The sequence below is a fragment of the Ochotona princeps genome, chromosome X (genome assembly GCF_030435755.1).
Source record: "Ochotona princeps isolate mOchPri1 chromosome X, mOchPri1.hap1, whole genome shotgun sequence".
NCBI lineage: Eukaryota > Metazoa > Chordata > Mammalia > Lagomorpha > Ochotonidae > Ochotona > Ochotona princeps.
In genome coordinates this window covers 53,731,067-53,875,245 of record NC_080865.1, presented here as the reverse complement: position 1 = coordinate 53,875,245, position 144,179 = coordinate 53,731,067, and the positions used below count along the sequence as shown (strand labels likewise).

Below are 144,179 nucleotides of genomic sequence, written 5' to 3'. Positions count from 1 at the left end.
AGATTACCTTGGGGAGGGAATGTTGATGCAGTGCGTTAAGCTGCCACTTGAGACTTACACATTCCTAATGTTAGCTCAAGTCTTCATGACTCTGCTTTCGACCCAGGTTCCTGCTAATACATGTTGAGTAGCAGCACACGAAATGCTTGGACCTTTGCCACCTACGTGGGAGACTAGAATTGTATTCTAGGATCCCGACTTCAGCCTGCCCCAAGCCTGGCCATTGTGAGCATTTGGGGACTGAAGCAGAGGTTGGAAGAACTCTTTCTCTCCCTCTTGCAGTCTTTCCCTCTTTGTCATGCTGACTTTCAAGCAGATTTTTATAAAAATGTATACATTTAGTTTTGTATGCAAGAAAACGTTAAAATTAGTGCATATTTTTTCACATAAAATATTTATTTATTTATTTATCTTAAAGGAAGTTACATAGAGAGAAAGATTAGATAATCCATTTGATAGTTCACTCCCTAAATGGCTACAATGGGAAGGGCTGTTTCAGGCCAAAACCAGGAGCCAGGAAGTAAATTTGGATCTCCCACATAGATTGTAGGGATTCGAACATCTGAGCCATCTTCCACTGATTCTTAGGCAAATTAGCAGGGATCTAGATTAGCAGAGGAGCAGCCAGCACTCAAAACAGCAGTCCCATGTGATTCCGTTGTCATGAACACCTACCTCTGTAGTTTTCCATAATGCAATTTCCTTGAATTTTTATGATCATTTTACGGCTTTAGATCCTGATTTGGGGGTCTCATCTTGCAGTCTCAATGTCAGTTTAAATTTAAATTAGCAGTTTTCTGAGAAGCATATTTGAAAGTAGAATGAGATTATCTAAAATAGTGTGCGGCGAGATTTAAAATATTCCCTAGGGCCCGGCACAATAGCCTACTAGCTAAAGTCGTCGCCTTGAATGTGCTGAGATACCATATGCGCCGCCGGTTCTAACCTCAGCAGCTCCACTGCTTATCCAGCTCCCTGCTTGTGGCCTGGAAAAACAGTGGAGGACGGCCCAAAGCCTTGGGACTCTGTATCTACGTGGGAGACCTGGAAGAAGCTCCTGGCTTTGGATTGGCTCAGCCACATAGGGGGTGAATTAATTCTGTCTCTCCTCCTTTTTTATATCTGAGTTTGCAAATAGTGTGCAATGTTACTGTAAGGAGTTATTTGAATATCCCATCCTGGACCCGGCACCATTTCCTTTTCCTCACAGCTCACAAAATTCGCGCCGGTCTAGCCATCCACCAATCAGATATAACCCAGCATTTCACCTGAGAATCCCACCCCCAATCCCCAGCCCCATCCCCAACTCTGCCCACTCACCAATCATTCTTAGGCAATCACCTGTGACAGTCTCAGGCACCAATCCCCTTGGGCTTGCCCTCTATCCCTTCCAATCCCCGTCCCGCACACCTTGTGTACAAAAAGGCCCCCAGGTGTGTCTCAGTCTCTCTCTTCTGCTTCCGGCCTCCCTTCCCTTCTTCCCTGATGATCTCCACCACCCCTTCTCCAGCCCCTGTTCCTGCCCCGCTGGAACAAACCTCCTAAGATACCTCATTGTTGCGTCTGGTGTTTTCAGCTCATGGTAAAGAACCAGGTTGCGGGAATTAGCTGCACGTAATAATATCGTAATATCATATGAACTAGAACTTAAACTGTTTTAAATAACTAACAGTGGTGATTGTGCATATGTTTGTTCATAGTAGTTGTTGTTCTTGTTTTGAATTGGATATGCATGTGACTGATTTTTGTTTATCCTCTAAATTCTTCATTTAGACCTCTAAGTTCTTTAGTTCTAAACCAAGTCTCCAGACCTTGGGATTTCCAGCCGGATCCCTGGAACTCTCAAAGATTGAGACAAAATTTAGATAATATAAATGTCATTTAAAATAATTTGGATATGATTGTCATTTGGGATAATTTAGATCATGCAAAGTACATTGTGAGGTTGTAAAATTATGCCAAACTTGTTGCTCTAACATCATTTGTGTATACCTAGAGCAGTGCTTGCCATAAAGAGGAGCAAATTCTGCATGTGAGCTTGTATGTTCTTTTAAAGTGAATGAATATTTGCATGATTACAAAGGTTCTTGGTAAGTTTCAAACGTGGCTAATGTATACTGGTGCTTATGCTTATTGGTCAAAATGTTTTCTAATTGTGAAGTTGTTCCAGGTTGTAAGATTATTTGTGTTCAGCAATCAATTGATCTACCAGACATTTTAAGCTTACTTGACACCCTTCACAGTCATTTAAAAACTCAAACATTTCAATTTTGCTGATTTTTAATATTCTCAGTGAGGCCTCATGGGAATGTCAAAAAGAACTCATCTCTCGTTTTGTAGAGATGACCACTGATTAGGCTGTTTGGATTTTATTAAAAGGTGCTGTTTAAGATGTGAAGTGGTATACATTTTATGTTATAGTATGTTAACAGACTGCTGTTGGTACAACTGTCAAAATATCACTAAAGTCTAATGATCTTATTGCATTATTAGTCAACAATGGTTATCCTCATGAACAAGGTCTAGAGGCCTAATCAGTACAAGTGTGTGTAAAGTCCTACAGGTGGTTCCCACAGTGTACTGTGTGAAGTGAATAGATGTTTACATTTATTGATATTTTATGATTCTAACAATGAATGCCTCATCTTCTAGGTTCCAATAGATACTATTGCATCCATTGCAGATGGAGCTAAAATTAAACAGTAAGCTGCAGGTTCCAACTGAAAGCATCTTTAATTTGGGTTACTAAGAGCAAGATGTAGTTCTGGTAACTTTAAACTGGTAACTTTAAAATGTTTTTAAAACCTTAAACTTGTTTTTCAAAAGCTGTTAGAAAAGCTGTTTTATGATGTATGTTACTTGATATACATGAATATGTTTTTACATGGCAAGCTATGTAGCCTTCTCTAATTGACTTTTAGATAAAAATGTTCATAGATGAGAATTGCTAAGCTAAATCTCTTAATTTTGATTTAAACAAATCCTTGAGATTAGGGCCATAGAGAAATCCTCCAGTTTCTTAAAATGCTTGAGGAATGACTTCAAGTATATTCCATCAGATTATATGTAAAGAAGAATGGGTAATATATAAATTATAGATTCTTAACTGCCCTGGACATTAGGAAAGAACTTTAGAGACTTACAAATGGGGCCTGAAAGTACCCAGATATTCTCTTAAAGGGGTCACCATGGTCTTTTACCTCAGAGACCAGGAGGGGATCCCATGGCAGAGCAGGATGAGAGAGGTGTGTGCTCCTGGTTCCAGTGAGACCCTCGGAGGCCTCCTAAGTGCTCTTTATTGCAGAAGAAACAGACACTTTGCCAAGGATCATCAGAAAGGACATCCAGGGCCATGTCCCAACTACCAAGGAGGTCTTTGAAGGTATGACTGCCCATGAAGGCCAAGTACTTCAGGTCAGTCATTTCCCATTGGATCTCCCACATGGGACGGGAAGCAGCCCGGGAACCTGCACAGGCTCAAGACCATCCATGGACTTTGGTGACACCTCGGAACAGCACCCAAGAGCCCCAGGTGGTTCTCACAGTGGAAGAAGGGAAAACTAAGTTTCCATCTGGACACTGCCTTCTCTGTCCTAGCTTTGGCTTCTTCCCTCTCACAGTGACCATCAGAGTCTCTCAGGAGCCCCAAATTAGCTTAGGTGACAGACTAATCTAGAAGCTCAGAAAAGAAGTATCAGGGTCCCCCGGGGTCTCCCGTACCCGCGAAAGAAATCACCCGACACTCCAGGCTCTGTTTCAAGAGCCACTTTACTTCCAACCAGTCTTTCTTTGTCATCGTCGTCGTCTGTCCCGTCCGTCCGTCTGTCCTCCGTAGCTCCCTGTAGCTCTCGCCTAAAGCAGGCTGCTTATATATCCGTTTTTCCCGTGGGTCCACTTGTGCTACCTAATTGGCCAGGCCCTGGAGAGGAGATAAATTTGCCTCACCTGCTGGCAAGACCAGCTCTCGTTTCTCCACTTTGCAGAGCAGCTGCCGGTCCTGGGTTATTGGCTGCAGCTGCCACCGCGGGGCTTTCTGCAGCAACCCGTTCCCCACAAGAAGCTTTTCTAGGGAAAAGTTAGCCTGTAACTGCTCAGCCTGTATCAATGACCAGGCTCCTGATAGACATATTTGCTATCTCCCTCTTCAGTTTTTGCTAGACTTCACTGAGGTAGGATACCCTCACTGCCCTAAGGCAGATTTCATGTCTTGCTCATGATTTGCCAAGTTATTTGGGATTTTTCAGCTTATCTACTTAAGATTCTTGTGTTCTTCAATTGCCAGTACCTGGCTTGTTAGCCCATAAATTAGTAGATTGCTTGCCTCTGCCTTAAAGTGTATAAAGTTCTGTAAAATCTTGTTGGAATACTATAAACTGTTGGGTTATTGTACATAAAAACTAGTTTAAATCTTGTGCCATCTACGGCATGACTAGTAGGTCTTTGTTACAATGTTTTGGGTGCTGTATTTTATGTTCTAGGCTAAATGTCTTCCTGAAACTCTTAGGGCTTACAACAATTGGTAAAGTATAATTTTTTAGAAAATCTAACACTTGCCTGTAAACTAGCTAGATTCAAAACTACTACGGTATTTTCAAACGTCAAATGCAATAATTGTTGTGGTTAGTCAAGAAGTCAGCTTGCATTTACCTGGCCTGTGATGGATTTATATTCTGATGCCACACACTAATCCTTTCATTGTTTCAGGTAACAATTTCATACAACCAAAAATGTTTCATGTTTCATTGGATTCATTGGGTATGTTTCAAAATTTGGGACTTGAGGTAGTTAAGTTAAACTGGTACAAATCTAGTGCATCATTGTAAACTAAAGTAATGTTTGCTCTGACAAAGGTTGAAACCTGACAATTCTTTTATAGCTAAGCTTGAAAGCCCAAGCATTCCAACTGGGTTTCTAACTGAACTCATGACCTGCTAGGTTGGGAAAGATTATAATTATGATATGTTTTGCTATCTAGATTTCAACAAAGAGAAGCCTTCAAGTGCCAGGCAGTACTTCAGACATCTAATGACTTCCACCTTCTACCAGGAATCTCTAGAAACCCCTACTGCTGCAGTTACTCATAACACCCCCTTTCAGCTCTAAGCAGCTAGAGCAGTTGTTGTCCTTTTATCTCTGTTTCACTCCTCTGTTTGGAAATGTGAGGAGCTAGATAGGTTGATAGGTACTTGCATGGGAGAACCTGAGGAGGCTCCGGGCCTTCCCCTAAGCTGCCACTTTGGACACCAGCATCCCATTTGGGCGCCAGTTTGAATCTTGGCTGCTATGCTTCTTCCTATTTTTTTTTTAAGATTTATTTATTTATCTGTTTTTTTTTTTTAATTGGGAAGTTAGAGAGACAGAGAGGAAGATCTACTGTCTGCTGATTCACTCCCCAAGTGGCCCCAACTGCTTGAGCTGAGCCAATCCCAAACCAGGATCCTAGAGCCTCTTCTAGGTCTCCCACTCAGGTGCAGGGTCCTAAGGCTTTGGGCCATCCTTCACTGTTTTCCCAGTCCACAAGCAGGGAGCTGGATGAGAAGCAGGGCTGCTGGGATTAGAACCAGTGACCCACATGGGATTCCAGAGCATGCCAGGTGAGGACTTTAGCCATTAGGCCCAAAGCAGTACCCTGGCTTTGTATAGGCATAGTTTTGGCTGCTGCGGTTGCTTGGAGAATGAGTCATCGGATGGAGGATCTTCCTCTCTGTCTTCCTATCTGTATATCTGACTTTCCAATAGAAATAAATAAATAAATAAACATCCAAAAATCTAAACTAACTTTGAACTTCAAGCTCTAGAAAAATGAAAGTAAAGCAAGCCCAACGATAGAATAAAGAGAAAATATGAAGATTAGGCGGTACATTAATGAACCCAACAGCTACAGTGACAATACCCATTATGGGCAGCAGTTTGTGATGTGGCTGCTCCACTTCTGTTCTGGCTCCCTACTACTGGCCTGGGAAAAGCAGGGGTAGATGATTCAAGTGCTTGAATCCCTACTGCTCAGGTGCAACAGGCTGATGAAGCTGCTGGATCCTGATTTTGGCCTGACTAGGCCCTGGTCATTGCAGCCAATTAGGGAATCAACTAGCTAATATAAGCCCTCTTAATCTGTCTCTCTCTCTCTCCATAACTCTCATTTTCAGGTAAGTAAATCTTGAAAAAGAAATAAATGTTAAAGACTAGGAAAAAAACAATAGAAATGATCAATGAAATGCAGAGCTGGTCATTTGCAAAATATATAAATAAGGCTGATAAACCTTTACTTCCATTAAGAGGAAAAGAAAAAAATAACAAAAATTATAAATGAAATAGGAAACACTACAACTTATGTCACAGAACAATGAGAATGAATTAGAAAAGACTACCATGAACATTTAGATATGAAAGTAGAGATAGTAATAGCGCATAGTGAGAGACTCATGGCAAGAATCATAAAAGTGAGGGGAAAAGGTTGTTCTCATATAGGCAATTCAATAAAGACAATATTTTTAACTATAATAATACTATTACAAGACTTCAAGTCAGTTCTTATAACAACTAAGAGTGATAATGTGGACAATGAGGGTGGATAAAGAGAAGTGAATGCATTGCTTCCCAAGAAGAAACCCAAGGGACAGTTTTAATAAAGTCTGGATATTGACAGATTGTCTAGAAGCTGCATATCAATTGAGTAGTTTGAGGCCATCTACAATTTCAATATATATGGAGTTTGTTTCTTCTGTGTCTCTAGGGAGGTGCTTATAGTTGTGGATCAGTTAACAAATGTTGCCCTGACAACTACTTACTTGTGAGATGTGACAGTTGAGAAATATTGCTGACCTGATCAATTAAAGTAGATGATATTGAATTGATCAGTTGCACATGAAATATGCTACTTTGTGCTATTGTCTGGTCTGATGTCAGAACCTAGTCTGTATGTCTTTCTCTCTATGATTTATTTTACTTATTTGAAAGGCAAAGTTGCACAAAAAGGGTGGTGTACAGAGAGATTTTAAATTTTCTAGTTCAATCCCTTAATGGTCAGAACAGACAGGCCAAAGCCAGGAGCTAGGAGCTTCATCCGGTTCTCCCAGTAAGTACAGGACCCCAAGTACTCGGGCCATCTTTTGCTGCCTTTTCTAGATGCCTTATAATGGAGCTGGATCGGAGCTGAAGCAGCCAGCACTTAAACCTGTGCCCATATTGAACAACAGCTTTGTCACTGGCACTGTATCACAAGTTTGTTGGGGCTAGGATTTATCCAGAACATTACACATAAAATTTCAACAAAGAGGTGAGCACAGTGGCAAATACATGAACAAATCTGAGCTTGATTCCAAATCCAAACTCTGTGGTTTACTAGATGTGTAACCTGCTGAAAATTACTTTAAAAAAGCATTGCTCCAACTTCCTTTGAAAAAGGCATAGCAATACCTACAATTCTTATAAAGTTGGAATGAGATAATGCGTTGAAAATATCTAGAGAAATCTTTAGTCTATAATAGTCATCATTTTCTGTATGCTTTCAAATAAATATTTTCCCTGATTTTCATCTAGCCCAGCATTGATTCACCTGATGATCACAAGAAATGTATTGAACATATTTTTATTTGTTTTTATATTAACATGGGTGACAGGGGTCCAAGTACTTGGGTCATCCTCTGTTGCTTTCCGAGGCATATTATCAGGGAGTTGCATCAAAAGTGGAGTAGCTGTGATTTGGAGTGCACCCATTTGGAATGCTGGCATCACAAGCATCAGCTTTACCCAGCCACAATGCCAGCCCCCATCACAGAATTCTTAAGATGCTTTTATTTACAGATAAAGAGATGAAAGCTTGGACTGGCTTGGTGGCCTAGTGGCTAAAGTCCTCACCTTGAACATGCTGGAATCCCATATGGATGCCAGTTCTAATCCCAGCAGCTCCGCTTCCAATCCAGCTCCCTGCTTGTGGCCTGGGAAAGCAGTCGAGGACGGCCCCAAGCTTTGGGACCCTGCACCCGTGTAGAAGACTTGGAAGAGGTTCCTGGCTCCTGGCTTCAGATCGGCACAGCACCAGCCGGTGTGGTCACTTAGGGAGTGAATCATCAGATGGAATATCTTCCTCTCTGTCTCTCCTCCTCTCAGTATATCTGACTTTGTAATAAAAATAAAATAAATCTTTGAAAAAAAAAAGAATTTAGTATCTTGAATTCTCCAAGCCTTCATTTCCTCTTTTTTAAAGATTTATTTATTTTCATTGCAAAGTCAGACATACAGAGAGGAGGAGAGATAGAGAGGAAGTGGAGCTGCCGGGATCAGAACCAGCAGCCATATGGGATCAAGGCGAGGACCTTAGCCACTAGGCCACGCTGCCGAGCCCAAGATACTAATTTTCAAAAGCAATTTTCTTCCAGTCTACCAGATATCAGAACCCAAGTTCTTAGCTACTATATATTTAGTTTGAACAAACATGACTATGTAGATTAGGGGTTGGAAAGCTACACCCTGCAGACAGCAGCCCATACCCAGCTTCCACTCTGGTTTTGTATGGCCTAAGAGTTAAGAATATTTATTAATATATTTAACTGGCTGAAGGGCAATCAAAAAGCTGGTACATGTGTAAAACTTATCTTTTAGTGTCCCTAACTATAGCTTTATTGGACAAATTAAACATTCAATTTTAAACATATTGTCTGTTGTTAGTTTCCAGCTGCAATAGCAGAGTTGTGTAATTGCTGTTGTGGTTACTTGACTGATAAAACGCAGATATTTGCTAACAAAATCTTTGTAGAAAATTTGACAATCCTTGAGATTCGCATTTTCTGTGTGTGTGCTTGTGTGTTTCTTGACAAAAGAGCATTTCATTGAGACTAAGAAAATATAACCTTACCAAACATTGAGACTAGCATGGACAGAAACAATTTGGCATCTTATTTGATTCTAACAGCACACTATTAATGTGATAGAAATTCAGAGGAAAAATGGTTAGATAACACCATCTACTGAGAAAATCTGAGATTACAAAAGATGTGACAAAACAAGTTTCTCAACTTTGGTATGTATTAGCGTCACCTAGATACTCTGTATCACATTCCTTCCATATTTTGATTTGAAACAAAGCTCCTATTTCTGGAGACCAAGACATTATTATTTCTTGTATGAATTTATTTCACACAAGTTAATACTGCTGTGTCTTTGGCTGTGGACTTGATGGAGAAATAGTCCTGTGATGTGTTGGGAGGAATTTGGGAAGCCTCAATGTTTTTCTCCTATCATATTGTGTCCTGCTTATAGACTCATGCACAGCTGTCTGCAGGCAGAGAGGTGATGGCTGTAGGTGTGGTAAGCTAGGAACAATAGGTTAGGGTGAGGTAATATGGATGAGAACAGGATTGGTGATAAAATGGAAGGAGGCATTCATATGAGTCTCCAAAAAGCACATGCAGCACTGATGTTACCAGAGTTCATTAGCTCAGGGCATCAGGACTGTGGTCTGAAGACATGAAAAATTCACCATGAAATTTCTTGTATGAATCATCAATTGCAGCAACACGCTCTTCCAATTTCCAATTTGTGTTAGCATTTTATCAGGTCCTATAAATGTGCATGTTCATAACTCTTTGTGTTTCTTCTATGGCAATCCTGACAATTACTAAGCCGTGGAGCGGGGGAAGGTCAGTTAACAAATGAGACAGAAGGCAGTAGCAGTCAAGTCATTTGTGCAAAAGTATCGGGACTATTGTCAACATTCTTAACATTTCTTCCTAATGTGGTAGAAGTTAGAGTGTGTAGCACCTTTCAAGTAGATGCCATTAAATTTCACATTAGTGATAAACTGAAATTTAAAGAGGCTAAACATTAAGGCAAATGCTGGAGCTAGTCAAGAAACAAACAACAACAAAAAATCTGATTCCAAAGTTTACGCTTCATCCTTGGTGATATGCTATTGGGCAGATATACGCATGTAACAATGTCATAGTAATTATTACCATTTATGTAGTGTTTATAAATCTATGTGTGATATGATCACATGATACAGAGACTTAGATGAAGAGGAGGAGAGACAGGGAGAGAGAGTCTTCCTTTATATTACAGGAGATCGGTCTAGGAATCCCTGCACATCTCCAGACTGAATAGTCAAACTCCTATAAAATGGTACAGTATTTGCGCAAAACAGACATCCTTCCATATGCATTAAATTATCTCCCAATTACTTACACTGCTTAAGTCAATGTAAATGCTATGTAAATATCTGGTTTATTGTGTTGTTTAGGGAATAATGACAATAAAAAGGGTCTATGTCTGTTCAGCACAGACACAGTACTCTTCTTTAGTGCTTTCAATGTGCAACTGAATCCATGAAAACAGAAGTTAAAAACACCATACTCTTCCCTAAGACTCATGTAAAATGGCAGCTACTTCTTTGATTCAGATTCAAATCAAGAAGCGTAAGTAGCAAAAATGTCAGTCATCATGTATCTAACGTGAAGTTTATTGACTGTAGCTAGATGCAAATGGTATCTGAGGAATTTTGATGTTTAGGAAAGTAATTATTGCTACAATGTCTATTTCCTGGGTATCCTCTGAAACCTTGAAACAGTGTTCACTCCATACCTTAAGATGATTTCAACCCTGGCCTACAGCTTGATAACAACATCTATACCATGAGTTAGAACCGTTCAACAATGCTACTCTGTTGTTACTGACCCTAGGGAGTTGTGTACCATAATGTTTGCTTTCAGCTGTTAAATATGGAAGAATTTGTTCTATAGCAACTGTAACACATAAATGAAAATATTATTAGTTGTAATATCTTATTCTTTTTTAAAGATTTATTTTATTTTTATTACAAGGTCAGATATACAGAGAGGAGAAGAGACAGAGGGAAAGATCTGCCGTCCGATGATTCACTCCCCAAGTGACCGCAACAGCCGGTGCTGTGCCGATCCGAAGCCGGGAATCAGGAACCTCTTCCGGGTCTCCCACACGGGTGCAGGGTCCCAAGGCTTTGGGCCGTGCTCGACTGCTTTCCCAGGCCAAAAGCAGGGAGGAGCTGGATTGGAAGCGGAGCTGCCGGGATTAGAACAGGGTTCCATATGGGATTCCGGTGTGTTCAAGGCAAGGATGTTAGCCGCCAGGCCACGGCACCGGGCCCCGTAATATCTTATTCTTAAAAAGTAATATTAAAGTGAAATGTTGGACTTATCTAAACCAAGAAATTGCATGGTGCATTTTGTCTCAATATAAGGAATATTTCTGTAACATCCCCATTCATATCCATCCTTTTCCCTATAGCCTCTCCACGGTCTTCCAGTTTCCTTTTAGCTGAGCTGAGTGGATCAAGTGGGGTCTCCACCATGGACACATCTTGGGTACGGAAAGGTTACTCCTTCTCCATGCCTGGTACTCACACCCTGAGAAAGCAAAAAAATTTATAGTCACAGGCAGTTTGTTGAGCCTAGGTAGCAACGTTCCAGCCTCCGTAAACCATGACATGTTTACACAGTGGCTTCAGTTCTGCTTCCCTTTCTGGATCCAGAGGTTGAGTGCTTCCTTTTCCAGCCTGCTGTCAACCTGCATCTTACCTGTGGCCTTATCTCAAGGTGGATGAGGAGTGGGGCACTTATTTAATTTACAGTCATCTCATCATATTTTCCCTCTAGATCCTCTTAGATTCCCTCAGTCTTTTCTCTACTCTTAGGTAGAAGTCTCTGATATTCCATTCCCCTCTGTATTTTCTGCATAGCTAGTCTGAAGCATCTTTGTGTAGATATTAATCTCCAATTTATTATCATAATCCAAAATACTGCTAAAGAGGCCGGTGCCATAACCTAGCAGCTAAAGCCTCGCCTTGCATGTGCCGGAAGCCCATATGGTCACTGGTTCTAATCTTGGCAACTCCACTTCTCATCCAGCTTGTGGCCTGGAAAAACAGTCAAGCACGGCCTAAAGCCTTGGGACCCTGCACCCACGTGGGAGATATAGAAGAGGCTCCTGGCTTCTGGCTTTGAATTGACTCATTTCAGCATTTGCAGCCACTTTGGGAGTGAATCATTGGATGGAAGCTCTTCCTCTCTGTCTCTTCCTCTCTCTGTATATCTGATTTTGCAACAAAAATTGAAAAACAAAAATTTTTGAAAAAATACTGTTAAAGGAATAGAAGCGTTATAAAGTTCAATCAGAGTGCTTAAAAACTACCATCACACTTTAATATAATTGGTTAATTATGTATATAATAAATTCATGTTACATATAAAATATGTGAAATAATAATATAGACATAAATATATCTAAATATGAATTTATACCACTTATACAAGTGAATAATTATACAATATATAGATAAAATATACACAAAGGATACATATATATCATGTAGATATATATAGTATATATTCTTATACACCTAAACTGCACACATTAAATATGACAATAAATATCGATAAATTATTCTTATTTGATTTTATTCGGACCATTATCAAAAGCACAGTGCTGTGTAGTTACATGTATAGAGTCTAGTGCAAAGTGGTTGACATAATGGAAATTAGTCTCAACACTGAGATGCACTTAAGGTGGCATGCAAAAGCATTTCAGTTACTAACTTGGGTGAGACATCCTCATGAGCAATAACTTCTCAGGTTCTGAAATTTAACTTAATCTCAAATACCTTGGTGGAGGAAGTGGTATCTCAGATAATTTTCACCATTGCGAATATGTATTCCATCTCTTTAAAATTTTATCTATTTTATGATACAGTTTCATGGGCACAGGGATTTCCCTCTCACAACTGATATCCCCTTTATTATTACAATAGTACAGTCCTTCAAAAAACAGTTGTAAGTCTATCATTCTGCTATTTAAGTGTGTCATGACATTATTGATATAGACAATGGCAGAAATCCAGCATTCTATTGTTATGATATATTTAACAGTTTCATTGGGAGTCCATCTTTTATTTCAGAGTAGAGATTCATATGGCAATATATCTTTTCTTCTCGGTACGATAGTCTTTATCATACATTTCCTCTAGATGAATATATATGCTTGCATGTTTACCTATGTATCTATCAATCTTACATTCTAAATGAAGGTTGCCTTATATCGGAGAGATCATATGATATTTGTCCTTTTGGGATTGGCCTATTTCACCGAACATAATGGTCTGTAATAGGGACCATTTTGTTGCAACTGGTATAATTTCATTCTTTGTATTGGCTGAGTAGTATTTCATAGAGTAGAATGTACCACACTGTTGGTGAGAGTGTAGGCTAAACATAACCACTATGTAAGTCAGTATGGAGAGTGCTAAGAGAACTGAAAATTGATCTACCATATGACTCAGCTATTCCACTTCTGGGAGTACACTCAAAGGAAGTGAAATCTGCATCTGTGAAACTAACCAGTAATCCTGTATTTACAGCAGCATAATTTACAATAGCATAGGCATGGGAACAACCCAGATGTCTATTGAAAGAGGAGTAGATAAAAACATATGTATTATCTCATGAGATTTATGTTGTGTGTACTTCAGTCACTCATACTCGATCAATACCAATACCTAGAGAGAATCAAGCACACAGGTCTGCAGAGCCAAGGACGAAATCATTGGCTAGGAGGACCCTAAGGAACAGATACACTTTGAAATCCTGAATAACCTGAAGGTCTCTCTTGTTTTAATATTTTCTTGTTTGAAACGTTGATGAGTAAAAAATCAAGAAAGTCAAATCTAATAGAATCTTTGCTTTGGCTTAAAAAAAGAAAGCATGTTAGATTGAGTCTGAATACTTTTGGTGGAGTTTATGCTCTGTCTCTACATGTTTCTACTTGAAAGGAACATGGTGCCATTTGCACATTTAAGCTAGCTGCATGTCCCAAGGAAAACATTTGCATTTGCTTATTCCTAACCTAAATCACTCCTTATTGTCTAATTGCCTAGAGTAGAGTATTTTCTTATGCTCTACAAAACAGCCACATCATGGAATATAGTCTTCTATATCTCAAGACTTATCTATTAATGCCCCCTTGCTACCATTGAACAAGCAACAATAAAATCACAGGTTGTAAATACTAAACGTATTTGTCTTACAGACATTCCACTAGCTGAAGTTCTTTATTCATTTAACAACTTTGGCAAGCAAATCATATCCGAAGTCTATGGTTGTAACTCAGTGATGCCATTTGAATCAGGAAATATGGGCAAAATAATTTACTTTAAGAATGTTTTCAATTTACTCTTTCAGCAAATCAGAAAAAGGTGTACTTGTTACTTGACTGGTTTAGCTGTCACTTGTTCCCATTAGAACTTTCAGGCCTGTGAAAGGATGTCTTGCAAACAGCAGAAGGAAATGTTTGCAACTTTACTTCTTGGGAAGGCTTCAATGTACTCCTTCCTCCATGATTTTCCACCTTTGTCTTCCAAAGCCTTTCTAACTAAACATGTGGAAGTGAAGCCATCTAGGCTATGCCTTTGTCTATGATTTGTATAGATCGTTGAAAATGAGAAATTGCTGGGTACTGGTTGTTAATTTTCTATTTAGAAAATCCCTCAAGTCTAGGTATCTGTCTGGGAAATGAAGATCCTTGTGCCATCAGTGTAGGTGATTGTCTTCATATCCCAGCCATTTCTTCCCACTTCTTGGAGCTGATCACAGAACAGCCATTCTGATTTCATTCTTGTGTTCCTCCTCCCCCCTGAATTTTGGAATGTACCACATCTGATGCTCTTATCTCCAGGACTTTGATTCTTGTTACTATAGACCCCAGAAAAGGAAATTCCTTAAGTTAGGTAGGCATGTAACTTATAATTTTCCTCATAGACAGTTGCAGTGAAGTAAAATATATGCCTGGGATGAATGTCACTTTTGCACTAAAATCTCCCTTAGTTCTAGACAGTTATGAACTGTAAAAGCCCAGGGAATGCATGAAACAATAACTTTTCAAGGTAGCCTCAACTATGAAAGGAAGCAGCAGAGATAGCACTTTCGGGAATATGTATCTGCCTGTTGGGACTAGAATGGCCAGAAAAATACAGAGTATAAATTAAAATTTCAGAAAAACCATGAATATGTTATTATGTGACTATATTCCAAACACTGTATTGAAAAATACCAAAATATTATTTATTGTTCATTAGCCTGAAATTTAAATGTAACTGGTCACTTTAAATCTTTATTTATGAAGAATATGTGACAGTTAAATATATGTATCAACTTGCTTAGATCACAGAGTGCATAGATGTTGGCAAAACATCATTTTGTTTATGAGAATGTTTCCAGAGGAGATGAAAACTTACACCAACTGGCTAAGCACAGCTGTCCCCTTCCCAGTGCGGCTAGGCATCTTCAACCCATCGAGGGTGTGTATAGTAGAAAAGGTGGAAGAAGGAAAGATTCACTCCATCTACCTGACTATGTATCTGGGTCACTGGTCTTCTCTGGTACTGGATTAATATTTATACAATTGGCTCTCCTACTTCTCAAATCTTTGGACTTAGACTAGAACTACAACTCTGACCTTCTTTGGATTCTAGTATACAGATAGCAGATCATGGGTTGTCTTCTCCATAATCACATGAGCCAATTGCTCACTATGAATCTTTCTATATTTGTCATCTATCTATTATCTATCTATCTAGCTAGCTCTCTATCTTCAAATGTATAAAATATCCAGTGGTATTTAAACTTTGTAAAGAGTTTACATGACATGGAGAAAATGTTTACTAAATCAGGATCAGGACATAAGATTTAGGAAGTATTTCTTTTGAGGAAAGTTATATGTTAATCTCTGTGTGTGTGTGTCTCTCTCTCTCTCACTCTGCCTCACAGGAACTGGATATCTTGTGCTTCTTTCACAGTGTTTGATAAACTCCTGTAAGAGTCATGCAAACTTTGTAACTGGTTCCCAGATGTATACCTAGGCCATGATTCCAATATCTCATTTATATGTGGACAAGCCCTGTCCTTGTGTGCCAACACAGTGGTGGCAGCATTTATCACCTGAATAAGAGAATGGGAAGAGAAAAGCAAAACTTAGATAAATGTTGACAAGGTAGGGATTGTTTTGTCAAAGTTACCTTTTTGTGTAGTACATAGTGCTTGCATTACCAGAATGGAGGAAGCCATTTGTCATAGCATCATCTGAGACCAGATGGCAGCACTGTTTTGCATTAAGGAACTAGTTGCTTCTTTATCCAAAGTACACACAATCAAGTTGACCCCAGATAACAAGTGATACAAAATCATATAGATTTGCCTGATGTATAAGCAAGGGTAGCAAGCCCCAGAGAACAAATAATATGACATCTGAAGGACAGATTTTTAGGCAGAGACCCAGGAGACTTTGTTCCTATGCACATCACTGTCTCAGGAGGTCACTAGTAAACCGTCGACTCTGTCTTAAATGTGGCAACATGGAAAGGCAAGAATTGTGTCTAACATTGCTCATTTTCAAGCTTTTGTTTTCCCTAGCTATGGCTGTAGAAATATGAATTTGTTCCCAACGTGCTATGGAAACACAAAATAATATTATGCTCCCTTAAAATTTTATGCTTGAAAAAAAAGACACTATACTGTACTGTACTGTAAAACTGCAACAGAAAGCAGTTTCTCTTGTCACTGTACTTTGCAACACTGCTGTCATATTATTTTCACATTCAGTAACTTGAAGTTAGGTTGGCATGTTCTTGATCTCCTACTTACCAGGATTTTCAGTAACATCTGGGACCAGAAGGAATATTCACATTTCAGTGCTACTAATAACACAAAGTTGCTACAGGAAAAAGTCGGCAGCATGACAGAACAGGACATTCTTGGAGGCATCCTGTCACAGAAGCATCAATTTGAAAAACTGCACATGAATAAACTGATTCCACAGGAGCTAAAGGATTTAAGTAACAGATTATATGACCTAACATTGTGGCACCGAAATAAGTGTGCCTTGAGGAGTAGATGTGAAGGACAGTTTCACACTATACTTGTTGGCCTTCATAAAAGACTAGGAAACCAAGCATGGAGAGAAACGCCCTTCTTTTGGGAAAAGAAAAATGAAGTGATCACCCAACTTTGCCCTAAAACCAAGAACCTGGCCCATTCCAGTGAACTGGGTGCTAATCTGGCCTCTACATCCCAGGTATCAAAATTCCAAACCACATCAGAATCAGAATGCTCTCAGTGAATTCAAGTCCAAAACCTAGACCCTGCAAACTCAGCTCTAGGCCTATTTTAGGCTCAAGACCAACCTCAGCACTGGCATGGTCCTCATGACCCAGGCTTCAAGCATGCTCAGGTACTTGACTGGCCTCCACAGCCCTAAACTCCAAAGAAGCCCCCAAATTCCAAGGTAGCCCCCACCAATACAGCTTTCATGTACTTTTCAGAATGAAGATGGATCTTACAGTCCAGACCATAGAACCAGTACTGGCAGATCCAGGCTGCAGACTGGACACCATGGAAACAGTTCTGTGTGAAGATCAATCTTGTAGACTAAGAATCCAGGCTATACTCTTTGATGATACCCCAATGAATGTTGTGTTTAGTTACTGAAATCCAGATCTAGGATGGTCCCCAGCACAGGCCAATCCCAGGCTTCAAGTTGTTGCCTATGGTCTCATGTTTCAGAGGACCAATTGTCTAAGATAATTCTACAAAATCCAGGCTCCGAATTAGATGCCTTGGACTCAAGTTTCTGATCCAATCAAATATTAGGTTGATCTTCACATATCCAGAAAATAAGAGGAAAGAGAATAAAGATGTCTATTTTCCCAAGTATTCAGGAGTATTCAAAGTAATGAGAGAAAAATACAAAACTATGAAGCAAAACAGGTAGGCTGTCCTTCAGATATTTGAGATAAAAACATTTCCAGACACACCCTCCCCCCCCGAAAATCGCCAAAATAAGCTATGGAAGTTTCTATGGAGGTTAAAGACCACCCATATCAAGAGTGCCAGCTCCCATCCCAACTACTTCACTTCTGATCCAACCCCCTATTAATGAGCTTGGGGAGACAATGTATGATGGCTCAATTACTTGTACCTTGTCCAGTAATTGAGTGGGAGACCTGGATGGAATGCTGGGCTCTTGGCTTCAGTCTAGCCCAGTGTCAGTCATTATAGCCATTTTAGGAGTGATTCAGCTAGGAACGTGTCTAGTTTCTAACTTCTTCAATGATACTGTTATCATAGGATGAGATACTTAGAGATCATTTAATGCAATACCTGTGAAATAGGATACACATTTTATACAAAAGATTTTCTTCTCTACTCTTTTTAAATTGGAACATTTGAATAAATTAAAACATTTTCATATTGCTCCTAACTCTAGTCTACCATAAAATAGTTTTGAGAGCATTGTTATTGCAGGAAGAACACAGTGGGAATGACTCTATTTTCTGTCTACTTTTCGTTGAAAGTAGTTCAAATCAGACACATAGTGTATACAGGAATGATGGATAGTGAAGGTAGGCAATTTCAAGCAGCCTTAAACCTGAAAGACAAGAGGACGCAGTGGGTATTAAAATTCAAGGATATAGCTATAGAAAGAGGCTGGCGGGCCCGGCAGCATGGCCTAGCGGCTAAAGTCCTCGCCTTGAAAGCCCCGGGATCCCATATGGGCGCCGGTTCTAATCCTGGCAGCTCCACTTCCCATCCAGCTCCCTGCTTGTGGCCTGGGAAAGCAGTCGAGGACAGCCCAATGCACTGGGACACTGCACCCGCGTGGGAGACCTGTAAGAGGTTCCTGGTTCCTGGTTCCTGGCTTCAGATCGGCACGCATCAGCCCGTTGCGGCTCACTTGGGGAGTGAATCATCGGACGGAAGATCCTCCTCTCTGTATATCTGACTTTATAATAAAATGAATAAATATTTAAAAAAAAAAAAGAAAGGGGCTGGCAAAAAGACTATTGCCAAGCTGTACAGTAGTAAAAAGAACCAAGGGGAATAAACACCCCTCTCTTTTTTATTATGATCCTGTGTCAATACCTCTAATTGTCTAATTCCACAAATGGAACTCAAAGAATAAAAAATCAGAGTTGACATAATCCTTAGAAGTCAGTCTCTGGATAAAGAGCACAGTGAAAAAAAAAAGGGGGGGGGAAATGGATCTGAAAAAGCGTCTTGGGGAGGAAGTGGGAGAGGGAAGCATGGCATCTTTGTTTCCCAACATCCCATGTTTTTGAGGATGACATAGGAGGAGCAGGAGGGTGCTGGAGAGACTGAGAGATATTTTCCAATTAGAAAGGATACTTGGGTGTTTTTAGCTGCCATACTCCATTGAAGAGAAAGGACATAGGTTAGGGTAAGTCCTAAGCATATAGAGATTGGGAACTTGAGAGCAGAAATTGACTTACGCAAAGCAGAATTCAATTTATCCTTTAAAAATGAGGCAGCATGACATCTGCCTTAATGGAATCAGAGTCAAATACATTACGTACATAACATATCTGTGGTTTTCTAATTTATATCAAATGAACTCAAATTAGTTTTATTTGATGAAAGCCATAGGTTTTGTGACATTCATCTGCCTGAAGAACAGCTACTAGATATTCACAATCAACATTCACATTTATCTGTAAGCATTTTGCCATATTTATTTTGTCTTACTTTTGTGAAAAAAACCAATGACCATGGTGCAGATAATGTGTATTCTTCCAGTCCATTTGTGTTTTACATGTATATATAGACGTTTCTACAATGGTTTTAAAATTGGAATCACCTTGTCTCATGCCTTTTGAGAAACATCCTATCATGTTCTTTGGTGTGTTCCTTTTAAGTTATAGCATCTACAGAAATATGAACTCTTCTTCCTCTGATTGCTGACTTTGTGGCTTCTTTGATATGCCTGTAACATCCAAGCCACAAGAACACCCCGCAGGTCCACTAGTATTTTCCATGACTCATTTACAGGGTCACAGGAATTGCTGACATTTCTTCATCTTGTTTATGGTCAAAAGGACTTATTACATAAATGTTATTTCTGAATAATAACTATTTCATCTTGATGTTGAACGCTGCTGTCTCCCTTTGTGTTACTGTAGGAAATAAGCCATCAGGCTGGGCACAGTAGGGGAGTGAACCAATGGACAGAAGATCTTCCTCTCTGTCCCTCCTCCTCTCTGTACACCTGTCTTTACAATAAAAATAAATAAAGGGCCCTGCGCAATAGCCCAGTTGCTAAAATCCTCACCTTACACGCATCGAGATCCCATATGGGCACTCGTTCTAATCTCAGCAGCCCCACTTCCCATCCAGTTCCCTGCTTGTGGCCTGGGAGAACAGATGAGGATGGCCCAAAACCTTGGGACCTTGCACCCATTGGGAGGCCCAGAAGAGGCTCTGGGCTCCTGGTTTTGGATTGGCACAGCTCCGGCCATTGCGGCCACTTAGGGAGTTAATCAATTGATGGTAGATCTTCCTGTCTGTCTCTCTTCCTCTCTGTATATCTGACTTTCCAATAAAAAAGTAAGTAAATAAATCTTTAAGAAATAAATCTAAAAAACATAAAATAAAGTAAGCCATATGTTATTTTGGCTCCTGTATCTTCTGTTTGTTCAATGGAATGGGCAACTGCATTAGAATAAATCATACTGGGAGTCTCACCTATATCTGACTCTAAATTTTCTACTCTAGACTTTTAATATGATTCTAGAGAACTGTTTTGTGGGATGCAATGTATGTATTCTCCAGGTGTGAATGACATGAACTTTGGCAAACTAGGGTTAGAACATTATGGACTGAATGTTTTTGCCATGCAAAAAAATCCTATACTGAAATCCTATTGCCTCATGTGATGATATTAGACAATAAGCCCACTGAGTGGTAATTAAGACTCAATGAGTGTGGAGTCCTCACAAATGGAAGTATTGCTTCTATAAGAATACCAAGAAAGCATGCTGTCTCTGCACTCCACTGTTTCAAGATATATTGAAATTGGGAGTCTGCAGTACAGCAAAGGGCCCTCTGAGAACCCAACCAGTCTGGGACCTAATCATAGACTGGCAGTTCCCAGAACTGAAAAATAGATTTCTGCTGTTTATAAGCCACCCTAACCACACTATTTCCATTGTGGTATTGCTACAGTACCATAGTACAACAGCCACTGTAACAGTGTGTGTGCCTAGGCCATTTGCTGTATTATTGTAGGTTTTAACAGGTTACTTTTGTATTTTAGATTGCTATTCTTTTTCAAATTTGTCTCATGCAAATATTTTCCCCTAGTTTATTGCTTGTCTTCGTATTCTGTTGACGGTGTCATTCACAGAGCAGAAATGTTTGAGTATCATGAATTCCAGCTTATTGTTCCATTCATTGACTATATCTGGGGTTACTTCTATTTTCTCCTGTGGTTTGTGTTTAGTTTTTCAGGATTGTATTTTACATTCAGATAATTCATTCATTGTGAATTAATATTTGCAAAGAGTATAACACCTGTATCTAGATTAATTTCTTTTGCATGTAAATGTACAACTTTTCAATATTACTTGTTGAAAAGCTTACATGCACTCCAATACATTACTCTTGCTCCTTTGTGAAGCATCAACTTATGGCATTTGTGTCAGTGAATTCCTGAGGTCTCTGTTTGGCCATATGGATTTATCTTTCTATTCTTTCACCCATACATCTCTGTCTTGATTATCGCAACTTTGTATTAATTCATAGTTGGTTTGTGTCAGTCCTCTGACTTTGCTCTTCAATGTTGGGTTGGCTATTCTGGGTCTTCTGCCTCTCCATATAAACTTTGAAACCAGTTTTTCTATATAGTTATAATTAATTCTCAAATGTGGTGAATAAATATGGAATCTCAAATGCAACACCCTATTTTCTACCCTTCTAAAACTCAACATAGTTGCCATTTTTAATCATTCTCTGCTCTGCTCTGTGAAAGGTTCTCAGACCATCCTTCTTATTTATTAATTATCTCTTTGTGCCTCATCTTATAATTTACTTCCCTAATGAATTTTTGTTGACAGTGATTAACGTGTCTGTTTTTAGATTTCCCTGTGTTTTTCCACCTATCAACTGTCCCAAAACTGTTCTTATGACTCTAACCTACACATTGGTGTTAAAACCTGTATCCTTAGGAATTTAAACTGGGTTCATCAATGCCAAGATTATTGGCATTACAATGAAAGTTTACTAGGTTCACGCCCCCCACGTTCTTTCTGAATTCCTGGAATCTGCTTTTATAAGTATTGTTTTACATGTTTGTTTGAAGGCAGAATTGCAGAGAGAAGTAGAGACACACATGCAGAAACAGAGACTAATTTTCTATCTGCTCATTCACTCCCCAATGTCTGAAATGACCAGCTGAAACTAGGAGCCAGGAAATCCACTGGAATCGTCCATATGAGTCAAGCACTTGAGCCATCATACACCATGTTTCAGGATGCATTAGAAAGAAACTGGATCAGACATGGAGCAGCTGGGATTCAAAACATCACTATACTGTGGGATGCAAGTATCTGAAGGGATTGGTTAATCTGATGCATCACAATGCTTATCCTTTTTGTCATTTTTGAATGAGGCTCAGTGTCTCCAGCAAAGGAGATATTTCATAAAATTAGTCATGGCAAATAGAAAAATGACAAATACTATGCTTTTATCTTACATGAAAGTGGACAGCAAATGGTGACAGCTGAGGAAACATGTTCCGTGCCCATTCCCTCTACCCTTTTTTGGATAAGACTGCATGTTCGGCAAGCTGAATGATTCCCAAAATCAGTCCTCTTGGATTTTTATGGAAGTTTCATCACACAGAATTGGTTAAAACAATGGCTTTCGATGATTAACCTAGCATTCAGACGCTCTCACCTCCCGTGTGGTCAAGAGTCAGGCTGAAAAGTTCAACCACATTAATTCTGCCTTGTTCATTTCTGTCACTTTGAAGTTAACTGTATGATGCCAACCATTTGTCAAGCCCTTACCACAGAAAAAAAGGCACTTACTGCTTTGCAGATTCCAAACAGTTTAAGAATTGTGTGCCTGGAAACTGGGGCAAAGGCCAAATTTGTATTTCACAATGTCACAATTGCATATAGCACTTCAGAAGGAAACCACCTTTTAATGTTTCCTATACATCAAAATAGGGCTGCCATTATATCTAAATCAGATTGATGAATGGTGTATTTAGGCACAGAGAGGATCTGAATTTAGAGACCCATAGTGTCCTTTACTTGCTCTGTTGTGTAGAAGGTATTTAACATCCTGCTGGTCTGTTTGATTTGACCAGGAGGAGAGATAGCGGCAAGCCCCAGATGGGTGGTACAGTAACAGGGTAGATTTCACAGCCCACTCCACCCTCTAGAGCTGAATAGGGCACCCTTTTTGTGTAGGGAGACAAAAGCTATGGGACAGGACTGTGCATGCATTGAGCTGGGAATGAACCCAGACCTGGAACTTGCTGGAGGGAGTGGCACAATTCACTGCAAACAAAGAGCCTTGTACCAACCACAATAAGTAAAATCAAATTGTAGATCTTTGGGTAACACAGCTTAGAAATCTGCCCCAAGAGGAAGAATCTGATAACCAGAAGTAAAATGACCAAGAGTAAAAGAAGAGACAGAGGCACAGTGAATATTACTGAAGACTCCCCTGCAAAGGAGCAAAAGCCTTTGCCAACCTAAGAGTTAACTGAGGAATACATCAAGAAAATGGGGATTACAGAATTCAAAACACTTATTATAAAGCTTATCAACAATGAGAAGCATGTTATGCAGGAACTCAAGGATCTTAAAGAATATGTCACACAGGAAATGAATCAAACAAAAGCTGATATATCAAAAATGAATAATACAGGGTAGCAAATGAAAAGTATAGTGGAGAGTCTCCAAAACAGATTGAAGGAGGCAGAAGAAAGGATCTCAAAATTTGAAGGTATTTCCTGTCACCAGGGGGAAACAAAAAGCAGGGAAGCAGAGCTGAGTCAAGCTAAAAAAAAAAAAAAAGTATTCAAGAATTGAAAGACACTATTAGAAGGCCAAATATAAGAATTATGGGAGTCCCAGAAGGTGCAGAAAGAGAAGCTGGGTTTAAAAATGTATTTAATGAAATATTAAAAGAAAAGTTCCCTAGTCTGAAGAAAGAATTGGAAAACAACATCCAGGATGGGCACAGAACTCCCAACAGGGTTGACCAAAAGCAGTCTTCACCATGACTCATGATAATCAAGCTCTCTTCAATCGAACATAAGGATAAGAATCTTAAAGATGCACATGAAAAAAAATCTACCTATAAAGAATGCCAATTAAATTCCCTGGAGATCTCTCACAGGAAACTCTACAGGCAAGAAGAGGGTGGAGTGACATATTCCAGATTCTTTTTTTTTTTTTTCTTAGAACATTACCAATTTTTCTTTTTTTTCCATTTTTTATTGTATTTTTGACAATCTTTACATAGTTAATTATGGTAATAAGGTTCAAGGGCTACAGGAAAGTTGGTAAGACTATTATTTCCACATTGTTTCTTTCATGTATCTGAGGTAAAGGAAGATTTTAAGGGAGAAGCCCCAACCAGTCTCCCACCCACCCCAGGTCCCGGATGTGGGGCATGCTCTGAGGGTCTTGCTCAAGTGGTTTTGATAGTTCAACAGCTATGAATTGCTGCCAATCTCACCACTCCAAGCACAATGAGGTCTTTGAAGAATACCCTGATTGACACAGTACATCTAGAGTCTCCGTTTGCCCAGTTTTTCATTGTCAACGTATGGCTGAGGTGGTTGATTGACTGTTTCTGTCCTCTGTCTTTTCATGGTTAGGGTTCTGAGTCCAGCAGTTCTATTGAGGATATCCCGAAAGAAACTTTGTCTGAGGTGTTCCCAGACCAGATTCTTGTATGTACTAGCAAGTACAGGGCCCAGCACAGTCCATCGCCCTAATCAGCTGGTGGTTGCAATTGCTGGGTTGGTTCTGCTTCCAGCGCTGTCTTCCACGCGAACCAATGGGTGTTGCAGTCCATCCTGGTTCTGCCTAACACACGCTCAGCCCTCACATAAACCAGTAGGAGCTGCAGCCGAGTCAGAGCGACCCACAATAACCCCCATCAAGCCCGTCCCCTATCCTGGTTTGCCAGTATGCACAGCAGACTAGTCCAGTCTGTCCCACATCCCATGCGGCTCTCATACATGCCAATGGACATTGAAGCCTTGTTAAACCCAACGAACCTGACTATCCACCACACACACATGCTGTTGGGTGCATTTCTGTCTAGCCACTCCAGCCCGTGTCCTGGTTTTCGTGCCCTCCAGTGGGGGTGGTAACCCCGAGGGAGGAGCCCACTATTTCCCTTCTAGGCCACTCCCACTCCTGGATTATGCACTCTCCAGGTGGTTCTGAAGTTTAACTTGACAGAATTAGCCCCCCTGTGCCAGCCTCTGCCAGTTGATACTGCAACAAAGCCCAACTAACCCTCACCCATGCTGATATATGCTTGCACCAGTAGGAACAATCAGCCCAGCCTGGCTTTTCCCTGATATAGTCCGCATGAGGTGCACAGGTGTTGTAGCCCTGCCTAGTCTGGTCTGCCCCCATCCCAGCTCACGCTCTCCAGTGGGAGTAGCCATCCAGCAGGGGAGCACCCCCATATTCCCCCTGCCATATCCGCCCCACTTCCGGGTTATCACGTGTGCTGGTTGGGCGCTGCTGTCATATCCGATACAGGTAACCTCACCTTGGCATTCTGTAATGTGCACTGGTTTTTGTAGTGACCGAACCTGGCTTGACCCACACTCTGTTCTGGTGCTTGGATTCGCCAGTGGGTGATGTGAACTGATTCAGCTTGGTCTGCCCCCAACCCAAGCCATGTGTATGCCAGTGGTATAATTTCCATTGCCTTTTCTGGGCTGTTTCCTATTGTGCTTATTGCGCTTACCTGCAGGGACTGTGTACTGCCAGAGGAGTTGCCCAGGCTCTTCCATCAGATCCTCTCCCTATATCAGATTTCACGCATACCAGAGGGTCCATGAGCCAGTCCTCCTCAGTTTACCTCCTGTCCTAGCAGAAACAGTGGCTTTTCCTGACTGGCCTTCAACCCAATCTGGTTCTTACTGATGGATGTTTCAATCCAGCCATGGCTCGTCCCTACCCACATACAGTTCACACATGGCTCAGTAGGGGTTGAGACCTATCCTAGTCCATCCCACATCTACCCTGGTCCTCCAGAGTACCAGATGGTGTTGGAGTTTGGCCCAACTTCTTGTGTTAAGTGAGACTACAACCGTATCCTAATCAGAACACAGCCTCCATTCCAGCCCATGTGTTCTTTGGTGGGACCCTCCACCCAGCTAGGATGCCCCCTTAGCTTCCCAACCGGGCCTGTTCCCAGCCAGTGTTCAGCATGCCAGTGGTTGCTCTGACTCAGCTTGGCACAGCCCCTCACCTGTCCCAGCCCTTGCCTTACACACTGTGGCTTAGCATCCCTGGCTCACACAGACCAGTAGGTGCAAGAGCCTAGCTCGGCATGACTTGAGCTCCATCCTGGTTTCTGATTTTGCTTGTGGGCTAAGGTTTGCTCAGTCCTGCCCGGTCCACCCCATTCCATTACCAATCCGCACATTAGCCAGCCATTGGAGCTACTTTGCCCAGCTTCTCCAACCCCCAGGTCTGGACCATGTGTTCACCAGTGGGAGCTATGACTCACCAGGGGAGTTTCCCTAGTTCCTCCACTTGACCCACTCCTGGGCCCAGTTCTCATACATGACATTGGATTTTAGGCCAATGTCAGGCATAGTCTAGCCTTCCTATTGGCCTTGTATGAGCTGGGGAACATTGCAGTACGGCCCACCCCACACCCTATCAGGATGTACATTTGGGTGCTGCTGCCTTGACCAGTCCAGACTGTTGTCGGTTCCTTTACCTGTGAGTGTTGGCAGACTCCTTGGTCCCACCTAGTTTAGTCCATCACCTCTTCAACTCTTGAGCTAACCAGTGGGGCTAGTATTTCCACGGGGTTTGGCCCACACATCCCCCACAGAATCTACCCCTGGATATGGTTTTTTCATGTGCTATTTAATTTCATGGCCCTGACTAATATGACCCGTTTCCTGATCCATCAACATGTCAGGTAATAGGATATGATCCTGCTAGACAAGCCACGAGCCTTAGCTTATGCATGGACTGGTATTCAATGATTACAAGTACCACGCAGTATTTAAAGGAGTTTGATATATCAGTCTTATCCATAAAGATCATCTGGTCCCTCTCCTCCAACCTACTAGGTTTCATTACCCTGGCTAACCTTCAAAGGAAAAGTTACTCTGTCGTTGGGATTCTTTAGGATTGATTGACATCCCAAAAGTACAGTGGGCTTAACATGGAGATACCTAAGCAGCAATTCAGAGCCCAAAACCCCTGAGCAGGCTGCCAGGCGGCCAGCAGGTGGATCCTGGCACCAAATGGCACACTGGCTGCCCAGAAACAGGTCACTGCATGGACGCGGTGGCTAGAATCGGGGCTCCGAGCATGGAAGCGATCCCGTCCTGGCACCCATCCATATTCCAGATTCTAAAAGCAAAAAAATTGTTGGCCCAGGATAACGTACCCAGGAAAGCTTTCCTTTGTCTTTGAAAATGAAATAAAATTCTTCCACAGTAAAGAAACATTAAAAGAATATGTCTCGAGCCCGGCGGCATGGCCTAGTGGCTAAAGTCCTTGCCTTGAAAGTCCCGGGATCCCATATGGGCGCCGGTTCTAATCCCGGCAGCTCCACTTACCATCCAGCTCCCTGCTTGTGGCCTGGGAAAGCAGTCGAGGACGGCCCAAAGCCTTGGGACCCTGCACCCACGTGGGAGACCCGGAAGAGGTTCCAGGTTCCCGGCATCGGATAAGTGCAGTACCGGCCGTTGCACTCACTTGGGGAGTGAAACATTGGATGGAAGATCTTCCTCTCTGTCTCTCCTCCTCTGTGTATATCTGACTTTGTAATAAAATAAACAAATCTTTAAAAATAAAGAATATGTCTCTTCCAAACCTGCTCTACAAAGGGATACTAAAGATGTTCTCTTGACTGAGAAGAGGAATAGCACTCACCAAAGGCAAAATTGAAGAACATCCCAGTAAAATAACAATAGAAGAATAAACTGATTAACAACCTATTGCTAAAATGACAGGACTAAATTACTACTCATTTATATTAACCCTGAATGTAAATGGATTAAACTCATCAATCAAACATCATAGATAAGTAGACTGGATTAAAATAAGCAAAACCCATCTATTTGTTGACTACAGGAGACACATTTCACCAACAAAGATCATCGGAAACTATATCTCATGAAGTTTTTTTTTAGTTGTATCTCTTCAAAACACTTTCTCATTAAATTCTTCATTAATTCATAGATCATACAGCAGCATTTTCTTCAAGATTCTTGATTTTCATTGCTTCAGTGACACATCAATCATTCATTAGCATGTTGCTTAACTTCATGGTGTTGTTAATTTCTTTTTCTTCCTGTTGTTCTGTGACTTTTCATTTAAAGGGATATACAGTAACTGTGTAATGGAGACTATCATATCTATATATGATGCAGTATGTATCTCTATTTCCAGATCAAAGATGCACTCCCAATGAAACTGTCAACTTTACCTTGACAATAGGATGCTGGACTGTCATTGTGCATGCCTGCAATGATGGACTTAAGATTATGTATGAAGAACTAGATTCTAGCAATAATATAGGGCAACTCAGTGGAGGGCGGGAGGGGACTTGCAGAAGGGATAAGGGAAATCCCAGGGCCTATGGAACTATATCATAAGATGATAATGTAAAAGAAGATAAAAATTTAAAAAAGAGATTATATAAATAAGGAAATTCCTTTCCATTCTTTGTTTAAATTAGCTCTGATCTGTATCTCCACAAAGTTGGGGCTGTAATGGATCTTTGCCCCCATCTTTCCCTTTCTAAACTAAATCTGACTGGTCCTTACATGATTTTCTAAATTGGCTGAGCTTTGGTAGCCATGGACAACACATACATTGCCTCAGATTCAAAATGGAATCCAAGTGAAACAGGACCAACTAGATCATTGAAACAATGGCATTGGACCTCCACTGACTTAACATAAGACATTCTTCCTTCTGATACCATCTAGTTATTAGCCAGAACATTGCCAAATTAGGCTGTGATTGGTTGTTTGAGCTTTACCTTATCCACTGGCTCACAGCAATATTTATCTTAACAAGCAAATCTGTATGCTGGGTATGCAAATTCAGCCAATTCTCTTTTTATTTTGAATTACATAACTAGAGGCATACTTTCCTGCAAGGGTAATTTGTATATTTATATTTGTGGGAAATAAAAAGTCATCACCCTAAAGAATATCTAGCTATGTATTTGTTGAATTTCGAGTCCTGCCTATGCTTACCTTGGTCGGGTCAGACTAAATGATTTCATAGAATATACATGGCTGGATGTTCCCCATTCCTGGAGTGTGATTCAGAAGATCCTCTAGGACTGTGTGTAGACCATAGCCTTTGTCTGTGTCCATCTCTATTTCTAGGTATGGAAAAATCTGAAGTCCTATATTTAGAATTATACATAATAGCAGGTATAACAAGGTGGGGAAATTTTACAGTTAAAATATTTTAGTAACTGGTAGGCATTGCGGTTGTAACAGGGAAAGTTGACAACTGCAATGCTAGCATCACATATGGGCACTAGTCTAGGACTTGGCAACTCCACTTCTGATCCAACTACCTGGCAATTTACCTTATAAAACAGTAGTGAAATATGACCCAAATGTCCCTGTATTCACGTGGGTGATCAGAAGAAGGTCCAATCTCCTGGCTTCAGCCTCAGCTATTCCTGCTGTTTGGGGGAGTGAATGTGCGAGGGGAAGCGCTCTCTCTCTCTCTCTCTCTCTCTGTTCTTCTCTTTGTGTAACTCTGACTTTCAAATAAATAGAAGTGTAAAAATATTTTAGTAACTAGAAAAACATAATATCAAAAAAGTACATTCACCCTGCATTTGGTACACTGTAAAAACATAATCTTTATAACTGGAGGAAATAGATTTTATTTAAAATCAGTTGCTCATGGTACAAATGCCTTTGTATGAGTTCGGCAAAATGGCTCAACTAACTAATTCTCCCTATATGGTCTCAGTCCCCATCCTGGCTGCTCCACTTCCCTTCCAGCTTTCTGCGTTTTGGTGTGGGAAAGAAGCAGAGGATGGCCCATTGCCATAGGACCTTGTGTCCATATGGGAGACCTGGAAGAAGCTCCTGGCTTCGGATCAGTTCAGTTCCAGCTATTGAAGTCACTTGGGGAGCGAGCCAACAGATGGAGGATCTTTGTCTGGATCTACCCTTCTCTTTGTAAATCTGTCTTTCTAATAAAAATAAATAACTCTTCAAAAAAGAACAAAACAAATGCTTCGTACAACTGACATTTTTCTTTTTAAAAAACTGAAATGTTTGTAGTGCATTTTATCAGCATTTCTCTGGATTTCATTTATTGGTTTCACAATGTACAATAGAAAGTCTAGTTAAAAGAACATACTGTAGAAATTCTAAAATTGTACATTTACATGAAAGTTACTTTCATGAAGAAGCTTTATCAATATTTCATCTGAATTTTGTATGTCAATGGAATAAATGAAGACTTTAAAGTTAAAACACTAAACTAGCTTGTTCTTTAAAACGTCTTTTGTAGTACATATATTCTTGACATTCTCTATTGGATAAACACAATAGCAGAAATACACATATTGGCACACAAAAGATAACTATAGAATTGACCACTTGTATTGAATGCTTTGCTATTTCCATCTCATCATTTTATAACATCTTTTCCATTTCAGTGTATTTTAAGAATTGTAATGTGTTTTTTAAAAATTTTGTCTTCCATGACGGTAGTTGTTTAGATAATTGACATAAATGTTTGAGAAGAATATTACTTTCTAAACTAGTGAGACCCTGACACCCTAAAGCTGATGATATAAATGTATTAATAGATACATATCTAATGTTTTTCTAAATTTAGTTCACCTTGGGTCACTTTATTACAATCTTGATTTTTTTTTTACCTTTTAAATTTCTTATATCCAATGGCTTATTATAAACACTGTAGATATAAAATTGTAGTAATAATTGCCTGGTAGCTAGCCCAACAGCATCATATGTCAAGAAATACCAAATCTATATGCCAACACTGGAAGATAGTTCCTGGAAAAAGTATAAATTTATGAACATTTTGAGAAAGTATATTTAGCATTATTTTGTCAGCGAGTCATTTTTTTTAATTCTCAATACAGTGAAAACAATCTGTATTCTTGGTAAATGTAGGATATTACACATCTATGTAGGATGTTGCTTGGTTAATAGAATTATGTCTGACAAATCAGACTTTATATTTTAAGCTTTAATTGATCTGTTTCATATCAAGTTATGTTCTAGATAATAGAAAGCTTTAAAAAAAATAGGACTTTTTTTTAAACTTCTCAGGCTCTTAAAAATTCCTAATGTTTTTATAACCTTCCTAATTTGGCCACTATCAATTTTCATGAAGTATTTTAACATTTTATAGTAACAAGGTGAAAACTAGACTAGGAGATTTTGCTTTTCATTATCAGTGTTGATAACACATACAGTTAACACTCATATGTCACACATGTTTACAAACTTGCATTGGTTTCACAAATGAGAGAAACTGTAACTACACAGTGAAACACAGCAATTTTTGAGTTTGATTAGTCGTAGTCGTAGTGGTAGAAAAGAACATGGTTCTTCTTTTTCTTCCTGCTACATTTTATACAATTCTCTAGTTTGATTCCATTTGATACAAACAGCTTTTGGGCAGCTTTACTACCACCACACATGCACCAGCTCTTCCAATGTTCATAGGGACCTCCTACAACAAAAAGAAGAAGAGAAAGACTGATTTCTGTCTTCAGCATAATATGGAATGTTGAAGTTGAAAAAGTTTGCTTTATCTTGTCCAACCATCACTTGGTATAAAGGTAAGAGAAACTGCAGCCCAAAGAATAGTATACTATGTTGGAAAGAATACAGCAGTTAGAATAACATGGAACTGAATTAGAGGATCAGGTAATATTACATATGCTTTACTTTGTTAATATTCTCACTTAAAAAACTACACCTAATATTACATTATTTCCCAAGTTTTATTTTCAGGGGTAAGTGAAATAATAACTGACAAGAATTTGGCATAGTTATAATCTGTCAGTTCTCTAACTCCTTCCAGGATCACATAAACAATGATACAGACAAAATAGATTTTAGGACTCTCAGCTACCACTCTATAATCTTATGAAAAGCAAATTCCACAAATTCAGCCAAACATTTTGGTTATTGTCTTTGATGCAACCTCTTTTTTTTCTTCGTTTGAATCTTTCCCTTCTGGTGTGTTCTAAGTATGGATATAGAGTTAATGATTACCTGTATAACAGGATTTGAGGATTTCTGAGAACCTTAATGAATCAGATTTTTGGAGGAGACAGAAACTCACTAGCAATTATTATTACTTTAACATTTACGTACTAAAAACTGTAGCTAGCTCTACCCTGAAGAATACAGAATAGCTCAAGTCAGTGCAAAATGAAATTAGGTACCTAGACACAAAGTTCACCTGATCATGGCGATTGGTAGAGAATTTTTGATGTTTCATCTTTAATAATCTATTATTTGGTTAACAAAAATATCAGCAGGAATTTTGCCTAGGACTATTACTGGCAAAACTATCCAAACAGTATAATTCTCATTTAGAGCCTCCAAGATTTCCTTTCATTGCTCCTTTTTGTACCTTTCTTGGAATTTGTTCCATCAGATGACCAGTACTTTTGAAAGGGTTCAAATCTGACCCCCTGCTGTATGTCACATTCCTTGAATGATTAAGAAAATTAGAAGTACTGTGATTTAAACAGTGTTTCTAAACAAAGGAAATTGAAGATTTTCTCTTGGGCAGCAACCAATAAAAAGTCAGACATTTGCAGAAGACATTACTGTTTGGCTTTCAAGTACACAAAAAGTCATAAAAAAGTTGGCTAAGGTACATCTCTTGAATATTCAATCTCTTTCACTCCAAGAGAATTGTCTTCTCCCTTCTGTTTAAGTATTGATGGATTCTGTTCATGGTCAATTAGGTCAGTTAGTAGTACTTTAAGATAAAGTACATAATATGTATTTTGTGTTGGTTAAGTCTTACGAAGAAAAGGGAATTTAATCCAAGAATACATTTTAAAATCTTTTATTAAAATATGAAATATACTGATGTGAACATTTTTATGGATTACCTGTTTCCATTCATTTTTCTGTGCATCATAAGACTCAACAGTGTTCAAATAAGTATGACCATCATATCCTCCAACCACATAAAGCTTGTCTCCAAGGGGGCACACAGCAACAGCATCTCGAGGAACACTCAGTGGCGCCACAGTTGACCATGAGTCATTTTTCGGATTATACCTTGAAACAATTAAGAAGTGCAGTAGTGTTACAACAGAAAGCAATAGATATGAATAAATGAAAATAGTAGCTATGAATAAATGGAAAATGGTATGTATAAATAAAATGCCAACTATTCTACAATAGGGAATTACAAACATTATCCATTACATATCAGGTATAGATTGACAAGTAAATGTTAAAAATAGGTATATGAAAAATTCTCTTTAACCAGCAGAGGTCTCTCAAAGCATATGAAAGAAAGTATTTCCTCTCTGTGATCCCACACATTTCTTTTTATAATACTCCAGTTATGTTTTGGGACATTCAAATATTGAGAGCTTATCATTATATGGAAAATGCCCCTCTCACACAGTGTTCTGATTAGAAAGCTTTTGTTTTTGTTGCTCCTTGTTCTTCAAGGTTATACCTGAGTTGCTTGATTCCATTTGTGTAAGAAAGTTCATGCTTTAATACAATGGTCTTTCTAGTCTTTACAGAATGTAATACACTAGTCTTAATATTGTCTTCAGTTACAATGAACTCAGGATTATCCTGTGTGTTTCCCTTCTGAGAGTTTTTATTTATCTTCATAGGAGTTGCTCTGCAACCACTCCCCACCCTCCAATTCATAAACCTTCTCAATAATCAGAAGGCGCAACACTTCAGTAAGTCATGGTAGTTAAAGTCCTCTCAGTTGAGGTCACCTGGGGCCCTGACAATAAGGAAACCCCAATAAAAATCCTCATCAATAAGGACATCTTTAGTGATTAGTGATAGAAAAGTTCTTTGCCATCAGCAATGTGAGATATATACCTCCCAGGATATAACCCATACTGTAGCTGCTGTCAGTTTCCACCTGTTCAATAAATTTAACTCTGCTTGCTTCTGTTCTACTACTGATGAGTTCTTTACTGCCTGGGACACTGGTTTCAAAAGGCTGTTTCCCATGATACCCTACAGGATTATTTTCTTAAATTTTGAAGTCTATTTAAAATAATATATAACACGGAAATCTAAAAAGGGGTGAAGAAGCAAGAAACTCACCTAATTATATGTGGAAATGAAGATTTCATGTTGACCTATTTGTTAAAGCTCAATGAAAAGATTTTTGAAAATGCATTTCTATTTCTCAAATTCTATTGATTTATTTATATTGCAATTATATCCTCTAAAGTCATTTTTTTTTGCCTTTTAAATCACATTCTAAATAATCTATTCTCAGCTTACCTATAAAATTTCCTTAACACTTAGGAATTAAAATTTTTTAAAAATTATATATATAATTTGAAAGGTAGAGAGTACAGAGAAAGGCCAAGAAACAATCATCCTCTGGTTCACTCTCCAAATGCCCAAATAGCCAGAGCTGAAACAGACAAAACTCATGAGCCCAGAATTGAATCTGGGTCTCCCAGATGGTTTTCAAAGACACAAGTAGTTGAGCCACTGCTTGCTGCCTCCCAGGGGTGTACCTTAGCAAGGAGTTGAAGCTTGATTCTGAATGGAGAAGTCTAGACTCAAATCAGATACACTGATGTTACTTAACTGCTATATCAAAAACCTACCCCAGAAATATTTTAATACTAGCCGAACTGAGCAATAATTGAGATAATCTTAATGCCCTTACTTGTTATTGTTATTTATCATAGCACCTTAAGTGCTGATGTTGTAATAAAACAAAGCCCAGAAAAGCCATCTGTGATCAAGTTAAGCACAATGTTTAGAATAACTACTACTAATTGATGTTGTACTCAGCCAGTAATTGGGGTACACCTATAAATATGAATAGTGAGCCAGGACTCACAAAAGGATTTTCTTATGGCTTTCTGCCTGAAGACTCAAGACATTTCAGCATGCTCTTGAAAATGAACACTCAAAATCTAGCTAATGTTGATATTATGTGGTTACTGCTTGAATAACAAGAGGACTGTTGAATCTTTTCAAGACAGAATTTTGGCAACATAACAAGCATCTGTAAAAACACAGTGGAGCGATCATTAAAGAGCTGCAACACATTCAAATGAAAATAACTTAGCTTCTTTTTAGCTTTTCAGTCTTCCTTATTTAGGATATAAATATGTGCACACTTAAGGAAATAAAAGTGAGCCTGAAAGTCAAGAGAATTAGTCATGGATTTATATTCCCACTTAGGGTAATTTGGGATAATTTGTTTGACTTCTTTGCTTCAATTTTCTCATTAATGTTACAGAAATGATAATCCCTGACCCAACTAGTGTGATAGATTTAGAAACCTTTAATTTAAATGATTATCTTAAGTAATTGGATAAGAGACTTCCAAGGTAGTGGGTTGGCCAACAGTTTTTTAGGACAAAATAGCAGCAGAAATAAAAAAGCCCAAGTTACAGAAATGAGGAATATCTAATTTCCAAAATGTGCAATTTAATTTGCTTTATACTGGCAAGTTTATTTTACAGCTCTGCATGTGTGGAAATTATAGAAAACTCAGTTCATTTGTGACTACTTTTCATAATGAACCGGGGTCCAATATAGTACCTAGAATGCAGATTCTAGGTGTCTTAAGCTGTCACATGAAAATTGATATCCTGAATTGAGAATGGTGCACCTGGCCCTACATGGACCTTAACCACTAGCCCTTCAAGGTCTTGAGACACAGGAGAACATTTCTTTCTTCAGTAGATACCATCCTGATGTTTGGTCTTGAGGGATTTCTTTTCCTGGAATTGCAGGCCTGAGGAAAAGGTAACTAGCACCTAAATATAACCCCCAAGCTGACTGGAACTCAGTTTGCCAAAATCAAAATTGCCTGAATGACACATTATCACTGACTAACAAGTGAGAGCCACTAGCACTGCAAACCAACCAGGGAAAAGAACATGAACTGAGCAGGCCAAGCACTTTATCACAATCTCTATATAGTTGTTAGGGACCCAAGTGCTTGAGACACCATCTGCTGCCTTCTAGGTATAAAAGCTGTACCCAGGCACAGGCAATGTGACATGCAATGCAGTTTAATTTGCTATGCCAGAAATCAGTTAAAATCAGTTATTTTAATTTTTTTAAAATTAAGCTTTTAGCATGAGCCATAAGTATTTTCAAGGAAAATGACAGTAAGGGGATAATATTAATAATCATAAAAGTAGTACCGAAGAAAAAGTTGCCATTATTTGGGAAATGAAATGCAAGATCAGAGAGAAGCCTGAGAAGATCCCGGTCCTTTTGTTTCACTGATTCCGGGCATAGAACATGACTTATTCATCCTTGATGGCCTCCTCATGAACGAAACCAATTTGTAAGGTTGGGAAAGAAGTTTCTTATCTAAAATGCCCATTTTCAACAAAATATAAAAGAAAATGCAAGGAAAAATGCAAGGCTCAATTAAAAGAGCACAATGAATCTTTAGAAACGCTTAAAAAGTTAGGAGGAAGGAGTCAGTGTGGTACAGGAAGATGAGCTGCTGCTTGTGATTTCAAGTCCTGGCTGCTCCCCTTTTCCTTTTTGTTTGTTGATTCTTTTTTTTTTTTTAAGATTTTATTATTATTGGAAAGCTGGATATACAGAGAGGAGGAGAGACAGAGAGGAAGATCTTCCATCCGATGTTTCACTCCCCAAGTGAGCCGCAACGGGCCGGTGGACGCCGATCGAAGCCGGGAACCAGGAACCTCTTCCAGGTCTCCCACGCGGGTGCAGGGTCCCAATGCATTGGGCTGTCCTCAACTGCTTTCCCAGGCCACAAGCAGGGAGCTGGATGGGAAGTGGAGCTGCCGGGATTAGAACCGGCGCCCATATGGGATCCTGGGGCGTTCAAGGTGAGGACTTTAGCCGCTAGGCCACGCCGCCGGGCCCTGTTTGTTGATTCTTAAAAATTGATTTTGAGAGGCTGAGTTGCAGGGGGCAGGGAGACAGAGAGATCTTCCATCTAGTTCATTCCCCAGATGGCTGCAATGGCCAACACTTGGCCAGCCTGAAAGCAGGAACCACGAGTCTCATCTGAGTCTCCAATGTGTTCCGCATGGGTGCAAATACTGAAAGCTTGGGACATGGTCTGTTGTTTTTCCCAGGTCATTAGCAGAGAGCTGGATTAGAAGTGGAGCAGCCAGGACTTCAACAGACACAAAGAGAATGTTGGTATGACTGGTAGCAGTGTTACCTGATATGCCACAACACAGGTTCACATGTCCCCAGTCCCCAACCTTTCTAATCCACTTCTAATTGAATTTCCTACTAATGATCCTGGGAAAGCTGTCAAAAGGCCCTGGTACCCACATGGGAGACCTGGATGGAATTCTAGGCTTGGCACAGTCCCCACAGTTGCAGGCAACTGGGGTTGGGCCACTGGATGGAAGACCTCTCTGTTTCTCCACCTCTGTCTGAAACATACATAAACAAACAAATAAATATTTACAAAATATAAGGATCTTACTTGCAAGACAAATCAATTTAAAGGGCTACCTTGTACACAGTCTGAGTTAAAAGGAAGCCACAATGAATGGGAAGAACTCAGGAATATAATAAAATTAAGTAATGAGAATTTGGAAAAAGCAACAATTCATAAGAAATATCCAAGCAGAAATTTTGCAGTTGAAAGTAAAATGAAATAGCTGTCTCACAATATTCAATAGAGAAGTTCAGTAGGAGACTTGAGATGTAGAAGACTGGATAAATGAACTTGACGACAGATGATTAGAAATGATTGTAGTCTAAGGAGCAAAAATAACAGAGTATGCTACACGTTGGCTATTGCTTTTATATTTTTCTAAATGTTTAAGTGGAAGAGACTTGGCCTCAGGGTGGTGCTGTTGATAAAGCATGAATACCCGAATCAACTATACTGTTTAGGTGGCATGTCTCAGGGTCATTGGAGGCATTCTCAAAAGAAGGTTGATTATTAATGCCTTGCTCTCAAAGTGTGTCCTGGCTTGCTCTGTATACATTCCACCATTTACTACTCATCAGATAGGACCACCAGATTTTGGACTATGAACCTCCAATACCATAAACTTAAATAAATCTTCATTTCTTAATCAGTAGCTTGTCATAGACTAAGTTTAAATATGGGAATCAGATTAATATAGTACCTAAGGGACTAACAAAATATTAGATCAATGCATATGTTGTGAAAATCTCAGAAGAGAAAGAGTACTTATTCTTTATGTATTACTTCAAATAATTATTGCTTATATTTGATGTAGTAATATCTGAAAATCTCTGAAAAGACTATAATCTATAATCCAATTGTCTAAAGGCAAAGAGACAATCTTAATAGCGGGGAAATAAATTGACACTAATAAAGAATTCTCTAGATTATCAGTAGGAACCTTGAAAGATGAAAGGTAATGAGAAGACACTTAAGATGCTGAAAGATGCACATGGAGTATAGACAGTATGTTGGAGCCTGCAGAAGACACCTGAAACCATAACAGAAGACAGAGGACAGGACAAATTGATCAACTACCCCAGCCAAGTGTTGGCAGTTGAATATCTGGGCAAACAGGGACTCTAAGGTGGACTATGTCAGCCAGTGGATTCTGGAGAGATTTCATCCTGAGTGACAGGATCGACAGCAATGCAGAACTACTGAGCTATCAAAATCTCTTGAGCAGGACCCTTGGAACATGCCCACATTGGGGATCCTGGGATGGTTGGGAGTTTGGGTATGGCTTCTTCCTTTATCTCTCCCCCTTCCCCAGATACAGGAAGGAAAAAAGAGAATGTGGAAACAATGATCTCACCCACTTTCCTCTAGCCCTTGCTGCTTTGCACCTTAATCAACTATGTAAAAATCATCAAAACTGCAATTTTAAGAAAAGATGCTAAAAGAAAAAAAAAGTATCTGAAAATGTGTCAGATAACTGTATGTGACTAAAGTATCCAACAAAACTAAATATTATGAGTATAGAAGTTCATTTCCACTAGATCATCCCTATACAAAAGGAACCCAGGCAATAAGTTGAAATTACATGGAATTATAAAGTTCTCAGGTAAAGGTAACTACATGAACAAATATAAACTGATGCTGTGGAAATTTGGATTAACAATTCTACTTATTATTCTATAAGATTTAAAAGAGCAGCAGCAAAAAATTATAAACCATGGTAATAGGTACACAAAACAGAAAAGTGTATCATTAATAGTACAAGTATTGTACTTAAGGAAAGTAGTTTAAAATGTTTTGATGTGACAGAAGCTAAGTTGGTATTAGCTTAACAGAGACTATGAAATCTTTAGGATGTTATATGTAATCCTCATGGTAACTACAAAGAAAATACTTAGAGGGTAACTGTAGCAAAGTAATTTAGAGGCAAATCACAACTTATCAGTCATAAAAATAAATTAAACACAAAGAAAAACTGGAAGGTAGGAAATAAAAAAACAGAAGACACTAGGATAACAGAAACCAAAGTGCAATAGGTTCTTTCCTATTAGCCTACTGGTTGGGACATCAGTATCCCACATCAGAGTATCTGACTTCCACATTTATCTCTGGTTCCTGACTCCAATTTCCTGCTAATGCACACTCTGAGAGATAGTGACGTGCTGGTGATGAATCGGGTAGATGGGCCCCTGTCAATCACATGAAAGATCTGGACTGAATTCTCACCTCCAGGCTTCAGCCCTGGCCCAGCCTCAGCTGTGTGTAAGCATTTGGGAGACTGAACCAGCAGATAAGAGCACCTTCTCTTTTTCTCTGTCTCTCTGCTTTTCAAATAAAGGAATAACACTAAACAAAGATACATAGGTGGGCAGTAGTACTTGCTAATGTTCAACACCGCTATCCTGCAGCAAAAGCAAATCACAACCTCAAAGAGACAATACTTCACAAAATACTTACTGCATCAGAGTCATCGTTCACAAGATTATTAACATGTATTTTGGAATATTTCTTTTTATGTTTTAGGAGTAGAAAAGTCTCCATCTCTTGGAAGGATGACTTTAGTTTAGAAGAAGTAGACATATGTTCATTTGAATCTTTGATTGGATTGCATGATATAGTCCAGCACAAAACTGCCTTATTTTTCATCATTTTGTCTTAGTATTTTTACAGACTTATTTGTCCATTTGTTTGGAAGACAAAGAGGTAGATAGAGAGGGGGAAGACAAACACACACACGCACAAAGAGGCGGAGACAAAGCGAGAGGCAGAGACAGGGAGAGAGAGTCTCCACATGCAGCTGCACTCAAGTGTCCACAGCAACCGAGGCAGTGCTAAGGTAAAGAAGATCCAAGCACCCCATTCAGGCCTCCAGAGGCAAGTACTTGGGCCATCACCTTCTGCCTCTCAGAATACATGACCAGGAAGCTGGATCTGAAGCAGTGTAGTCAGCATGTGAAGAACACCTAGTATGGCATTACCAGTGACAAGTTTAACCTGCAATGGCACAATGAGAGAATGCCCTTGAGAGAATACACACACACACACACACACACACACACACACACACAATTTACTCTGGATCTAAAGTGAATAAGGAGGAATTTTTCCAAAATATGTTGGGCTTAAGATTAAGTGTGCAATTTAAGAACGAGTCCACTAAGAAGATTAACACTTAGGTGGAAGTCTGCTTTTTGCCAGTTCAAAAAATCTTTCATTTCTGAAAAAAGGTAATGACATCATCACATGCATGAATAAATAGGAACAACTTACCTTTCCACACAGTCAGAAAGCCTGGAGCAATGATTAGAAGCTGGGGCATCATGACCCCCTACAACATACAAGAACCCATTGTGTGTAGCAACTCCCACACCTCCACGTCTTTTGGACATTGGAGCACACAGACTCCACTTGTTAGTGTGTGGGTCAAAGCATTCCATTGATTTATGGCAGGAATTTCCATCACGTCCACCAATAGCATATAATCTGTGGGGGAAAAAGAATGTAAAACTGTGTGTGTATATGTATAGAAAATGCATACAATGAATACATGAGAAATTTACAAAAGGCATTTCAAATTTCTGAAATTTCTGACTACAGGCTCTCATTCCTCATTGTTTTGTAGTAAAAAGCCCAAGTTTGCTAAGGTACAGAGAGATAGGAGAGATTTGTTCAAACTACTCTACCTAAGAACTCTCTCCTTCATTTGTTTTGTTAAATTACTTTGACACAATAAATTAAATTATTTCATGGGGAATAATGCATAGAAAAAAGAACAGTATTTCAAATAAGTTGCTAAAATAGTTCCCCCAAACGTTAAAAGTATAGCCAGGTACAATACCTAACATCAGAATCCCTGTTGTTTTCACAAATTTATTTAGTGCAAAAATAGTGTTAGTAAGAAATTATTCACAAAATAAACTAAAGGAATCAGAATCTAGAGACTGAATCCTTCCTCGAAAGAGATATTTGTTGTTGCATTTCTCCTCAAAACTTTGAAATGCTAAATCTTCTGACAGGCAGATTTTTAACATACTTTTAAATTAATTTTACATGAATAAAGAAGAAAAATATCAATCATGCATCTGTAATTGCTTTTCATGCTAAATGTGTAACAACAGCAACCTAATAAAACATAATTAAGTCCAATTTGATGATTTCAGACTGTTCAACAATAAGCAGAGGATGACCTTACTGAATCAACTGGTATCATGGTCAAATTTGATGGTGTATTTCTAAAGCATTACAGATCTCATTAACTATAGATACTTCCTATTTATTCTTATGTGAGATGTCAAAGCGTGTATGTGCTGAAATTTCTACTGAGCCAAATTCTGTGATGGAGATTGGCTCTAGTCATGTTAAATGCAGACACATAAGACTGTCTTTTGCCACTAACTCTTCCTATTTTTGAAACTTATCATTCAAACCCCTATTATATTCTGGCATTTGTCCCAAAGGTTCCCATGTCTGGACAGGATATAATTAGTTGCCGTTAATTTTAGCTCTCAGGAACCTCTAGTATCACCATGCTTTAGTATATATATTACTTTTGTCACATAGACTCCAAATCAGCAAGTCATAAATATGAATATTTAAGTAGATAAAACTAGGTAGAATTCTGCAGTGGGGAACTCTAAATGTTTGCTCAGGAGAGAAATGATTAAAAAAAAAAGCCTTTTCCTTGTTATAACTATTGTCAAACCAAAGTTTTGATGAATTAAGATTAAGTTAAAGAGAGAAGTGGTAGTTTCTTGGAGGGAAACTAGAATTAGTTTGGCCACAAAATAATTCATTGGAGTAAAAATCCCCCTCTCATATTTAGTAGGGACACAAGCCATTCATGGAACTTGTTAAAATGAAGATTCTGAATCAGAAAATAGGGGGCCTGTCCGAGATTCAGTAATTGTGAGGAGATGTCAAGGAACATTAATGCTGTTGGCCCCAGAAGTGTACTTTGATTCTTTGACAGGAAAGAGTCACAGCATAGTAAGAGGAGGATTCACAAAGAGCAAAACAAAACAAACAAGAAAAAAGGCTTTTAATCACTGATTACAAGGATGGCCTGGCTATTTGCAGTGCTTAAATGGATCATGTTCTTGAAGATCCGTACTGTACTAGCTGGGAAGCAGAAAGCATGCATGTCTGGACTTACTTGTTATTTAATGCAACAACACCAACTGTGCTTCTAGAAGTTGACATACTGGCCACATAATTCCATTGGCGTCCCTCGGGATCCCATCTTTCCACAGTATTTAGATAACTCCATCCATCATGACCACCTACAGCATACATTGGTCCTCCAAGTGTGGCTACACCTAAAGAATAAAAACACTATATGGGATCACCCAAGTATACCACAGAGTGACTGCTGCTTCCATTTGCAAGCAGTTGATTAATGGAAAATTTGTGTTCTGCTTCTGAAATACTGAAAGTGTTTTGCGATTCTGCTATATAGTTAAATATGTTCTTCCAACCCCTAGAAACTGTGTCCTAACTGTGTTAAGTAAAAGTATCATTGTCATAACACAGAAGTCATCTGAAGTAGTGAAGCGGATTTTTTGTTGGTAGGTAATAAGAAGGGGAAGCTGCATTTTGTCGCTGGTATAATTTCGATGTAGTTTTTTTATGTACAGGGTTGGCAAGATGTGATATTTGCTCTAAGCTATACCTTATAATTGTAGGCTGACTATAGTAAACCTTTATAATCATATTAAAAATACAGTGACAAATAGATTCCTGTGATATAAATAACTAGACAGGTCTTCATGAGGTTTAGTGGGAAATTTGTTCTGTTAGATATTCTTAATAGTCCTTTTGTGATTCTCTTTTCTGAGAATTCACATAATTGCCTTTTACCATTACCTTCTTCACCATTCCAATTGGTCTCTTGGTGATATATCCTCATCCCTTCTCTTAATTCTCTACTAACCTCGATTTGGGAAAAGCTAGCTATTTTTCTCTGTGGGATTTGCTTTCTAAGTTATGAGTAGGAATTATACTGACACAACTGAACTAATTTGTATAGTGTCATTTGGCAGAAATAATTTATCACAATAATTGGAGAAAACAATGCTGGTCCTTAATTTGCCGCTTTTCAGCTGTGCAAAAGCAATTCTTAAGGAATGTAATTTTTTCTGCTTAACAAATATATAATGAAAACATATGGAAGCTAGTATGAGCAGAGATGTACCCTGGAAATTATTCAGGGGAATCAGTTCATCTTTGCCCGCAAAGCCCTACTCCATCTTTTTAAAAATTCTTGGGATCTGCTGAGTTGAATAAAAACTTAGGGCTTTTCAGTCAAAGTTGTTTTCATATATGTATGAATGTGTGTGTGTGTGTATACACACATATACATATATATATACACACATATACATATATATATCCTAAAACTTTCACTGAAACTTAAATTTCCTTCCTGTTGAAACATACATTTTTCATCCAACTAGAACAACAGTATGTCTCCAACATTAAGTTTATTTTTCACTAAATTGAATTTAGAAGACAACTACTCATAGTTTTATGTTCCTCACAATATGAGAATACTTTAAAAAGATTGTGAAAATTTTGAATTGAAAGGTACATTCATTTTGGTGTGAGAATTTTAAAATGAATGCATTGTAATTTTTTTTTCAGAGTATGCACTTTCCATTAACATTTTGAAGTTCTCTCAGGCATCCCTTCTAAAAGCTGTTCTCCTTTCTAAAATGGAACTCCTTTCAAATATTTAAGGTAGACAGGAGTAAGAAGTATGACATCTGCACTAGGAAAAAAAAATCACAGAGTGTTACAATGTGTTTCAGCTCTTAACCATTTTGGAAACATTTTTGCTTAAGGTTTGACTAAATAACATGAATGTGCAACAGTTTAAATTTTAAGAACTCAATTAAGGGGCTGGCACAGTGGTTCAACAGGTGAATCCTTTGGTTCAAGTCTCAAGTACTCCACTTCACATCCAACACTCTTTTTATGACCTGGGAAAGCAGTGGAGGATGGCTCAAGTGCTTGGATGCTGCACTCATGTGGGAGCCCCGGAAGAAGTTCCTGGCTCCTGATTCCTAACTTTGAATTAGCTCAGCTCTGGTCCTTGTGGCCACATGGGAAGTGAACCAGTTGGTGGAATATCTTTCTCTGCTTCTCCTTTTCTCTGTAAATCTGTGTTTTTAATAAAAGTAAATCTTTTTAAAAATCTCAATTAAGCATACCTTATCAAGAAACCATAGTAACATGATGTTCTTACCTAAACCATGCCTATGGGTTGACATGGGAGGCATCACAGTCCAGATTTTGCCAACTGGATTAAAACATTCCACAGTATTCAATGTTTTTAAACCATCTCTTCCTCCCACAACATAAAGTTTATTGTCAATAACCGCAACTCCAAACTGAAATCTACGGCCACTCATAGTGCCAATATGCAGCCAGCTGTTGGTTCTGAGATCATATTTTTCAATTGTGGTGGTACCTGTTAAAGTGATTTTGAACAATGATAAAATGACTTGCATTATAATTTTGAATTGGAGCCATTCCCATTATATTTGAGCATCATTTCCTTACACTGTAGTATCAGTGGTTGAAAATTAGATTTAGGACCCAGAAGATTCTGCATCCTGGCAATATTTTACCACTTCTTGATCCAAGAGGAAGAGTCAGAACAAAGTAGTTTTTACAATGTGTCTTTATAATTTATGGAATCATAATCCCTTCTTTGTCTATAAACCAGAAGTACTAACATAAAAGTGCCAACAGAAGCTTTCATGACAAAATACGTACGCTAAATTTTATTATGAAATATTTAATTGTTCATATAGTTCCAATCACTCATGACCATTTAGCATTTTTTATCATTTTATGATACAGTTCCATATTCCCTTATCCCCTCCCCAAATCCCTCCCCCCCAGTTCCTCTATATCATTACTAACATATAGTTCTTCATACACAGTCATATGTCCATCATTGCGGGGATGGACAATGGCACAGAGTCCAGAATCCTATTGTCAAGATATAGTAAACAGTTTCATTGTAAGTCCATCTTTGTCTGGAAATAGAGATGCATACCACACTGCATCCTCATACCTGGATGTTAGTCTCCATTTCACAGCTATTGTACATCCCCTTAAATGAAAAGTCATGATACAAAATCAACAATAGAAAGAAAAATAGATATTTACAATGCCATGAAGTTAAATGACATGTTACTAGATATGACAGTCTCCATTACACAACTACTGTACATCCCCTTAAATGAAAAGTCATGATACAAAATCAACAATAGAAAGAAAAATAGAAATTAACAACACCCTGAAGTTAAAAGACATGTTACTAGATATGACAGTCTCCATTACACAGCTACTATACATCCCCTTAAATGAAGAGCCACAAAACAAAATCAACATCCCGGAGAAAAAAGAAATTAACAACACCAAAAAGTTAAGCAACATGCTATTAAATGATGCCACTGCATGATATACAAGTCATTGAATGATTTAATCAGAAGAAAGTGTTTTGATGAGATGAAATCAACAGAAAGCAACAAAACCCATGTGATATAGTCTCCACTGATCTTTGTTGAAGTGTGTCTCCTCCAGACAATAAACAGATGGGTTTTGTTTTTTTAATCCAGTGTACTAATCTATGACGTTTTATTGAGCTTAAGCCATTTACATTCAGGGTTTAACATATATGGGTGTTACTTTGGTCCTGTCATTTTAGGAATGGGTTGTTCATTGGTTTAGTCTTCTGTTGTCATTTCACTGGGATGTTCTTCCCGTTTGTCTTTGGTTTTGGTAGGTGCTATTCCTCTTCTCTGTCAAGAGAACATCTTGAAGTATCATTTGTAGGGCAGGTTTGAAAGAGACAAATTCTTTTAGCTTTTCTTTTCTGTGGAAGAATTTTATTTCATTTTCAAAGACAATAGAAAGCTTTGCTGGATATGTTATCCTGGGCCAACAATTTTTTTCTTTTAGAATCTGGAATATGTCACTCCATTCTCTTCTTGCCTGTAGAGTTTCCTGTGAGAGATCTTCTGTGAGTTTAATTGGCATTCCTTTATATGTCAATTGATTTTTTTCACATGCACATTTAAGGATCTATTCCTTATGTTCAATTGAAGAGAGCTTGATTATCATATGTCGTAGTGAAGATCTCTTTTGGTCAAGCCTGTTGGGAGTTCTGTGGCTGTCCTGGATCTTGTTTCCCAATTCTTTCTCCAGATTAGGGAAATTTTCCTTTATTATTTCTTCAAATACATTTGCAAACTCAGCTTCTCCTTCTGCACCTTCTGCAACTCCCATAACTCTTATATTTGGCCTCTTAATAGTGTCTTTCAATTCGTGAATACTTTTTTTGGCCTGATCCAGCTCTGCTTCCAGCATTTTGTGTGCTTCTCCCTGGTGACAGAAAACATCTTCCAATTCTGAGATTCTTTCTTCTGCTTGCTTCGTTCTATTTTGGAGACTCTCCACTGTACTTTTAATTTGCTCTACTGTGTTCTTAATTTCTGATAGACCAGCCTTGATTTGCTTTATTGCTTCCTTAAATTCTTTGAACTCTTGTATGTGCTTCTCATTGTTGATCAGAAGCTTTAAAATGAGTCTTATGGATTCTATATCCTCTATTTTTCAATGTCTTCCTCAGTTAACTCTGAGATTGGCATAGGGTTTTGCTCCATTGAAGGGGAGTTTTCGGTAATATTCATTGTGCCTTTGTCTCTTCTTTTGCTCTTGGTCATTGTACTTCTGGTTAGCAGTCTTCTTCTTGGGACAGGTTTCTAAGCTGTGTCACCCACAGGTCTACAAACCAATTTTACTTATTGCGGTTGGTATACAACTCTTTGCCTGCAGCCACTTGTGCCACAACCACCAGCAAGTTCCAGGTCTGCGTTCATATGTCAGATTTCCACCATGGTCTCCACAGCCCCAGCTCCTGGCTCACCACTCTCCACCTCCTGTGATACTGTGCTGAGCCTGCACCGTTGTCTCTGCAACCTTTCTCCCATTTCCAGTTGGAGCAAGTCCCAGGATTGGAGAAACACCAGGTATCTATATAATTAGGTTGTTGGTGGTGCAGATCTTGTCGGAACCTGTTGGATGTTAGGTCTGGGTGCCACACGGACCTATTTTGACCCATACGATGCCACAGTTGGTATTATTTCCTGCGGTACCAGTGCAATCCATGGAACTCAGCGAGTTCTCACGAGATCAGCACATGCGCAGTTCACTGTTGTCCCCTGCAGTCCCAAAGCTATTGCCAAAATGGCGCCTGACATAGTACCACTACAGTTTTTGATCTGCTGGCCATCAGATCTGAGGGCTACCCAGACCTGTCTTGGGTGGAACCTGTAGAATGCCACGTCGTTGCACTTCACTGAGTCAGAAATGAGTTCACTCCCAGCTCAGTGTATGCTCAGTCCTTTCCCTTGCCCTTTCCTCCTTACGTAAAATGGCGCCCAATTCAGCTCTAGGGGGCTGACTGGGCTATGAAATCCACCCTGTTCTCGCACTGCCTGTCTTGAGATCTGCTGCTCTGTCTCTGCTCCTGGTCAAATGAAACGGAGCAGCAGGACTGACAGTTCTTTGTCTGGGTTCACCTTCCAAGCTCCCAGTGAAAGTCCCTTCCCACCTGGTTGCTGGTGGAGTTCTGGCTGTTGGTGGAGTTCAGATCACCGTGTTGGAGTATCAGTCACTGCAACACCACACTGCTGTGCTCACTGTTTTCCTGTGTCTGTCAGTCTCCAGGTACCCCTCTGCTGTGCTGTTGTCCTGTCCTTTCCTATTTCCTGAAATATGTCCTCTCTGCTTCATTCTGATTAAAAGTTTTTCCATCTGGATAAATGTGTCCTTACCCTATTCTGCCATCTTGATTCGCCAACCATTTAGCATTTTAACTTATGTCCTTTCATTGTGTTTGTTTGAGAGGTATATGTGCATGTATTTAAGAGACAAATGATTAAAGATTTAAGACTAAAAATTGTTTTATTGGACACCTAGTATTTATTCACATAATTTTCCATGATAATGCAAATGATCTTAGATAAGAGTATAAAACTTTGAGGTATTACTTTCTGTGTGTACTAACAATATTTTACTTTGGACTCAATTACCAAAACATCAAGTTTAAAACTGCCAAAATAAACTGTTATAGGCAATTCCTTCACTTTTCCTTTGCTGGAAAAATTGTGGACATAATGCATTGCTTATGACAAAAATATATATCATAGGAAGCATATGTGTTGACAATTGAAATTCTGTGATATGGGGCTATATCAAGTCATAATTTAAGAAGATTTAATTATGTATCAGATGTGTGCTGCTTCTAAAAGTTTGTCTCAGGATAGTAGAAGCAGTATTTTGTTTCCTTGCTCTAATTTTATATTATGACCAGAGGAGAGTTCACTGCAATTGTTTATATCACAAGATATTGGATTTTCACATTCAAATTTTGAGAATGCACAGAAACATACTTACTCCTCTTCTGCAGCATATTTCACTGATAATGTGGATTTGGCTTAATTCCAATTAATGAATCAGGTCCTGTTCTATTGATGGTATTTGTTACTGAGAGGCTAAATCAGATCATCTATCTTTTCTGTATTAAATACCTTCAGACAAAACCATTAAGAAAGGAACGTTTAGCTAAGATCTTGGGGCTGGGCGAGTTTGGGAGGGGTTCTGGCCTTGGGGTTGGGGGCAACTGCAGCTCCCTGCAATGTGGCAGCTGTTGGGGGTGCCCCTGCCAGGTCGGACCCAATGCTGGGGACTCACACCAAAGACACTGCCAAAAGGCAGTGAACGATTCCCCGGCCTTGGGTGGCCAGTGCACCAAGTGGTGCCAGGCTTTGCCTGCTGGCCGTCCAGCGGCGAACTCTGGGGTTTTTAAGATATGCAGTTACTGCCTGGGGACACCCATGACTAAGGCCAGTTTTAGTGTAGGTGAGAAATAAATTTTGGGTGATTCCCAGTGACAGGGTCATGATAGTTTCAGGCATTCGTGGGGACTGAGACCTGGTGGTTTGGAGGGAAGTATCCAGAGGACAATTTGGGTTAGACAGATTCACCAGCCCAATTAGGAATCCAGAGATGGGATGTTAGCACAGAATATCACTGATCGCCACACACGAGCCAACACCAAAGCTATGGATGGGGGCCTCTTTGGCAGTGTTGGGTACCATTACCCGATTGGGTGGTGGAGTGGTGGAGTGGTCACATTTGGCAGGGTCAAGACTATCTAGCACGCAAGAGAACTTGGTCTGGGGGTAGACTCTGTGGGGTTGTGTGGGCCCATCCCTGTGGAAATGCAAGTTCCCCTGGTTAGCTCGCAAGCTGGGGTTGCAATGGACTAAGCTAGGTCTGACCACACCACCTGCCATCACTCACAGGTAAAGGAACTCACAACAGTCAGGGCAGGTCAAGGCAGCAGCACCTGAATGTGCATCCTAAAACAGGATGTGGGGTGGGCCTGGCTGCCACTGGAAGGGGGCAGAATGGGCAGGGCTGAACAAACCTTAACTCACAAGAAACAACAGAAATCAGGTTGGAGCACAGGTCATGCCAAGTAGGTCCTTGCACCTACTGATCTGCATCAGACAGGGACACTAAGCCACAGCATCAAAGGGGCCAGGACAAGTGAGGGGCTGAGCCAAGCTGAGTCAGAGCAACCACTGGCCTGCATGTGATCTAAGGCTGGGAATAGGCCCAGTTGGGGAGCTAAGGGGACACGCTAGCTGGGTTGAGTTTCCCACCAAGGAGCACACGGGCTGGAATTGGGGCTGCGTTCTAATCAGGATATGACTGTAATCTCACTTGGCACAAGTGTGGACTGGGACTGGGAGCACCAAGTTGGGCCAAACTCCAATACCATCTGGTACTCTGGAGGACCAGGGGAGATGTGTGACAGACTAGGCTAGGTCTCAGCCCTTACTGAACCATGTGTGAGCTGTATGTGGGTGTGGATGAGCCATGGCTGGATTGAAGCATCCAACAGTGAGAATCAGATTGGGTGGAAGGCCAGTCAGGAAACACCACTGTTCCTGCTAGGACAGGAGGTGAACTGAGTAGGGCTGGCTCATGGACCCACTGGTATGCGTGAAATCTGGCACTGGGAAAGTTTCTGATGGAGGAGCCTGGACAACTTCTCTGGCAGGACATAGTCCCTGCAGGTAAGCACAAGAATCACAATAGGAAACAGCCCAGAACAGGCAATGGAAATTATCCCACTGGCATACATATGGCTTGGGTTGGGGGCAGACCAGGCTGAACCTGTTCACATCACCCGCTGGTAAATCCGAGCAGCAGAACAGAGTGTGGGTCAAGCCAGGTTTGGTTGTGACACATACCAGTACACATTAAGGAATGCCAAGGTGAGATGAGCCGTACCAGATGTGGTTGCAGCACTCAAACAGCACATGTGATAATCAGGGGGAGGAGGCAAAGCCGACAGGGGAATGTGGGCTCCCCTGCTGGACAACTAATTGCATTGGAAAGCGTGAGCTGGGATGGGGGCAGATCAGACTAGGCAGGGCTATAACACCTGTGGGCCTCATGAGAGCTAGATAAGGGAAGGGCCACGGTGAGCTGACTGTTCCGACTGGTGCAAGCAAAAATTAGAGAGGGTAAGGGTTGGTTGGGCTTGGCTGCAGCATTAGCTGGCAGAGGCTGGCACTGGGAGCCAATTCTGTCAAGTCAAATGCCAGAACCACATGGAGAGTGCATAAGCTGGGAGTGGGTATGGCCTAGAAGGGAAATAGTAGTCACCTCTCTCGGGGTTACCACTCTCACTGGACAGCACGAAAACCAGGAAGGGGCACCTGCCAGTGGGTGTATGGGTTGGATAGTAGGTTGGTTGGGTTGAACTAGGCTTCAATGCCCATTGACATGTGTGAGAGCTAAATGGGAGGTGGGACAGACTGGATAAGCCTGCGGTACATACTGGCAAGCATGGGAACCAGGGTAGGGGGCAGAACTGGTGGATGTTATGGGGAGTCGCCCCAACTAGGCTGCAGTTCCTACTGGTTTGCATGAGGACCGAGTATGAAGTGGGTAGGTAGGATCGAGCTGGACTACAACACCCATTGATTCACAAGGAATACAGGGCTGGAAACAGAACAGACCTGGCAATCGCAACAACCAGCATAAGCATAAGCTGATTGGTGTGACGGACGGTTTTGGAGTCTGTACTAGCAAACCGTTTGAGCAGGACCTTTGGAGCTCGCCTCCCATTGGGGATCTGGGATGGGTGGGAGGTTGGGTGGGGCTTTCCTCTTTGTTACTCCCCAGATACAGGGAAAAATGATAATATTAGTGTGGAAACAATGGTATTACCTACTTCCACCCTGCAGCCCTTGACCCTTTGTACCCTAATCAACTAAGTAAGATTGTTAAAAAATAATTAAAAAAAAAAAAAGAAAAAAAGAAAGGAACGTTTACAAACTCATGTCTATTCATTCCCTTTGCATCCACATATCTCTGTGAACATCTGCCTGTCTCTCCAATTCTGTCTTCATACTGCTATTGATTTTAATTTTGACTTCTCTTTGTTAGTGGGATTCACCAAAGAACGAGTTTATGTCAGTAAATGAAAGTTACACCAAACTCATTATTGAAATTATAGAAATACTAATGGTGAAGTAATTAGTCAGGAAATGATACCAAGTCATACTAATCAGCCATATTTAGGTTTATACTGCAAGATATAGAAATCTGCTTCATGCCAGATTTTCTCATCATTATAGTGATACAGGGGAGAATTATCATGCATTTCTTCATTTGCCACCACAAGCATTTATGACTATAAAAATCTTGATTTTTGATTTTTTTCAGGGCCCTCTGCCCACCCCCACCAAAACTTCAACTAATGCAAATGCAAATTCTTTGGCTGGTTTACTATCACAGGTCTATGACTGGTGGCAAAATCTGAAGCGGATATTTGCATTTCTATGCTTTTATTTTTATCCAGAAATTTAAGAACAACACAGAAGTTGGACATCCACATGGAGTAGCATGTGAAGTTTTGACACATGTACACACTGCTAATGTCCAAGTAGGATAACTGCAATTATCAAACATTTAGGATGTGTTTTTGCTAAAAATATTCACAAGCCTATCTTCTAGTTCTCTGCTTGCTTTTCTTCAGAAATATTTGGTGCATTAATGTTATGGTCCTTGATAAACTATTTTAGAAGTTTTTTTTTTTAAATACTGATTTTCAGCTTTGATGTGTTGCACATATTGTGCACTTCTAAACTCTTATTTAATACCCACTTATCATCTGTTCAACACGGAACAAAAGCCACCGAACTGCTGAATTGTTGGAGCACTAAGTGCAGAGTTGTGCACATAGTAGTTTTGAACAGACTTATTTATAAATGCTTCAAATTAGCTTTTACAGCCTTGCCTGATATACTGCCTTTCAAAAATAGTTGTTTTTAATAGTTTCTAGTTTATATGTGCAAAACATCCAAAATTTATCATTTGACCACTTTTAAATTTTGATTTTGATCATACTTACAAGCTTCTGATGATTATTTTTGATACATTGTAGGAGTTATAGCTTACTCCAGCCATTTGTGTGATGTCTATATTTAACACCAAGAGCTGACCTTATTGTATGAGTAGAGAGGAAATTAAAGTCTGAGGAAGTACTGTATTTTCTAGACATCAAAATACAAAAGTTCAAAACGAATCTTAAAAAAAACTGAAACAATACACATGAGAAAAGGCATGCATGTGGGAATTTTTAGCTGTGGTTTTGTGAAAGACTATGAAGAGGTATACTTTTTCAATGTAATACTATTTTGGTAAACATTATTCTCTTTGTTTTGCTCAATATTTTTCTTATTCCTGCTTACTTTAATATGTTATTCATTGGTCTTTTTAGTCCTAAGTGTATTTTGATTTTGCAAATGATTGGAAGATCATTAAAGAGGAGGAAATTAATTTTGTGACTATTTTTATTTCCTTTTTAATAGTGACACTAAGGAAAAAGCAGCATATGTGATAGTTCAATTAACTAATCCTCCAACTGCACATGCCAGCATCTCATCTGGGAGCCAGTTTGTGTCCTGGCTGCTCCACTTCCCTTCTAGCTCCCTGCTTGTGGCCTAGGAAAGTAGTCCAGGACAGCCCAAAAATTTGGGCCCTTGCATTCACATGGGAGACCTGGATGAAGCTCCTGGCTCCTGGCTTCTGATCAGCTCATCTGTGGTCATTGTGACCATTTGAAGAGTGAACCATTGGTTGGAAAATCTTTCTGTCAGTCCTTCTCTCTGTAAATCTGCCTTTCCAATAAAAATGAATAAATCTTAAAAAGATATCTACCAATTGTCAAGTGTCACCTAGTTTGTTATAGCAACAGAAAATAGAATGAGATAAGATGTATGATTAATTAGTATCATTCCTATATATTCTTTAAATTCCATTTATATATTAAAAGAAATAGGTCTCCATTAGTATAAAACTTTGATTTTCATATGATTTTCTGTAAGGCAATTAATGAAATTTCTGTGTATAATTAACCTGCGCATTTACTGTCTTTTAAATATTTTATTTCATAGTAGTTCTAAATTTGTAAAATAAAAATTATGTAGTAGTACCATGTACTACACACTCTTCTTCTCTCATTAAGTTTCATATCAGTATATTTGTAATTAAAGTAATTAATGAATCACACTCACTTATACTTACATTTAAATTCAAAATCCTTGAACTTGTACATTTATCTTTATGTCAGCTTTGCTTTCTATATGACAAATTCCTAATTATAAAATTCGTGCCTCCTTGTTTTAGAAACAATGTAAGAAATCAAGTGTAATGAGATAGAACTATAGAAAAAATATCCTAAGAGTTCAGTTGAGAGATGATGCTTAAAAGACCATTCTCTATTCCATTTGACTCATTCTTAGCTTAAAAAATGTAATTATATCCCAAATTTGAATTGGTGATCTTGTTAGCAACACTTTAAGAATCACTGTGACTGGTGTTTAAATATCAAGTAGGAAACTAATAGCAAGTTACAGAGCGTTCTGCTTCAGTCAAAAACACATTTGGACCGCCTCATTTGTTTCCTTTTATGAAAAACTCTAAATAAATAGCTCTTGAAAAGAGTTAATATTGCAGAACAAATGTTGAGATTTAAAATTGCTTACATGAAACAAAAGGGCCTATTAAGTGTTTGTGTAGTACAAATTAAAGGATTATGTCCCATAAAATGAATAAAAACATACTGAGGTCAGAAAATGTCCTAGAGCATACTATTTATGGAAATTAAAAATGCACTCATTTAACATGGTTTTAATACAACTCTATCAGTTAAGAAAGAGTTCAAGGTATCTTTCCTATTTTGAATAAAGATACTTTCTAAATTAATTAGTTTGTTTCTTTTACCTTTCAGAGCACCCATGCCTCCCACAGCATAAAGGGCCCCCACAGTTGATTTTCTAGGTTTTGTCCGAGGGCTTTGCATCATAGGTCTCCGCTCAGGTAAGAGATGATATTTCATTGCTTCCATCAGGAGTTTCTGACACTCTAGATCACCACTAAACATGGAACTGTTTTCGAGATCTGCCAGCAACTGAAAAGAAATGATGAATGGCATGTGAGTTAAGAGATCACCATTAAAAAGAACATATTGTTAAAGTCTGGAGAAAATTGGACCTAACTGAAATACGGAAGTTTGATTATTTAAGATTTTACATTAGAATTTGTATTTTTCACTTATTGTATTATAATGAGCAAAAGCCTGTGTGTTACTAATGATCTATGCATGTTCATTCACCACATTATTCATCATTCAAAGATGTACATATGTAATTTGAAGTAATGTGCAAGCATCCACAAAAATGTTATGGAAAACAATCGCATGGAATGACTGTGTCTGCACACAGTAAGCACCTTTCAGCATACTATGTGGAGCTGCTGCAAGCTGCCACCTTTGAGGAAGTATGTTGGAGGTAGTGGCTGTAGTCATGCAAACATACATATTTAAAACAATATCACCTATGTGGAACTGCATCTTTATCATGAAATCACTTGTACAATATTATGTAATACATCTTTAAAAATAGAATTAATGTGTATGTACTTGTAACTGGCTAAGATAGCAGCAAAAGTGCTCTTTTACTATCATTATCTGGCAGACAATAGCATTGTAACTGAAATGATAAAATCTAAGAAAAGCATTTTTCCTGGGATGAGCTGAAGATAAGAATATGTTTAGGAATGTTTTTGAGAGTCAGATTGGTTCCCTTGAAATGCTGGGTCCACTTTATGATTGGCCCTTGAGAAGAATAGCAAGCAGCTGATTGGGATGTAAGCGCTAATTTCACTTGCTTAAAATGGCTCCAAACTTCCCTGTTGTGCACTGGCTTACTCTTACTCCATCTTTGTTCCCACTCCACCTGTCATCTCAGTTAAATCACTATTTTGACTTGCCTGACGAACTTACACTAAGGTAAGTCATTACCTTAGTGCATAGGCTGTTAGAAACATATTTTAAAGTTAAACTACATAACTTTTTCTAAAATATTCACTACAGATTCACCCCTACTCTCTTCATTGATTTCATTTCTGAAATATTGGCTTAAGGTACATTTGCTCTGAAAAGATTACACTTGCAAAACACAGCAATTTTCATGAAAAGCTCACACAATTCACATTCCAGGCAGAAAGGAAGCTCCATGTGAGATGCCAACATACCACTGGTTTGGTAATTGGGCTGGAAATTCCTTTCATTACAGTAAAAGAGAGGATCCAATACGGCTGAGTAGGGGAGACATGCTGATTTTGATCATAGGATGATAACAGAAGAAAAGCAGAGGATGTGTATTCTCAGGGGAGAGCTGGACAGAGGTTTGCAGTAGAAATACTAAACAAGAGAAGTGCCATGGAACTGCCTGGACAGTACCAACACACAGCAATGAGTGGGGACGCCAGTGACTCCTGCCAGTGGCTGAATAAAAAGCCTTCTTGGAGTGAGGTGAGCTGGGTCAGTGGCAGCCTGTGTCATTGGAGGTGCTGCCTGAAGGATAGCTGCAATGGTAGACTTCAGTGACCTTGAGTCCAGCCTGAACTGCTAGCTGGGGTGTCCACCCTAATCCTGGGAAGAGAGACAACATTGCTTTTTTTTTTTCCATCTCTTCCACTCAGGCCACCTAGAGACCATATGGAGGAAGTGCAGTGCAATGTTGATAACGTGAGTAGAAGCTATTGTAGCTTGCATAAAATGTTCAACTAGATTTTATTCAAGGTGACGAATCCACAGTCCTCACAGTGTCTGAATCTATACTGAAAGGTAGGCTTATAAAGCACTCCCATCCTCTCACATGTCCTGGGCACCTGGACTCAAACTACCAAGATGGACCAGTTACAGGCAGCTGGCTTTGGGAAAGCTTGGCTCTCCATGGATGGGGCAGACTCACAAGGTTCTGAGTGATAATGTCCTGCTCACAATGACTGTTAGAGCCCCACATGCTTTGACTATGGGAATTCTGTGACAGCACAACAGGCCTTAGTGTATAGCTGGGTCTCTGCACAAATGTTTTGTCAGGTTTCAGAGGCTCAGAGTCCACCTAGTTCCTGGAATGGGTCATTGCAAAGGATTCCAAGGTGACACTGAGAATCAGGCAAATCATTTGTGTGGCTCATGTGCCTGGGAGGGTGGACTGTGCAGCCACTTTGGGCTAACTTCTGGCATCGATCTCTATGGCACAGAGGAGGCATGATTGTGATCAAGCAACTGATGTGATTTATCCACCTGTTCTGAAACCAGAGAACTAACACACCCTTACTTGGATGTCACCCTCATCTTTCCCCACGCTCAAAAAACTGCTCAGCATTCCCAGGCCGTACCCAGCACATTCTTCTAGATATCCACTGTAAAAACAAACACTACACTACACCATAGAGGTATATTTCTTTCTTTTTTCTTTAACAGAGGTATATTTAAAAATAAAAGCCACTAGAGGATAAAATCAACAATTGTTTGCATAAATGCCTAAAGATAAATTGAAATACAAGAGACATGAACAAGGAAGACAATATGATTTCCCCAGGGGAACACATCAACTCTTTAATATTTGAAGTGAAGATAAATAGACTGACAAAATGGCTGAAAATGAATGGAAAAAAATCATAGGATTACTAAAAGCACACAGAAACAAATGAGATAAATAAACCAATAGATAATACAAAAATTTACATATATTGTGATATTGAACAAAAATCAAAATATTAAAAATGAAGAATTAAATATGCCAAATACAAAATATAGTGGAAAATCTCAAAAAAACAAACTTGATGAGGCAGAAAAAACAGTATCTGAGCTAGAAGAATAATTTTTGTAAATATCCTACTCAGACAAAAAAAGGAAGACAATTAGAAAAACTAAAAATAGTGTGCTGATATTTATGGGATAGTATGAAATGACCTAACATACTGTCTTAGGCATCCCCAAATGTATGGAATGAGAAAATGGGCTAGAAGATCTATTCAACCAAAAAATAGCAGATAACATTCCTAACTTTGAGAAAGATAGCAACATCCCAATAGAGAAAACACATAGAACCAAGTGACATGATCAGAAATAATCTTCACAACACATTACAAACTTTCAAAAGTAAAGTATAAAGAAAAGACTCTACAATATATACAAGATTACCTTCAAAGGATCTCCAATTAGACTGACAGTTGATGTCTCACCAGAAACCCTATAGGCTAGGAGAAAATGGGGAGGCATAGTCCAAATGCTAAAAGAAAAAAATGGTCAACCCAGAATACTGTACCAAGCAAAGCTCTCATATATCAGGGTGAAGTAAAGGCCTTTCAAAACAAATGGAAATTGGAAGAATTTCTCACTACTCATTCAGCTTCACAAATGATACTTAAGGGTGTACTACACACAGAAACAGAGAAAGATAGTTATCACATTAAAAACTTTAAGGCAGAAAATTTCCTAATAAGAACAAAGGAAAAACAAAGCACACAATAGGAATATTTATGAAAAATTGCAGGACCCAATCAAATTCTCTTATTAAAAGATACAGATTTAGTGTATTAAAAAACAAGACCCATATATTTGTTGCCTCCAAGAAACACAACTCACTGACAAAGCTACGTACAGACTGGAAATGGAATGATAGAAAAAGATATTCCATGCTAATTGAGAGCAAAAATGAGCAAATATAGCCATCCTAACATAAGACAAAACAGACTTTAATACAAAAACTGTAAAAAGATACTAAGAATGGCACTATGTAATGATTAGGGAATCAATTAAACAGTGAAATATGACTATAGCGAATATGTATATATACCTAATACTAAGGAGCCTTCTTTGGAATGCTTTTAAGATCTGCCAGTAATGCATGGTATTGACTCTTAAGTATATAAATCTATGGAATTTAATTAACTGCTAAAAGTCAGAAAAACACATATATGTTGAAAATCATAAGCAAATCAGTAATCTATTTTAAGAATTAACATTTAATTAGTATTTTAGCTGAAAATGTATTAATTTTAATAGTTATAAAACTATTGATCCAGTGTGTGTAAAGTCTTTCTGTTTAAACTACGTGAGACTTGAAAATTTAGTACAGACTAAATAAATCTGGAATACATATGTTCAACATATTTATATGTATATGTAAATATATAGTGTAAATTAGATCTACTATTCATTAATTTACTAGAGGGAAAACATTGTGGTTATCACCAATGGTGTAATGATACAGCAAAACTACATAGCACTTATAAACTTCAGATCCTAAAATTTAACTTGAGGTGAGTCAAACTTGTATCTTATCCCAGACATTTTTTGAAAATCATCTTTGCCATAATTCAACAGTTTAGAATGCAGCAGGAGGCTGCCATTACAGTGCTACTCTGGTGCATTTGAAAAGTACAACATGATTTCAATAACAGCCGACAATTACTCACGGTAGCAGGTATTATCCAGGATATCACTCCTTTGTAAGTTTCCTTAGGAAGGCTCAAGTACTTATTAACACCTGGCCCAGAAAATGGGCTCGGAAGAAAAAGAGTTGGCTTAGTCATTTTGCCTGTTTGTGAAAAGTACTTTAATGAAAGAGCAAAACTTAGGGATCATTTGCAATTATTTTCTAGTCCACATTTCCTGTCTCTCCATTACTAATGCCTCTAATTTAAGGTTGGACAGACCCTTCTGCTAAGCAACCACTGAACATTTCAATGACCAGAAACACTCTCTGATTAACTAAGCAAGGTGGTTTAAAACTCTATTACCTGGGTACATTTCCATACCTGTGGTGGAAGTAATGGCAGTCGGATGTGGGAAAGCAGCATTGCCAGGTCTCCTTGCCTAGTTTGAGCATCATGTCCTACCCACTGCATCAGAGCATGGAAGATGGTTTCCTCGTCGGGCACATTAATGTCATCACTACACAGAAGTTTCAAAATTTCAGTGGCTGGAAGTAGAAGGAATTCCTGGTTCTTTATTACCTCGATGAAGTGTTCCTAGGAAAGGAAGGAAATGCAGTCCAGGTTTATACTTTAGAACCTTCTTAACAAAGTAAGCATATTAAAACATTTCACTGAAACATCAGAAAATAGCAGAAAGACATATTTATCTATTTATAGTATGTGTTATTCCACACAGGAGAACGGGAAGCCTTCTGAAGTTGAAGGATTAAATACTTCCACTGGGAATTCTTTCTCTGGCATAAGGAAAACACTTAACTCTTTCATAGGCCGCCTGAGCAGAATGTTTCACCCCACACAGTGCTTTTTCTTCTCTGCTGCTGTGTGGGACAATAGCTAGGCAACCAGAGCTGACCATACTGTTGGTATTTAGCCAAACCCCTAAAAAAACATATGGAATTTTGGAAAGTGGTGTCTATCTTGGAGGCCTGGGTGAATTGCTTCTGGCCATGCATTTAAAGAGACATCAGACTGAATTCTTTGAGAGGAGCAAAAGAGATTGTTGAATAACTCTTAGAGAAAACACTCATCTATTGACAAAGGGAAACAGATCCTTTTACAATGGATCACAATTTACAAATTCAGTATAGAAAAGGGATTTCTATGGAGTGTTTCTTCAGAAGAGACCATACCTGAATTTACATTTTATATATTTCAATTCTCACTTTCATCATTATATTTTATTTTTTCAAGCATCAAATTTCAAAAAGCTGTAATTTTTTCTTAAATACCACATATTTTCCAGTATATAAATGTTATATACTCTTGTTTGACAACATAATGATCATTTCTGTAAGTTTTCACAGTGAATATCTCCTCTTCTACGTGCACAAAATATACTTCAGAGATGGAGATAATCATGTTTACTACACATTAATGTTGTATAATAATCAGATATTCTTGGAGTCATTTAAGACAGCCTCTGATTTATTGAGGCCTCTGGAAAAATCAAATCACTCCTTCTGCTCTGCTCTTGACTTAGTCATTGTAGAATTGAGTTAGGCTAATAGTGAAATTATCCACATAGCAATCACCAGAGTTGATACACATATCAGTAATTAAACTCTAATGTCCTGAGGTCCAAACTAACTTGCCTATTTAGACAAACAATCCTTCTGGAATTAAGACAAACAACTAAGATAAAACTGCTATTCTTATTGCAGCAGTCTATGGCTAAGAATCCTCTGAAAATATAATGCTAATACCATTACTACGTCTACTATTATTATGTACTTGCACAGCATGTCAACTTTACCAAATTATTTCAAATTAAGTCGGCAGCACTGTAGACTTATGAGAAGTACAACTGCTCCAAGAAAAAGTAGATGAAAAGAGCTGTTTGATCTATTATACAATTTAGTGGCAAAGTGTTTACCTAGAAGTCTCTGACATTTAGTTCAATTGTTGCAATTTGTTTTCACAATAAATGTTTTCCTGATAGGGTTAATATACAACTTACAATTACCTATCGCTGCAATTACATATAGATTCTGAAACTGCACTAATATTTTGGATAACTTATATTTCATTCTCTTTTTTGTGTATTTACCAATGAAAGGTAGAGAAATTATCTCAATGCACATGTCCTATTCAAAGATCACTGGGAATAATATTGTCTTTCATACTTAAGTATGCATTTTAGAAGGTTAAGAAATTATTAAAATTAGTTATATCACGCCCATACTCAGATGTAACTGGAAACTACATTTTCTGACACATTTTTTTATGACATTAGAATTACTATCTGATGAGACAGCAATGAAAATTATTGGACAATAGATGAGAGTGAAGAGCAAAAAGTATCTGATATGGCCATCCAGCATATAGTACTGTAGAGAAACATTTAAACATTAACCTTACTTTGATTTTGGCATTTTTTGGCCTCTAATCTGAACATAAACACTTTCCTATACACCTTTCCATGAACCTTCCTTTGCGTCCTTTCCTCACTATTTGTTTTCCAAATCTACATCTAAATTGTTTCAAAATTCAGTAAACAAGGAGAACATCCTGGTGGAAGGTTTCATCCAAGCAGATAGCTATTTACATGATTGATGTGATGAATTTTATGTGTTAGCCTGACTGGGTTATGCAGTGTCCCGACATTTGGTCAACCATTATTCTGAGTGTTTCTGGGAGGGTGCTTCTCGATCAGGTTCACCGAGATTAGGGAGGGCAATCTGTTTTACTCAAACTGCAATATGATTATAATCCAATTCAAAAATTGTTTGACACTTTGAGGGCACTTCCAAAACTTAACAGAAAAAGGGATTAAAGGTTAAGCTTCCATTAGTGCTAAAGGTTTTGAAATCCATGCATAATTTTTAGCCATACAGATTTCGATCAACTCTATGAAGGGCCTTTGTCTTCTTAGACATTAGTGTTATTCACACTTTTAGACTGCCAGTACAGTATTGCCACAGTGTCATTATAGCAAGACTGTTACCTATTTTACTGTATTCACAATAGATACTAAAATAACCAAGGAAGGAGGATTAAGGAAGACCATAGCCCTGCATTTTATACACATCCTGTTTTAACACTCAGTTTGGGTCACATAATAGGAAAGGGAAGACGAGTTCATTTTGAGCGACACAAATAATTCAACCTGTTTATCAGAATGCATTTTGTGTGCAAGAGTAAGATACCAGACAGGAAACTGTTAATACTTAGTTCAAGAATTTAAGTAATTTAACAGGAAATTTTCATGTTTGGCTTTTGTGGTAGAACTAACCTTTGAACTACAGAACGGCTGTTCTTTCAGATTATGTGGCATCTGTATTTAGGACACAGGGCTATAAATAGCATAATTAAATGACATATTTTAAGATGCCAACCATTATAATGTGATTCTTTGCATAATGGTATTGTTTTAAGAGTATCTTTGAAACTTCAAATTTTAAACAATGACTCAGAGTGGGCAGAGGGAAAAAGATTTATAAGAACTTTTTACATAATTCAATTTTAGAAATTTGAAGCATTATTTATAAACATCTATCCTAAAAATACTACTACAGTGCTGCTTTACTTATCCTTACGTGTGACTCTCCATTGCTCACTTACATGCTATTACCTTTTGTTTAAAAAATTTTGAAGTAATGGGGCCAATTATCCTTTGCATGAGATATTTATCTTATGATTGGATTTCACAGACTGTTCCATTTCTTTTGTCTCTCATTGTCTTCTTTTTTACATCAGGGAAGCTTTTTAATATCTTCTGTCCAGGCCCAGCGCCATGGCCGAGCGGCTGAAGTCCTTGCCTTGAATGCGCTGGGATCCCATTGGGATGCAGGTTCTAATCCCGGCAACTCCACTTCCCATTCAGCTCCCTGCTTGTGGCCTGGGAAAGCAGTCAAGGACGGCCCAAAAGCCTTGGGACACTGTACGTGTGTGGGAGACCTGGATGAAGCTCCTGGCTCCTGGCTTCAGATCGGCTCAGCACTGGTCATTGCAGTCACTTGGGGAGTGAATCATCAGACAGAAGATATTTCTCTGTCTCTTCTCTCTCTCTCTCTCTCTCTCTCTCTGTCTCTCTGTGTATATATATATATATATATATATATATATATATATACATATACACATATATATCTGATTTTGCAATAAAAATAAATCTTTTTAAAAATCTTCTAATTTTTCTTGCTTCACAACAGTTTATCTTTCATGCAATTATCATATGACTAAAGCTGACTATCCTATTTGGCTTTTAAATAATTATCACACATTAACATGCTCATTTGCCTTATTATAACTACTATTGGAATTAAGAATGATTTTATTAATTTGGCTTAAATGATTGAGCTTCAAAAATTTTTTGAAAGATTTATTTATTTTTGTTGGAAAGTCAGATATACAGAGAGGAAGATGTTCTCTCCACTGATTCACTCCGCAAGTGGCAACAATGCCCAGAGCTGCGCCAATCAGAAGCCTTTTCCAGGTCTCCCACACAAGTGCAGGGTCCCAAGGCTTTGGGCCGTCCTTGACTGCTTTCCCAGGCCACAAGCAGGGAGCTGGATGGGAAATGGAACCACTGAGATTAGAACTGGTGTCCATATGGGAGGACTTTAGCCACTAGCATACTGCACAAGGTGCTCAACTATTTTTTTAAACCAAAACACAAGTTTTTACTAAGTCATTAAAAAGATCATTCAATAAACAGTTTTCTTATTGGACATCTCATTTTCATTAGAAAAAAATTGTTTATTTTTGAAATTTGAATTCTAAAGCAATTCTGCAGTTTAGAAACTATAGTTCTGATTTTGCAAAAACACCAGGTAATGAACATTTGCTAATAGTATAGATTTTGTTTCAAATACACATATGCACAATTTTGAATAGTGTTTTCATTTCCCCAAGTTTTGAGATTTAATTCAATCTTTTTTATTCAAAGCCTGAAAATATGCTTTTGTACAGCTTAACAACACAAATTTGTTTCTGTAACACATATGATGTGCTAGTCACCTTCAAGTTTCATAAATGTCTATTGTCTACATTTTTTTACAATATTGACATTTTAGCACAAGTTAATTTGAAGTAATTAATTTTTTTTACCATGGTGTACTTATGTGCCACGTTCAGGAGCTCAGTACAGCCCTGGGCATCTCCAAATGATCGAATCCCTAAGCAGTTTGAAGGATGGAGCTGCTTTATGAGGAAATTGGAGCAGACCTCAATGACTTGAGTCAGCTGTAGGAGGCAAGCTGCAGCCAGCAAACTTTCAATGGTATCTTCTTTCAATTGCAGCACACCTAGATGATTCAAAAAGTAAAGAATGAGCATACGTCCCATAAAATAAGACACACATGACAGTTGATTGACTTCTAGAAGTTCTCTTTATGGCAAATCTCTGCTTTTTTAGTGAACAGTAGCAATTTTGAGAACTTGTGTTGAGGTTTATAGGCACAAATAAATATTTGAGTAAATATTAATACACTGACTGTTGGTAGCTGTCTGGATTATCAAAATTAACTACAACAAATGAGAAATAAATACCATCATTGCAAGGTAAGCAATAATTTCATTATCAACTTTGGTTGGCCAACATTCAGATCTTATATCAACCATTTCATAATGTGTATGTATAAAAGAAAATCACATTGTATTCTTTAGATAGATAATTTTTTAGTTGGCAGTGCTTTTTAAATAAAGGTAGAAAAATAGTTTATTACTCATGGAACATTGTTTTACATTGTGCAACAATGATACAATTGGCCCTACAGGTAACTGTCATTTGTATTGAATCAAATGTTCTGGCATATATAATCAAATGTTCTAGCATATATGTGATTATGGGTCTATTATTATAGGTCTATTATTTTGGTAAGAAGAACAGTTTTCTTGCATCTCCATTTTTTATCTATACTTATTATCCAATAAAGATGTCTCTGCTCAAATATTATGCCTGGAATTCACCTCTGGCTTTGTTTTACAAAGAAAAAAAAAGGCTGCAAAGAGTTTACAGATGAATTGTTTACATATTCATTTTCTTTGGTATAAAAGAACACATTCTCTTTAAACTGTCTGTAATGAGTTTATAAACATGAGTTCAAAAGTAGTTTGTCATCTCTTTATGTTGGTATACTTGTATCATTTGGGGGCAAGTGTTATTGCTGATTTATAATAAACATTGTAAGTTATTTTTTACAAGATAGAGCTCTGATTCTGGCCTTGTGACCAAGGTGGTTAAGCTGCCACCTGTGTTGCTGGCATCCCATATGAGTGCTGGTTTGAGCCCTGGCTCCTTCGCTCCTGATACAGCCTCCTGCTAACGCATCTGGGAAAGCACAGGAAGATGGCATAAGTGATTGGATCCCTGCCTCTCACATGTCAGAAATGGATGGAGAGTTCTTGGCTCCCGGTCTTAGCCTGGCCTGGTCTTGGTCCTTGTTGCCATTTGAGAAATGAAATAGTGCATGGACAATTTCTCTCTCCAACTCTGCTTTCAAATAAAGAATTCTCTTTTGAATATTGAATCAGCCCAGATCCCTGTGAACCGATGACTGGATAAAGAAAATGTGGTATATAGTATATATACGCATGGTGGAATAACACTCATTTAAAAAAAATGAAGTATTTTGCAACATAATGGATTTAACTAGAGACCATTACACATAGTGAAATAAGCTAGTGCTAAAAAGACAAATATGTCTTTTCTGTGACATATGGATATTAATATAGAATACAAAGAAGTATAAGAAGGAAATTGACATGATTTGAATATTATTTTTAGCAGCACAGTGTTCCTTCCATTCTTTTCTTGCTCAACATCCTGGCTAGTGGTGTATTAAGCCTGTGATTACAAAGTAAATTAAGAATTTGTTATTAAAACACTAAGCCGGAATAATAGTCTTTCCCACTTTCCTGTAGTCCTTGAACCTTTGTGCCCTAACTAACCATGTAAAGATTGTCAAAAATAAAGAAATAAAAAAATCCAAGCTGGTCTATACTTAATGCTTTAGTCAACTTGTACATAATTTATAGATAATACTTCAAATAGTAATTTTAAGCTACAGATTATTCAAAATTTTTACTTCTAAAATACTTTCATATCTGTCTCATATGATTGCATATGCATAAGGAAAACAATACACTTTAGCTGATAGTCTCCACTTAGCTCAACCTGTAGAATATATCCTAAAGTAATGCGGTCCATCTGCAGAATTTGTTGAGCTGCTTCTTGCACTAGATTGTGACAGGATAGTGCTTCTTTCAGCTCACAAGAACCAGAGAAGTATGAACTCTACTCGTATTTACATATAAGGATTCATCTGCTACAAATATTAACATTTTGCCTGGCTATTAAGAGGAAAACTGAATCACAGACCTTTAAATTATAAAGGTCTGGCATACATTGTGAAAATATTTGTATATTATGACTATTCCAATGTACAAAAGCTTAACAAAGGCTGTTAATAGCTGGGCACAAGGTTGATCTAATGAAAGAATAAAAGGGGTGGTCACCCTGCCTAGCAGTTAAGATAGTCTTTGGGACCAATGTGTAAATTCCTTATTTGAGTGTCTGAGTTTCAATTCTGGCTCTAGTTGAGGAAACCAGCTTCCTGTGAACCCTGGGAGGTAGCAGATGATATCTCAAGCAATTTGGTCCTTGACATCCATGGCACCAGGATTAACTTCCTGACTCCCATCCCCAAAAGTGTAGACATGAAAAGTGAACCAGAAGATGCAAACAATCACTCTTTCTCTAGGCCTCCAAAATAAAGAAGCATATATTTAAAAAAAGATAAACAAGCCATCTGGCTAGGTTCTCTTAATCCACACATAATTCGCAAAAGAGATTCATTAGGAAGGGAAAGATGTTTTCCAAGGATTAAAATGTTTTAGCTAGGAAAAATAAAGCCCATAAAATTCAAGAAAAGTAAAAAGAAGACTAGTGATTCAAAAATTCTCTATCTCATTTCCCATTTTAAAAATTTCTACAGAAATTAAAAGAAAATAGAATTGAGGGCATTCCCAAGTCCCATGTCATAGTTCTTGGTTTGAATCCTGGCCCCACTTTCAATTCCATCTTTCTGCTAATGTGTACCTAGGAGGGTTTTTTTTTTTTATCATTCTTTCTGTCTCTCTGTGTAATGCCTTGTTAGAAGGAAGATGGGAGTTGAAATAAGGGAGTGGAGAAAAGTTAAATTTAAAAGTTATTTTGTCAGAATGATGATCTTCTAGTAGTTTGAATACTACTAGGGATATATAACACTTTTATAAGGCATATATCAATTTTATATAAACAATTTTTAAAAGCAACTTTCATATATACCTTCTTTAAAAGTTAAGTTGGGCCAACATTATCAGGTTAAGCTGCCACCTGTGATGCCGGCATCCTAAATGGGCACTGGTTTGTGTCTGACTGCACTACTTTGGAGCCAGCTTCCTGATAATGTGCCTGTAAAAGCACTGAAGGATAGCCCAAGTGCTTAGGTCCCTGGACCTATTTCGGAGACCGAGAAGATGTTCCGGGCTCCTGGCTTCAGCAAGGCCCAGCCCTGACCATTTCAGCCATCTGGGCAACAAACCAGCAGATAGAAGATCTTTTTCTGTGTCTCTCCTCTCTGTAACTCTTTCACTTGGGGCCACTGAGATGGCATATCAGGTTAATCCTCTGCCTGTCACACTAGCAGCCCACATGGGCACAAGTGTAAGTCCCAGCTACTTCACTTCCAACCTAGCTCCCTGTTAATGGCATGGAAAAGCAGCAGAGAATGGCCCATGACCTTGGGTCCCTGCATCCATATGGGAGATGTGGAAGAAGCTCCTGGCTCACAGTTTCAGACTAGTCTAGCTCTAACTGTTGCGGTCATTTGAGGAGGGATCCAGCAGATATAAGGTCTCTCTGCTTGTCTCTCCCTCTTTCTCTCTATAACTCTCTATTGCTCTTTCAAGTAAAAATAAATAAATCTCGTTTTTAAATGAAACACTCCAAAAAGAGGTGCCATCACACACACTCTCCTTTTACAACGTCTTTTCCACAATTGCCTTGTACTTACCTAATAAAAGAAAAGTATATTCCTCACCCATGCAGAAGTTCCCAATCATTACAGAAAAAATGTCAAAATACTTTTTGGACCCCAGGCTCATCCACTCATCCTGTTAGCTTTGTTTGATAGTGTAGGTAAATAAGACTTTTATTATTCTAGAGGCAGATATTCATTAAACCTCAAGTGTCCAATTGAAAATTCCTCTTCCACTTTTTTTTAATAAACCAGAAAACATCCACATCATTTCTGAGAACCATGTTTTTTATAGTTGTATTAAAATATCCCTTTCTCCTCAGGGAAAACTATTTTGTAGTATATTATCTATCTTAATTTTTTATAATACTGAGAGTGAATCACTCCATCTTTCTGTTTGTTAAAGGAAAATTTCTTCAGTGATCTATCCTTCAGTTTTCACAGCTGTAGAGTAATATTAATGTGCGCTAAACATGTGGAGTGTTTGTGCATGGCAGACACTTACCTGTGTAAGCATATTGCACCAAGGAGTTAAGTGCATGTGGATCTATTCCTTCCATCTTGATCTCTTCTTGTTTAGCTTCAAGAACATCATTAGTAAACATTGCAGCAAAATAATCAGACACTGCACTGAGAACCAACCTGGAAATAAGAGTATTTTATAGGATCTTGAATCAATTCACGATCTTATTGAAACACACAAAATTCATTCGCAAGCTTGAAACAGTGGTGAAGTCTACTTTCTGCATAGAATCTCATAATTCAGTGTAGTTGTGTTAGAAACGTCAAATAGCAACTTTTCCTTTTAGAAGATTTGGCTGTGCTTTCTAAAAATGTTTTTTTTTTTTTCCGAAGCTTGACACTTTGGAATATTTCACAGAATATTTGATCATCTTTACTAATGCTTTGTCAACATAGGAAAATAAAAGCCAACCAGTGTGCTAATTCTACATTATTCACAATTGTCCTACCCACCAATTTTTCATCTGCGTAACAAATGCTTACCGATGGGCTGGGATTCGAAGGTGTCCTGCAATAAGTAGCACATCACAAAGTTGTTTCTCTTTCAAGTAGTTCTCCATTCTATGAAGAGTTCGTTGTGCGTGGTTTACAGCATGGAACTGCTCCTCAGATCGGCAAACATTCATTTCTTCAGAATGTTGTGTTTCTAGCCTGAAAGGAAAGTGAGAGTAAGAATACACATTACTATATTATACTGTAAAGATCATGAAACTTCTCTCCTTGTGAGTACGCATGTCTCCATTGGAAATTTTTAGGCACAACAACTTCTGAACTATCTTAAAGTGAAGTTTTGTTCTCCATTTCAAAAATTTTATGTATTTAAAGGATGTATTCATTTTTTATTTGAAAATATTTCACAGAAAGGGAAGGGCACACATATGGGGAGAGGTCTTCCATCCACTGGCTTATGTCCCAGTTGGCTACAATGGCTAGCGCTGAGCTGATCCCATGTTGGGAACCAGGAGTTTCTTCCTGACCTCCCAAATGGATGCACAGACCTAAAGCCTTGTGTCATCCTCTGCTGATTTTGTAGGCCATAAACAGAACTATAAAGGGAATGAGCAGCTGGAACACAAACCGGAACCCATTTGGGACTCCAGCACTTGCAGACAAAGGATGATCCTGCTACCCAACTTCACCGGCCTCACTCTTCCATCATAAATATTGTACTTTAATTAATTTCTATTCTTGCATTAAAGTGAAATGTCACATTAGTGCTTCTATCTGCAATAATGCCGTAAGTATACATGTTTCACCTGTAAGATAATAATGGTTGTACAAATGTAAATCTTTTATTCCTATGAGTATAATGATAACAGTAGGCATGAAGCCCTTGCACCTGATTTAAGACAATCTTAAAAAAATTGATGACATCCTGAAGCTTCTCTATGGAAATGCTCATTACCCATCAACAGTATTTGGGAAGCATCTCAAGCCTGAGATTCCCATTGCATTTTTGACAGTCTTGTCAAAAATAATAAATGTATTTCTGTCTTTTCTGAGTATTTAAAAAATGTTACATAGAGACTTACAAATTTGATGGTTAGATGAACATGATTAAGAATTTTTCTTGTGAACTTTCTTGTTTCTGTATATTTTAAATGTGCAAATTAAAATTTCCGTGCAAATTAAAATTCCATTTTAATTTTTTTCTTTTCCCTGGTATGGCACCATAGGCACAGGGATTTCACCTTCTACCCATACATACTCACACACAGTTTTCTCACTGTATTATCATAATGGTATAGTCCTTCAGCAACAGCCACAAGTCCACCGTTCTGCTATTTAAATATATCGTGACATTGTAAATATAGGCAATGGCAGAAAGTTCAGCATCCTGGTGTCAAGGTATGTTTGACAGTTTCATTGGAGCCCTTCTTTTATGTACCAAGTTCCTATCACCAGTTAGGATCAGTTTTAAATTTCTTCACCACCAATTGAGACTCTGATGAAAATTGTTCCTAGATAACATCATTCCTCTTTTTTTAAAAAAAAGTTGTAGAAAGAAAGGGAGAGACAAAGGTACATTCTATGTGCTGCTCTATTCCCCAGATGGCCACCATGGTCAAGGTTGGGCCAGGCTGAAGCTAGGACCTGGGAGCTGTGTGATCTTCTGCATGGTGGCAGGTGCCCAAACACTTGTGCCATCTTATGCTGCATTCCCCAAGACTTTAGTGGGGATGTAGAGTGGAAGCACAGTAGGCCAGACAAACTAGTGCCTTTATCAGATGCTATTGTCACAGACTGTGGCTTTACCTACTATGCTACTACCCTGTCCTCTTATTCCAACTTCTTAATGCATGTAAGTCATCCATTTATGAATCTTCCTGACCTTTAAGCAATCTTATCTAAATTTAGTCATAATACTGTATTCATAAGTAATGGTAGCTTAAACCTGCCTCTGTACTGAAGTGACAGGCCCAAAGTTTTGGTGGGTAATCAACTTACACCTTAAGCCAATCAGCTAGCGAGCATGTTTACAGAAGCAGATAACTGCAGTTAGCCACATTCAAAACCTGGTACAATGCCATGGCTCTGGTCCCGCCTGTCCTCTTTGAAAATATATCTGCTCACTGCCATGTAGTGCCATCACTCAGCTGCACCATGCCACATTCCCCACTGGGGTTCTGACACTTAAGTCAAATCATTGACTCAATCTTAAATCCAGGGGTACAATAATATCTTTTTGGTAGAATCTATTGTTACCCTGATTTCCACCTAATTAGGAGGTTTAGGACTCAAGTATGGTCAGCAATATTCCACAAGGAATATTGTGGTTTCCTTTATGGATTATTGCACTGTGTTCCCAGGCCATAAGCAGAGACCTACATGGGAAGTGGAGTAGCTGGGACATGAACAGGCACCCATTTGGAATCTCAATGCTTGCAAGGGGAAGATTTAGCCATTGAGCCATCATGAAGTGGTGACCCTCTCTAGCAGGTACAGTTGTGCAGTCTTTTGTGACAGTTGCCATCAACAATCACATGTAAGAACCATTCCTTCATAACCTCTCAGCTTTAATCAGTTCGGTTTAGGGTTGACGCCAGTGATTTCATCTAGATTTTCATGTCCTCCTGGCAATCAAGATCTACTTCTAAACTCAAAGCTGATCAATCATGTTCATGTTTCGTCCATCCCTTGTTGACAGGTTGGAATTAGCCCAGTTGTTGATCTTGTACCACGTTGGGAGAGAAATACCTAACAAGGAGTCGGTGTTAAATACGCTTTTAAGCCACACTTAGCAACACAGGTTTTAGAAGAAATGAGCCTTAGGCTAACCTCACCTGATGCTTATTGTTATCTATCTTGCAGACATGGTTACCATCTGAGAGTGCTAGGGCAGCATTACCTTGCTAGCAATTGCACTTATATATAATTCTGAGAAGCAATAGATGAAAAAGGGATTAAGATTGAGATTTCCAAGATGGGTCTCTGGAAGATCTGAAAGTGAGAGGAATGTGAAAGTCAAAGCTGTATCTTCTGGTAAAGTTAATATAAACAACATATCAAGTTTGCAACTTTGACTAACAATAGGACAGACTTAGACCTGGTTTCCAGGCCTCACAAAGGTTGGCCAACTCTGGCTAGCCTTTACCGATGGCAAGAGTGATGAGATTGATAATGCTTAGTTGCTGAGGAAGTAACAGTTCATGTGAACACGAGTACAACTTCAGGAAGGAGGCATTTCCCTGAACATCATAGCTAGCCAGAACTAGTACTATTCAGTGCTCACATCTACTGTAGCCCACTTCAAATGGGGAGTTTATACACAGATCTCTGTAACTTGCACATAAGTGAAAGTCAGTACAATGCTGGTTCCAGGCACTAGGGATGGACATGCTATTTGCAATAGGAAGTAACACATAGCTTTACACAAATAGGTGTACTATAGTTTGCTGCAAGACTAGTTAAGTACACATAATCACAGATTTACAACTTCCAAAGACAGAATGCCAACCTAAGCAGACATACATTTGTGAACCACAATGTTCGACAATGTAATCAAAGCCAGATTTCTTTCTGTGGTGTGTTCTCCAGGTGTGCTAACTACAGTCTTAATCCCTCAAGCCTCAGAAGAAACAGGTTTGAGTTGTTTGCTACCAGTGTAACCACCTGATTACTACTTCCCTGTTCGTACCTTTTAGGGCTCATTCAAGGCCTGTTTTCTTGACTTCATGTCTTGGCAATACTCTACATAAAATCCAAACAGCCAAATTAGTTGTGACCTTTACCAGAAGATACAGCTTTGATTTTCACATTCCTCTCACTTTCAGATCTTCCAGAGACCCATCTTGGAAATCTCAAAGTCAAAGGACCCAAACCTATCAAATATGTTAAGAGACTTAAAAAAATCTACCTGTTTAACTTTGACTCTGTCCCAAGTTTAGACAAAAATGAAACTAAGAGTAAGAAAAAAAATGAAATTCAGAACAAAACACACTTAAGACAGTAAATCTCACAGACACCAGCAGCCGCCACATTCACACAACCCAGATCCAACACAGTGCGCCCTGGCGACGTCTCCTGCAGATCCCGACTCAAGAAGCTGTGCTAAGTCCTGCCTTCTTACAGACCCAGATGAGAACTAAGAACAAACAGATGGCAAGAAGTCCACTATTGGTAAACTCACCTGTGATGGGCCAGTCAGCTGTCTCCTCCTAAAGTTCAGTGTGAGTGCTGTGAGCCAGGAAGCTGGGATCAGCCGCTGAGGCCATGTTAAGAGGCCATGTAGTGGCCTCCTCAGACTCCTCAGACTAGGCCACTGCCTTCTTTCTTTTCAAATATTTATTTATTTTTATTACAAAGTCAGATATACAGAGAGGAGGATAGAGAGGAAGATCTTCCATCCAATGATTCACTCCCCAAGTGACCGCAATGGCAGATGCTGTGCCTATCCGGAGCCAGGAGCCAGGAACTTCCTCCAGGTCTCCCACACGGGTGCAGGATCCCAAAGCATTGGGCCATCTTTGACTGCTTTCCCAGGCCACAAGCAGGGAGCTGGATGGGAAGTGGAGCTGCTGGGGTTAGAACCGGCACCCCTATGGAATCCCAGCACATTCAAGGTGAGGACTTAAGCCACTAGGCCACGCCGCCGGGCCCAGGCCATTGCTTTCTGACTGGGGACTTCTTTCTTGCTGGGGCCTCCAAAATGTTGCAGAGAGATACAAGTGTAGAATGTAAGGAGTCTATTAGCCAACCTTGGGCAAAGGCAGCTCCATCAACCACTGTACCACTTGGCTGAAGTAAGGTTTTTGTTAAGTCAGGGGTTTTTAAGCTTCCATTGACACGCAGCAGCTAGAGATTTTCCCATCAACTCAGGTGGTGCACATCACAAATCAATTAACTTAAGTGACACATCATCAACTTGCACCTTAGGCCAATCAGCTAGCAAGCATTTTTATAGCAGCAGATAGCTGAGGTTAGCCATACTAGAAACCAAGTACTATGCCAGGAAGCTGGTCCCCTCCTGTCTTCCTCTTCTCTTTTAAAGATTTATTTTAATTTTATTGCAAAGTCAGGTAATGCAGAGAGGAGGAGAGACAGAGAGGATGATCTTCCATAGGCTGATTCACTCCCCAAGTGGCTGCAATAGTCAGAGCTGAGCTGATTCAAAGCTAGGGGCCAGGACCTTCTTCCAGGTCTCCCAAACAGATGCAGGGTCCCAAGGCTTTGGGCTGTCCTCCACTGCCTTCCCAGGCCACAAACAAGGAGCTGGATGGAAAGCAGAGTTGCCGGGATTAGAACCGGTACCCATCTGGGATCCCGTCACATGCAAAGTGAGGACTTTAGCCACTAGGCTACCACGCTGCCTCTCCCTGCCCCCGTCTTCTTTTAAAATATCACATTTTTTTTTTAATCACATCTGCAGACTGTCGTGGCTGCACCTGGCTGCGCCATGCACAGTGGCATCTGTACCTAATACATAGAAGCCTAGTTTGATGTGCTACTAAACTCTAGAACTATTTCTCTGAAATAAGCTACTAAATTTAACCCATTGTTTCCTTAGCACAAGGTGTGGATAGCTCAAAATTTGCCCAGTATCTTCCAGATGATCTATTGTGCAATTGCTTAGAAAAGGATCGATCATTTTTCATCATAACCTAGAAAACATTCATGTATTTAGCTGCATATACCCTAAAAGTTCCCTGCTCTAGTAACAGTTGAACTAACATGAGCTGAGCCAGTGCTTTAATATCTTAGCTATCCACATGCCCATGTACTAGAGACCAGCAGATTCTAAAGGTAGAATCTGGGAAATTCTAGCCAGGAAATTGCTTCATTCTCAGGATTTTCTTTAGCCTAATTTGGATAAGAACACAAAGAAGAGTGTCTTTAATTTTCAACTAATATATAACATCTTTATCTTGGCATAAAAATGAACTGGGTATTTTAAATACATTTCAAAATTAAAATTCAGACTTACAGAATCTTAAAATCCTATTGCTATGAATTACAAGTACATTCTTTAGATTTCAGAGGACATAGGCTATTCTGTCTTATGCCACTTAAAGAAACAAGAAATTAAAACTCAGAAAACTAACAGATCATATATCAAGCAACATATAATAAACACATTAAAAACTATAAAATAGGGAGAAGTAAGCTACTGTTGTTAACATTTAAGGAGAATATGAGACAAAGAAGCCAAGCACTACTACCATCAACAGCAATACTAGTCCACTGATCTCTAACATAATCTTAGTTCCCAGAGCTCATAATTACAGTTCTCTTGTCTGTATTGCAGATGTTGTAATGGTAGGTCAGATGTTTTCATAGAAACCACTACATAAAATTTTTCATTTTTTTATCAAATGTTACCTACCTCTTGCCCCTGGCAAACACTTTTCTACTTCCCACTTGTATGAGTTTTTAGTATCCCTAACACCTCAGATAAGTGAAATCATATGACTATGGTTGGCTTATTTCATATATAGTGGCTTCAAGGTTCATTTATGTTTTAGCTTGTGCCAAAAATCCTTTCCTTTTGAAAGCTAAATGAAGATTTCTCATTGTACTTATAGACTGTACAATATTTATCTTTTCATCCATTTGCACTACTTGGGATGCATCCAGACTTTGGCTATTGTGCATAATATTATTATTATGAATGTCAATGTACAAATATCTGTTCAAGTCCCTGGTTTCAATCTTGAGGGGCATATATGCAGAAGTGGGATAACTGAGTCATTAAATTCTACTTTCAAATCTTGAAAAGCTGTCATATTGTTTTTCCACACTGATAGCATTATTTTTTTCTACTCAGTGAATAAGTGAAAGGGTGTAATTTCTGTACAGTCTTTATGATAACTTATTTATATAAAACATTGCAGTGAGAGGTCTGTTGTTTCACTGTCCAAATGGCTGCAATGCTCAGGGCTGGGCCAGACTGAAGCCAGGAGCCTGGGACTCCCTCTAGGTCTCCCACAGGGTGGCAGGAATCCAAGCACTTGGGCCATCTGCTGTGGCTTTCCCAGGCACATTTGCAGGAAATTGGATTGGAAGTGGAGCAGTGGAGACCCAATGTGGCACTCCTGGGATGCTTGCATCACAAGTGACTGCTTAATTAACCCTCTGTGCCACAACAGAGGTCTCAATTTCTATACATGCTTAGCAATAGTTTTATTTCTCACACCCCTCTTATTTTAAAATAACAATTATAATGGATATTAAGCAATATTTTATTGTGTAGACTTAACTATCCTGTATAATTAATGGCTAATCTCCTGTTAGGTTTATTTCTAAGTTTATTTTTATGGCACTGTAAGTAAACTTAAGTTTTTGGTTTCTTTTACGTTGTTAATTTTGAGTGCTTGAGTGTACTTGGCAAAAATTGTTGATAAAAAGAATTGTATTTTTGTGGAGACATTTGAAATGCACGCATAGCTTTCTAAATATATTTATTTTCCCTGAACTTTTTGAAGAATTATGACATGTGGGGCCCAGCATGGTGGTCTAGTGGCTATAGTCCTCACTTTGAACATGCCAGGATTCCATATGGACACTGGTTCTAATTCCCAGTGGCCCCACTTCCCATCCAGCTCCCTGCTTGTGGCCTGGGAAAGCAGTCAAGGACGGCCCAATGCCTTGGGACCCTGCATCCGCGTGGGAGGCCTGGAAGAAGTTCCTGGATCCTGGCTTCAGATAGGTGCAGCACTGGCTGTTGCGGGCACTTGGGGAGTGAATCAGGGGATGGAAGATCTTCCTCTCTGTCTCCCCTCCTCTCTGTATATCTGACTTCACAATGAAAATAAAAATAAATCTTAAAAAAAGAATTATGACATGTGTTAATATTTTTGAAAAAAGGGATTTTAATTTTGTATCCTATGAAATACTTAAGTTTCCTTATATTAGTATACAATATACTGTTTCATGTTTTTAATCCTTCAGTTTTATTCAATGTGATTATTAGTTTTAATATTTTTTCTGTAAATTAAGGATTTTCTCAAAATAAATCATGTCATTTGAGGATACAGATAAATTTTCTTCTTATTTTCTAATTTTGATGCCTTTTATGCATTTATTTTTGGTTGGCTTAATTGCTCTCTCAACGATTTTTTAGTACTACGTTGATGGGAAATATAAAAAGTGGCAAGCAACAACGGTGGACATTTCTTGTGACTCTTTGGTATCACATCAGTCAGACACAGACTCTTGTTTCTTGCTCCTGATCTTACAAGAAAAATCTTCTATCCTCAGCTATTTAGTATGTTGTTAATTGCGGTATTTTCATAATGACCTTCATCATTTTCACATAGTTTCCTGTTCTTAAGTTTGTTTGGTTTCCTTCAATTATAAAGGATGTTTAATTTTGTCAAATGCTAGATGCCACGGCTGCCTCTTCTTGGGGGCCTTAGTTGTTCTGCTGGGTTCTTTTGCCCATACCCACTTGTTCCCAGTTGTCTAACCCTGCAGTCCTCCTGCAGAGTTCATTCACTGTACCATTTCCGTCACTGCCTTCTGTTGCTTGAAATGCGACATGCAGTCTATGCTGCTTTTCTCTTCTGAGATTTAAGTAAAGCAATACTAAACCCAGATCCTTGGGCAGCCTGTATATATAGGGAAGAACATTATAAACAATTTTCTTTTTTTGAGAAGAAACTTAGAAATGCACTTTTTCAGGCTGACCACAGCAGGCCACCTGTGACGAGGATGTTGTAAAGGCAAACATGAATGTCACAGAATTTACCATTGTACAGCCTTTTCTTGTAAGGATCTTGATTGCTAAATAATCTTAACTCATTTCTGCAAAAGAGCTGTTTAAATCAGCATTTAGTAATTTATACAAAGTTTCTTTGAAGGAAGAGTATACAGACGTCTTTAAAATTCACCATCTTACCTACATCACAGAAGATACTGTTGGTTATTTTTTTTGCCAGAAGAATACTGTAGGTTTTTGTTTTCTAGGATAGCCATAAAATACACATGAGAAAAATAAACTCTTTAGATTTTGCTATAAAATTATTCTGTAAGAATTTTGTTTCAAAGAAGAAATGTATTAGAAACTTTGAAGAAGTACACATTTCAGCAGCCTCTGTGAAAGGGTATTTGATAGTGTAAATCACACACGCACACACACACACACACACACACACACACACACAAACACAAAACATTCTTGGGGGTCTTCAGAGAAGCTTCCAATGTTGGAGGAGAAAATCCACATACAAACATAGTAGGGAGTGTATCTTTTGTCACAGTTGAAGCGTTACAAAGGCACAGAAGCAGGTGACGCTTACATAGAGTATTATAACCATATTTAGGTCGATTTCTATGTGAAAAGTTTCATACGATTTTTTTTCCTGGATTTCTGTCATCACATGTTTGCCTCATGTTCCAAGGAAACCATAGGAGTTAAGTGGAAAATTAGTCATTCTCTGATAGTGCCAACTAAGTTCCTAAAACTCATAATATAAAAGATTACTTTCTTACTGAGAGAATGTAAATCTTCAAAGAATGAATCTCTACTTTTCTTTTTCTACATGGAAATGGTTGACTATGAAAAATATCTCTGAAAATCCAGAGGCAATCTTATTGTCTAAGTGATGTATTTGTCCTTATCCTATTTAGGCGAGTTGTTGAACCTGGATCTACGTTGTTTTCCCAGTAAATGAAAGGCAGTCAATACACGTCCCATTGATTTATGCACATTTTTAATGACAGTACTGTTTGAACTTCACTACATTTAGTCCACAGGGCGTGAATGAAATGAACCTGCCAAGAAAATCACACTTTGCTTTTGTTATAGTTACTGGTACTTATTGAGAAAATTTCAGTGATACAGGCAAAATTTCAAGCCTGAGTGGCATGAATTGATTCAACACTCCAATTACATAGAAAGTAGAAAAATAAGGCAGCTATGTGTATGAAATAAGTGTTTTAATATATTGCTGATAATTACATTTTAAGACCTTGTACAATTGTAGATGACTGGAATTGTTATTTGAAAGAAACCATTCCTCATGAATAATACAGACAAGGAACTAAAGTATTTCCATCAATCCAAAGCTTATGTCCATCAATAAAGGTGTATCTGCTATTCATACTTAGGATACTATCTTCAAAATTTTGTTAATTATAACAATATATGATGACATCAAAATGTAAGTAATTTTCTTATAGGATTTTAAATTTTAGTTGATCTTGTGCCATGGTCCTCCAGAATTGTCAGAAAATAAAATTATGTTGTTTAAGTCACCCAATCTGTTGTTTTAAATTATGGAAACATTAAAAACGAAACTAAGTTATGTATAAAACGAAATGTGACAAGGTCAGGTAACAATAGCTTATAAATATTTGCTAAAAGCATTGTAGGTTCTTAATAAAAAACAAACAGCAAATTAGCAAGAGATGCCAAGCAACTTATTAAGTACTTGATTGACTGCATTACAAAAGCTATAAAATTTTAGAGGAGAGAGTATAACATTAAATGCTTAACCACTAGCACTGTTATCTAATTAAGTGACTTTAAGAAATTTAGTTAATTTTCCTAATGCTCTATTCCTTATAGCTATAAAATAGTCCCAAACTCAAAGAAAGAATTTAAACGAATTTTAAGTTATATGTATTTATTGTGTATATATATATATATATGGAGTAAAATGTTATATTTTGATACTTGCATACCTTGCAGAATGCTCAAATTATATTCATTAGCCTTAGATTTACTGTTTCTTTGTGGCAAGAGCACTTGAAATCCATTAATGTTAGCCAATGTTGAAATGAACAGGGTGTTATTAACTGTAGTCTTCGTGTGGTATGTAACAGATCACTGGAAACTCATCCCTCTGTCTCACTGAAACATTGTATTCTTTGACCAATATCTCCTTTTTCTAAACCCACCTTCCCCCATCTCAGTCTCTACTATTCTCTGCTTCTTTGAATTCAATTTTCTTATATACCACATATGGGATTTTCAAAATGCAATAGAAGCACTCATTAAATTCTAGAAGTCATTGTCACTAGCATCACTCCCTCCCCAAACCCCAGTCATCTTTACTGCCATTCAGGGATGGCATGATCAGTGAAGGCAATAGAGAAAACATAAGGCAGCTACACTTCCCGTCCAGCTCCCTGCTTGTGGCCTGGAAAAGGAGTTGAGGACGGCCCAATGCTTTGGGACACTGCACCCGCGTGGGAGACCCGGAAGAGGTTCCTGGTCCCAGCATCGGATCGGCATACACCAGCCCGTTGCGGCTCACTTGCGGAGTGAAACATCGGACGGAAGATCTTCCTCTGTCTCTCCTCCTCTCTGTATATCTGACTGTAATAAAATGAATAAATCTTTAAAAAAAAAAGAAATAGAATAATATGGAATCCCAATTCAAGCAGCAGCAGTGTCAATAGAAGTTGGCAATTTTTTTTTTTTTTTTTGCTTGTATCTAATTGGCTTGACTTATTTAACTTTAAGGGACCTCATGCTGGGCCAAAAATTTTTGGAAAAAAAATGTTAAGCAGTTTAAAATGGGTAACATTTACATAAGCTATATATAAATAAAAACCTTTTAGCTGCTAAGATTCATGCACTAAGTTGGCTTAGATTGACAAAAGACCTCTGCAACTATTGCTTAACCTTGAGTTTTCCTGAGGGAATTGAGAGTGAGGTAAATGGAAGAAGACAACCCTGGAATCAGCTTTAAATAAGGTATTACAATGTCTAATCATTGTTTAATGGAACAGTATTTTAAATAAACCACATTTACTGTTTTTCTTTTTAAATATCTGTTAATTTTCCTTTTATATAGATGGTAAAGAGATGGACAGAGAAAGACAGAGATCAAACATCTATCAGTTCACATCCCACATGCTCACAACAGCCAGGACTTGACTTGGCTAGGCTGAAATCAGGAGTCAAACTCATTCCAGTTCTCTCAATAGGGTGTCAAGGAATGGATAGCGTGAGCTATCACCTGTTGCCTCCAAGGGTGTACGTTAGCAGGCAACAGCAATCAGAAGTGGACTTCATGAGCTCACACTGTGGCATAACGTACTAAGTCACCAACTGTGTTGTCAGAATCCATTATGGCTATAGGTTCGAGCCCTGGAGTGCTTTGCTTGTGGTCCAGCTCCCTGATTATGGCTTAGGAAAGCAGTGGAGGATGGAGTAGGTGCTCGGGCTTGAACTGGCCTAGCTCTGGCCACCGGGGTCATTTGGAGATTGAATCAGTGGATGGAAGGTCTCTCTGTCTTTCCCTCTCTTTCGTAACTCTGCCTTTCAAAGAAAATCCTAAACAGAAAAAAAAGTAAATCTGGGATTCAAACCAGACATTCTGAAATACATATCTTAACCACTTTACAAAATGGCCACCTGACTCATTTGACTTCTGAAGATTTCTGAAAATATTTTGTTATAAGGCTACTATTTTTCATTTGTTTCATAAGATCTAAGAAATTAATTGATCTTCCTTTAACAATTTTATTTTAAAAGATAGACATATTTTATTATTACTGATCATAGTGTTAAAACTATCTGATATTGTTTATAGAAATTACATGTATAATAGGCCCAATATAATCACATCATGTACAATTGTATTTCTACTAAAATAATTTAAGTGACTGATAGAAAATGAACAACTATAGAGTATAACTACTAATTATGGTATCTAGTTCAATCATGTACAAGGAATGAAGATAAATCAGTAACCATTACTACGTGATGTCACAAGACTAATTTTAGATAAGTTCTTACTAAAACTTATTTTCTACATTTTCCATGAAGTATTTAAACTATAAGGATGATAGACTATTGCATTTAAAATATTAGGCACATCGACCATTTGAGTCAAAAGCAGAATATACCAAAATACCAAAATGTTTAGAATTGTACTTATTTGTGACATATTTGTGAATCTGCCAGGTGTGAACATTTTTCTCTTTATCATTATCATTGGAGACAGTTACCTTTCTTCTACTATGTGGAAAAAATATTTTTAGTATCTTCTTTCCCAAGCTTTACTCATGTTAGCTTGGTGTGATATTTTGAAGTGTCTGACATTACTGAAGTTAGTGATACCAGCACAGATACACCTATAATAGTTCTGTCCATGTTAAGTAAAGCCATGCTACCAAATATCTACTTTTAGATCAAGCCCTAGATTGAGATGTGGATCAAAAGGTAAAATGAAAAAAAAATAGTAATTTCACTTATACCTGAGGAGTTTACATGGATAATGAAATAAAGACATTTTATGGAATATAACACTGTAGCTTTCAAGGTCATAAAATAAAGATAAAAGAATATATTTTTCAAAAGATTTCTCAGGAAAATGCTTAAAAGCTAAGTACGTCATTTAATCAAAGTAAGGCTTCATATTGGCTTATACTCCAGGTATTTTTTCTATTATCTCTGTTGTGAAATAAAATTCAATGTAAGAGAAATAATCACTGGAAAAAGTAAGGAAATGTTTTAATAGTGCATTTAAGACAGCATGCTTCAGAAAATGTTAGCTAAAACTGTGTGTGTGTGTGTGTGTGTGTGTGTGTGTGTGTGTGTGTGTTGGACTGGTAACCTCTCTCTACATTCTATGACTCAGTTAAAGATTTCGCCATTTCCTATGCCTATATGCATCATGAGCATATTACAAATAAAAAGGGGGCTATTGTACTAATAATTTATTTTAGTCAAAATATTCAAGTATCTTCCAAGTATTTATTCTTTAAAGAAAGCAAAATATTTGCTTGCTAAATAACGAAAAGATTTACAAAAACATACATTGCTAAAATAGCAAAGCAACCCCTTACCACCATAAGACTGGAGTAGGAAATACCGTAACAGGTACTTGCCTTACCAGGTACATAAGTTATGACCTAATTCTTTAGGAGTTGCAATGTATCAGAATGCATAATTTGAATCCGTTTTGCATGATTTACATAATTTAAATCTGTTTTATAATGAAATGCATGTTTTGTAGCTTATTTAAATTATGGTACAAATTTCCATGCAAATATAATGCAATCTTTCATTTTTGTCTACACTATCAGAAATGAAAAATTACATATCCTCTTATGCTACTAACATGATAATCTTAGGATACTGAGTGTCAGTTATGAGCTAAGCAATATGCTATTTTTTTCATAATGTGTTCATCTAATCTTCACAGGGTATGAGTTAAATATTATCCACATTTTTCAGATATGGAAATTATGTTTGTAAAGTTTCTTTTTTTAGGATAAAGCTGATCAACATTACACATCTAGAAAATGGAGAGTTCTGAGGATGGTATAGTTTCATGTAAAATAATCCTCTGCCTGCAGCGCTGGCATCCCATACAGGTATGTTCAACATGTACGTTGCCTGTCTGAGGGCTAGTTCAAATTCCAGCTCCTCTGTTTCTGATTCAGCTCCATTCTGATGCACCTGGGAAAGCAGTAGATGATGACTTAAATTCTTGGGTCCCTGCTACCAATACGAAATATCTGGATGGAGCTCCTTGCTCCAGAGTCACAGAGCCCTGGCAACTGTGGGCACTTGCTGAGTGAATCAGCAGATGGCAAATCAAGAGCAAATGGAATGTAATGAAAAGCAATCTCTCTGTCTCTCTATCTCACGTACAGATATACACACACACATACACACACTCTTCCCCCTTTTTTGTCACTCCACTATTTGAATGAACAAGTCAGTATTAGCATATACAAGTGTCATCCCATGGTCATTAAGAATATTGGTGATGATCAGAGGCTTGTGAAGGAAGGTTGGTGGGAGGGGCAGAGGTTAATTGATGTATTTGTGTAATTTCTTAAAAAATCTAGATGACAGAATTTTGAATCTTTTCACTCTAAAGTAATGCTAAATAAACACGTTTATCCTGATTGGACCTTACATAGTGCATATATAAACTGAAACATCACAGAACATGTCAGAAATCCATACAATTATTTAAAGATGTATGTATTTATTTGAAAGGCAGAGTGGTGGGTGGGTAAAGAAAGAAAGAGAGAGCTCACTCTGCAATCTGCTGGTTCCCTCTCTCAATTATTATAATGGCTAAGGCTGAAGCAGAAAGGAGCCAGGAGCTTCTCCCAAGTCTCTCACAGGGATGACAAAGCTCTAAGGATGTGGCCCATCCTCTGCTGCTTTCCCAGGCACATTAGCAGGAAGCTGGATCAGAAGTGGAGCAGCAGGGACTTGAAATGAGCCTTCATATGTAGGGTTGTGTGCCCACATAGGGTGCAAGCAGGGCCTTAACTCACTCCACCACAATGCTGGCCTCAATATATATCATATTTATGTTTCCATTAAAACTTTAAATGGAAAAAAAAACCTTAAAATTGAAAGCATTTGAATAAAGAAAATCTTAGAAAAAATAAGCAACAGAATTCTGATAAAATATATTAACCTTGGAAAGCTTATTAAACTTCATTATCTTGAAAGAACTTCAAGTTAGTGACCTGGAAATTAGTTGAAGATATTTTAAGGCAGTAGTCAAGGGATTTGAAAATCATTTGTCTTAGAAGTCATTTGAGAGGTGCACTTGTTTCCTGGGGTGACCTACTCATTTTAGCATTTTAGATTTTTATTTTTAGAAACTGTTTCAGGAAGAGAAGGCTATTGAATGGATGACACTTCCTGTTATATAAAAATAAACATCTCTAGGTGTTCTTATTTATCTGTCTTTAACAAACATTCATTTGTATATGAGGTGAAATGCAATGTCTTGAGAACTGTATGAATTGTGGGATGATCAAACCAAGCTAGTCCCGTATCCATCACCTCAAACCTTCATCAATCTTTTTGTATTGAGAACATTGAAGAGTCTTCTGTTTGGCTGTTTTGAAACATAGTATATAGTATTAACTATTGCCACTGTGCTGTGCAACACCTCAGCAGAAACTATTTTTCTTATCTGCTTATATACCCTATTGTATGAATATTTTTAAAGAAAAAAAACAACTATCAGATTTTAGAGGAGGTACATATAAAACATAAATGGTATTTCTGTTTGAAATAGTGTTTCCAGAATTATGATGAAGTCTTTTGGTTTTGATTTATACTTTTAAAACTTCTACCCTAAATCTTTGATTTGTAGTTAGTTGGAAAGTAAACTACAAGGAAAAGTAAATGTAGAGTAATGATTGTGCTTAATTGAATAGGACGGAGTTTGTTGTACTTGCTATGTGATTTATTTAAGCACTTTTCTTCATTTTTCTTTCATGGAGTAGTGATAGCTGTTGCTAAATTAGAGCTGCTGATGGGTGAGTATCCAAAGCAGAGATGCTGAAGTACAGCAATCACATCCTCTCACTCATCTCAAAATGGTCTACGTGAAGCAGTATAGGTGGTAAAATCCTCCAAGCTTGGGATTCTTTAAGAATTGCGCTGTTCTTTTGTAGGCCATTTTTTTTTTCAGATTTCTAAGTCATTTATAGAAGTAATTGAATTTGATTGAATCTATTTCGGATGTTTGAAGTAGTCTGAGTTTACAGCTGTAGAAAGGATCCCTTCACAGCAATTTTCTTTTCTTCTTTTTTAAAGATTTATTTATTTTATTACAAAGTCAGATATACAGAGAGGAGGACAGACAGAGAGGAAGATCTTCCGTCCGATGATTCACTCCCCAAGTGAGCCGCAATGGCCAGTGCTGCGCTGATCCGAAGCCGGGAACCAGGAACCTCTTCCGGGTCTCCCACACGGGTGCAGGGTCCCAATGCATTGGGCTGTCCTCGACTGCTTTCCCAGGCCACAAGCAGGGAGCTGGATGGGAAGTGGAGCTACCAGGACTAGAACCGGTGCCCATATGGGATCCCGGGGCGTTCAAGGTGAGGACTTTAGCTGCTAGGCCATGCCGCCGGGCCCCCTTCACAGCAATTTTTAAAACAATTGCTGTCTAAATACAACAAACATGTGTATGTGATACATAAACTATGTTTTTAAAAAACATTAATAATTCTTTCTATTCGCAAATATTGATTTAATTTGAATTGGGAAGTGCAAAATCATCTTCTAGCCTGAATTGAATACTTCGAGGAAATGTGTATCTTTTTTGTAGTATTTGATATTGCCATCTAGATATCTAGATAAGGCCATGTCTTCTGATCTAGTTAGGCATTAGGGAGTTCTGCAGGAAGAGGGAAGACAAAAGATATAGAATCAGAAGTCTAATTATTTGCCAGGAGGAACATATGGCATCAAAGAACTAATATATACTCCTATATATAACTTCATATTATAGGTTTATGTTACATTTTGTAACCCATAGAGGAAATAATGTTAAAGTATAATGACTAAATATGTGTCAGTCTCATTTTCCGTGATTTAGGGAAGGACAGTTATTTTTTTCTATATCTCATATGAATGTGTGTATTACAATATGCTATCCTTTGTAAGTTGTAATTTTTCATGAGTTTAAACATTTTAGGGACCCACTGTAGTCAACAGGAAAGCAGAGAAGGATCTAGCAGTTTTACAGCCTCCTGATGGGAAAACTATGAAAATTAAATTATCAGAATCCATCATGTTATGTTCACACAATTTTTAATATTCTTACAATAATAATCTTAATTTTGCCTCCTTCCCGTCTTATTTGGCCAAAAACTAAGGTGAAAATTTCAGTAGCTATCAAAAATGTGAAAATGTGACTATAGAATTAATGATCTACTAAAAAATAATCTCCTGCTTAGAATGATATAGTATCTTCTTTCTTTCAAAAAGAATGATCTGGCCCAATGCTATAGCCTAGTGGCTGAAGTCACCTTGCATGCATTGGGATTGCATACGGACACTGATTCCTGTCCTGGCGGCCTCACTTCCCATCCAGCTCCCTGCTTGTTGCCTGGGAAAGCAGTGAAGGACGGCCCAAATCCTTGGGACCCTGAAACTTCGTGGGAGTCCTGGAAAAAGCTCCTGACTCGTGGTTTCAGATCAGCTTAGCTCCAGCTGTTGCAGCCACTTGGGGAGTGAACCATTGGACAGAAGATCTTCTCTGTCTCTCCTCCTCTCTCTATATCTGGCTTTGTAATAAAAATAAATAAATCTTTAAAAAAAGAAAATATATGTGCTCTTTTTTTTTTTAAAGATGGAGCTACTCATAGAGAAAGGAAGGACATCTATTGGTTCACTGCCCAAGTGGCCACAATGGCTGGGACTGGACCAAGCTGAAGCAGAAGAAAGAAACTCTTTCTGGGTGTCTCACATGAGTGCAGGGGATGAAGCACCTGGTCTACCTTCCACTGCTTGTCTAGGCACATTATATATTATCCCTTTCTAAATAAGCTTACATTAAAGGACGTAGATTGTAAAACTCTTTTATCTTTCCATTAAACAGTTGGACTGGTTTACTGAGTAAACGCTTCCATGGTGATTCTGAAAATGTCATATTACCATTTGGTTTTACCAAATAAGATGTTAAAATACCACTGTATTAACATTCTATGTTGACATTCACTAGTATAATAGTCCTGTCAAACTCATGAATTTAAAATTCATGAATTGAGAATCTGTAATTCTTTAAACAGGTGGTAAACTGATATCATTGAAAAGTTAATGAAGAACAAGGGGAAAACACCAAATAAAGTGAATATAAGCTTTTACAATATTTTGAACATATTTACATGCCAAAATAAAATTCTAGTATATGAGAAACACAATTTCAATTTTGATACGTGAGGGTACTTCAGAAAGTTCAAAGAATGGAATGAAATGAGTTTATTGTAGTGCAAAAATACATAGAATCAATGGGCAAAAACAGAGCTAAATCTGAAAGAACACACTAACTTTCTCTGCATAGGAAAAGCATGATAAATCCGTGTTCTCATCTATGAGACGAACCCTTGGCAGCAAATACCATTTGGTGTGAGGATGGCACTTTCAGAATACCACTGGACAATCATACATAAGTGTCGAATTTACAGTACAACTAAGCAAATACTTACTGGGAGTTTACAATGTACAAGGCAACATACTAATGTGTCATGCAGTATAATGTATGTGAACAGTTCAATACTTCTCCCATCCAAGTACTAACCAGGCCCGACCCTGCTTAGCTTTCAGATCAGACAAGATCGGGCGCGTTCAGGGTGGTATGGCCATAGACAGTTCAGTACTTCTGTAGCAGATCTTAAAGTCAGTTTCCCACGAAGCAATGTTTGCAAGCTAGTGACATCCACAGTTTTCACATATGCTAAGGAAACATGAACTAATAGAGTTCTGTTACTTGAAATAAATGCTATCTTATTTCTATATGTATTCTGTAAATCTCAATTCTTTTTTCTCACAGTTTCAATGAAAATTACATCATAAATATTAGGAACAAAATCAAGAATCATAAAAATTGATGAACTTCAAACATGGAATTGTAATGTTGTCTTTGAAGAAATTTTGTTACAAGAAAAGTTTGAGTTAATACCCATGCCACTGCAGAATATAAGCAGAGATTTAAATCAACATTGATGCTGGGTTTTTTTTTCCTCCAAATTAAAGTAACAATAGAAATCTGAATTTCAATTTCTTATGTTTTTTTTTTTCTGGAATGAATTGTATCGCCAGTGCAATATCAGTAGTAATCATGGTTGAGACAAGTATTTGGTGCAATAGTGAAGATGCTCCTTGGAATGACGAAGTTTGAGTTCTGACTCTGCTTTCAGTTTCAGTTTCCTAATAATGCAGACCCCAGGAAGCAACAAATGATCATGTGGGCAGTTGGATCATTCCCAACCATATGAGAGATTCAGACTGATTTCCAGGCAACTGGCTTGAATGTGGCCCACACTGGTTGTTGAGGGTGTTTGTACAACGAACCAGAAAATGGAATATTCTCTCTCATTCTTTTTTTCTCCCTCTCCCTCTCTCGCTGTGTGTGTGTGTTAGTCTTTTTCTCTCTGCCTTTTTGACATTCAAAAAATAAACAAAAGTTCATTATAACCAGTCAATATTGAATGGGCAGTAACAAGTGATTATGAGAAATAATTTTCTAAGTATTCTATATATATATTTATATGTAAATAACGTGCTTAATCCTCTCAACAACTGTATTCTCATTAGGCTACTGTCACTGATGAGGCAGCAGTCTGTACAGAGTGGTTATATAAACTGTGAAACAACACAGTCACTTTTAAATACATTTAGGTGTTCTCTAGAAGACTAGACTTATCCACAAACAAACCATCTCTCTTTATAGAAAATCTTGTCTAATTTGCAATAGCAAAACTACAAAGGCATATAGGGGGAATCAGCAGCAATCCTAATAACCTCTTAACAGGAGGTCATACGCAAAGAGCGGGGGGGACCCCAGAGTGGAGCAGGGGGACAGGAGGAGGCTTGTATCCCAACCCTGAAGACTCCCGGATCCTCACCAAGGACTATCCCTACTGCCGAGGAGACCACGGGGAAATGGAGTGCCTTCGGAGGCCAAGAACTCTGAGGTCACCCACCCCCATTTGGATCTACCACATGGGATGGAAGAAGCCCAAGTCCTGCCTTGCAGGATCCAAGGTCATCGGAACGACAACCAGAATCTCTGAGTGGTCCGCAGAAACAGAAGAACAGTAAACTCCCTTAGGGACTAGGGAGAGGAGCTTTGTCTGGTCCTTGCCTGCTTCCAACTTTGGGTCCCCACCCTCTCTCATAATGACCATCAGGATCGCTCCAGAAACCCCTCAGAACAAACAAACAAACAAACTAGGATAGATATACAGAGAATAACAAGGAAAGCTTAGAAACAGACAGGAAACGGTCAGCGGGGATGCACTTATAACTCACTGGGTGGGACACAAAGATTAGTTACTCCTCACTGGGTATTGAAGATTTCTCTGCACACTCCTGCTACAACTGTTCACCTAAACTGTTGACATATGTCTTGTTATAGAGTTAGACTACCCAAAAAACAGCCAGTTTCAGAGAAACCATGATTCAATGCTATAAACTGCAAAATACTAAAACTAAAACAGACATGAGACAGCTGAATGGTAATCTATAGCCATTTTAAGGTGTACAGAACACGGTTGAATATAAACCAAAATGGAAATGTCTATGAAGAAGTCACAGGTTGTGGTTGAGAACCTGCATTTTCTTATTAACGTATTGGTTAATCAATACCATGTCAATTAATGCCATAATGTTGTAATTGGTTATAAATATTATGTTGGGGTTTTTAATTGGGATGATACTCTGCTGGCTCTACCTTCAGACCAGAGATGGTCTCACGAAGAAGCTATTGAACTTACCAGGACAATAAGATGCTGGACTGTATGCTTGGTAAATAACTCCAATGAAAGAATCTCAATTGAATTTGAACTATGGAAATGCAATAAGGTGGAGCAATCCACCGTGGGGGGAGGGTTTGGGGAGGGGTGGGGGAATCCCAGTGCATATAAAAATGTGCCACATAATGCAATGTAATTAATAATAAATAAATTAAAAAAAGAAAGTCTTGTTTGTATTTTTCCTAATTAATTTTGGAGATTAAATGCAAATGAATAATGATTAATGATAGTTTAAATTTTTGTAGCATCTGCATAATTGTCACAGCACAATCCTGCTTCCTTAAGCTATTTCAAAATGTGGAAGGCTGCTTGAGGAACTGTTTGTAGTTTCAGGATTCTTACGATGTAAATTAGAAGTGGTCCTGGCAGAATTTTACAGAGGAAACAAAGCTTGAAATGTCCCATTGATTTCAGCCCATCTTCCCATACCTATATTTTAATTGTAGGTGCAATATTATTGATGATACATCCAAACTGTGTTTGGAAATAAAATTATCACTCACTTCTTGCATAATTTACTTCTCAATATCCTTTGAGACACACTTCATATAAAGCTATATAGTCTCTTGCTAACTGAAGGGTGTTATACACAGAATGTAGAAATATATCTCTCCATTTAGTAATAGATAGACAAATATAAACTTGAATGGCTAGGAATGCAGTATAAGTTTCGGGATTCCCCAGTTGAACACATGAAGACAGAAGAAGCAGACCAATGTCAAAAGGTCTTTCTGGTTTGTGCAGAAATTTGGACGTATGTTCAACTCCACTCTATGACTTGATGTCTATGATCGAAAGGTTGTAATTAAATTCACCCAAAATATTTTCTATATAAACATTGCCTATAAGTATGTAGAAATGTGCATAATATCTTATATGAACATATAATGTGATGAACTGAAACAAAGTTTGATAAATTCCTGAGCAGATTCATTGTAAGCATCCATAGTGATGCAAGGTATCAACTAAAATTGTCTTTAGTTTCCTGTAGTGACAAAGTAAATATAATCTTTGATATACTACTATTCTTTGGTTTCAGAGAGATAAAAAAGCATTTCCTTTCATGATTTTAGTTTTACAATTATTGAACAGGTGGGATACAGAAGGTAGGAAGTCTTTTGCCACATCCACCCAAGTACTTGGAAATCTACAATACACACTACATGGTATGTAAAGGCCTGAGAACACCCTAAGGTTTCACCACGGCTGACATATAAAATCCATGCCATCAGACAATGAAGGCTATCTAGCACAAAGACCAACAGAGTATTAGAGTCTCATCTATTTTTCCAGGCACTTGAAGAGTGGTGTCTAGTTTGGTGGTGGTTAGAGTGATCAGTGATAAGGTCCAGATTCTGGACTGAAGTCATGACAAGGTTGCCATTTGTCTTCAGTGTGATTAAGGCAAGAGATTCTGATAACCGCAAAAGCTACAAAGTGACTAATGGCTGGCAACATACACTAGGTGGCTAAGTCAGATGAAATGATTCATGCCCAAAACACAATGAATTGGTATGGTGTGAGGTTTCATCATGGCACTCAGAGCAGCATCAAAATTAAAACCATGAATTGTTTATTTCTAGAATTTCCCATGTTAATTAATATTTTCGTATTTTCAGACAACAGATTATCACAGTGAAATAATATTACTGAAAGGGAAAATGTACATAAATGGAGATGATGGCATCAAAAATATCTTAAGTAGAATTCATTAGAATTTTAAATTCACTAGATTCATCAGGAAAAAACACAAACATGTACATATTGACAATACCAGAACAAACCACATGAAACAAAATCTTACATAATTCCAGTGAGAAATAGGCTGTTTAATAATAGTTGCAGACTAAAACATCAGCTTACTCTAGCAGAATGACTAGATGGAAGGAATGCAAGAAAAGAATGGGACTGCAGACTATTATAATTGACAAGCCTATACAAAACTCTCCATTCCAAAAGAGCATGAAGCACATTCTTTGCAAGCACACATCTGATATTCTTCAAGGAAGACTCCATGTTAGGCTATAACATACGTCTTGGTGACTTTTTAAAACATGAAAATATACAAAGTTTCTTTTCTGACAATGTGACAATAACATAAATCAATGGGAGGAAATATCGAAAATTCAAAAACCACACGTGCCTAAATAACCAGTCATAACAAAGCAACCACAACAGAAATTATAAAATATTTCAAGATTAGTTTTACAAATCACAGCATGCATAAAATTATGGGACACAGTGGAAGCAGTAATTAGATTGAATTTCATCATGCCAAAAATGGATGGAGTTTCAGGCTCTGACTTCAACAAGGCCGAGCCCCAACTGTGATGAAAGTTCTTACTCCATCTCTCCCTCTGTCTCTCATTATATTCCATGTATCAAACAAAAACTAAATGTTTATTTCAAAAAGATTATTATAAACAATTTAAAAACATTTATTATTTATTTGGAAGTTAGAAAGAGAGAAAATCAAAGTGGGAGAGAGAAAGGGAGAGTGAGAGCGAGAGATCTTTCATTCCCTGGTTCACTTCCCAGATGGCTGAAGCTGCCTGAACTGCGCCAGTGCAGAATCAGGAGCCAGGAGCTTCTTCCAGGTCTCCTGGGTAAGTTTAAGGAACCAGGAACTTGGCCTATCTTATGCTTTCCTGGAGATATTAGCAGGGAGCTGGACTGAAAGTGGAACAGCCAGAACTCAGAATGAAACCCATATGGATGCGTATTTGCTATACCACAAGACCAGATCCCACTACAAGCAATTTTATGCCAGCAAATTTAATATCTTAGGGGAAATGGGCAAACTTCTAGAAAAACTTTAAGTACTAAAACATAAAGATGAATCAGAATATCTGAACAGGCCAATAACATCAAAAGAGATTGAATTATTAATCAAAAACTTCCCAACAAAAAGAAGTCAAGACTGTTTGTCTTCACTGTTAAAATCTACCACAATTTAATAAGGTAATTAACACCAACATTTTTAACTTTTGCAATAAATAGGAGACAGCATTTTCCAACTCATTTTATGAGGTCAACATTTCAAGGTTTACAGGACATTGCAAAAAGTAAAATTAATTGTAAACCCAGATACAAAAATTAACAAAATACCAGTAAATCAAATTCAACAATTTAGTATACATTTTAGACAAAATGTTCAAATGAGATTTGTGCATGGAAACTAGTTCAAAATTCAAAAACCAATGTAGCAAATCATGTTAATATAATGAAAAGGAAAAATAAATGATAATATTGATACAGAAAAGTTCTTTGAAAAATCCAAACCCTTTCATGATTAAAACAGTGAACTAGAAATAGAAGGAAACTTCCTAAACCTAATAGACAATACTTATTAAAAATTGACAGCTAACATCATATTTCAAACTGAAAGAAATCAAAATGAGGTATCACCATACTTACGCTATGATGACAATTACACCAAAAAGAAACCAAAAAAATTAAATTAATATGGAATGTTGAGGTTGTAGAAACATTAAAACCCTTGTACTAGTTGGTGGGTGTACAGTACAATACCTTTGTGTAAAATAGCATGACAGTTTCTCAAAAAAGTAATAATAGGGTTACTGTATGACCCATTAATTTAAATCTTGGATATTTACCAGAGTTACAATCTAGACTTGAATTCAACTGAACATGATGGAGACAGCAAATGAAGGAGAATTATTCCAAGAATTGAAGGAGGTTAGGTGAGATCAGTAAGGGTTTTGTTCGAAATAGTATTTATTTTGGAACATTTTTCAAGGGTTAAGGGATGTGTTTTAACAAAGGAGGATGGTATGGCTTGATCTATGCTCTTAAAATATCATTCTATTTTAGTATGAAAAATAGGAGAAAATCTATGAAATGTGAAGCATGTAGAGAGGCTTAAGAATTTAAAGATGTTTAGGAGGTGGATCAAATGGAAGTTGGCAAATAAATCTGGGAAGCCAGGGTGCAGGCAACAGCTGCTGATCAATGCTTACATACCAATTTTGTGCTTCAGTTAATAAGAAGTTAGAGATCATTAGCAGTGCTCAAAATGAGCATCCCATGATTGTAAACACACTTTTCTGGGCTCCAGAATATTAGAATATTATTAGTTTATAAACTAAAAATACACTAAGTATTTCATAGCTCTATATTCTGAACTATGTTTTCTACAAATCTTATTAATTATCTTTAAAGGATCCCCTTAAAACTATTTTTTACTTTGCTATACTAAAAAAAAAAAATCCTTGCCATCCCTACTTTATTTTCTAACCATTTGGTCAAAACTCAAAGGGTATCCAGATCATAAAATCTCAAATTTATTTATCTGGTGAATAGCAAAAAGAATCGCCATCCAAGAATACTATATCTCTGACTTCCCCCTTCCCCTATTAAGGAAAGATAAATAATTTTATAGAAAATATGCTGAAGGAGTTCATCACCATTGGATCTGCCATACAAGAAATGCTAAAAGGAATTCTAGTTAAATGAAGGATATTAAAAATCACCTGATAGAATTAAGATATATTAAAATTAAGGTTAACACTGTGGTGCAGCCAAGTTAAGTCAACACTTGAGACCAAGATATATAACATCAGAGAGCCAGTACCAGGCATGGAGCTCTGTTTCCAATCCAGATTCCTGCTAATGCCCTTGGAAAGACAGCAGAAGATGAACCAAGTACTTGCGGCCTTGCGACCACATAGGGAGCCTAGATGGAGTTCCTGGCTCCTGGCTTCTGCCTGGTTTAGAACTGGCTATTGTAGCCATTTGGAGAGTGAAACAGTAGATAGAAATATTATATATATGCATATGTGTCTGTTTTCTTTCGCTCTTCTATTCAAGCAACTAAGCAAATCTTCATAAAAAGGAAAGAAGGAAGGAAGAAAAAAGAAAGAAGGCAAGAAAAAAGAAAAAGAAAAGAAAAGAAAAAAGAAACAGGAAATTAGGGGAGCCATTTGGCCTAGCAGTTAACACAGTGGTTATGATGCCCGTATCAATATGCTTGAACTTCACTCTATAACGAAGAGGGAACTTTCAGGAATTCTGACAGGCTCACAAGAGAAGAGAACCATAAGCATTCTTAGGCCTATGAATTAAGTAGGTAGCAGCATGTGGGGAGCATGTATAAGGCTTCTTTTTTTCTTCTCAAGGTTGCGCACTCTTTCCTCATAGGGTTACTCTTAGAGCCTTATCAGATGCATAAGAACTCCTAAGCTCTGAACTGGCAAACTGCTTGGTAAAGGTGGTGATATGAAAGACTTGGGGCTGGTATCATGGCTTGATGGGCTAACTCTCTACCTATAAGCATCGGCATCCCACATGGGAGTCAGTTCACATCCTGGCTGCTCCGCTTCCCACCCAGCTTCCTTTTTGTGGCCTGGGAAAGCAGCAGAGGATGGCCCAAAGCCTTGGGATCCTGAATCTGCATGGGAGGCCTGGAGGAGGTGCCTGACTTCTGGCTTTGATCAGCTCAGCTCCAGATATTGTGGCTATTTGGGGAGTGAAGCAGTGGATGGAAGAGCTTTCTCTCTGTCTCTCCTCTTTGTAAATATGCCTATGCAATAAAAATAATAACTATTTTTTAAAAGAAATAAAAAGAAACATATGAAAGAACTGTGTTTTGGCTGGGCTGTCAAATGGAACCTTTGTATCTGATTAAGAGCTAACCTGAGGATAAGCGGAAGGTCACCACCTGCAACCCAACTGCCCAGTACCAAAAAGATAAATAACAAGGGCCTGGCAACGTGGCCTAGTGGCTAAAGTCCTCGCCTTGAACGCGCCAGAATCCCATATGGGCGCTGGTTCTGATCCCGGTAGATCCACTTCCCATCCAGCTCCCTGCTTGTGGCCTGGGAAAGCAGTCGAGGACAGCCCAATCCTTTGTGATCCTGCACCCAAGTGGGAGACCCAGGAGGAAGTTCTTGGCTCCTGGCTTCGGATAGGCACACCACCGGCCGATGAGCTCACTTGTGGAGTGAATCATCGGATGGAAGATCTTCCTCTGTCTCTCCTCCTCTCTGTATATCTGTCTTTGTAATAAAAGTAAAACATCTTTTTTTTTTTTAAAAAAAAGATAAATAACGAGACTGTTAATTATGTCACTATGTCTCTGTAATCCCTCTGGCTTCCTGGGAGGTCTGTGTCAAATAGGATGTGATTTTGTGGTTTAAAAACTCTTTGCTTTAGGGATTTGGTGGCTAGTCAATCAGCATCTTGCTGTGTGGCTGCCATCCTGGCTGGTAAATAAAGGCTCTACACTTTAGCATCTTTGTTTCTTATGAAGTCTCTGATCAATCTTGCAAAACTCAGTGCCCTGTCGTCTGATTCAGGTCCAATTGATTTTTGACAAGAATATCAAGAACCTATAATAGGAAACAGATAATCCCTTCAACAAATGGTGTTGGGAAAATATGTAGTAAATGAAATTGGATCCTTAGTTGACACTACATACAAAAAGAAACTCATATTGATTAAGAGTATAAATACCAGACCTGAATCTATAAAGCTTTTTTTTGTTTTAATATCTATCTATCTATCTATCTATCTATCTATCTATCTATCTATCTAATGGTAATTACAGGGTTTACCATGGTGAGAAAGATCAAGGATCAGGGAAAAGTGGGTGAAATCATTGCCTCCTAATTCTCCACTTCTTTTTGTTTCTGAGGGAAGGGGGGAGACAAAGGAGGAAGCCACTCCCTGCCCCCCAAATGTCCCAGTACCCAGTACCCAGTACCTAGGGATGGGGAACTGCCACCTAATATCAACACTGTAGTGCATGCTCCGAGGGTTCTGATCAAGTGACTTGGATAGATCTGTAAAGCTGTCAACTTTGCTGATCCAAAGGTGATGCAGTCCTCCCAATGCCCATTGGCTGATGTACTCGACCTCAAGTGTCCATTCACTCAGATATTTGCTTTCATCGTCTGCAGCTGTAGTTGTTCAGTTAGTTCTATTTCTCCTTCCTCTGCGATGCTACCAAATGGGCTGTCATATTCTCTGTGTGCATCAGGGTCTGCATCCACAGCTATGCCTTTTTTACTCACGGGCGGGACCAAGCACCAGGATGGGGTGACATGAGCCTCCTTGGGTCCTCCACTCCCGGGGCTCACGAACCCAGCATCCACCTTGCAGGTGGACCTCAGGATCTGGACCAGGTGATCCAAACACTGCCAGATTCCCCACCCCTGGAGTGTCACGAAACAGGCACCCATGGCTCAGGCGGGCCATGGGATCAGGAGCCAGCCACCCGAGTCCTGCCTGATTCCCCACCCTCAGGACTCACAAACCCGGCACCCACCTTGCAGGCAGTCCCAGAACCTGGGCCAGGCGACCTGAATGCCACTGGATCTCCCACCCCAGGAGCTCACAAACCCAGCATCCACTGTTCATGTGGGTCAAGGGACCTAGGCCAGGTAACCCACCAGATCCTCTGCCCATGGGGCTCATGAACCCAGCATCATGTGGCCCCAGGCTGGTATTGCTCTTCTCACCTCAGTATCCACTATCACGCCCCAGTGTAAACTGGCTGGTGTTCAGGACTGACCTGGATCCCACCACACTCTGTCCTGGTTCTTGTATCTGTCAGTGGATGTTATGGACTGGCCCAGCCAGGACTGTCCCCAGACCTGACCCACATGTATACCTGCAGGCCCTGTAACCTGGCATGGTCAGGGCTACTCCTTTACTTGGTTCTTGTGCTTACCTGCATGGGTTGTGTTCCTACAAAGGAGTTTCCCAGGTTCCTTCATCTGGTCTCCTCCTAGTGGCAAATCTCATGCACACCAGTGGGTCCTTGACCCAGGCTGTCTTTGTCCACGTCTTGTCCTGACAGGGACAGTGTCCTTGCTCAACCAGTCCATACCCTTTCTGGTTCTGACTGTTAGGTATTGCAGCCTAGCCACACAGCTTTCACATGGTTTAGTGGGAGACTTAGCCTAGCCTGTTCTACACACACCCTGGTGCTCAGAGAACCAGTGGGTGCTAGGGTGTAGCCAAGTTTTGGTTCCACACACCCAGTAGACATCCATGCTGAAGGAGGCTATAGCAATGTCCACCCCAACCTGATGCCCTTAGTCTGGCTCTTGTACTCACTGGTGGGAAACCCAACCCAACTAGGGCGTCCACTTTGCTCCCTAGCCTGGTCTGTTCCCATCCACAGTTCTTGGGCGTGCCAGCAGAGATTACACTTTCACAGGACCCCACCCATTCTTAACCTAACCAGAGAGATTTGTGCTCCCATAGAGTTGTGCCCACAAATCCCCATGGAATCTACCCCTGAACCTGGTTCTCTTGCATGCTGGTTAGTGTCATGGCCCTGCATGAAGTGACCTGTCCCCTGTTCTGACATTCAATCAGGTTCTGGGATCTAGCCCTGCCAGACAGGCCTCCAACTCTATTTTCTGTGGATCAGCGTGTGGCGGTCAGCAATGTTCCATGCTAACAAGCCCATAAGATCATAAGTACCAGACCTGAATCTATACAGCTTCTAAAAAATAAAACATAGGAGAAAACTTTGTGACATTGATCTAGGCAATGCTTTTTTTTTATAAGACATTAAAATCTCAATAGCATAGCAAACTAGCTATATATGAAGATATCAATTTAGAAAATCTTCTTACCACAAAAGAAAACCATTCAGAATATGCACGTACACCTGTATAATAAACAGTATATTTACAAAAACTATTTGATAAGTGTTAGTATACAAGACATCTAAGTACTAAAACTCAATGGCAGAAACAAAACATTAAAAAATGAGCAAAGAACTTGAATAGGTATTTCTTCAAGATTATTTACAAATGATCAATAGGTAAAGATAAAAGACACTATGGGACAGCTGTTGTGACCAATGAGATTAAGACCTTGCTTCAACACCGGCATCCATATCAGAGCACCCGAGTCCTGATTACACTGCTGCCTATCCAGCTTCCTGATAATTCATCCTATGAGGCAGCACACGATGGTTCAATTGATTGGGTCCCTGATACTCATTGGGAAGTTAAATGGACTCCCTAGCTCCTGGTTTTGTCCTGGCCCAGTGATGACTACTGTGGATATTTGGGGAGTGAACCAGCAGATGGAAGATACTCTCTTCCTCCTTTTTAAGTAGATGAAAAAAATAGTATATAAAGACACTCAACTGAATAATATGAATTCAAATCACAACACATGTTAAAGTGGTTACTATCAAAATAACACTGGATAGCAAGTATCAATAAGGAAACAGAGTAACTGGAACCCTGCACAATGCTGTACACTATGGAAAACAATATGAAGACTCTTCATGAAATAAAACTAGTGGCAAGGGTTTGATACACTGATTAAGACACTACTCAGGATGCCCATATCTTATATCTGAGAACCCAGTTCAAGTCCTGGCTCCTCCACTTCTGATATAGCTCCCTGCTTAAGATCTGGGAAAGCAGTCAAGGATGGCCCCAAGGCCTTGGGAGCCTGAACTCATGTAGGAAACCTGAAAAAAGCTTCTGGATCCTGGCTTTGGATCATCTCAACTCTGGCCATTGTGGCCATTTGGGGAAGTGAATGAGAAGAGAATGTATCTCTTTCTCTCTGTAAGTCTGCCTTTCCAGTAAATAAAATGTTTAATGACTGTTATGTGTCTGCATTCATACATTCATACTATGTGACAGAAAAAATAAAGTTATGGCAACGTTCCTAATTATTAAAAAAAAGGAAAAAAAAGAGTAAGATAAGCTATAGAGATCTGTTGTACAATATTGCACCAATACTTAAGAAAATACTATATTGCAATTAAATTTTGTTAAGAGAGCAAATCTTACTTTGTTCTTGCCACAGTAGAGAAAAAGGAGCAACATATGGAAAATTATATCAGAGTCTGTAGGTATCACATTTCTATTGAAAGCACTGTTATAGAGAGACCATGACTATTTACAGCTTAACAAAGGACAATGACTCCTTACAAAAGAGGAAGTAATCTCCAAAAATAAATGTGGAAATTAGTGTGGTGGATAAGGACAGAATATTTGGAACACACAATGTTTTTCTAGTACTCCTTAAAGTCTGCCTATCTATGGGACATATGCTGTCACAAGGAATATTAAAGTAAAAGTGAAATAATATTATCACAAGCTCTAAATTTAATGCTGGATGGTAACACTCTGGGTACCTGGCCTTACTTTAACCAAAAATCTCTCTGATATACACAGAGGAATAACAATATATTTATTGCTACTATCTACCTAATTATTTCTTAAAGAATGTGTCACACATACCCTGTGCATCAGTAGTTAACATACTGGGATGAAGGGTACAACTTTCTACACTGTTTTTATTATTTACTTTAAGGATATAAAATGTATGACTTGTTGGATATACTGTTATTATTGTATTTATAATAGCCCAGCAGCATTGTAGTTATTGCTATATTTCTTGCTGTTTACCAGATTGTAAGCAACTCTAATGCAGTTGTTTGTACGCATCTATTTTAGAGTCTATAAGTTTTTTGGACTTATGAATGAAGTACAATCAGCAGAATTTGTACTTTAGTGTTACTTGTCTAGCTATGTGAAGAATTCATTGCTGTTAAATAAGATATTGTTGTATATGAGTGTAAAAACTCTCACCATCAGAGGTATTTTAGTTTTTCAAACAGTAGTGAGATCACTCTGACATAAAAAGTTGAATCTAGGGGCCTGGCGGCGTGGCCTAGCGGCTAAAGTCCTCACCTTGAATGCTCCAGGATCCCATATGGGTGCCGGTTCTAATCCTGGTAGATCCACTTCCCATCCAGCTCCCTGCTTGTGGCCTGGGAAAGCAGGAGAGGACGGTCCAAAGATTTTGGACCCTGTACCCATGTGGGAGACCCGGAAGAGGTTTCTTGTTCCCAGCTTCAGATCGGTGCAGCACCGGCCATTGCGGTCACTTGGGGAGTGAATCATCGGACGGAAGATGTTCCTCTCTGTCTCTCCTCTCTGTCTATCTGATTTTGTAATAAAAATAAATAAATCTTTTAAAAAATTTAAAAAATAAAGTTGAATCTAAACAGAATGTAAAACTTAAACATTTTTGAAAAATGAAAAGGAGTCACAGAATGGGAACATTCCAAGCTGTAATGCATGTTAACTAAAACTGTGACAGCATAACATTTTTGTCATGGTTTTCTGTTGTAAAAACATTTTGTTGACTTCTCACAAAGTGCTCCAAGACTAGACTAGTGATGGTCAAACTACAGCCTGCAGGCCAGCTTCAGCTGTCCATCCATTTTGGTTCTATTTGAGAACTAAGAATGAATTATACTTCGAAATGGCTAAAATCACAAGGAAAAAAGAAGATTCAGGATTATAAAATTCAAAATTTTACAGCCATAATGTCTTATTGGAACACTGTCACACTCATCCAAGTACTTGTTGTCTATGCTTTCTTTCAAGTGAATGTTGGAGTAATTGCAACCCAAATTTATTGATGTGCAAGGCCTGAAATACAAGAGGATGCCGAAAATCTAGTGAAAAAAAAATTAAAAGAGAAGTTTACTTTGGTGCCCCCCCAAATCGAAGTCGGCATACAATGTTATGAAAAGCATGTTATGAAAAAATCCTATACATGAATTTGAAAAAATTTCATATCAAACCTATCTTTCAATTTTATTAGTCTATGAATATTTTAAGGTTCCCTTATTGTTATTTGCTGCCCCTTTATAAAAACTGTTTTACAAAAACTGTTTTATAAAAACTGTCTTATAAGTGCTTCCAGAATATCCAGAAAGGATGCAACAGTTTTCATTTATGCTATTTTTCTGTATTTTGGTAGATTTTACCACACTCCAAAGAAGACACAAATGTATGTATTAGTCCATTTTTAATAACTTTGTCAAAACACTTAAAGGTTTGTACTTTCTATAGCTTAGCTCAAGATTCTGGTAGCTAGAATGTCCAAACAGCATGGCACCAACATCCTGGCAAGCAAACTATGCCTGCATTACAACATGGTGGAAAACACAAAAGGAACCAGCTGACTGCCCAAGGGTCCAAACAAATTGGGAGCGTTTACTTTATAGCTACCTGCTCTCATGAAAACAATTTACTCAGTGAGACCAGTATTACTTTGAAAGTAGTCACAATGCAATTGCCACCCTTCAGTATCACAACATTGGGACCCAACTTTAAGCACATGGGATGGGTGCTTTGAAAGAAAGCTCAAACCATATCCAAATTGTAATATTTTAAATGCATTTCACCTTTATCCATATTCCATACACTGCTTGGAGAAAACAGAAATTTATATTTCTGTTTATAAAAATTCCTACTTAAAAGCTCTACTTAGCAAATGAGGAATTGATGTTTGTCACTGACTGTGTTGCAATTATATCTAGAAATCTCTGCAAATGAAAAGTTAAATGAAAGAATTGCTAAAATGACAATGATTAATACTTATATTAAATTGGTAACTGAATGAATAAGTAATGGGAAAATAATTAGGGAGCTTTTCATCACATCTAAAAATTATGATATGCTTAATAACCTACATGGTGACGTGAGTTATGACAAAAATTGCCCAGAAATGTAAAATAATGATGTTATCACTCATTGAACATTAACATGTGAGGCAATGTTCCAAGTTTTGTATTTATTGCTTCAGTTAATCTTCCACAGTCAATAAAAACTTTTACACGTGCTTTATTCATTTTGCAAATGAGAAAAACCGAAAATATGAAATTAAGTTACTCATTGGATGTCATAACAGTAAAGAAGTAGCCAAACTACCATTTGAATTCAGAGACCCTGAACTACAGAATGCACCCTATCTTATCTTCTTATATAGCATGGGGCAGGAAAATTTTTCAGATCACTGACACACTTTACTTATAGGTGAATATGGAACCGCGAATAGCTTTTATGCAGAAAACAGTAAGCATTTTTTTACATTGGATAGCATGAACTGATATTGAATTCCATTATTTACATCAACTAGCTTATTTCTTCCGTATATTAGACATTTTATGAATGTTTTTTAATTCCTGATTGTTTTATAGAAGAAATGATGCCATATATTTTGAGCAGATTGGATACAAACTGGCATAGATCAAAAAAAATTTTAAGCAGATAAAACATAAACTACAAGGTCTCACTTTGTCTGATATGGGAAACCATTACAAAGTATTCACTATATTTGGAGCCTGCAGCATGAGGAAGATCAAAGAGAGAAGAAAATTGGCTTGCACTTGCAGAGCAGCAAAAAGATATTTTCATGCACAAGCTCACGCCTAACTTTGTAGCTATACTGCCACAATATGCACAGGACTGATTTAAGAAGTTAATCTTGGAAAATTTCCACTGCTGTTTTTTAGTCATAGCTCACTCTGAAAATCAAGCAAGTGTTTTCTCATGATGGCGTATTACTTTAGATGTCCTATAGGTAGAATTAGTTTTTTCTCCCTTATCACAACCTAAACTATTTCTATGGAAGTTCACCTTGATGGTTCAGGGTTCAGAGATAACCTGGGGAATACTCCATAAAATCAATAGTCAGTTGCAGTTCAGCTTTGTAAACTAGCTATATTTATTCACTCCAAGCTGTATAAACATTTTGAAAAACTATATTATACAAGATTAAAAATATAATATTATCTGTCAATTTTGAATAAATGAAGTCCATCTAGCTTTCCACTTACAGCTTTATTATCTGGATTCTTGACAATGTCTTTTCATTGTCCAACATTGCCTGCAGGATTAAACACAATGTATTTATGAATAAAACTGACTAGGAAAAGAGATAATGTCCCCTTCCATGTGAGATGATAAATAGCACCGTCTCAGGATCTCAGGATTTTTTTTTAATGAAAGTCAAAAGTTTTCTCTTGACACCTTTGAATTAACTTCAGTGAAGTTACGATTATTCTAAAATGAATCCAACTTTAAAAGCCAATAAAAGATTATTACCTTCAGAAAGCAAATCACTAATACATGTTTCTGTGCCTATCTCAGGAATAAGAGGGCATAGCTCTTAAAAAGAAAAAAGTTTCGATTATTACAATGGTAACTATTAGTAACTCAGCCATCCCACTCCTCAGAATATAGCCAAACTAAATGAAATCAGCATATGAGATGGCTATTTTTGTGTACCTGTATTTATTGCAGCTCAATTCAAAAGAGCTGAGAAATGGAATCAACCCAGATGTCCATAAACATATGACTGGATAAAGAAAACATGGCATAAGTACACCATGGAATAGTACTCAGCCATAAAAAATGAAATCTTGGTTTTTTGCCATAAAAAGCACAGAATCTTGTGTTTTACAACAAAATGGATGCAACTGAAAGTCATTATGGTTTGTGAATCAGTCCTAAAAAGGCAGATATCATATGTTTTCCCTGATTTGTAGTAACTAATACATAGAGAACAAAAATGTGATTTTTATGAGTGAGATTGACATTCTGAGATGTGATTATTGCTTACAGCCATTGTCTATACTTTTGAGGAACAGAAGGTTTTTACTTTTTTAACTTTCTAGTTGTTGAATTCTTCACCTAATGGAGTAGCTTGTGATACCAAAGTGAACTGGAAAGTATGTTGTAAAAAATAAAAAGAAGTAAGATCAGAGGAAGGTGGGTGTGGAGCATGTGTAACAGGGGGAACACAATGGGAAGTTTCATTAGGTTCCTAAATCTGCATTGTGAACTATGTGACAATAAAATATAGAAATGAAGTATTCTCCACTTCAAGATTACCTGTGTATGAGGACATTCTAATACTTGCAATGCAAAATTTGGTATTTGCATAATTGAAAATAATGATATTGTGCTGAAATTGCATTCACTACTACTTTGATCTAGCAAAGTCTAAAATGCAAAAGAGGAATTAAAAGAGTTCATGAAAAAATGAATTGAAAGATGACTTTATTTTGAAGTAGAAGAATTTTTAAATTAGTGCATTTTTCATAATATGCACATTCAAATACTCTTTGTAAATCAATATGTATTGGAAATCCCAGTATAAATTTCATTAAATAGTCATTGGATTCATTGAGTCAAATTACAAGAACTGTATTCTTACCTCCCCATTTACAGTTAGTCGAATTCAGGGAACATGAGTGTATTAATTTCCAGTTTTTGTTTCAGGTCTCTCCTCAGCAAACACCTACCAAATTCAGTCTATAATATTGGCCATCTGAGAACTATTAGGATCACCATGGAAACACAATGAAATATTAAATAATAAGGAAACAACTAATTATTGATGGTGATATGGATGGCTATGATAGTTAATCAATATATTACTGAAGAAGTTCACTAAATGGCACAAAGCTGGAGGTTGTAGCCATTACCAACCTCTAATGAAGATACTGTTAAATATGAACTTTCAATGGTAAAACTCACATGCATACATATAATAGTCTCAGAGAAATTTTTAAAGGAATATCATAAAAACCAGGTTGTGGCTTATTATAAGATCCCAGAAACAAAATGAAACCTTAAAAAAGAGGTAGAGAGGAGCTGGCATTGTAATGCAGTTGATGAACCCACTGCACACAATTCCAGCATCCCATAGTGGAGTGCTGGTTCGGGTACTGGCTCCTCTGCCTCTAATACAGATGGCCCGAGTGCTTGGGCCCCTGCCACGTCTGTGGGAAATGATAGAGTTCCTGGCTCCTTTAGCCAGGCCCAGTACTGGCTTGTGCAGGCATTCGAGGGAGATTTTTCTCTCCCTGTCTTTATTTCTCTCTCCTTCTCTCTCTCAGTGCCTCTAAAACAAATAGATAAATTGAAAGAAAAATGAGGAACAACAAGCACAGCCAAGGAAAAATAAAGAAATTACTAAGAAGTGATGTTTAGGGTGAATGGAATACTTTTCCAAATGGGATGAGTACATCAAAGAATGAGAGACACTGGAAAATGGAGCATATTTTACAACTTAAAAGAAGGTTATGACAAAAATATTTTACACCTTAAAAGAAAATTTGAAAGATAATAACATGAAAACAAACCAAACCAAAAAAAGGAAAAATCTCTAACCATTACCATATATGATATATTTTGGTATACACACACATATATATAACTTGTATTAGATTGTACATAAAATATATAATCACATTGCTTTGCTAGAATTTGCTAATTTAATGAAAATTATAAATAATTTACTATACAGTGCTCTCTTCAATTTTTTGTTTCACTGTATTTGGTCATGAACATCATAAAATAGGAAAATAAAGTGAAATTCTTTGATGGGCTTTGTTTAGTATTTCAAGTCTCTATACTTCTCAATGAAATCTGAGAAAATCAAAGGCTATTGACCATAGTATCCTAAGAAAAGAACAGTTTCATCAATTTAAAATATCTTTACCCTGTAATAATAAAATTAACATAATAGAATAAAAGTTGACATAAACATAGTTACTCCCCAGACCAAATACCAATAGCCAATACAGTCCAAACTCAGGCTTTTTAAATGTGATCTTCATGACACAGTTAGTTCCTGATTTAATCATGAACTTATGACACAGTCAAGCCTAACATGTGAAGGAATTGCAAATAAAAAATAAAATAAAAAATTACTACAGTGCAAATATTTTTAAATTTATGCATTTTTTTCATAATACACATTCCCTATTTTTGAAGACATTTCATATGGAACTCAGATTAGCATATCAGTTTGATTCATGTTGATGTCTGTTGCACCCTGAAGTTATTTATCTGAAACAAAATTATAATTGAGAGTCCCTAGATAAATCACTTCCTACTTTCATTTATCTTCCCTTAGAAAAGTAATTAAAGCAGAAAAGAAATGCAGAGTTAAGAAATGAAGAAATTGAAAGGAGGTTACTGTTGATTATACCTAGCATTACACAGATATCTGTAGAAACTTCCAGACTTTTGATTTTTACATTATTATTTGGCATGAAGTATAAGACTGTGATTTTCCAGCACCCACATCCACTTACGATTAAATGTGTGCCCTGATACACATTTTTCTTAAAAAAATTAAATTAATATTTACTTGAAAGGCAGAGTTATAGAGAGACAGTTCTGCTGATTCATTTACCAAAATGGCCAATATTTCCCACCTTATGCCCCTTGTATATCTCCCTCCTGCCTTACATCTTTTAAAATCTAATTTTACAGTAACATGCTTTCATTTTGCCTCACAATCACAAGTTTATAACACTCTGTTAGGTTAAAAAAAATAAAACAGCAACAACAACAGCAACAAAAACCCTACATCTTTTTAAAGAACAAGTTGCACCAAGTAACTGATATCTTTATTCTCATATGTGAGTGAACTAAAGCAAGAAGACTGGGATAGCCAGTTATTCTTTCACTCATAAATGTGCTTTATTATTTTCTAGCACTGTGGCTGAAACCTTGAGCATAGCATAACATGTCTCATAGTGATGTGAACCTGTCCCTGTAAGACCCAGAACTGCTTTCTATTTGGGTGAAGGATGCAGGGAGGAGTGGTAATATCATTCCACTAGACATAGTTTGTGAGTTCCATGTGTTTTCCTTCTTTGTGTGGAAGTTCAAATCTGCCTTTTGGAAATAACTGTAATACAGGGTTAGCAAGCATGAATGATTAAGATGGCTCAACATTAACATAAATAAGCTTCATAACAAGCTCGAATGCAATAAATAGAGCCTACTCTGGTTTTACAGTGCTCTAAGAGGTTACTATCCCATTTCGACTGTTCAGTGCTTTGGAGGCGGCAGTGTAATTCACTAATGGTCTTGCAGCCATCACAAAAATTAAAGTCTTATAAAAATCATGTTTGCCTTAATTTAAGATGATATGATGTTATGTATAACATGTTATGTTTTGAATGTTATATGTTGTGTATAAACTAAAATTGAAGTATAGGTGAGGTGGTCACAGAAGGTGGCTGGGAACCCGCATTTACTTTTAACATATTGGTTACTCATTACTATGTCAATTAATTCCATAATGATGTAAATTTTTGCTGATGGTATGTTGGAGCTTTCAATTGACTGGGATGATACTCTGCTGGCTCTGTCATCAGACCAGAGAGGGTATTCCTAAGAAGCCGTTGAACTTGACGGGACAATAAGATGCTGGACTCTATGTTTGGTATACGCTTGCAATGGGGAAATCTCAACTGAACTTGAGCTGTGGTTATGCAACAAGGTGGAGGAATCCACCATGGTGGGAGGGTTTGGGGAGGGGTGGGGAGAACCCAAGTATCTATGTAACTGTGTCACATAATACAATGTAATTACTGAAGTTAAATAATAAATAATTAAAAAAAATCAGAGATATAAATTCGTTCATCACTAAAAATACTTAACAGTCCATTAGGCTTCCAATTGCTTATTTAGATGCACATTTTAAGTGAAACAATTGTCATTCAAGCAAACAAGAGTAATCCTCTTTTCCAATTCTTTACTGACTGTGAATTAATGTTTGTGTGAAGGTAACATTGGTAGTACTGTCGGTGAAGCTGCTGCCTACCATGCTGGCAACACTTATGGATAGTTAATGGAGTCTGAGCTGTTCTGCTTAGCTCCCTTCTAATGCATATGGGGATGTGGGGAAGCAGCAGAAAATGGCCCAAATGCTTGGACCCGGGCACCCATGTGGGAAACCCAGATGAAGCACCTGGCTCTTGCATTTCGCCTGGCCAAGTGCTGGCCATTGCAATCATCCAGGGAGTGAACCAGGGAGTGGAAGATCTTTGTCTCTCCCTCTCTGTAATGTTGTCATTCAAATGAATAAATAAATAAATCTTCAAAAAAAGAAAGACTTATTCAGTTTTCCTCAAGTTAAATTAGCTGTATTATCATATTGACTCATTCAAAAAGAAAAAAGAAACATTTTTAATTTTTGTTCAACATTTTTGCCTTGGTAATGCATACCTCATATGAGCCTTCTCCACATTTTCAGATTTATGCTTTCACTAATAATGACTGAGATGCTCAGAAACCTGTAAACACCCATGCTGTCCTAGAATGCTAAAAGGAAAGTACTTTTGGCAAGGGGAAATGCACATGATTTGTGCTTCAATGGAAGGAATATTAGATGTTCCATTAACGTTGATATTTTTGCAGGTACTCTCCTTAATGACATAAAATTGGAGTAGAACCCATCATTTTTTATTCAATTATCTTTGCAAGTTACTAAACACCAAAGTAAAAACCTGTGACAGCAAGGCCCTGACTAGTGTATAGCTGTCATTAAAGAACTAAATTATCTAGAGGATGAAAAAGAGAATTTTAAGAACTTAGTGTCAACTCCTGCCATTTGGCTTAAAAGAAAGAAAATTACAGAATTTCAAAAGTTCTCATAGAGATTCTACACACATACATGCACATACACATATTTATCATAAGCTTTGTATTTCTGAAGGGAAAATAAGAGAATAGAGACTAGATTGTTTTAGGGTAATTGTTGCTTACTTTTCAATAACCAATTCCAACAGTATTAGGGTTATTTCCACATTTTTGATTAAAGTTGCAAAAGCAAGGTTCTTTATGATAAAAACACCATCACCATAAAACAGAAATTCGCTCTGTTTTTGATTACTCCTCCTACTACCGGGCAGAAACAAAATGAGCAGTTAAATTCCCATGCAGGGATTATCTTTTGATCTTGAACTCCTAAGAGAACAGACTCTGTGACGTCACAGACAATTTACAGAGTATAGCATTTACTCCTGAATTAACTGGGCAGCTCAGAAATTTTCTGAAAACAGTGATACAAGATGAATTACTATTGGAATGTTAATATTTTGAAATGTCTATATCTTATATGTGGTAGTTATCTGATTTAAAATGTCACATCATTTCAAATATTTTATTTCAGGAAATTGTGTGATCCACCTACTCTAATTACTTATTGGTTTCATTATCTCAAGTACACACAGTTGAATCAAAAGAAAGTCCAATTTTCTGTTGAGGAAACAATGTGGTAGAAGTTCAGGAGTTAAGAAATTTAATTCTTACAATCCTTGCTTTTCATCTGTTTTAGCCGTAGTCATTCCAAATTTTAGGTTCCGCTTTCCAACTTGCACTGATTTTTAGCAGTCCCCTTTATTCTGAAAATGCTAAGATATCTGTAAATACGCAATTATTACAGACATGATAAAATGGAAGTAAACAAGAGAATGGGTAGAATTTTCTTTCTCTATTGATGTGCCTAAATCATGAAAATTATTACAGCTTGTGTATTTGTTCTGATTATGTGGAGCAAGTTCAAGTGTTTCCGTATTTTATATAGATGTAAAGCCCATGCTAATTGTTATCGAGCTCCCTTCACTGTGTTTGAAGATGGACCCAGTGCTCCAGAAAAGTGATCAAATAAAAGATTTCTTCATCAGTCATCACTTGTAGAGAAAGGCTTCATTTAAAAAAATATGTATTTATTTGACGGCAAGTGATAAGGTGAGACACAAAGAGAGAGATAGGTCTTCCATCTGCTGGTTCACTCCTCCGGATAGCCGCAACAGCCAGGGCTGGGCCAGGCAGAAGCCAGGCGCCAGGAGTTCCATCCAGATCTTCTATGTGCATGGCAGGGCCCCAAGAACTTGGGCCATGTGCTGCTTTTCTCAGACCGTTAATATTGAGTTGGATTGGAAGTGGAGCTGCTGGGATTTGAACCTGTGCCCATATACTTCATCTGCTATGTCATAGTTCTGGCTCCTATTCCTTTTTTTAAACCTTTCAGTTTGAAATTGCACTATTTTAAGACTTTTGTAGTGTTATTATACTAGCCCATTTAGTATATTATAGAAATTATAGAAAGGAGCAACAACTGTAAAGTAACAACCACCAGAAGTGAAGAGAAAGAGGAGCAGCTGATTAGTTATGGGGATGAGGGGGCGTTACAAGTAACTGGGCAGGGTACCAGTACACAAGCAGGGTTTTTAATGACAATGTGCATGTATGGAGTGTCATATTACAGAGTATTGCCCAACTTTCCAAATTGAAAATCCAAATTGAACATCAGAGTGTTTGAGGGCAGTCTGCCCTGCTTCTGTTTTTTTTTTTTTTTTTAAACTAATGACACATAAAAAATTTCCATGTGGAATTTTTTCTGTTCTTGGGTTAACCTTTCTATGTTTAAATGTCTAGAGATCTTGAATCATTAATCCTATTTAGGCTGTAATTGTCCTGGATAGCATCTATGCCAACTATCAGAGGCTCTAAACTAAGTTGCTATTGTGTTTGCTCCTTACATATTTATTGGGGGTGCTCTTTTCTGTTTCAACTGGTATTACTGACTCGATACAAACAGTATGAAAGTTTTTTCACTCCTTTACCTGCCTTCCACAGAACCTCATAGGTTACACATAGGAGGGACAGAGCACTTAATATGGTAATTCTATTCTTTAAAGCAGCAGTTTGCTCAACATTGATAACTTGTGCGTGTAAATCACAGATTCAAGCTTTCCTTGTTTTTTAAGTTTCCTTTTGATTTACTTTATCAATATATAAGTGTTAGGATCCTTTAGAAGTGTTGATGAATTGCACTGGCAGGGGTTGTTGAGGTCTTGGGTTTTGTGTTTGCATTTTTAAGTTTGGATCATAATTCAATATTACCTAAAAAGTTAAAAATTCACATTTCTATGTGCACTCCAGCCCCCCTCCCCCACTATGGTGGTAGACGCTGAGTAAGCATATTTTTATTGAGCTTCCCAAATGATTCTGAAGCACAGTGAAACCTCAAGCTTTTATTTAGCAATATTGGCAAAGAGAATTCACCCAAGAATAGCCCCTTTTACTAGGGTCTCCTTTTATTGCATTAAAACCATCAGAAGCTGGGCCCGGCTGCGTGGCCTAGCGGCTAAAGTCCTCACCTTAAACGCCCTGGGAGCCCATATGGGTGCCGTTCTAGTTTGGGCAGCTTCACTTCCCATCCAGCTCCCTGCTTGTGGCCTGGGAAAGCAGTCGAGGACGGCCCAAAGTTTTGGGACCCTGTACTCGCGTGGGAGACCCGGAAGAGGTTCCTGGTTCCCGACTTTGGATCAGCGCAGCACCAGCCTTTGTGGTCACTTGGGGAGTGAATCATTGGACGGAAGATCTTCCTCTCTGTCTCTCCTCCTCTCTGTATATCTGACTTTGTAATAAAAATAATAAATAATTCTTAAAAAAAAATCAGAAGCTTAGAGATGGAACAGTGGCACTTCTATTCCATTTCATCTTCTAATGTTTTACACGTGTGTGTGTGTGTGTGTGTGTGTGTGTTTCTCTCTGTTCTCTTATCGTAGGGCCCTGAACAGGTCTACTGACCGAGACTCCTAACCAAAGTTCCCGTTGTTTAGTGAGTTTCCTTTAACTTTCTCAACCACATTGCATACTGATTCTGGTTAATTTATCCATTGCAGTTCAATTTTCACTTGCTTTTCCTTATGGAAAGTCTATATTGATAAGCCCTGAAAGTGAACATAATAAAAGCTTATTACTAGCAATGGGAAATTTGAGTAGTTTCTCCTTTATTTTTTTTCTTTCTTTTTTCTTTCATTTTTAATTGGGAAGGGAGATAGAGAGGCAAAGAGAGAGAAATACCAAGAACTTCCATCTGATGACTCACTCTGTAAACAGACACAACAGCCCTAGCTTGGCCATACTAAAGTTGAAAGCCAAAATACAATACAGATGTCCCATGGAGGTGGCAGGGACCTGATTGCAATATAATTTGTTCCAAAACAAAAATTCTAGTTGTGTGAAAGGTAGATTGACAGGCAAAGCATCTTTTATTTTCTAGTACACTTCCCCAAGGACCACAAAAACCAGAAATAGGTCAGACTGACGCCAGAAGCCAGGAACGCCTTCCTGGTCTCGCACATATGTGGAAGGAATCCAGGCCCTTGGACCATCATCTGTTGCCTCCCTAGTGCAGGAACAGGAAAAAAGATTAGAAGCATGGAGTAATCTAGATTTGAAGCAGGCAGTCCAACAGGGGATGCCTGGGGATCCCTCCTGACAGTTTAAACTGTTGCACCACAATAATCTACACACATTTTTTTCTTTGCCTTCTTAATGTATTCTAATGTGAGTATATGTGTGTTTACATACACCGACTCTAATATGTATGGATATGAGTTATATATGTGTGTGTGTTGTCTTTGCAACACTGATTTACTTATTCTATTTCATCATTTATTAATAGGAACAGCTATGAAGTTGTAATCTAGACATTCACTTGAAGGAAATTCTCAAAAACCTGGAATCTTTTTGGTGGATTAGTTAGCATGAATCAACTCAATAATTAGTCTGAAAAGTAAAAATAATATACTTCTAACTTCCTAAGGAAACACTCCTTGCAAGATTCTCATTGACTAAAAATTTCTCATATATTTCTGCTGCTCAGGAAATTCAATGACATAAATGTTATTTTTATTATTTTATTTTAGAGTTCAGTAGTTTTCACTAGATTTTCATTGTGCTTGTCTTCTTGTGAAATGGAACTTTTTGAGAATGTGAGCAAAATGAATACAACTTATATTACACATTCATATTCACAAAATAGTTTAGAGATTTATTAATGAGTGAAAATGCTTAACTTCCAAAATAAAATACATATTCCTTATTTTATATCTTAAGAAATCACCATAATTTAGCCCTGACTTCATTTTCAGCCTAATTTTCTCCTATTCTGCAGAATATTATCCACTTTAATGAAGCTGAAATGTATCTTTTCAGTATGCTTTAGTTATCCCTCCTTTTTTCTTCTTTTTTTTTTTTTTTTTTTTTTTTTTGCGCAGGAAAGGCTTTCTGTACTTATCTTTCCATCTAGGTTTCATTTTGCCTCCTGTCTGTCTCAAAAGCATATCTGCATCAAATCATGTCTCCTCCATCAGACACTGTAAGATTTCTCTGGCCAGAGGATGCTTTCTAGCCCTTGAATGTCGACACAGTTCAGTGACCGAGAAACTTAAAAATTTCTTATTATGCACTTCAGTTTTGAGGCCATGAAGCCTTTTAACTGAAAATAATTTATTTCTTCAACTACATTGGGAGGCTATGTGGTTAATGGTAATGGGCAAGCATTATTTATCTATTTATTCCTTTGGGTGCCTAGGAAAGCATAATGCACGTTGGTAGGAGCTAATACTTCTTGAATGGAGGAAAAGGCAAAAGAACACTCATGCCTGAGTTAAGCAGCTGACTTGTGGAACGTTACAGCAGACCTAAAACTGCATTCAATTTCTCCTGACAATCTGCTCTTCATCCAGTTGTTTTTCAGTGTTGTTACAGATATGGAGATAGGTATTAACCAGAAAAGGAAACATATGTCACAGTTATTTAACAGAGAGCTTCCATTTAAAAAGATAGCACTTGCATTACCAAGAACCAATCATTTAAATTAAAGAGCTAGTAAAAATATCACAAGGTGCTTCGTATGTCTCCTAAGGAATCAATAGCAACAGACTGGGTAAGAGGGCAAGATGCACACTCTGTATAGTAGCATTCAAAAGCCCACAACAGATAAGTCATTGTGACTAATTGTGAATGGCGAAGAAAAGTTAATTAAGAGTAACAAAGAACTCCACATTCTTTCCTGAGTAATAAGTATGATAACCAACACTGCTGTGTTGCAGCAGAAATAATGGTGATAGATTTTTTTCAATGTTTCCAGAAAAAAACTTGCTTTTTGAAAAGTTTATTTTATTTTTAAAGGCAGTATTAGAGAAATAGAAAGAGAGAATCAGAGAGATCTTTAATCACTGGTTCACTCGCCAGATGGTCACAATAGTCAGGGCTGCACCAAGCTGAAGCCAGGAGCCAGGGGCTTCTTCCTGGTCTCAAAACACTTCGCCCATCTTGCACTGCTTTCCCAGGTTCATCATCAGAAACTTACATTGGAAATGGAGCAGTAAGGACTTAACCCAGCACTTATAATAAAGTGCTGGTGTTGCAAGAAGTGGCTTTACCCTCTAAATCACAGCACAGACCACCAGAGTAAACTATTACGCAATGGACTTTGCTTAATAGTTCAAGATTACCTGTTCCATCTTAAAACATCAAATAACTAAAAACATTTTTATTTTTTACTTCTATTCAGCTAGTTCTTTTAAAAGTATATTTACAACATGCTTCTAATTACTGTGGCAGCACATTTTCCATTCTGTTTAGTGAGTTTATCTAAATGAAATTCAACCATCACAGTAAAATGTATTCAGTTGTTACATATTTCATTTAGTGTGGGAAAACAAAGGTGTTTACAGATGGAAGTTTGTCATATATGTGTCATTATTTTCCTCCTGTAAGAGAATTTTAGATAGCCATAAAACGAAACACAAAAAGGCTTGCAGGCTATTTTTGTGTTTTCCTTATCAAAGACCTGATATATCGCTTGAAAATGCTAAGAAATGCTTGGAAGTTCATTTGTACTCGGTCGTTCCCAGTAATAAAAAAAGAAAGTAGAGCAATCATTTGGCCAGACAGTTAGGTTTGCATCCATATCACAATGCCTAGGTTTGAGTTCCAGCTCTGCTGCAGATTCCAGCTTCCTGCTATTGAACACCTTACAGCTGATGGCTCAAGTATTTGGATCTCTACCACGCATGTGAGAGGCTCAGACTGAGTTTCTGGCTCCCAGTTTCAGCTTGGTTCAGTGCTGGCTGTTGCAGGCAATCAGAGAGTGAAGCAGTGATGGGAGTGCCTTCTGCCCCCTCACAAATAAAACATTTTTAATGCAATGGTTTTTCTGTTATACTGTGCTATGAAGTTGATATTTGCTAGGGCCTTAAAGTCAGTGCACACCAAATAACAGTGCCATCTGAATAGAGCTTAGTATAACTTGTAGTCACTGTGTGTGTGACCACAACTTAAGCTAACTTCCTTAGAACTTTTTTGAGGGTATTATTTTATTTGTGAAAATACAGGATTTATTCATATATATATTTATTATGAATAAATATATGAATATATATTTATTCATATATATATAAACACACACACATATATATATATGTGTGTATATATATATATATATATATATATATATATAGAGAGAGAGAGAGAGAGAGAGAGAGAGAGAGAGAGAGAGAGACTATAACACCCCCATTGATTCTGACTTGGTAATCTCTCAGCTACTCGACAGAGAAAATACACAAGGACCAAGAACTAAGATGCAGTTTTCACATCAGATAATCCTCTGGTGTTGATTTTAAAAATCTGGCAGCGTGGCCTAGTGGCTAAGGTCCTCGCCTTGATCCCATATGGCTGCTGGTTCTAATCCTGGCAGCTCCACTTCCTCTCTGTCTCTTCTCCTCTCAGTATATCTAACTTTGTAATAAAAATAAAATAAATCTTTAAAATAAAAATAAAAATAAAAATCTGTTTAATAAAATAACCTGTGCCAAAATATAATATGCTTTTTAAAAACTGAAAGCCTGTAATAATTTTGTAATGTTACGTTGAGTTCCCATACAGCTCACACACAGTTCTTCCTTTACTAACAACTTATATTGGCGTGGAAAATACTATGATTAAGCAACTAATATGGATATTACTAACTAAAGTCTGTCTTAAGTCATATTCCCGCAGCTTTCTGCTCAAGCATACAATTATTCAGACTGTCTCTTTAGGTTCCTCTTAATTGTGACGGTTTCTCAAAATTTCTTTGTTTTTGACAACATGGGTAGTTTCAGGATTACAGACTAGGCATATGGTAGAATGATCTAATATTTGAACTTTTCTTTTTCTACCAATGTGTTTGGGATAATGGGTTCGGGGGAGAAAGAAGATAGTTATAATATTGTCCTCATCACTTCAGAACATTTGTACGTACTGTTGATGTGACTAAATGATCCGGATGCTAACTTGGATTACATAGTGAAGGTGTTTGTCGGATTTTTCCATTAACAATGCAAGTGGATGCAACCTGGCCCTTTTTATGCAGAACTCCCCACTGGGAAATAAGTCATTACAGGTAGCCCTCTCTTTTAGCTCAGTATTCTGCTCCAGTACCTTGATGACAGAGTACCTAGGTAAATTATTTGGAATTCTGGACAGCAGATCAATCTTCTTGTCATGTGTTATCCATCTACATTAATACAAACTCCTAGATGTTTAACTTACATTTTGTTCTATAATCCAATACAATGATGTTGTTCAAATTGCCCGATTATGATCATTAGGAACACTCTTTAGTTGGCTCCTGCATCACTTAGACTTGCCTGCACCTTTTTTTGTGAGCATGTCTTACTATCTGACACTACAATTGTGGTTAGCTACATACTGTAGAATATTACATTTTGATTAAAGATGTTTTTGTTGACTATTCTATGTTCCAAATAACTTCTATTTATTCTGGTTTCCCTGCTCTATTTTTTAAATTAATCAATCAATTTGAGAGGGAGAGAGAGACAAAGGGGGAGAGGTCAGGGAGGGATTCATCCACCTTCCAACAGCTGATTCAATTCTTCAAATGGCCACAATATCCAGGGCTAAACCTGGCTCTGTTCAGGAGCCTGGAATTCCATCCTGTTCACCAAGATTGAAATCAAGGGGCCCAGGTTCATGGAAAAGAGGAATTAAAATATGAATTCTTTCCATGAAAACATTTTCATAAAATATGGAAAATGTGTATTATGAATATGGCTATATAAAGTTTTCAAACATTCTATGCACCAACATAAACTCATTCTTCCATTTTCCACAAACACCTTGAAGAAATGTGGCCCTAAAGTATCAACAGATTGTTATAGGTAGAACAGAGCCCCAATTATTCGGATATTAAATGTACCTTAATGCATCATGATGCCAATTGATACACTGATACAGGAATGAAGTCTGGGGACCACCATATCTCACTTTTAGGAATGATGCCAGGAAAAACAAGAAATTGAAACCAATTAATAGAGATGTTATCTCTAAATAAGTTAGAAATCACTGCATTCAATTTAAATTATTTGTATGCTTTAAATTTAGTAAATCAGTTGAATCACTTATAGAATTTTGTATTTTAAGCCCCATTTTAAACTACGTTTTAAAAGATTTAATGTTAACCTTTCTATAAACAACTGTTCCTATTCTTTCTCTTGCAGTGACAGTTTCTGATGAATAATGCAGTGTAAAGCTATTGAAGCAAACCTAGCTCTGAACTTTAGAAAACAACACTATTTTTGCCTGGGATAAAAATAAGCAACAAGAGATATCCAACAAAACAGTATCTGGATAAATATGAATTGTAGATGTGAATGTCATTTTCACATTAAACGCTTTCTTTGAGAGAATGAGAAAAGATATGGAAAGTGCTTGCTGCTTGACACGGTATTTGTCAAAAAAGGTTCTTACTTTTAAAGCTGTAGTACCTTTGTTTCATTATGGTTTCTTTTCCAAAGTCATCTCCTATCACTGTCTTTGTTGAGCACTCCAGTCCAGAGGTACCATCCTCATTTGTGTTTGAGCACATCAAGTTCACTGTCATCTCAAGGCTATTTCTTTCTGCAAGATTCTTCTTGAAAATATCTTCAGAATTTACTTTCATTTGTGTTAAAAAAGTATCTTCAAATAAATTTTACTCCTAGACTCAGGAGTTCCCTTATGAGTAAATGTTTCACAAGTAGATTTTGTAGCACTGATGGGGGTATGGGAAAGATGAAGACCCACAGTGCTTTTGACCCTATTTGAATGGTTTGCTTAAGAAAGCAAATACACTGTCATGCGTCTGTTTTAACAAAACACATAGGCCCTTGTCCATGTGGCATATGGTCAAGAAGTTAAATAGCCAGATGCCCAGAGGACAAAATGACACCATGGTTACAGGAGGACTGGAAAGTCACCTCTGTGACCATGTGCCATGCATGTGATACTGAAATCACTATAATGGACAGCTTAGCAGGACATGTTTGTTTACCTTTTTTTTTTTAAACTCCATCAGTTAGTTAAAGGATGACTTTAACATTAATCAATGGACTCTGTGAGTATGTGTGACACTAATTTGGATAGAAAAAGATGGATGGTGGTTAAAGTAACCTCACATAGAAGAACAGTAATCTCTCCTTTGCTCCAAATCCTTGAATCACATGTTTTGGTATCTTTCTTCATCTTATGTAAAATTCTACTCCAGGATTACTTCTTCAGAAAAGTCTTTCCTATCTGAAGGAGCACCCCTCCTATCAATCTTTTTCCTCTAATTTTCCTTCATATGATGTGGAGTCATGCAGTATTGTAGCTTTAGTTTATTTTTTATTGCATCTGTCTCCCCAATAGCATGGGGATACCATGAGAAGAGCTTCTCTGCTTTTATCCTGTTTTATCAATAGTATCAATAATAACAGTTCCTGGCATACAATGTTGTTCAGGATTTCTGGAATGAATTAATGAATTTGAAGTCTTCTTCATCCAATCTTTATTTAAGACATCAACATGCTTGACAGCTGCATTTTTTTCTAGGTAAATTTCACTGTAATATTGGACAGGCCTGAAGTGCAGTAGAAACTTGGAGTGCTGTCTTCCCATGTAGCACTGGGAAATACATATGAAATCATGTATCAGAACAGTTACTTGGTTCTGCAAAAACCTAAAGGCCCAACAGGTAGGTTGAGCACATGTTCAAAATTCTTTTAAATTTCTTCAATTAAACAACCCTGTGTACCTCTAATTTTGTACTAGGCTATGTTCTGGACCCATCTGCTTTTTATTTTACATCCTCAATCACAGTGAGGAAATAATTGCAGTTGTTTTAGCAAATGCAATTTACTAGAATCTTGAGTAATGTTAAAAGTGTAGCATCAAGTTATGTACTTATCCAATCATTTACTTATAAGAAACCATAAAGACTAATGTGTATTACTTTTTAAGTTAATATTCTATCATCTAGTAAACATGATCATAGCACATTATAAAATATTTGTTCTTTTTCTTGATATTATGGTTGTAATAAAGGATGCTTAAGCCAGTGGTTATGAGAATGGGAAGATGCAAGGTTAGTAGACAACTAGGACAAGAAGAAAACTACCACTGAGTCCAGGTTTCTGATAATAAACATATTGATGTGCATATACACAGCATGAGATTATGATACAGAGGTGCTTCTCAATGCAATACACATTTATAATTTAATTATATAGGAGTATCCTTGCTTCGTAAATCCTCAAAATATCATATTATTATATTTTAATATTGGTTTCCATATCCTTATTTTAGGACAAATTGTGAGTTTTTCTCACATGCATATTTGTAATTGAGTCCTTGTTATAATCATTGTATTTGTAGAAAGTGGAATGACTCAAAGTCACTTATTTTGCCCCGAGTGCCAGAGCTCACCTCATTCTAGTGTGATAATTCTCCACATTAATTGCAATTTTTCTTTTTGAAAACCACAAGTGTGAATATTGAGAGCGTGAGAGGCCTTTGCTAACTGATCCAGCTCCATTATCCCTACTTCCCAATCTCACTGGAGAAAGGAAGCATTAGAGAAACCATGTCAGAAAACTCCAGTTTTCCTTGACCAAGACAGGAGATTGAGAATGGAAATGAGAGAACAAATGACTACATCCCACTCAATAAATTAATCAATAACCCCTTTCCTTCTGCCTAACATATCCTTGGCACATCAGTAAAAGCTCTTCCTGCACTAATTTTAAGGGGACATTAACTTTCCACAGAAACCGTAGGACAATTAGCAAAGCATTTCGTTAGAACATGAAAAAGTCTGCCATTGTCCAAACCTACAATGTAAACGTACATTTAAACAGCAAAATGATGGACATGAGACTGCTGATGAAAGATTATATTACTGTAATAAAAGGGGGGGACAAGCATTGGGAGGAGGGAACTTGGGGAGAGGGAGCGAAATAAAATTAAAACAAAATATTTAAAAAGTCATTCAAGAAATCAAAAGAAAAGAGAAATACGTTTCTTAAAATTGTATATAATGTTTTATAGCTGACATTCAGCATTTTTTTCTCTCATCTAATTAATTGTAAACATACTAAACCAGCAATTCTCATTCTCATATTCTTTAGGATGTGTTTTTAAGAGAGTACAGTAGATAATTTAGATTTCCCTACAACAGAAACAAAAGTATTTAGAATGGCAAACTTCAACACTTTTTAAAACTACTCTTCATGCTGAGAAAAGAGAATTTGAAAACCTGCTAAATCTAAACGTATGGATTGCCTGTCATCTGAGAATTCCATCAGGTGCTCCAAATGCAACTGGCAATCCCAGCAATTATATAGCATTTCCCTAAGATACACACTTTACACCTTACATCTACATAAGGACAATTTATATTATACTCAAAGTCATTCACAAAGTCTTCATGTTTACACTTCATGACAGCTAAATTCTACAAATATCTCACTTTGAACTATTGATTTGCCTTTTGCCACTGTATGGTTATGTTGTCTTCATATTGCTTTGAGTTTATGAAAGCAAGACACAGCAAACACCCTGGGAAAAGTTACATCAAGAGGGAAATTTTCCTGTCCCCTAGAGACACAGTATGCTGAATATCTAGGTTTCCAACAAATCAGCATAGCTTCATGGCTTCATGTCAAATATTGTGTGATTATAAGTACATCAAAAACATTTCCTTTTCTGTGGTGTTTCTACAGTTTAATTACATTGAAAAGCTTGCTAATGGTGTCTGAAACATTTTAGGGATATAGACATTTCTGATAGCCATAAAGAAAAACAGAGAAGAAAAGATGCACTAGATTAATTATATTTCACATTATTAGAGAGCAAAGCACAAATTTCTTCCCCTCAAACAATACCAGTGGACACAAGAGTAAAGACACAACTCTGATGTGTAATAACTTACACACAAGCTACAATATATTGTCACTTTCTATTTCATTTTAATGTCTGGCAATAGCTGTTATGCTCCATTTCCTACTTTAGGATCTCATTCTGTAAGAGATGTTTGTATTTCTTATTTTATGTGGAATATTTGTTGCTATGAATCTCAAATGTCAAATGAAGCTGTCATATATTCCCGTATAAATTCAGCATAGTTTCAAAAGTCCCTATGGCAACTATGAACTAAGGAAGAGATAAGGAGGTACCCTGCAGTTGCACTTTTATTTTGTCAGAGTTGACCTAACTCACAAAGTCAGAAAGAGTTCTGCATGATTCACGACACTTATACAAAGACTTGCAGACATCTGGACATTTAAGTCCCAAAGGATACTTGCAGAAAATGAGTAATCCCGGTAAACATATCAGAATGCAAACAATCCTTAAGTGAATGGAATGGACTAGGAGAAGGAAACTCAGCACCCTAAAACAATTCCTATTAGATACTAAAATATATGTATCATTACACTTTGCCTTTAGAGAATCAGAAATAGGGTTCCTTGGAGTCCCTGACTGTCCATACAGATTCATAGTTTATTATCATACTTTCCATTTAAACTCTAAGTGGGATTGTGTTTTCCAAGATAAGTAAACCTAGGCTGTACGGCTTTCGGCAGCACAATCAAAAACTCCTACCTTGCTGTAGAATCTTCTAGATTGTCCTCAGCCATCATCTCCAGATCCTGCGAGCGTTTCTCATAAGCTTCTTTGAACAAATTTTCTCCTGTAACTTCTTTAGGGGTCTCTTCATTTGCTTGAAGATGTTCTATCAGGTTTTGTTGGTGCCAATTCTGAAGGGCTCTTTGATAGGCAGGGGCCGGTCCTGGCACTGGTGCTAGTATATTGTGGTGGACAGGACTGTTGCTTTTTTTTAGTCCGTTTCTGTCCCGAGAGTGATTCTTCAATCTGCCCTGAACCGGGGTCCCTCTATGCTCATATCCTTCCTGCTGAAGGCAGCTTCCAGTGCTGGGCGAACCTTGAGAAGGATGACTAAACCATCTCCAGCGTAGCCTTAGGATCTGTTTCACATCAAACTCTTTCTTGCCGGACACTGACATCGTAGCAGGAGGCAAGACAAAAGCCTTCTCTCAGAGAAAGGAAACGGAGCCTTTGTTATCTCGTGTTTCTCTGCCTCTTCGGGGAATTAACAAAAGCACAAGTGCCAGGGGAGCAGTCGCGCTAGCTTTTGCTCCCCTCCCCCGCCGCCTATGGAACACTGAGAATACTTCCAGCCTTGCAGCTGAAGCAGAAAGCTGTAGCTAGCCGTGTAGGTGGGAACCCATACTGACAGGATGATGAGGTCAGACCTTAAACAAGTAAATCAGCTTAGCACAGGAAAGCAGCTACCGCAACACTCTCCAGCTGCCCGGATCGCAGGCTTGCAGCCTTCTCAACTGGGCTGCCAACAGTCTAGCTCACCTTGCGTTCTGAAGCACTTCGGAGCAGCAGCTGAAATTGCAGACAAGTGAGCAGAAGCGGAGTGAGTGTTGAAGCTCACTTCTTTCTCGCTTTCCCCCCTTCAAACCTCGCCGTGTGGCAGTCATGTCACCCGCAGCTCATTTCTAAAACTGCACCACTTTGTCCCCAAAGACAGAGAAATTCATGATGATCTATTCTGGGGACTCTTCTGATAGATTGTGAAAAGTAGTTCAGTAAGTAAAACTGTCTTGCCATCAGTTCCTTCACACTAATTTGTTGCTATTAATTACATCCAAAACTCTGAATATGTGAATGTCACTATGCAAACCTTGATATGAAAAACGGAACAATTTCAAGAACAAATTAAAGTGCTGGTAATCCAGAATCCTGCAATGCAACTGTTTACAAAGACACAGATCTCTGTTTCTCTCTCTCACATACACACACACGTCACATGGCCCATTAGAGGAGGCAGTATTCAAGGTTACATATGAGGAAAGCAGTGCATATCTAAGCTAGTTAGATTACAAGAAATGGCCTCTCAATGACCAAAGCTTGAAAATGAGCAGTTCCTTCTGGCTCCACGCCAGTATAAACATCTCCTTATCATGCCCTTTACTTCCACAGGCAACATTAGAGGTTTAGTTTCATTGCTTAGACACCCTTAGGAGAGAATGCAATAGGGTATATTTTGAATTAATTCTAAACGACAGTATACTCTGCAGTAATAACTCTGCCCCAGGTATTTTGCGATCTGAAGCAGAATGACTACTTTGTACAGAAGTAAATGCTGCTACAACAGACTGTCACAGATCAGGAATTCATCTACGAATACAATCTTGACACTGAACTTCATTCCCCTCTCATGTCATGCATAAGGGTGGTATCCTTAGAAAGAATATTTCATTCGTGTGTTTCTGGCTTTAGTTGTGACTTCATGGTGAATGAGCTGTGTCACCTTAGACAAGTCACGTCTTTGCATGTCAGTTTCCTCATATACTGTACGGGGAGACTAAGCAGATTTCTCAACTTCCATCAGCCCCAACATACAATGGTTTGCAAATTATTCAGGAATTTAGTGAATAGCATAGTGGTTAAAGTCCTCGCCTTGAACACCTGGGATCCCATATGCATGCCGGTTCCAATCCCGGAGCTCCACTTCCCATCCAGCTCCCTGCTTGTGGCCTGGGAAAGCAGTCGAGGACAGCCCAAAGCCTTGGGACCCTGCACGTGTGTGGGAGACCCGGAAGAGCTCCTGGCTCCTGGCTTTGAATTGGCTCAGCTCCAGCCATTGCAGCCACTTGGGGAGTGAACCATCCGACGGAAGATCTTCCTCTCTGTCTCTTCTCCTCTCTGTATATCCGCCTTTCAATAAAAAAAAATAATAATAAAAAAAAATCCCCAGAAATTTAGTGAAATGAATCTCTTTGCATTTTGGAAAGTCTTGTCTTGTCTTGTCTTGTCTTGTCTTGTCTTTTCTTTTCTTTTCTTTTCTTTTCTTTTCTTTTCTTTTCTTTTCTTTTCTTCCTTCCTTCCTTCCTTCCTTCCTTCCTTCCTTCCTTCCTTCCTTCCTTCCTTCCTTCCTTGTTTTGCTAGATAATGCTTAGTTACTGTGTCCACTTGACCAGGGTTTAGGGTGCGAAATCATTCTTGGTGTTTCTGTGAGGATGATTGGATTGATCTTTACAATGGAATTGACACATTGAGCAAATCAGATCCCCTCCCTGATTCGATGAGCTTTATCCAATCAGTTGAATGGCTAACTAAAACAGAAAGCTGATTTTTCTGTGAACAAGAGGGAACTCCTCCTGCCCCACTGCCTTCAAACTGGAATGTGAGTTTCTTTCAGGCCTTCAGACTTGAACTGAAACACAACTTCGTGCGTTTAAATTCTGCTAGCATTCAGGCTTGTCAACTTTAGATCTTGGAACTTGTCAACCTCAATAATCATATGAGGTGAGCACTCTTTCTTTTTCTAAAAAAAGTTGTTAAGATGACATATCTTTAGCACATTATAGTCAAAGGCTTAATGGCCCTAATACAGAAATAAAACATTGAATAGTGGCATATTAGCATAGTAAGCTAAGATTCTGCCCATGGTGCCGGCCTTCCATATAGGTGCTGGTTCATATTCCAGCTGCTCCACTCCTGATGCAGCTCCCTGTTAATGGCCTGGAAGGCAGTGGAGCAGGACCAAGGCCTTAGAACCCTGCACCCATGAGGGAGATCCAGAAAGAAGTTCCTAGCTTCTGGCTTCAGATTGGCTCAGCTCGTGCCATTGTGGCCATTTGGGAAGTAAACCAGCAGATGGAAGACCTCTCTCCTTCTCATTGTAATTCTGTGTTTCAAATAAAAATGAGTAAATCTTAGGAACAAGTAAGAAAGTGTAGAAAGACCATAGTCCAACAGGAAGACAGAAAGGCCTATAAACAGTAATCAATAATGTGAAACTAATTTTTTAGAATCTCCTCCCACCCCACCACACACACACATTCTATAGTTTCATTTTCCTAGTAAATCTTGACTATTGTCTAGGTTTTTCTCATATGTAGAAGTTATTACAATACACTGTCAGATGCATAATTGAATTTTACATGAGTTACAACTTTCCATTCATTTTGCAGAGGGTTTTATAAACCCAGTTTTGACATTTATAAACATTTCTCTTTGGTGTATGTGTTCTTCATATTTAGCATGAAAATAATTGTGGAAAATCGGAAATGGTTCTTCTCACAAGCTCCAGATAGATCAATAATCCTTGACAACTACACTTGAATTGCCTTCCTGTTACCTAGGTAAGGAACATTCCAAGTAAAATACTTGGAATCAGATTCTGTATTTTAGACTAACTGAACCTACGGTTCAATATTGGATGCTGATGAAACAAATGGTAAATATTAGAGTGAATAGAGCTTAGAACACACATGCGAATAGTATTCATGAAAACAAGAAGTAACACTAAATTGGCCATATTAGTAGACTTAAATGATACCTTCTTGATTTTTAAAAAGTTAATTAATTAATTAATTAATATACTTTTAGCTTAATATTTTATTATTTGCAGAATTTATTTTAAATTCACATGGTAATTGAAAGTTCAATGACTCTACTATGTACAAAGATTAAGAAATAAGGATGGGGCAAAGCGCAGTAGCCTCATGTCTAAATCCCTTGCCTTAGTATCCCAGATGCTCTGCTTCCCACCCAGCTCTCTGCTTGGAGCCTGGAAAAGCAGTAGAGGATGGCTTAAAGTCTTGGGACCCAGCACCCACCTGGGAGATCCGGAAGAAGCTTCTGGCTCCTGGCTTCAGAAAGGCTCAGCTATGGCCATTGTGGCCACTTTGGGAGAGAACCAGCAGCTGGAAGATCTTTTTCTCTGTCCTTTTCTCTTTAAATCTGCCTGTCCAATAAAAAATAAATTTTTAAAAAAGAAATAAAGATATGAGGAGCCTAAAAGCTTACTTTTATGATACATTTATTGAAATTATTGATATTTAAATATAATTTTATTTACTTGCAATATAAACAATATCATACATACATATAGAACATAACATACATATATACATTCAATATAATCTGTGTCCACTTACAATAAAATGATAAATGACTGCATCAGTCAAAAATCTAAATTTTGTCAGTACATGCTCTGAATAAATTTACTGAGAATTTAATTTATGAAAGTGTTTTAAGTATTGCCATTTTCCTGGATCATGAACACAGAAATCTAGAATGACTAAAAAAATAGTATAAAACTACTAGAAAAAAATAAAGAAATGTTTTTTTATGAAACATTGATCTTGTCTAAATTTACAATTATAAGAGGGATTAAGTACACTGAAGCAGAAAAAAGGTAATATCTGTGAGAATAGGTATTCTGTCTTATTCATCATTTCTTTTCCATTATCTTATTGTCTACCTTGCACCTAGTAATATTTAGTGTATGTAATATAAGACAATAATAGATTATAATCAAATTTGTTATCGCAAATTTGTTTATATTTATATTAAGAAAGTTTACTCTTTTTTTAAGATTTATTTATTTTTATTACAAAGTCAGATATACATAGAGGAGGAGAGACAGAGAGGAAGATCTTCCATCACTCCCCAAGTGACTGCAACAGCCAGAGCTGTGCTGACCCAAAGCCAGGAGCCAGAATCCTCCTCCACGGTCTCCCACACAAGTGCAGAGTCCCAAGGCTTTGGGCCGTCCTCGACTGCTTTCCCAGGCCACAAGCAGGGAGCTGGATGGGAAGTGGAGCTGATGGGATTAGAACTGGTGCCCCTATGGGATCCTGGCATGTCCAAGGTGAGGATGTTAGCTGATAGGCCACGGCACCGGGCCCAAGAAAGTTTACTTTCTTAATGAGTACTAAACTCTTAGGTGGAAAGGCAGATGTAAAATAGCTCTGCAGCCAGGAGGGAGCGTCTTGCTCGGATCCCGATCCCAGCCAACATGTGTTCATGGTGAGCTGGGCATGGGCCCACCTGGGTTCGGGGACTACTTCCTTTCAGGTGAGTACACCGAGGGGGGAGTCTCCGGGACTGGGTGGGTCCAGGGCCTACCCATCGCCCTCATTGGGCGGTGGACGGGATTGGGGTGGGGCGCAACCTTGGGCCTGCAGGTTTAAACTTCAGCAGCCAGGAAGCTGCTGGGGGCTGCAGGAAGCAGCGTCTTGCTCGGATCCCGATCCCAGCCACCATGTGCTCATGGTGAGCTGGGCCCAGGCGGCCAGTGCGCCATTTGGTGCCAGGCTGTTTCTGCTGGCCACCCGGCAGGGGAGATCTGGGGTATTGGTTGTCCGAATCGCTGCTTTGGTAGCTCCAGGCTGACCCCACTGTTTCTGGGATCTGAGTCAATCCTAAAGATTCCCAATGCCGGTAACTCTTCCTTTGAAGAACTTCTAATCACTTAACAATACTGAGCTGTGAACACCTATCATGCAAAAGATAAGCTCAGGCTTGTCTAGCAGGATATTGTTTTGCCTGACATGATGATGGTTCAGGAGACTGGTCACATTAGGCAGGGCCATAATATTAACTAGCACTCTAGAACCTTATCCTGGGGTGGATTCTGTGCAGGATGTGTGGGCCACACCCTGTAGAAAGTTTAGCCCCACTGGTAAACCTAAAAGTTTCGGTGGTTACAGACTAAGCTAGGTGTGACCAAGGAGCCTGCCATCAATCACAGGTAAAGGGACCCACAACAGACTGGACTGGGCAAGGCAGAAGCACCCAAATGTGCATCCTGAATAGGGTGTGGGGTGGGCCGGGCTGCAACATTCACCAGCTAATACAAGGCCAAATGGGAGGCCAGAGTACACTGGGCACTGGCCTAAAACCCAATGGCATGTATGTAAACTGGGTCTGGGAGTGGATCAAGTGAAGGAACTTAGGAAACTGCCTGAGTCCAGCTCCAGCTGAGTCCGGAACTCGGGAAGGGTGCGTGGATGAGGCGTGAAGAGAGAAAGAAAGGAGACGGACCACCAGATTCCTTGATCGTCGTGGACAAAGTGAAAAAGCTGTCTGCTTTATTTATACAGAAGCAGTACAAAGTTTTTTCTTAGGGGCATATTGACATAGCTTCAGGGGGACACAATTTACAACTTTTTGAGAAATGATTGAGGAAGGATTCCACATTCCTTGCTTATCTTGGCTTGCCAGTCTTCATCTGCTCTCCTCAGGTCTGGGCTATAACCTAGGCGCCATCTGTGTCAACCAGACCCCTACCTTGAATTACGTATGAGTTAAAAGGACTGGGGCCTTGGTCTATGGGGATCGGGGTTATTGACATTAGTTGGCCATAGGTCTGTAAGCTCACAGTTTGTTAACCAAACAAGTAAAGCAAGGGTAAAAACGGCGGAAAGAATTGCAGTTAGCAATGAGCTAAGTTACTCTATTTAAGTTTCAACTCTACAATGGATGAGTGTTTCCAAAGACAATTCCACAAATTGTTTCAGTATTAGACAAGGCATTATCCATTCCAACGTTGCAACCAAGAGTTTCTTAGTAGACAACACATCTTATGCAGTAATACACTCCTAACACAATTCTTATTCAACTTATCTATCACTAAATGGGAGAAATACATCAAGAGAGAAAAAACATGAAGATCTAAGACAAAAAGTTATAAACATTACATTCCTCTACAACTGCAGGCTCTACAACTTCATAAGTGATCAAACAATAATCAAAAACATATCTTTATGATGTTAGTGAAATCACCCTGTATTTCCTCTAGCTAAAAATTTATGAAAACAACTAAAACAGCTACATTTTCTATATTCTAAAGAATTGCAAGGACAGGCTAACCTTTAAGACCACAGTAACCATATTTTTTTGCCTTAGTAGGATAGGCTTCAGGGTTACAGTAGCTATATTCCTCGTCATAGCAGGATGGCCTTCAGGGTCACAGTAACTATATTCTTTGTCATAGCAGAATGACCTTTAGGGTCACAGTAACAGGATAACTTTTAGGGTTCCTCTTATCAAGCCATTCCCCAGAAAGCATGATAAATATCTGGGCCAGATTTTCTGGCAATGGGTAAACAGCACAGACTTAATTATACTCCTGTGTGTAGTTAAAGGCCCACTCACCAGGACATCCTCAGTAACATTAACTCTTAAGCTCACATTGGTTGTAAAAGTCATCTCACAGGGGCAGACAATGCCTCAATAGATTATAAAATTCTTAGTGGGGTGGTTGAGTGCCCATGCGAAGGGGGGTGAAAACTGCGTCAAGGTGGTCAGAGATGAATCCACTTAGCCTTGCTAAGCAGCTGGTAGCTCCCCAGGCCCTGCCAGTCAGGGAGCTGTTCTCTTCACACCTTCGTGTTATACACACCTACTGCATGGACTCCATCAGGAAACTCCCCTGGCGAGTCATAGCTCTCGCTGGTGAACACGTCGTCGAGATCTGGGGGTCGGACAAGCAGGGCATAGTAACTCCAAGATGTGTAAATTGGTAATGGAACGGAATTACTGGGCAGGACTGAGCAAACCTTAGCCTACAAGCAAAACTAGAAACCAGCATGGAGCACAGGTCATACCGAGCTAGGCTCTTGCACCTACTGGTCCTCAGAGCAACCACGGGCAGGTGCGTGATTTACAGCTAGGAACAGGCCCAATTGAGAAGGTAAGGGGACACCCTAACTGGGTTGAGGTTCCCACCAAGGAGCGCATGTGCTGGAATGGGGGCTGCGTTCTATCTACGAAACAGTTGTAGTCACCCGAGGCACTAGTGTGGGCTGGGATTGGGTGCACCAGGTCAGTTCAGACCTCAACACTATCTGGTGTCATGGAGAACCAGGGTAGATGTGGGACTGACTAGGCTGGGTCTCAACCCCCTACTGAGCCATGTGTGAGCTGTATGTGGGTATGGACAAGCCATGGCTGGGCTGAAACATCCAACAACAAGAATCAGAATGGGGTGAAAGCCAGCCAGGAAAAGCCACTGTTCCTGCTAGGACAGGAGGTGAACTGAGTAGGGTTGGCTCAAGGACCCCCTGGTATGTGCAAAATCTGACATTGGGAGGAGCTCTGATGGAGGAGCCTGGACAACTCCTCTGGCAGGACACAGTCCCTGCAGGTAAGTGCAAGAAGCATGATAGGAAACAGCCCAGAATAGGCCATGGAAAGTTTCCCACTGGCACACATTCAGCATGGGTCAGGGGCAGACCAGGCTGAATCAGTTCATGTCACCCACTGGCAAATCCGCTCACCAGAACAGAGTGTGGGTTGAGCTGGGTTTGGTCGCGACAAAACCAGTACACATTATGGAATTCCAGGGCGTGGTTGCCTGTACTGGATTTGACTGCAGCACCCAACCAGCACACGTGAGATCCAGGAAGGGAGAGGCAGAGCTGGCAGGGGGATTAAGGGGCTGGTCCCCTTGCCAGACAGCTACTCCCACTGGAGAGCATGGGCTGGGATGGGGACAGACCAGACTAAGCAGGGCTACAACACCTGTGCACCGCATGTGGATTAGACCAGGGAAAAGCCAGGCTGGGCTGATTGTTCCTACTGGTGCAAGCATAAATTAGAGTGGGTGAGGGTTGTTAGGGCTTAGCCACTGCACCCAATGGCAGAAGCTGGCACTGGGGGCTAATTCTGTCAAGTCAAAACACAGAACCACCTAAAGAGTGCATCAACTGGGATTGAGAGAGACCCGGGAGGGAAATAGTGGGTTCCCCCCTCTTGGGTTACTACTCCCACGGGAGGGCATGAAAACTAGGATGGGGGCTGGGATGGCTAGACACAGAGGCACTCAACAATATCCGTGAGGGCTGGATGGTTGAGTTGGTTAGATGGAACTAAGCTTTAATACCCACTGACAAGTACAAGAACCAAATGGGATGGGGGACAGACTGGTCTACTGCTACACAGACTGGCAAGCCAGGGTAGGGGGCGGGCCTGGTGGGGGTTATTGTGGGTCGCCCTGACTAGGCTGCAGCTCCCACTGGTTGAAGGGCCGAGTATGTGCTGGGCAGAACCAGACTGGACTGCAACACCCATTGGTTCCAGTGCAACTCGGGACTGAAAACAGAAACAACCCAGCAATTGAAACAAACAGTTGATCGGGGTGATGGACTGTGTCGGGCCCTGTGCTTGCTAGAACATACAAGAATCTAGTCTGGGAATACCTCAAAGTTTCTTTGGAGATCTCCCCAATCGAACTGCTGGACTCAGAACTCTAACCAAGAAAAGACAGAAGACAGAACAGGTCAATCATTCATCTAAGCTATATGTTGGCAGCGAAATATGGGGCAAACGGAGACTTTATGATGGGCCATATCAATCAGTGGACGACCTCATCGAGCGAAACTGGCAGCGATTCATAACTGGAGAACTATTAAAACCACTTGAGCAAATATCTCAGAGCATGCCCCACATCCAGGACTTGGGGTGGGCGGGAAACCGGGTGGGGCTTCTCCTTCAATATCCCCCTTTACCTCAGATACATGATGCAAACAATATGGACATGATAGTATTACCCACGTCCCTATACCCCCTGAACCTTTTTTTTGTTAACCATAATTAACTATGTAAAGATTGTCAACAACTATACAATAAAATAAAATAAATTAGAAAATAGCTCTGCAGCCAAAATAGCTGCCTAAACTAATCACTGATTATACAACTAGAGTGTAAACATGTTGAATATTCAGGGCAAGTTGACAGTCATCGATTCTCTTGATGTATTCTCAGCAGAAACTTGGCCAGCAAGTGAATCAGTCAGCTGCTGAAGGCATGGCATTAACATAATGCAAATGGATTGGATACTATTTTGTTTTGTTTCTTTCCTATCATTATCTGATTATACCACATCAAAAAATAGCTTATATGAATGTGTAATCTTCCATGTGTTAGAAGTTACAAATAAAGAGTCTATCATAGCCATTAAGTGGAATGATTCACTTGATGTGAGCCACGCTGAGCAGCACTAGAGTGGTAAAACAAAAGGAATTTGGATTTCAAAAGCTTGTATGCGGAACACTTCACATTACAATGTGCTACATCATTGCATTTAAAGTCAGTACAAAAATGTGGAAAAGGCTAAAAAATAACTAATGTAGACTTATAATCACAGTCCCCTGCAAGAGCTCAAAGAATATAGTGAAAATATTACAGTAATATCTCTTCCATTTACAGCCACTTAGATGAATTGTTTTTAGCATTCATATCTGTCTCTGTAATAAGTAATTTTCATTGTTAATATCTGAACTGAGTACAAAAGCATCCATTTTGTCTCAATAAGTGACACATTCGAAATAAAATGGTATTATTGTGACAAAAGGCAAACCTGTTTTTGCATGTTTTTTAATTGCCTGGTGAGAATGATAATGCATCCTCAACAGAAGTTTACATTTAGAGCCAAAGAAAATTTGGAAAGTATAATTCATTCAATGTATGATTTTCTGTTGCAGGAATTATGATAATCAACAAGACATTTTTAAATGAAAATACATTTCATTGGAAAACATTTTTTTTGGAAAAAATGTGCATCTGTATTTCTATCTTTACATAAGCACTATTCGGAGTAGCCAGGAGATGAAAACATCGTAAGTGTACATCAACTGCTGAATGGATCATGTTACAAGTTGACCAATTCTATCCCCCAATGAGTCTGAACAGAATCCTAGAAGCTCGAGGGGCTTTGTTTACCGGCAAGCACTGATCAGTGAACTGTCCCATACCACTGCAAGTGAAAGAGGGGAGCGGCCTTGAGCAGCCGTGTTCAGGGGTTTTTAAGCAATGATCATCCATTCAGCGAGGAGAGCACTGGTATATGATGTAAATTATTCAACCGAATAAGCTTACATCAGTGAACAATACAAATTATCCTATCAACTGTGGTACTGCAAAACAAACACCCAATCAATTTAAGCATCATTCACTCTAAAGGAGCCATTCAGTAAGAGTTGCATCTCTTCTAGTAGAGAACCATCGAATCAGGCAAAGAAGTCTTTCCAATTCCATGTGCAGAAACCAATTCGGGGTAATCAGCTTACCGCGTGAGATATAAAAGAAAAGCAAGATCTCATCCTGGAATGAGATATTTTCTTGAGGTAAGTACTCTCTCTCACTTTTCAGAATTTTCTGAGAAATCTAGGTTTAGGTCCAAGAAGTGTATCAGGAAATCTAGCATTTCTGTCAACAATTTTTTTTTCTTGTCCAGGCTGTCACAGATAATGGTAGTGTGTTGTATATAGATATATTGTGAAATACTACCCAGCCATAAAAAGGATGACATCTTGCCATCTGAAACAACACGCATGGAACAGGGACTATTATTTAAATATGCCATGAACAGATACATAAATATCACATGATCACACTAGGAGTTGAAAATATGTTTGCAGTTACCAGAGGACAGAAAGCGAGTGGAGAGAGTGAGACTAATTGATGGATCATAGCTAGCCGGGATTAAGAACTTCTGGAGTTCTTGTCACATTTGGGTGAAGATAAATAATGTTAATTTTCTGTAAATGTCTCTGTAAAAAAACTAGAAGATGAGGTTTTTGAATGTTTTTGCTATAAAAAAGGTTAAACGCTTGCAAGGATAGATGTATTTATTCTGATTGAACATTACACTGTACGTGTAGCAAAACATCATATATTATCCCACAAATACACACAATTCTTACATTTCCATTAATTAAGCAAAATAGAAAATTGAATGAACAACAGCAATAACAGAATGATATACACAATCAAGGTGCTAAATAAAAAATTTTCAGGAGTTACCAAGTGAGTTATAGAGGTATCAATTCACCATTGTACTTACACTTGTTGACTAATTTGAAATCCATACATGTTAGGTGCCTTCAACAAGCCCAGAAAAGCACGTATGTTTTTACATTTTAAGATTTATTTATTTTTATTGCAAAGTCAGATACACATAGAGGAGGAGAGACAGACAGGAAGATCTTCCCCTCCTCCGATGATTCATTCCCCAAGTGACCAGAATAGCCAGAGCTGAACCAATCCGAAGCCAGGAGCCTGGAGCTTCTTCTGGGTTTCCCACGCAGGTGCAGGGTCCCAAGCTTTGGTCCATCCATGACTGTTTCCCAGGTCAAGCAGGGAGCTAGATGGGAAGTGGGGCTGCTGGGATTAGAACCAGCACCCATATGGAATCCTGGCACACGCAAGGTGAGAACTTTAGCGCTAGGCCCCTGTGCCGGACCCGAAAAAATTATATATTTTTAAAGACTGTACATGGGTTCCAAATTTTTTGGTAGCTAAATATACTTATCTTTTTTTTCCATTTCCACAAAATACCTGAAATGCTTTTGATTTAACAAAGCAACTTAAAAATCTGACTTTTAGGGCCCGGCGGCGTGGCCTAGCGGCTTAAGTCCTCGCCTTCAACGCACCAGGATCCCATATGGGCGCCGGTTCTAATCCCGGCAGCTCCACTTCCCATCCATCTCCCTGCTTGTGGCCTGGGAAAGCAGTCGAGGACAGCCCAAAGCTTTGGGACCCTGCACCCGAGTGGGAGACCCGGAAGAGGTTCCTGGTCCCGGCTTCGGATTGGCGCGTACCGGCCCGTTGCGGCTCAAAACATCGGATGGAAGATCTTCCTCTCTCTGTCTCTCCTCCTCTCTGTATATCCGGCGTTCCAATAACAATAAAATCTTTTAAAAAAAATCTGACTTTTAAAATTAACATTTGCTCATATAATAGAAAGTGAATTCTTTGCCTTTGCTTAGATTATATCATTTTTAATATCTTTTAGCTTTTCAAAATTTATTAGGGAGAGACAGAGAAAGACCAACAGAAAACTCTCATTCATTGCTTTACTATCCAAATGCTCTCAAGAGCTGCCCCTGGGCCACATCAAAGCTGACAGCCAAGGAGTTGATCCAGATCCCCCATGTGGATGGCAGGGACCCGGCTATTGAGTCCTGCTGCTGCTTCCCGGGGTATGAACTCTCGGGAAGTTGGAATCAGGAAAAGAGGTGGGAATCAATTTAAACACTCTGCTACAACAAATGCCTGCCCTCATGATGTATTTAACTTCTTAATAGTGAGCTTCATATGGCATCAGCTATGCCTCTATTTTCAAACTTCATAGTGAACTCGAGCAAGAAAATTTAAGATTAATTGAGTTTGAAACATGATCACAAATATCTACAGCTATAGTTAGAACTTATTTTAAAATTCATTAAGATTCAGGGCCAGCATTGAGGCAAACAGGTAAAAACTATGACCTTTGACACCAACATCCCATATGGACAACAACTGGTGTTCAACCCAAATCCCTGCTGGTGAGAATCCCTGCCAATGGCTTGGAAAAACAGCGGAAGACAGCTCAACTGCTTGGGTTCCTGCACTCACATGGAAGACCTGGATGAAGCTCTTGGCTGCTAGTTCCATTAGGGGAGTACATCTGTGGATGGAAGATTCTCTATCTCTCTCTCTTCCCATCTCTCAGTAACTCTGACTTTCAAATAAATAAGTAAATGCTTAGTAGCATTGGTGGGGGACACTTACACAGCAGCTGAGTCATCGGTTGGGATGCCCACATCCTTTATCAGACTGCCTTGTTTGAGTCCCAGCTCTTCTGCATTATATCCACAATCCTGTGAGGCCGTAGATAATGACTCAAGCGCTTACTCCCCTGACACCCATGTTAAATACCTTAATGCAATTCTATGCTCCTGAGTCGGGATTCTCCCAGCCTCCCAGCCATAGCAGCAGCACACATTTGGGCAGTCAACAACTGGATAGAAGGCTCTCTCTCTCACTTTTTTCCTTTCAAATAAATGAATATTTTTACATAAAAATCTTGATTTTTCTGAAATGAAATTTCATACCAAAATTAGTTAAATTCAATTCCAAAACAAATGAAGTGAAAAACTAAGAATGTAAATTGTTAGTTTTCAACTTCCCAAATATGTTGTGCAGGAAAGGATATCTAAATTACACAAAATCAGCACCATCATCATCGAACTAACAAAAATATCAACTTTATATTTTACATCTAATTATAACAATAAAACCAGAGTGATTTGTTATTTTAGACTGAAGTCTCTTTCCTCATTTTCAGATGAAAACTTGAAAAAAGAAACAATGTAGCATATCATTGTAAAATAGTGGTTTTGTGTGTGTATATTTGTATACGTACTAAGGTAATTAAAACGTTCATAGAAACTGAAGCTAAAAGACAAGTGTATTTTTTTGCAAAAATGTTAGAAATCCATACTTTTTTTTAATAATGTGCTGTTTACATAAGATTTTGGAGAACATCACATATCTGTGATTTAAAACATTTCATACAAAAATAAAATTAGCTTTCAATTCCATTTCCAAGAACTTAATGAAGTGCCATGTACGCATGTGTTTGCATCAGTTGTGCATTGTGTGGTATTTTCAACAAAATCCTGTCTTTTAGCAACTACTCCTACCCTTTTCAGAAAGGCATGTTCAAATGCTAGCTACTTCATCTCTGCATGTGAAGATGTTGACAGAGTGAGGCATACATATATTTCGATAAACTCGAACCAAATCATATGCCATAGATTAAAAAAATAGTTGAATCAATAACTTAGGTTAAATAGTAAGATTTTTTTTGTATTATCACTACGAAACTGTACAGATAATCACACAAGCCATGAAATAAACATATAGCCACATTCCTTTACTGATAGGTATACCCACATGGATGAACATGGATTCTGGGTGGTTAGACATGTGAGAAAGAACTAGAAGGCTCTAATAATGTTAATTTCAGTTTTCTGAGAACGTAAATAAGGTCTACAAAATGCTATTTTTAAGCAAAATACTTTAGTATTAAGAAATTTATTCAAAAATACTAATGCAGATGCTCATTTATTACTTATATGTTCATAATCACAATATGTAGAAGAAATTTAAATGTAGTGTGCCACTTTTTGGTAACATGTCTTGTATCAATAAGTCCCAACAATATATAAACGGTTTATGATGATTTGATTTAGGTTTGGCAGTCGAATTAAGAATAAAGATTTCTTACAAATAGCTTCAGATAAATGTTCAGCATAAATTTTGAATATAAATATGTTATAAACATTATTTCCATAGATATTAGTATTCTCTCAATTTTGAGATTCTAATATCACCCAAGTTGCATAGCCAATTTAGCTCAGGAAACTTTTATCATCTATTACTTGGTAAAGGTAGATATTTATAGTGAATTTTCTGTCAAAAGGCTTATGATCAAATGGGTGAAATTCTGTATAAATTTTAGCTAAGTTATAAAACAAGATGCCATGAGTACTATAATAGAATCCACAAATAACATTTCAGTAAGAGTGTGATCTTACTGAAAGAAATGTAAGTGTAACAACATTGTGAGTGATGAGTTACAGAGAAAGGAGGAAAAGTGAAAATCAGGAGGCTGCTGTGCTCACATAGATAAGGGATGACAAAGACATGAATCAGATTTATGAGAATAGGAAGTTGGGAGAAAATGAAAAAAAGCATGAGGTAGCATCAGATGACTGATTAGAAATAAGTTCTGACATGAACCACAATTATTTCATCACTTCCTTTGGTAACTGAGAAGTTGATGAGGAAGTGGTAAAGAGGAGTGTAGGAACAACTGACCAGGTCAGTTTGGAGAGCAGAGAATATGAAATGCCATGCTTAGCTTGGAAAAGACTGAGTTTATTGTCTCAATAAAATATTGGCATGAATATATACAGATGAGTTTTGAAAATTTCCTTATGGATCTTAATTCAGAGGTCAAGGGGGGTGGATATTTGACAATGTTTAATATAATCTACCAATAGATATATGAAGAAACCCTCCGGGTTTCTAATATGCAAACCAGAATCACAGTGAAATATCACCTCACTTCAGTAAAACTGGCTATTTTACAAAGCAGAAAACAGCAGTGTTGGTGGGGATGTGGTGAAAAGGGAGCCTTTAGACATGATGTGTGGGAAAGTAAATAAACACAACCATTCTGGGAAATGGCTTGAAGGTTCCTGAAATATTGATACAGACACTACTTAATCTGGCAGTCCCACAACTGGGTAGATATTGAAAGCAATTGAAGTCAGTATGTTGAAAAGAAATGTGCACTTTCATGTTCATTAAAATATTATTTATATTATCTAAAATCCTGGAAGCATCCTAATTGTTTAACAGTGAATGGATGGACTTTTAACCACAGAATACTACAAAATGGAATGTTACTTAAACTGGGAAAAAAATTCCAGAGGATGCTGTCATTTATAATAACATGGAAAACATAGACAGTATTATGATTACATAAAATATGGCAGGTACAGAAAGACAAGCACAGTGCAGTCTCACTTATACTCTCACAGGGAATCTTAAAAAGTTAAACTTTAATAGAAGCAGAGAGTAGAATGGTGATTACCAGAAGTTAAGAGAGAAGTGGACTGAGAAAGAGAAGGCATTTGGCCAAGGGTGCAAAATTTCTGTTAGACAAAAACAATAAAATCTAGTGTTCTCTTGCACGGTACAGTGGCTATAACTAACGATGAAGTACATTTTTAAGGAGCTGAAGGAGAGGAGTTTAAAGTTTATCATCACAAAGCAATGATAAGTATTTGTGGTGATATATTAAGTAATTTGCCTGATCCAGACTTTCTACAACATATGTACAGTTTGAAACACCACATTATATCCTAAAAGTGAATATTTATCAATTTAAAAATAATCTTCTTGAAAAGCTTATGAGCAGATCAGACTATTCAGAGAAGACTGTCAAAGAGGGAAGAGAGAGAACAAAGAGGTATCAGAGGAGAGGGTTTGAGGAATGCCTTAGTGAAAATCCAAAATCTCAACCTGGGTTGTAAAATTCAACTGAGACACAGTATAAAAGAGGTTGTTATCGAACTGTAAACGAATTAGGCATAGTAAAACTCTTAGGTAGTTTCAATATTGTTTTGTTATGGGGACCGGAACACTGAGTTCATGGCTGCAAAGACAGAGGATTTAAAGAAAACTCAAACAGCTGCATAGATGTGACATTGTTTCACCTGAATGGTAATCCGGTCAGTGTATTGGAATACTGAGATGTAAGCTGGAAAACTTCACAGAACACGCGTGATGAACATGGAACTTTTGACCGTCCTTGAGACATGAATTATGACAACAGATGAAGCTGTGCATATATATTTGAACTCTTACCTGAAGCCTTCCACAGGTAGTTGGAAATCTCAATTATTATCAAGGCTGAGCAAATGAGTATGTATAGAAGCTATTATTATTTTAAAAGCTCAATTTACAGTTTTGGTTCTTTCAAATCTGATTCGGGTCCATTTTGTCATGCAAAAATTGTGTTTCACGAGAGGCTTATTGGTATAGCTGAGATGTCCTAAGAAAAATACCATTTGAAAAAACAGCCTAGGTTTATCAGCCTCTGGTTTCATAGAGACATATCTGGGGTAAATAATGACAAAAATTGGAAATAGTGTAGTCATCTAGAGGAAACTCTTTGAAGTGATTCTGTTTTCAGTTCTCTTACTGACTTCCTATGTAAGAAAAATCATAACTGTCTTGAGCCTTGGGTTTTCCTTTTATAAAAGAAGCCAATGACCATTATGCCGTTTCTCTAGCTTCTGAGATGTTGTGAAGAAGTTATTTAAAATATAAGGAATATGCAACCATGTAGAAATGGGCGATGTAAAAATACAATTTCTCATGACAAAACCATCATTTCAGAGTAGTTTTTTGTTGGGAGGATTTATTTAAATGTATCCTTATGTTTTATGAACAGTTACATAAAATTAAGTTCCGGTGTAAGTGAATTGCTTTCTGATGGGGTGGATAGACATATTGCGATGACTAGAAGGTAGTTAAGACTTACAGTAGTTGAGTCCTGTCGCGGGCAGGAGTCCCGGATCTGGAGTGGTATGAGAAACCAGAGGAAGCCCGCGGATCCCAGCTCCAGCTCCTGGAGGCCACCGCCAGCCCCAAAGAGCACTCGTGCCCAAGGGACTGCTTGGTGCCTGTGGTGTTCCCGGGGCCGGTGAGCCAGGAGGACTGCTGTCGCTTCACCTGCAAGCTCCTCAAGCATATCATGTAGAAGCGCCAGCAGCTGCCGCTGCCCTACGAGGAGCTCAAGCATTTCTACCGAAAGTCTCCTTCCCAGGCAGAAGACACGGTGAGGAAGAAACCTCAGAGCACCAGCTAGGCGAGCATCAGGAAATGCCAACAAACCCTAGCAGAGCTGGAGAGCGTGCTGAGTCACCCCCAGGACCTCTTTGCCCGAACTCTGGTGCCACGAGTGCGCATCCTGCTCGGGGGCAATGCCCTGAGCTCCAAGGAGTTCGACGAACTTGACCTGTCCCAGCTGGTGCCCTACAGTGTGGAGCAGAGCCTCAACACGGCTGCGTGCCTTCGCTGCCTCTTCCGGGCCATCTTCCTGGCTGATGCCTTCAGCGAGCTCCAAGCTCCCCCAGTCATGGGCACCATCGTCATGGCCCAGGGCCACCGGGACTGTGGAGAAGAGTGGTTTCCACCGAAGCTCAATTACCGAGTGCCCACCCGAGGCCACAACTGACTGTGAGCCTTTCCTGTGGCTGGCCTTCCGTCCCAGCCATGACATCAGAGGATTACATCTGGTTCCAGGCACCTGTGACGCTAAAAGGCTTTCACGAGTGATGGTGAGTAGAACGCTTCCGAATCATGGCCATGTGAGGCTGAGCGGCCTTCCTCCCCCTGACTTCTGGTTGGAGAGGAAGGCTCTGCTCTTCTGGCTGCCTACCTCCCCGCCACACACACTGCCTGCTGGGCTGCTGGGTACGTGACTGTCACAGTCTTCACCGAGCAGTGTTTCTCCTGAATCAGCTTGATTTCCCCAGAGGGTGCTGGGTCAGGTGTTTGAGATTACAAAGCAAAAGATGGGGTCCTCAGAGGCACACTCCTATGGAGGACGGCACCCCTTTTTCTGCTTTTTTTTTTTTTGCCGTGCCCCTTCAGAATATTTACTGGAAATGTATGTGTGGATGTAATTCATGAACTTAAATGCAAAACAGATGAATTCATAGTACATTGTCCTGCTACACTGCAGGCCAGGGCTTAGAGGGTTTGGCCTTCTCCCCAGCCTCTTCCACTTAAAGCTTTCCAGGAGTCTTTAATAATGCCAGTTGGGGTGCCTCTTATCCCAAGTGCCTAAAGCCAGAGGGGGTTTCACATTTGGAGTTGTTAGTGTGTACATGTAATGAGGTATTCTGGGGATAAGATCCACGTCTAAAAATGAAATTCATTTACGTTTTGTGTCCCTTTGTATGCCCAGACCAAATGTAATTTTATATGATATTTTTAATAACTTTGTGCACGAAAAAAAGAGTTATAATAGTTGAAAGAGGTTATAACTCTCTCATCAAAAAGATGAATAAAGCATTCTTCCCAAAGTTAATTCATCTTCATGACAGCATTAAGCTGTTCTGTGTGTGCTGATAAACATGGCTATCACCTGAGAATGAAGCAGAGTAACAAGAAAATTGTAGACAAGTGTAATTCAAGACAGAAAATACAGTAGTCTCTCAGTCAGAAATATGAAAAAGAGAGCTTTTTGTTCTTGATTTAAAAAAACCCTATAGACATGGAGAACTGGTACTGTGGCCTAGCAGCTGAAGTCGTTGCCTGTCACACTGGCATCTGATAAAGGTGCTTGTTTGTACCTGGCTGTTCAAGTTCCAATCCAGCTTCCTGCTAATGGCCTGGGAAGAGCAGTGGAAAATAGCTCAAGTGCTTTGGCCCCTGCACAAAATTCCTGGTCCTGGCTTTTGCCTGGCTCAGACTTAGCTGTTAAAGCCAATTGGAGAGTGAATCAGCAGATGGCCAATCTCTTTGTCGTTGATTTTTAAATAAATGAAAAAAATAAAATTTGACATTTATGTCCTTGTCTACTCAGGCTGCTGCAACAAAATGCCATAGACTAAATTGTTTAAGCAATATGCATTTCTCATTGCTCTGGAGTTAGAAAGTCCATTGTCAAGGTGCAAATTGCTTACGTTCTTGGCCAGTGTTTTCTTTCTGGCTCATGGTGGATTTTCTTTTTACTGTGTCTTTACGATAGAGGAAGCAAGTCCAGGTTCCTTTTTATTATAATGACAATAATTTCACCATAAGGGGTTCCACTCTAATGAACTCATATTTTTAAGATTTATTTCATTTTTATTGGAAAGGCAGAATTACAGAGAGGAGAGAGAGAGAGAGAGAGCTTCCATCTGCTGGAGCACTCCCCAGATGGCTGCATTGGCCAGAGTTCATCCAATCTAAGGATCCAAGGCTGAGAGCCAGAGTTTCCTGAGTCTCCCACATGAGTTCAGAGGCCAAAGGACTTGAGCAATACTCCATTGCTTTCCAGGCCATAAACAAGGAGCCAGATTGGAAGTAAAGCAACTGGGACAAGAAACAACACCCGCAGGGGATGCTGTAGAGGCTTAACCACTACACCAGGCACTGGTTCCAAAGACTCACCTTTTACTACTAACATACTAATGGTTAAGGCCGCATCATCTGAATTTGGAGGAATAAAAACAATCCATAGTAATTTGCTTATTTGCAGTTCTTTTGGCCTCACATTAAGCATTTCTTTTCTGTACTTCTGTTTTTTCATTTGTTTGTTTTTTATTTTTTTGGTTTTGTTGTTGTTGTTTGGTTTTCAATGAAATCCTCATTCTTGTGTTCCATTAATGGAGCTCTTGAACTACTTTGGTTTGG

The 144,179-nt window shown here is 38.5% G+C and overlaps 1 protein-coding gene and 1 pseudogene across 1 annotated transcript; one reads left to right on the top strand and one right to left on the bottom strand.

Moving 5' to 3' along the window:
* Positions 1-30,779: 30,779 nt before the first annotated feature.
* On the bottom strand, positions 30,780-123,967 carry KLHL4 (kelch like family member 4). Its single transcript, XM_004592825.4, has 11 exons — positions 123,207-123,967; positions 69,619-69,786; positions 69,119-69,255; positions 64,703-64,899; positions 59,975-60,187; positions 55,085-55,271; positions 44,946-45,170; positions 42,855-43,017; positions 40,973-41,185; positions 33,198-33,369; positions 30,780-31,795 (listed from the first exon to the last, which is right to left on the bottom strand). The coding sequence occupies exons 1-11, from the start codon at positions 123,626-123,628 to the stop codon at positions 31,706-31,708; spliced, it is 2,187 nt and encodes a 728-aa protein (XP_004592882.1). The 5' UTR covers positions 123,629-123,967; the 3' UTR covers positions 30,780-31,705.
* Positions 123,968-133,141: 9,174 nt separating this feature from the next.
* LOC101532715 (MAD2L1-binding protein-like) lies at positions 133,142-142,396 on the top strand (annotated as a pseudogene).
* The last annotated feature ends 1,783 nt before the right edge of the window (positions 142,397-144,179 follow it).

Bases quoted from the DNA above. Each gene is read 5' to 3' on its own strand.
- KLHL4 (XM_004592825.4), bottom strand. From the start codon at position 123,628: ATGTCAGTGTCCGGCAAGAAAGAGTTTGATGTGAAACAGATCCTAAGG. The intron at 64,900-69,118 runs GTAAGTGTCTGC...TGAATCATCTAG, and splicing joins GGTGCAATATGCTTACACAG to GTGTGCTGCAATTGAAAGAA. The intron at 55,272-59,974 runs GTATGGAAATGT...ATTTCTTTTCAG, and splicing joins TGCCATTACTTCCACCACAG to TTGCTGGCAGATCTCGAAAA.